Genomic DNA, 140,914 nt, shown 5'->3' on the forward strand with positions numbered 1-140,914 from the left:
GAGAGGGCCAATGCGGTAGTGGAACACCACATCCAGTGTTTTGGTCAGACTTGCTGAAGTGGCGTACAACAATGCGGTTCACAGAAGCACTGGATTTACTTCTTTCCAGATTACCAGTGGCATGGAATTTGTCCCCATGCCTGAGCTGCCTAGAGAATCTCCCTCCTCCATGTCTTTGAATGAATGGATGGACATGCTAAAGAAAGGTTGGGAGAATACGAAGAAGGCTCTAGCAGATGCAGCAGAAGCCTACCAGAAGCAAGCTGATAACCACTGCTCGCTCCAGACCCCTTCCTTGTGGGGGACAAAGTTTTTGTGTCTACCAAATACTTAATATTAGGAATGCCTAGCAAGAAATTTGGTCCAAAATGTCTAGGTCCATTCCCTATAGTGAAGATAGTTAACCCATTTACAGTTCAGCTCAGTCTACCCAGAAGTCTAGGGAAATTTGGCCCGGAATTTCATTGTAGCTAACCAGATAGAAGGGGAACCACAATCTGAGGTGGAAAAGATTGTAGACTCTAGGTTGAATAGGGGTCGCTTGCAGTATTTAGTGCAATGGAAGGGTTACCCTTTGTCTGAAGCCACTTGGGTGAAAAGTTGGAATTTAAAAGTGGAAACGTTAGTAGAACAATTCCACGAGAAGTTTCCCGATAAGTCAAAGGGTCCCCTAGGGGTGGAAGTAGGTGGTTAATTTTTTTGATGTTAACTTTTATGTTATTCTCTTTTCAGGAAAAGTTTTTCTTCTGAGGAGAGGCCACCTGAGGAGAGGCCTGCATTTATATTCCTTTTAGAATTTTGGCGTGCCACACTTTCTCTTACTTCATTATGCTGTTTCAATAGTATAGTTGATGGGAGGGGGGAATAGAAAGAGTAGGATTGTGGAATGTATTGTTTTTCATTCTTTACTAGAAGCCAAAGTCATCCTTTGTCTCCGCACTTTCACACCTGACCGGAAGCAGCTGGGTGGAGATGCCAGCGTGGAAGAAGATTGGACCATGTGATGGACTGTGGGTGTGGGGACAAGATCATGAACTTTTAACTGGGTGGGATTCTGATGTAACTTCCAGAGTTGGAATCCCATAGCACGATGCCAACATGCCTGCCTTATTAAATTGGAACTTTAAGCATAGTTTTGCCTTCGACTCTGATTTAATTCTGCATGGTATTTGGAATGCTGACACTGTTAATGCAACTCAGGATTGCATTGGCTTTTTTGGCTGCTGCTGCACACGGCTGGCTAATATTTAACTGGTTTTCCACTAAGACTCCAAGATCCCTCTGACAGGCCAGGGCCCCCGGTCTTCACCTCTCCAAGCAAGAAAGGGTACTGCTCTCTTTTGCCTAGTTTGGAGGCAATTTCTCTGCCAGTACTGCATTCTGCTGCAGAATCAGAAGGACTCTCTCTACCTGCGCATGTTCCTTGGTGGAGAACCCCCAGAGGCATGGCTGCTGGAGAACAAGGACTGGCTGATTGGGGAGCGCAGTTCCCACCTCTAGCCATCTTTGGCCAGCACGTTGCATTTCTATCCAGCCCTTCCCCGAGCAGGTGTCTCCACCCACCATTTTTTGTGGTTACAACAACACTGTGATGTGAAGGACAGTGGTTCCCCCAGGAGCCAGGCAGGGCACCAACTAGGATGGGGTGGGGAAACCTTAGTCCATCTCCAGTACTCCGACTACTGCACCACATCACCACATTATTGAAGAGATACTTTTCAGAGGAAGGATGCAATGAAACAATGATAGGAAAAGAAAAAAGCAACCTTGTGTGCTGGGCTCCAACAGTCTGAAGGAGAAATCGGCCAGAGGAAAGGCAGCTGAAACTGTCCCCAGACATCCTCCAGCCAATCAAACAAAATTTGCAAGATGGAAAAGCCTCCTGAGCTCTCAGTAATTCAACCTCGTTTGTTTCTGCTGCAAGGAAAGCTTTCCATGGGAAAGGAAGGAAGAGAGGCTGCAGCCTGGATGGCATGGAGCCTCCATGGAGAGAAGGAACCAGGAACAGAATGAAAACGGCCTCTCAGCTTCACCCGTTCTCTTGGGCTTCTCTTGAGTGAAAGAAATCTGGTCCCTGGCCTCAGGGAATGCATTGGATGCTGGGCAGACACCAGAGATGGCTGGGGAAACGGCTGCCACGGATGGAGCCCAGAAGGGGAGCTGGGGATTTGTGCTTCTGTTTAACCTCCTTCCTCCCTGTCAGATGAGCCATCATCATCATCATCATTTCACATAGATTGCAGTGGGGTTTCTCCCTCCACCCAAAGCCGGAAGGGGGGTTAAAAGACAGCTTTAATTTAAATCTGACCACCATGAGTCATTCTGTTCACATTTCTGTGGTTGATCAGTGGCTAGAGAAGACAAAGAAATTCATTATCTTTGCGTTTCCACTCCTTAAAGCTAAGATAAAAGGACTTGCCTTTTGTAATATTCACACCTCCCAGCGTTTTGCATGCTTTTAAAAGAAAATCACTGCATGTGGAGGAAAGTAAATAAGGGGGCATTTCAAACTTTGGCCTGGCTGACTGACTGAAAAAACTCAAATGGATGCAGAAATGAGGTGGGAGACAAACTTCAGGTCAGATCAGGGGTATCAAACTCGATTTCATTGAGGGCTGCATCAGGATTGTGTTTGACTTTGGGGGTCAGGGTGGGCATGCCTAGGGTGGGCGTGGCCAGCTCAATGTCACTCATGTCAGGGGTTGCTTGAAGCCCAAGTCCTCTGCCAATGAAAATGGGCTCCTGAGCTCCGTTTTCAGCTGTGATGGCCTCCTGCAACCCTCTGCCAGTGAAAACAGAGCTCAGGAGGTTCCATTTTTGGTGGCAGAGGCATTGCAGACTGGTCCTTTGCTGTTTCCAGGTTGGGCCCATGGAACAGATTCGGCCCCCGGGCCTTGAGATCGACACCCCTGGGTTAGATAAATGAAAAACGAATCAAATCCAACCTGACCAATTGTAACTGAACAAAAGTCTTGCAGTTGGTTTGGATTGAATGACTTCAAATATCCACTGATGGAGCCTGAGCTGGGTTGATGGACCAGAGATATTTGAGGTGCCTTTGCAAATTCTGAGGCAACATCTCTCCCAGAGGTCATGGAATGAAAACATTGAATTATCAGCATCTCATATGAAAATATGCCTCCCGCAATGAAGCTATTCAGATTTCATTTCTTTGGTGCAAAAAAAAAAAAAAAAAAGAATATAGAAATGATGGAAGTTAGAGAAAAAGGCCGGGCAGATGGAGAGAGGGAGAGTCAAGATGGCCATTGGAATCAGCACCCTAAGGTGGACTGAAGGCCACTCAGTTCAAAGAATTGAAGATTCATGGAAGACTTTCCACTCTTCAATTGGTGACTCCATTTCCCCAGAAATGATGGCTGCTCTGTGTGTGTATGTGTGTGTTGGGAACTAAGCAGTTGTGTCCCTGAGAAGACAGATGTCAGCTTCTGCTTTGCTGTTGCTTCAGCTGCCATGAAACGGGGGGGAGGGCCTGGTAATTGGGAGGGGTTACTCATTGTGCTGGAGGAAAGTTCTGGAGTTCACCGACTGAGCGGACTGCGCAGGCGTGCGTATTTCCCACCTGGACTAACGGCACCGACATTCCATCTTCGTGATGCCTTTTGAAGTTATCTCACACCTGACACTTGGAAGACTTATGATTGGGCTGGGACTGTGATGCCAAGGGGTGGGGAATGGGCTATTCTATATATCAACTGCTTTCGCGCCTAATTAATCAGACTTCACTATGCATAGCCTTTTAGCCATTTTTAATTAGTAAAAGTACATTTGATTTCTACGCATGGAGTCTCATGGTCTTTCTTTCCTAATTAATAAATGGAGAGGAGCTGACAATTAGCGAAGTCTCAACAACACCTTTCCAGGAGACTACAACCTACCATGGAAGGTGCCACAATTACAAGGAGACAGGACAGAGAGAAAAAAATATGTCTACGCTGGCAAGCGAAGATGAAAAGGACAAAGAACCCGCTGATATCTTGTTTCCTGAAGAATTGGCTCAACTGGAAATATCGTGTCCTGCTAGTCCCCCCCCCCCCCCGTTGGTCTTTGTCGGTGGGACAAAGAGAGGAGGGAACGAACTGGGATGCGGCCGTTACCAGAAGGAAACACCAGGAAAGGCCGTTTGAGGCGGGAGCCGAACGACGACCCCAGGAGAGAGAGCAACCTGATTACTTGGAACAGAGGTACTCTGGACTAAGATTTGGGGAGGGTGAAGAGGCCGAGAGGGGATGGGAGCAAGAAAACCCACGAGCAACTTCACCCCCCCCCCTGCCAGGGGTGCTGCTAGACCAGGGGCCCCACTCCCCAGAAGACGCAGAATGGCTAAAGTCCCCCCATTGCCTGTAAAATTTGATGGCAGCCCTAAGAAGCTGGGGTCTTTCATCATGCAAGTCTATAATTATATGGAAATCTATGGGCCTGATTTTGAATCAGATACCTTGAGAATAAGAATGGTTTTACTTGCATTAGACGGAGAGGCCTCTGACTGGGGAACAGGATTACATCAATCAAATTCCCCCCTCCTGAGGAATTTCAATGCGTTTATGGGGGCTTTCAAGAGGCGGTTTGATGACCCCCTGACTGAGAAACGGGGCAAACTGAAATTTATGACCCTCGCGCAGGAGGACAGGCCAGTGTCCCAATACATTCAGGAGTTTCAACACCTTTGTAATTACATGAGGGGGTGGGGTGAAGAAGCCCTTTTGGACAAATTTGCTTTGGGCTTGGATGAAGATATTTATCAACAATGTGTTAATCGCCACCTTCCCAAACGCTTAACTGTTTGGTTTGAAAACGCGGCAGACATTGAACTGGATTTAATAAAGCTCAAATGTGCTAAGGAGGAGAGGCAGAAGAAAAAGGAGAAAGCTGCGAAATCTCTCCCCCCCCCCCGAGCCGCAAAACCCCTTTCGGAGGCAGAGGCGAAGGGAGGGGAGGCCCCTCTGGAAAATCCAGACTGTTTACTTGCTTTCGTTGTGGAAAACTCGGCCATCGTGCTCCTGAATGCCGCGCCCAGCTGCCCACTGCCCTGACCCCTTCCAAATGAGAGGGGAAATCTACCAAGCCCTCAGATAAGAAGAAAGAAGCTGCGTTTGCCGTTGATTCCACACCCCCCCCCCACTTCAGCCAGGCTTTGGAGGGAGAAGCGGATGTCTCCACCAGCTCCTCTGATGACTCCGATGACGACGCCTCGCCTCGCTGGGTGAGTTCAAACAAAGGCCCTATGCTAATCCCCGTAGAATTGAGAGTTCTGCCCGATGGGGGGTCTGAATGCCTTTCCGCCCTCCTTGACTCAGGCTGTTCCCGCTCAATGATCAATCCCGCTATGGTGGAAAAACTGGGCCTCAAGTTGAAAACTTTAAAAACCCCTATTGTCTTTTGCCAGATAGATGGGTCCATCGCAGGGGGGGGGCGCCCATTTCTTTACTGAGCCCTTAAGAGATGAAAATGGGATCCCACACGGAACTAATCTCTTTTATTGTGGCTCCTGGGATGGAAAGACCGCTCATTTTGGGCCTGCCTTGGCTTCGCAAATGGAACCCTCGCATAAATTGGAGGGAAGGCTGGCTACGGATTCGCATGGCCACACCTCCGGAAGGGGAGGAAGCTTCTTCGCACCCTGTTGACTGCAGTTCTGATTTGGCCACTAGAGGGCAGGAGCGGATTGAAGGAGAGGAAAAAATTCCAAAAGTATATTGGGACTTGAGGGGAGTTTTTAGTGAGGAATCTTCCGACAAACTTCCGCCCCACAGGCCTACTGATTGTTCAATCGACATTTTACCCGGGGTTAAGCTGCCAAAACCCCAAATATATTCCATGTCACCTAGGGAAATGGAAGAAATGAGAGAGTTCATCGATAAAAATTTGGAACGGGGATTCATAGAGCCGGCCCACCCTAAAGTCGCTGCTCCAGTGCTGTTCTGTGAAAAGAAAGATGGCTGTCAGCTTCTGCCTTGCTGTTGCTTCAGCTGTCATGAAACAGGGAGGGAGGGCTGGTATTTGGGAGGGGTTATTCGATGTGCTGGAGGAATGTTCTAGGATGTACCAGATGGTTGGATTGCGCATGTGTGAGTGCTTCCCGCCTGGACCAACGGCCTCGACATTCCATCTTCGTGATGTCTTTTTGAAGTTATCTCACACCTGACATTTGAAGGACTTATAATTGGCCTGAGGCTATGATCCCAAGGGGTGGGGAATGGACTATTCTATATATCAATCGCTTTCGCGCCTAATTAAACAGACTTCGCTTCGCAACTGCTTGCTTACCATTTGTAATTAGTAAAAGTACTTTTGATTTCCAACACATGGAATCTCTTAGTCTTTCTTTCCTAATTATTTAATGGAGTGATGCTGACAAGAAGCAAAGTCTGCTTAAAACCCTTTCCAGGAGATTTACGTCTACCGTGAAGGGAGGAATGTCTTCACCGATCAGAGAAGAGGAGGGGGCCGCTTGCGATGTGGATACCAGCGAAGCCGGGCCTCCCAAACTTTCGCTTCACGAGCCCGGGCCTCCCGACCTCTCACTTCATGAAGATTTGTTTCAACTACAAATATCCAGCCAGCCTGACCCTCCCCCCCCCACGATGGTCCACTTCGGTAGGACAAAGAAAGGAAGAGACAAGCTGGAATGCAGGGATCACCCAAAGGCAACCCCGACAACGAACGCTGGAGACGGGAGCCGTGAGAAAACCCCAGAGGAGTGAATTACCTGATTATTGGGGTCAAAGGTATTTTGGGGAAAGGAGTGGGGAAGATGAAAAAGACTGGAGGGCCTGGGAGCGACAATACCCACGCGCGCCTTCACCCGCCCCCCCCTCAACCTACTTCACCCCCTGTGGCTAGAGGTTTTGCTGCACCGGGGGCCCCACCTCCCCGAAGGCACCGGATGGCAAAAATCCCTCCCCTGCCTGTACGATACAATGGTGATTCTGCTAGCCTGGCCTCTTTTATTATGCAAGTTTTTAATTACATGGAAATTTATGGCCGTGATTTTGAGACAGATGGCATGAGAGTCAGAATGGTTCTCCTATCTCTTGACGGAGAGGCAGCTACCTGGTCCACGGCTTTACATATGTCTGCCTCCCCCCTCTTGGGGGATTTCAATCGATTTATGGAGGGTTTCCGACAACGCTTTGATGACCCTTTGACTGAAAAGTGGAGCAAATTGAAATTTATAACCCTCGAGCAGGACGATAGACCTGTCGCCCAATACATCCAGGAATTTCAGTGTCTGTCACAATACATGAGAGGATGGGGGGAGGATGCCCTTTTGGACAAATTTGCTTCGGGCTTAGATGAAGATATTTATCAGCAATGTGTCAACCGCAACCTGCCCAGACATTTGACCACTTGGTTTGAACACGCAGCTGATGCTGAACTCGACTTAACCAGGCTCCGGTATGCTAAAGAGGAAAGGAAGAAGAGGAAGGAGAAAGCTTCTAAGAGCACCCCCCCCTCCAAGCGGCAAATCGCAATTCAAATGACGAGGAGAGGGGAGGGGAGCTCCTTCAGGGCCCTCCAGACTCATAACTTGCTTCCGTTGCGGGAAGTTGGGGCACACCGCCCCCAACTGTCGGGCTAAATTACCCATCTCCGCCCAACCCCCACCCAAACGTGAGGAGAAGTCTGGCAGGGTCTCCGACAAGAAGAAGAAGGAAGCTGCCTTCGCTGTGGACTCCAGGCCCCTCCGTTTCGCCCAGGCGTTGGAGGGAGACGCGAATGCCAACTCTTCTTCTTCTGAGGATTCCGATGACGACACATCGCCTCACTGGGTGAGTTCAAACAAAGGGCCCCTGCTAATCCCCATAGAGTTAAAAGTTCCCCCTGAGGGGCAACCAGCAACTTTTCACGCCTTGCTCGATTCGGGCTGTTCCCGCTCCATGATCAATCCAGCCATGGTGGAAAAATTGGGCCTCAAATTGCGCACTTTGAAAACCCCGATTGTGTTTTGCCAAATAGATGGATCCATTGCAGGGGGGGGGGGACCCGCCCATTTCTTTACGGAGCCCTTGGAGATGAAGATGGGTTCCCATACTGAACTAATTTCTTTTGTGGTTGCACCTGGCATGGACAGGCCTCTAATTTTAGGCCTGCCATGGCTCCGGAAGTGGAACCCTCACATAAATTGGCGAACGGGTCGCTTGCGCATTCGCACAAAGGAGCCTCCAGAGGGGGAGGGCACTCCAGGGCAACCTATGACTGACACTCCTGAAGTGGCCGCTAGAGGGCAGGAGAGGATTGAAGGAGAGGAGAAAATTCCTAAAGAATATTGTGACCTTAAGGAGGTTTTCAGCGAAAAATCTTCCGACAAACTGCCTCCCCACAGGCCTACTGACTGCTCCATAGACATCTTACCCGGGGTTAAACTACCAAAACCCCAAATTTACTCCATGTCACCCAGGGAGATGGAGGAAATGCGGACTTTCATTGATAAAAATTTGAAACGTGGATTCATTGAACCGGCTCGCCCCAAAGTGGCTGCCCCTGTACTTTTTCGTGAAAAGAAAGATGGCTCTCTTTGCTTATGTTGTAATTTTAAAAACCTGAACGCTATATCAACTCAGAATCTCTACCCACTCCCGTTGATGAAGGACATGTTGGCCCAGCTAGGGAAGGGCCGCATTTTTACTAAATTGGACCTCAGGGAAGCTTACTATAGGGTCCGCATAAAGGAGGGAGACGAATGGAAGACTGCTTTCAACTGCCCTCTTGGTTGCTTCCAATTCCGGGTCATGCCTTTTGGCCTACAGGGGGCTCCTGCAGTCTTCATGCAGTTAATCAATGAGATCTTGCACGACCACCTCTACAAAGGAGTTATTGTATATTTAGACGATATCCTTATCTATACTCGCACTTATGACCAACACGTCGCTCTAGTGCGCACTGTTTTGAAAAAACTCCGAGCCGCTGATCTGTATGCCAAATTGTCTAAGTGTGAGTTTCACCAAACAAAAATTGACTACCTTGGATATCGCATCTCACCAGACGGCATTGAAATGGACCCTGAGAAAGTGAGGGCGGTCACTGAATGGGACGCACCAAAAACTCGTAAACAGTTACAAAAATTTTGGGGTTTTGCTAATTTCTACCATCAGTTCATTCCTTCTTTTGCTAAAATTGCTCTTCTTATAACTAATTTGCTCAAGTCAAAGGGGGACCCGAAACCTAAACCTAATAAACCTCTGGACTGGAACATGGAATGCCAGGCGGCGTTTGAAAAACTGAAACGTCTATTTGCCGCTGAGCCAGTGCTAAAGCATCCTGACCTTGACAAGCCTTTCGTCGTCCAGGCTGACGCCAGCGACGTCACCGTGGGGGCCATTTTGCTGCAAGCCAACGACCAAGGTAACCTACAACCTTGCGCGTACACCTCCCAAAAGCTCACTGACACGGAGAGACGTTGGGCGGTTTGGGAAAAAGAGGCTTTCACGGTCCGTTGGGCCCTAGCCACGTGGCGCCATTTCCTAGAGGGCGCTAAACACCCGTTTGAGGTGTGGACTGACCACAAGAATTTGGAAGCTTTGAGAACGCCACGACGTCTCTCCCCCAAACAAATGCGATGGGCCCAATATTTCAACCGTTTCAACTTCACACTTAAGTATATCCCGGGGGGAAAAAATTTCATGGCAGATGCCTTGTCCAGACTGCCTCAATATAATTGCTCTAAACTGAGTATCATCCAACCGCTCCAGTCGTCACGCGCCAGCAGACCCGCACAACAAAGGATGTGCCTCAAGATCTTCTTTCTGACCTCAAACAAGCACTTCCTCACGACGACTGGTTCCTGAACCATCGGGACGAGTGCACTATGAGGGATGATCTGCTGTGGATCGGCGCCAAATTGTACATCCCCGCATCCCTACAGCTCGTGGTCCTTCGTCGCGCACATGATTCCAGATTGGCGGGTCATTTTGGATTCGTCAAAACTTTGCATCTAGTGAAGAGGCAATTCTGGTGGCCCTCTTTAAAAAAGGACATTGAACTTTATGTGGCCAGTTGCCCAGTTTGTGCAACCGCCAAAAGACCGCCGGGGAAACCACAAGGGCTGCTCCAGTCTGTCGCTCGCCCGGTGGCCCCTTGGAAGGAGATTTCTATGGACTTTATTGTTGAGCTTCCCGAAAGCCAGGGGCATACGGTCATTTGGGTGGTCACTGACTTGTTTTCCAAGCAAGTTCATTTCGTGCCTTGCCACAAAATTCCTTCCGCTAAGGCATTGGCTAAACTTTTCATTTCCCACATTTACCGTTTGCATGGAGTGCCCGATCGCATTATCTCCGATCGTGGTGTCCAATTCACATCTAATTTCTGGAAGGAATTTCTCAAACGCATTGGCTCCGCCCAGGGCCTTAGCTCCGCCTACCATCCTCAGACTAATGGCGGCTGTGAACGTACTAATTCCGTTCTTGAGCAATATTTACGTTGTTTCATCAATTATCAACAAGATGATTGGGTGGATTTGTTACCACACGCTGAGGTAGCCTACAACAATTCTGTTCATTCCAGCATGGGGTTCACCCCTTTCCGGGTCGTTTACGGTCAGGATTTTGTTCCTATTCCTGAATTGCCTCGAGACCAGCCGCAGGTTCCCTCCATTGCGGACTGGAGTGAGCGTCTCAGTCGTGTTTGGCCGTTGACCCTCTCCACTTTGGACGCTGCCCATAGGGCCCATAAGAAACAAGCGGATAAGAAACGCTCTCAGCCCTATGAATACCGGACTGGTGATTTGGTGTATTTGTCAACAAAGTTCCTACACACTACGCAGAAATCAAAGAAATTGGGGCCTAAATATGTGGGCCCGTTCCCCATTGTGAAGGTCATCAATCCTGTCTCTGTTCGTTTACAATTGCCCAAACACCTCAACCGGATCCACCCGGTGTTCCACATTAACCTCATTAAGCCTGTTCGGGTTTCCCACTTGCGTCCCCCTGATGATCCTCCGCCTGCTCCGTTACTAGTCGATGGGGAACGTCATTTTGAAGTTCGTGAAATTCTTGATTCCCGCAAGCACCGTAATCGCATTCAATACCTGGTGGCTTGGAAGCATTTTCCTCCCTCCCACACAGAATGGGTTGATAAATCCCATGTTCGTGCTCCCCGCCTGCTTCAGAAGTTTTATGCTGCATACCCTGACAAGCCTTAACTTTCTCTTCCCCCCTACTTCTTTTTATGTTTTGTTGTTTGTCTGTTCGTTTGTTTTTTTCCCCAGGCCTAACAGCCTTTTTCCGGGGGACAGCCGGATGTCAGCTTCTGCCTTGCTGTTGCTTCAGCTGTCATGAAACAGGGAGGGAGGGCTGGTATTTGGGAGGGGTCATTCGATGTGCTGGAGGAATGTTCTAGGATGTACCAGATGGTTGGATTGCGCATGTGTGAGTGCTTCCCGCCTGGACCAACGGCCTCGACATTCCATCTTCGTGATGTCTTTTTGAAGTTATCTCACACCTGACATTTGAAGGACTTATAATTGGCCTGAGGCTATGATCCCAAGGGGTGGGGAATGGACTATTCTATATATCAATCGCTTTCGCGCCTAATTAAGTAGACTTTGCTTCGCAACTGCTTGCTTACCATTTGTAATTAGTAAAAGTACTTTTGATTTCCAACACATGGAATCTCTTAGTCTTTCTTTCCTAATTATTTAATGGAGTGATGCTGACAATGGCTCTCTGAGATTATGTGTTAATTTTAAAAACCTTAACGCCATATCGGCCCAAAATTTGTACCCGCTGCCTTTGATGAAGGACATGTTGGCCCACTTGGGAAAGGGCCGTATTTTCACTAAGCTGGACCTCAGGGAAGCGTACTATAGGGTCCGTATAAAGGAAGGAGATGAATGGAAAACTGCTTTCAACTGTCCTCTTGGTTGCTTCCAGTTCCGGGTCATGCCTTTTGGCCTGCAGGGGGCGCCTGCAGTCTTCATGCAATTAATTAATGAGGTCTTGCATGACCACCTTTACAAAGGCGTTATCGTATATTTGGACGATATCCTTATCTATTCTCACACTTATGACCAACACGTCGCTCTGGTGCGCACTGTTTTAAAAAAACTCAAGGCTGCTGAACTTTATGCCAAGTTGTCAAAGTGTGAGTTCCACCAGGCTAAAATTGACCACCTCGGTTATCGCATCTCTCCCGCCGGCATTGAGATGGACCCTGAGAAGGTTAAGGCGGTCACTGAGTGGGAGGCGCCCCGAACGCGCAGACAATTGCAAAAATTTTTGGGTTTTGCTAACTTCTATTGTCAATTCATCCCTTCTTTTGCTAAAATTGCACTTCCTATCACTAACTTGCTGAAGTCCAAGGGTGGGCCTAAACCTAAGCCTAGCAAACCTTTGGATTGGACCATGGAATGTCAAGCTGCTTTCGAGAAACTTAAACGCCTTTTTGCTGCGGAACCGGTCCTGAAGCATCCCGACATAGAAAAGCCTTTCGTCGTCCAAGCTGATGCCAGTGATGTCGCCGTTGGTGCGGTCTTGCTACAAGCCAACGACCAAGGTAACTTGTAACCATGCGCTTACACCTCACGCAAACTCACGGACACTGAGAGGCATTGGGCCGTTTGGGAGAAGGAGGCGTTTGCGGTGCGATGGGCTTTGACCACATGGCACCATTTTCTGGAAGGCGCCAAGCACCCTTTTGAAGTGTGGACTGATCACAAGAATTTGGAGGCGTTGAGAACCCCGCGCCATCTGTCCCCTAAACAAATGCGATGGGCCCAACATTTCAACCGTTTCAATTTCACACTCAAATACATCCCTGGGGGGGGGAAATTTCATGGCGGATGCTTTGTCCAGACTCCCTCAATACAACTGCTCCAAACTGAGCATTGTTCAACCAGTTGTTCCCACTTCCAGCCTGGCGGCCCCGGTGGTCACTCACCAGCAAACACGTTCAAAGATGGACATGCCTCAAGATTTTCTCACTGACCTCAAATGCGCCCTTCCCCAGGACGATTGGTTCCAGGGGCATCAGGATGAGTGTACCATGAGGGATGATCTACCATGGATCGGGGCCAAGCTTTATGTCCCCGCCTCTCTTTGTCTCGTCGTCCTCCAACGCGCTCACGATTCCAAGTTGGCGGGTCACTTTGGTTTCGTAAAAACTTTGCATCTCGTGAAGAGACAATTCTGGTGGCCCTCCTTGAAAAAGGACATTGAACAGTATGTTGCTAGTTGCCCGGTTTGTGCGGCCGCCAAACGGCCACCTGGGAAACCGCAAGGGCTGCTCCAATCTGTGGCACGGCCTGTTGCCCCGTGGAAAGAAATTTCGATGGACTTCATTGTCGAGCTTCCTGAGAGCCAGGGGCACACCGTCATTTGCGTCGTTACGGACTTGTTTTCTAAACAGGTTCATTTTATCCCTTGCCACAAGATTCCTTCCGCTAAGGCTCTCGCTAAGCTTTTCATTTCCCACGTTTACCGGTTGCATGGAGTGCCTGATCGTATCATTTCTGATAGAGGTGTCCAATTCACCTCGACCTTCTGGAAGGAATTTCTTAAACGCATTGGCTCCGCCCAGGGGCTTAGCTCCACCCACCATCCTCAGACTAACGGGGCCTGTGAGAGGACTAATTCTGTTCTAGAACAGTATTTACGTTGTTTCATTAATTATCAGCAAGATGATTGGGTAGACTTGTTGCCGCATGCTGAAGTCACCTACAACAACTCTGTTCATTCCAGCACTGGGTTTACCCCTTTCCGAGTTGTTTTTGGTCAGGACTTTGTTCCTATTCCAGAGGTACCTCGTGACCAACCGCAAGTTTCTTCCGTCGCTGACTGGAGTGAACGTCTCAGCCGTCTTTGGCCTTTGACTCTTGCTACGTTGGATGCCGCTCATCGCGCTCATAAAAAGCAAGCTGATAAGAAGCGTACGCAACCTTATCAGTACAAGGAGGGCGACTTAGTCTACTTGTCCACAAAGTTCCTTCAGACCACCCAGAAGTCCAAGAAGCTGGGACCTAAGTATGTCGGGCCTTTTCCCATCCTCAAAATCATCAATCCTGTTTCCGTTCGTTTGCAACTGCCTAAGCATCTTGACCGTGTTCATCCCGTGTTCCACGTTAACCTCATTAAGCCTGTTCGTGTTTCCACTTTACGTCCGCCGGCAACTCCTCCACCTGCTCCTTTGTTGATTGAGGGCGAACAACACTTTGAAGTCTGTGAGATTCTGGACTCCCGCAAGTGGCGTAACCGCATCCAGTACTTAGTGGCTTGGAAACATTTTCCCCCCCTCCCATACGGAATGGGTTGACAAGTCCCATGTTCGTGCTCCACGGCTGCTTCAGAAGTTTTATGCTGCTTATCCTGACAAGCCTTAATTTTCTTTTCCCTCTCTCCCCTTTTTCTTTTCTGTTTTTTGTTGTTCGTCTGTTTGTTTGTGGTTTTTTTTCTGTTTTACAGGCCTGATCGCCTTTTTCCGGGGGGGGGGGGGATGGCCGGATGTCAGCTTCTGCTTTGCTGTCGCTTCAGCTGCCATGAAACGGGGGGGAGGGCCTGGTAATTGGGAGGGGTTACTCATTGTGCTGGAGGAAAGTTCTGGAGTTCACCGACTGAGCGGACTGCGCAGGCGTGGGTATTTCCCGCCTGGACTAACGGCACCGACATTCCATCTTCGTGATGCCTTTTGAAGTTATCTCACACCTGACACTTGGAAGACTTATGATTGGGCTGGGACTGTGATGCCAAGGGGTGGGGAATGGGCTATTCTATATATCAACTGCTTTCGCGCCTAATTAATCAGACTTCGCTATGCATAGCCTTTTAGCCATTTTTAATTAGTAAAAGTACATTTGATTTCTACTCATGGAGTCTCATGGTCTTTCTTTCCTAATTAATAAATGGAGAGGAGCTGACAACAGAAGATAAAGTGAGAAAATGGCTGCTCCTCACGAGACCTTCTGCCTTGTGAAAGCATGGATAAAGGAAGACTTAGCAGCCACCATTTCCAAGGCGAAGGGCCCTGGGGAGCCTCCTCTGGCGTTGACATCACACCACCAGCCTCTTCTTTCCCCATCCCTGATCCAAAGAGTTGAAGCTGAAAAGACTCTTTTAGAAATGTCAACTTTCTCCTACCCGGTTTTGTGTGTGAAGGAGCCAGGGATTCCTTCAAAGGACCTGCCTGGTTTTTGGAGAAGGGGAAGATGGAGGACTAGAAAAGCAGCAGCCTACAGATGCACTGCTAAGATGCTCCATTCAGTCAGCAGCGGCTTTCCTAGGTTTGTCAGCACAGAAAGATATTTATGTTCATACATGCTGCGTTTCGCCTATATATAATGCTTCAGCCACAGGTCCTGGGAGGATTTCTGGGAGGATTTAAGGTTGGTGCTGTGGTCCTCTGGGTCGGTCACACCAGCCATTTCTGGTCCTTGCTTTTCCTTCTCCATATTAATTAAGGATTTGTTCCTGCGCCAACCAGTGAGGGATTTACAGCCATTGCCAGGAAAAAATGACCCCAGCCGAGAAAGCAGCCTTCCTATCCAATTCCCACGGAGCCAGAAGCTGTGGCTGCCTTGAGAAGGTCTTGGCCCTTCTGAGTGGGAAGGCCACTTTCATTTCTCCCGCAGAAGTCCTCCTTCCCAAGTGAAATCCTCATTTAGTTTTCTGGGAGGGGGGGGTCTCCAATTCTGGCAACTTTAAGACTTGTGGACTTAGATTCCTTTGAGTTCTGGGAGTTGAAGTCCACAGGTCTTAAAGTGGCCAAGATTGGAGACCCTGCTCTGGGACATAATCAGACCATGTCACTGTGAATGCAATAGCTTTCTCTCACCACAATTTTCAGACAGATGTTGAACAGGAGGAGATAATACAGTTTTTACATTAACTAATTTTCAAAGGGCATTTGTTAGATAGCATAGTAAGATTAAGCAGCTGTTAATTTTATTCATTCTTTATATATCCCATTTACCTTGTGAGCATTACTGACCTTCAATTTCTTCTAACTCTGAATTTTACAAGTACTATGGTGCCAGCATGAATTATGAACTGAAAGGACAACACAACTAGGTCTTTAGAAATCCATATGAAATCTAAATCAGTTAATGATCAGTTTTTAAAATTGCACATCAACAAAAGATTTTTTTGCAGATGAGACTATTGTGTCTATCATAAACCCAACAGATTACTGACTTCTCTATATTCAGTGTAAACCTTTGTCATCTGTTCCTATTATTCTATGTTCTAATCTCCAATTTGTTCAGGGGGATTCTGGAGAAGACATTGAAGTGTGAATCTCCGCGTAGTTTTCAGGACCACCAGCCATGATGTCCTGGGTCTTCAAGGTCCCAGTCTTACAAAGGCTGGGGGTGCCCCTTGATGAGGGCTCTGCTTTTTCTTGGGCGAGTGGGCAATTTCAGGGCTCAGCAGTGGGGTCCCTTGTTGCTCTAATATGGGGTAGCTGAGGACTCCCCTGTGTTCTTTAACATCTATACCAATTGCTCCAAGAGGCTCATCTGCTGAGTTGGAGTGAGGTTTCATCACTGTCCTAATCATACCCTTTCTGTGTTGGGCTGGCAATGGCCCTTCCCAGATCAGGCTATCTGGTGACAGTCATACAAGGCCCAATTGTCCCATGCTTAGACCATTGCACCAGCCTCTAGATGGGGTGGCCCCTGAGGCATCCCAGAAGCTTGTCATCCTTTGGTGCTGAGGCTGTGGCTTTTGGGTCCAGTCCAAAGTGATCTTGGCTGTCTCTTAGGTACAAAGGCCTGGATGGTCGAATGGGAAAGCGGTCGCCCCCCACTTTGACCAGGCTGTCCCCACTTGACAGGAGGGCGGACCTCATGGCCATCGCGATGGGGGATCCCGAAGTTTCTCGCAGATGGTTGTATAAACGGGTCTCCTTCTTCCCCCGACTCCGTCTGCTCACACGAAGCGCTTGCTTGGCCGGCGGCCCCTTGGAGCAGTCCCGTTCCCGGCTTGCCAGCTCCATCGTCCCGCGTCTCCGTGGGCTTCTCCCGCCGAGCGAGGGTAGCGCCGCCGTCGAGGCCGCGCGCGTCCCCTCCACGAACCCAAAACGGGGGCCGCGCGCGCTGCTGGGCCCGCCCCCTCGCTGCTATTGGAGGGCCGTAGGAGAGGCGCCCCCCCCCGGCTCGGAGTAAGCGGGAGGAGGGAATAATGCTACGGCCTTCGGTCCATTCTGCCGGCAGCCAATGGTCGGCCGGGTCGGGCGCCCCTCCGGCTCAGCCTCTGTGTGGTTGAGCGCTCCCGTCCGGCCGCCCCTGCCCTGTTTGCGGAGGCGACACCAAGGCCAGCCTAGCTCGGATGCCTTCCCGGCACGGGGCTGCGAGCGGTCCGTGGGTTTTGCGCCGGGCGGCTGCCGACAATCTCAGCCCGGCTTCGCTTTACAGGCCAAAGCCGACCGAGAGCCGCCGCCAGACCGGGTCTCGGGCCGTTGGCCGGAGCAGTGCGGAGAGGGGGGAAGCGGTCGCCCCCCGGTGTCCCAGCACCCGCAGGGCTCCGGCAAGTCGGCTTCCTTCCGTGGAGGACCCGCCGCCCCCGCCCCTCGCCCATGGCGGGCAGGAAGGGTCCGGGACCCCCGCGGCTTCCACGCCGCTTCCCTCCCCCACCAAGCCTCCGTTCTCCGACTGGCACCCGAGGCCGATGCCCACCAGCCCACCCCGGAGACGTCCCAGCCGGTGTGGGAAAGCCAGTCCTCTGGACGCGCGGGGAGGACCGCCGAGAAACCCCGCCCGGGAACAACCCAGCGCCCCGCCCCGCCCCGTCGCCGTGGCCGGTCGGCCGTCGGACTCCCCCTTCGCCGGGCCCCTTTGCTCTGCGGCTCCTGGAGAGAGAGAGAGAGCGAACGAGCGGAGAGGGGCGGGCGCGCGCGCGCACTGGCTGGCTCCTCGCTCGCTCCCGGCCCGCCAGCGGGCGCGCGCGTAGGCACCGACACAAGTCCTGTACTTTAGTTACATTGTTGGGCGAGTTTTACCAACTCCATCCGCCGCGGCGTTGCGCACACCCCGCGGGACTGGCTCGGCTCGGCTCTGCCTCCGGTGGCGTTTCGAAAGGCGCAGCTGCCTGCGAGGAGGAGGCGAGGCCGGGAGCGAGGCTCCGGAGCCGCCGCGGCAGGAGGGGGGAGGAGAGTCCCGGCCCCCCATCCGCCAGCGCGACGCGGAGAGACGCGGAAGGGCCCTTCCAGCCGGCCGCCCCGGGATCCGCCTCCCTGCGCCTCTGGCTCGGCGGGCTCCGCAGCGGGGCCCTCCCGCCGCCGATCGCCACGCCGAGCCGCTGGGCATGAGTTAAACCACGGACATGGACACCAAACATTTCCTCCCGCTGGGTGAGTTGCTGCTTTTCCCTCCGGGCCGAGGAGGGCGGAATGGGAGCCCGCGCGCTGGGGGCGGCCACCCGGGCAGCGGCTGCCTCTGTTGCCTCTGGCTCGGGCCGGGGGGCGGCGACGGCGGCCAGTTGCACGGCCCCGAGCGTTTCTCTGCGCGGCTGGAAGCTTCGGCCGGGCGCCAGGCCTCCTCGCCGCGGTGCGGACTCAGTCCGAGTTGCCGGGAGCGGCGACAAGTCACGGGGGTCTGCAACTCCCGCCGGTGGCCGGCAAGGCGAGCCCGCGGGCGGGAGGCCGAAGTGACCCGAAGAGCCGGAGCTTCCTGGTCGCCCCTCTCGGTCTCCCGTTCTCGGCTGTAGCGGGCGACCTTTCAGTCCGGCCCGGCCGAGGGTCCTCCCGGGCGGTTCGAGAGGCTCCGCTTGGACTTTTGGGAGAGCCTCCCGGTCGCCCCTCGGCTCCCGGCCGCCGCCCTCCCCGCTCTGTTCCCGGGGCCTCGTGGAACTTCGCTGATCGCCTTTTCCCGAAGCCGGCCGGGAGTCCCGAGGCCCCGCGGGCTTCGGCGCCGCCTCCAAGCGCGCTCCTCGGGGGATGAGTGGGTCTTCCTCCGCGGGGCAGCGTGCCGGCCTCTCGGTGGGGGTCGGCGTTGAGAGGGGCGCTGGGGGAAAAGAGCGTTCCAGGCACACCCGCCGGGAAGGGGCCGCCGAGGCCAAAGCGCTTTCCGCTCGTCCGCGAACTCTGCCCCCAAAACCCGGGGCAGGAAGGCCGGAGCCTGGCCAGGCCCGGAGGCGGCTGGAGGTGTTGTTGACAATTGCGAGCATCAGCGGGCGTGTTGTTCCTGTGGTGGGTGTGAGGCAGAGGCTCTCCGGAGTTGGGGGGGGCGGCGGTTGGGGCTCAGCAGGCATGTAAACAACTCATTAGGTCGAAATCCCGTCCGCCGCTCCGGCTTTGTTGACTCTTCTCCGCCTTGAAAGCAAGAAGTGATTCCCGCGCAGAGCGAAAGGCGGTTTTATTGTGGAAATCCGCGATTCTGTCGCTGAAGCTCCACATAGAACGGTTGTGTTTGTTGTCCTAGTTTGTCAAGAGCTGATCGGCTAATCACAAACTCTGCGATTATAGGAGGATTCAGGCTGACATCCAAGCTGGAGAATTGGTTGAGTGAGAAAACCAATGGAGTCTGGAAAGCATATCGGGCAGAGGTGCCCCATGCCTGGGCTGACAGGTGCCACCCGAGAGGTGCCATTTGGGGCACTCTTTGACAGCCATGGAGGCGCCTTGTTGCATTGGCGCCTCTGATTCACAATCTCTGGGAGGCTGATGAGTCTCCTCCAGCCACTCAGGGTCCCCAGCCCACAACTGGCATCTGAGGGACCAGAGACCATCACAGAGGTGTGCATTTCTGATCCAGATGAGGCAAAAAGGAATTTGCCTGCTCGGTTGTGGAATTTCTCCTATGCAGATGTCCGAGGCCAGGGTCCGAGGCTGCAGAATTGTCCCTGGATGATGTTTTGTTGGGCAGAACATGGTAATTATATTTAGCTTTCATTAACGTAATTCTAATTAAGTGAGTTTGACTTTTCCCCCACTGGGCTGCCCTGCCACAGCTTGAGTGAGATTGGCCTCCCTGCTGTAAGGCCCTGACTATTGACTGATGGGCTGTGGTGTCCTGGAAGGATCAGGTACCTTGCAGCCATTGTTGTTGCCATTGTGTGAAGCTCCTCACTGGCTGCCCCAAAGGATGCTGGGTAGGGAGCATCTGCCTAGCTGGCTCTACTGCTCACATTAACCTGTGGGCGGTGGGGGGGGCGTTTTGCACCCTTTGCAAGCAGGACTGAGATTCTCCTTACTGAGGTCTGGGATTGTGCTGGAGGCAATTGGACTGGGCTGAAAGGTCCGGAGCAGGGAATGATCTGCCTCCATTCCTCCCTGCTGGACAGTTGGGCATCCAGATTCAGTGCTCTGCTTACGCAATGAATTACTGAAATGTTGATTCATCTGTCGATTTTTCTTTTTCAAACAGAAATTGATGCCGGTTAAACTTTTGTGGGTCTGTTTGTCTTGAACTCCAGCCAGCTGTGCTCCTTTCCCAAGGAGAGTCCAGCCTCCCAGCCAAGTTGGCTTCTTTGCACACAGTGCCAGGGCTCTTCTGCTCCCCCTCCCTCCCTCCCTCCCTTTTGTGCCAGGGCAGAATTGACCTGTTGGGAGAACTTGGGGCAGGGGTGACCCGTGTCATCATCCCATTGAGACCTCTGGTCAAGTCAATTGGCAGTGGTGAGGAAGGCTATTCAGCTTATTACCAGGGACCAGGCCTTCGGCTGAGTCCCATGGCAGAGTAGAGGGGGGGGGGGTTGTCCATGATGCTCCTGTAGGAAAAGCACTGGCGGCTGGACTTCATTCAGATGTTTGAGTTCCAGCCGCAGGGAAGGGAGAAAAATCATCTCCTGTGACTCGGGTTGGAGTGGATTCTGCCCAGGCCTGGCTTCACACAACCAGTGCGCCATGCCTGGCTGGGCTCCCCTCCAAGACCCGGCGGGCCTGTGTGGCTGGCAGTGATTGTGGCCGCTTCCAAGCTCCTCTAGGGGAGCCAGAAACTTGAGCAGGACAAATGGGGGGGGGGCGCACTGGAGTGAACTATCGGCCATTGGGGAGGGGGAGCGGGGAGGGGCCATCCTCCATTGCGGGGGGGAGGGGGAGTCCAGCGACGGACCCGCGCAGTTCTCTCCGGCTCCGTTGCGCCGCGCCGGTCACGGCTTCCCCAGAAGGCCAGGAAGGGGGCGGGGAAGGGAAGCGGAGGATCCGCGGCGACTTCGGGGACTGACGTGGCCTCAGCAGCCCGCCCGGCGGCTACTCGGCTCTGAAAGCGCCTTGTCTGCGGCGCCCTCGGGCAGCTCCCGGTCCGGCCGGAGGGCGCGGTAAAGACAAGGCTGGGGAGCCTCCCAAGAGCCGGAGCGGGTGGCGAGGGGTGGTGGCTACTTGTGGCGGCTGGCGACCGGAGGAGAAACTTGGCCCCTTTCAACGGGGGTGATTATTTTGGACGGCTCGGCTTCTTGCGCAGATCCGGCCTGCTTGGGTTCAGGATACGCGGGTGTGAACGCAGCCGCAGGCAGAGCTCTTGGGGTCAGCCAGGCGCAGGATCTGGCGGCTTCTGTACTGAAGGCATGCAGGAAGCCAGCCAAGATGGGAGCTCAGGAAGTTTCGTGTGTTGGGAAAATGCTGGCTCCTTGCAGTGTGTGAATGCAGCCGGGAGCCCTCTGGAGGCAGAGTGTGGGTGGGTGGGGGCCTCCCTCCCGCCCTTCACTTTTGGGGAGGGAGCACCAGAGGATGAGGAAGGAGCAGCAGCTGCAAGGATCTGGAGGAGGGGAGGGGTCTCTTTCCATCTTGTCCTTTCCCTTTCTCACTTAGCAGCTTCAGAGTTGGGCCTCCTGTGACCCAGAATGAAAGGGCTGCCAGGTCTCTTCTCCTGAGGAGAAACCTGTGACTTCTCCCCATTCTTCCTGGTACCTTTCAGACCATTTTATAGACTTTGAGTGTAAAGGCCAATTAAGGCCAAGCAGGCTTCAAAGGTCCAGGACCAGCCTGGATTTGACTCTGGCCTTCCATCTGTTCTCCATAGGACCTCCTAGCCTGGACAACTCAGAGACTCTCGCCAAAAGGAGCTAGCTAACTAACTAACTATGATGTGATGTGACATGATACAATATAATGTGATTTGTGTGCTGCTCATCTTGGTTAGAGGAGGCACTTTATACTTCTCATTTTAGGAACAGCTCATCTCCAAAGTGGTCTGGGGGTTTTCCTCACGGTCAGAAGTGCAACTCTCCTTTCAGCTCTCCTCCCATACTGCTAAGCCTAGGTGAGGTGAACTTTGTCTTTTAAAATGACAGGCAATTGGCTTTCCTTACGATGCTGTGTGGAATTACTCAGAATTCTTATTTGTGCATTTGCTGACATTTTCTATGGTGTATTATTCTACTCCTACAGGGGACATGAAGGAGCTACAATAAAACCTGCCCTTGGCTTCTTTCTCCTTTGTTAGGCTTGTCATTCTGTTCTTGCTTCCAGACCTCACTTTTTGTGTTGACTTGTCCAATTTCCACCCATTGTAATCAAAAGACTTAGTGGGCTGCAGTCACCTCAAACTACAACACGAAGAGTGCACTTCATAGCAAATCTGCCACCTTCAACGGAGGAGACGAAGGAGGTGGCTCTGTGGCCAAGTGTGGAGCTGAACACTCTCTTCATGGTGAAAGGGAGAACAGTCGGAGCCCTGGATTTCACATCAGATCTGTAGGCTGTGAGATGTACTAGCACTTGGTGTGACCTTCATTTCACCCCTCTGTTAATTGGCTTTTTTGGCAGTTGCTGGCTCAGAGTTAAGTGATTGTCCACTAAGACTCCCAGATCCCTCACAATCTCAACCGTTGAGCCAGGTAATACCTACTTTGTACCCGTGTATTTGGTTTTTTTGCCTAAGTGACCTTACTTTTCTCATCATTGAATTTCATTTTGTTAGCTATAGCCAGAGGTGGTACTCAGGTTCTGACCACTTCGGATAACCGGCAGTGGAAATTTTGAGTAATTCGGAGAACTGGCAAATGCCACCTCTGACTGGCCCCGCCCCCATCTATTCTCTGCCTCTTGAGTCCCAGCTGATTGGGAGGAAATGGAGATTTTGCAGTATCCTTCCCCAGCCACGCCCACCACGCCACACCCACAGAATCGGTAGTAAAAAAAAATGAAGCCCACCACAGGGCATATCCCAGTGTTGAAGTCTGTTAAGATCTTTCTATATCTTGAGTCTATCTTCAAAAGTGTTTGGCTATTCCTCCAGCTTAGTGTCATCTGCAAATTTGATCAGTTTCCCTTCTGTCCCCTCATCGAAATCATGTATGAAGATATTGAAGAACATTGGGCCTAAGATAGAACTCTGAGGTTCTGCTTGCTTCCATCCATGTAAATGTAGTTCCATTGAGGACTATACATTGAGGGCGGTTGTCAGCCAGTTGCAAATCCATCTGGTGGTGATGTTGTCTCTTCTATTTTTTTCTAGTTTACGAAGAAGTAGATTGTGGTTTACTTTGTCAAATGGCTTACTGAAGTCCAAGTACACTATGTTCACAGCATTTCGCTGGTCTATTAATTTAATCACTTTGTCAAAGAATGAAATAAGATTGGTCTGGCATGATCTGTCATTGACAAACCCATGTTGGTTTCTAGTAATAGCTTTGCTTGTTTCTAGGTGCGCACAGATCCCTTGCTTGATTATCTTTTCCAGGATTTTCTCAGGAATTGATGTCAGGCTGATTGATCTGTAGTTTCCTTGGTCCATTTTTTTCTTCCTTCTTTGAGGATTGGAACAGTCAGCTGTTTTCCACTCCTCTGGTAGTTCCCTGGTGCTCCAGGATATTTGAAAGATACAGTTCAGCAGTTCCGAGATCACATCTGTCAACTCCTTCAGTACCCTGGGATATAATTCATCTGGTTCTGGTGATTGCTTAGAACGGGCAGGTGTTGACTTACCACTTTCTTGTCTATTTTGATTTATATTCCTAATCTGCCTTTTACGGTACTGATTTTGTTAGGTTTCCCTTTTGTGTAAAGGCAGATGTAAAAAATAAATTAAGCAGTTCCACTTTCTGCCTGCTGCCCATCAGCTCCTTGCTATCTTCTCCCATTAGTAGATGGATTGTTTCCTTGACTTTTTTCTTGGTTTTTACATATTGAAAGAAACTTTCATTATTGTTATTATTGTTGAAATTTGTTGCAAGTCTTAATTCATTCTTTTTTTAAAAGTCATTCTGAGCCTTAGATTTCCTGACTTCATCTTTGTAGATTTGGGCTATTTATTGGTATTCTGCCTGCCTTATGTATCCCTCTTTCAAATTTTAATACTTTATAAAGTACCACTTTATAAAACCCTAATAAGACCATGCCTAGAATACTGCAACCAATTTTGGTCTCCATACTACAAAAAAGATGTTGAAACCTTGGAAAAAGTTCAGAGAAGAGCAACTAAGATGATCAAAGGCCTGGAGGCTAAAACATATGAAGAACGGCTTGGTCTGGCTAGTTTAAAAAAAAGAAGAATTAGGGGTAACATGATAGCAGTATTCCAGTATTTGAGGGGCTTCCACAAAGAAGGGGGATGTCAAATTATTCTCCAAAGCACCTGAGGGCAGGACAAGAAACAATGGATGGAAACTAATCAAAGAGAGAAGCAATATGGAAGTAAGGAGAAACTTCCTAACAGTGAGGACAATTAACCAGTTTGCCACCAGATATCATGGGAGCTCCATCACTGGAGGTTTTTAAGAAGAGACTGGACAGTCACTTATCTGAAATAGTGCTTGAGCAGGAGGCTAGACTAAAAGACCTCCAAGGTCCCTTCCAGCTCTCTTATCTTCACTTCTTCTGTTTCTTTTGAACAATTTAAATCCCTCGAGCTGTAGAATGATCGGCAGGGTCCTTCCTGCCCTTCTATCCTCTGGTTAGGTAGGAAGTCCTTTGCTTCTAGCCGTGTCCCACTCATTTCTTTCTCCGCTGTTTCTGTTCACCTTGTTCTTGCCCACTGTGTCCTTGATGTTTAAATGGAGAACTTTTGAAAGACTCCTCAGCTTTGCCCAGAGACGGAGGGCTCTCTTGGGAGACTGAAGCCATGGAGGCTGGCCTGGTACTCTGGATAGGGGCTCCGGCCTCTCTGATGCCATCTGACCCTGGGAGCTTGTGGGAGCATTGCAGAAACGATGGGCTTGGTTTGAGAGGAAGCACACATGGCCACTGTCTCCCTCCTCTGTGCTCCAGGAAAAAAAAGGGGGGGCCCTGCGAGAATTTTCTCCCTCTCCTCCCTGCAATCCTGCATAAAAATGGAACTGCTGTTAGTCAGTGTGGCATGGGGAAGGAGAGGGAGGATCCAAGGACTTTCCTGTCTCCTTGCCGGCTCTGATTTTGCTCCAGCTGCTTGAAGGCTGTTTGATGCTGCAGGAGACACAGTCATCCTTTGCCAGTCCCCCACCCCCCCGCTTAGCATTGTGGTGCCAGGCACATCTGGCAGAAGTAGCAGCTGCGGTGGTTGTCTGTGGTTGCTGAGATGCCCCTAGACTTTCCTCCCCTGTGCTCCATGTACAGAGATGATGCCTGCTTCTTCCTTGGGGTGTGAGCCTGATGTGCGAGAGATGGGCACTTGGACAGGTTGTTGGCAGGGGTACCTTGTTTTAAAACGACCAGATATTAATATATCATGCTACCTGGTGTGCTGCGTGTGCGGGGGTGGGGGTCAATGCTGGTTTCCTCCTTTCCACCTTTCATGCGGGTTGTGCTCTGCCAACTGGTGCCACCCTGGTTGGTTTTTTTTTCTTTTTCCTTTTTAATGGATCCCGCTTGTCTCCCACCCAGTAACTCCATCTTTGGTCGAGGAAGTTGCAGCTCAGAATCTGGTGGTGAAATTTGATGGGTGCCGTGGGGCCGAGGACGATGGTCATGTTTACAGACCTCTCTCTTTGTTCACAGACTTTTCTGGGTGGCCACCAGGACTAGTCTCAGCGGTTCCACCACAAAACCGCGGTAGACTAAAGCGCGCTCGACAAAAGCGCGTAACTGACGTCATCACAGCGCGACGAAAACATCACGCTGTGAGCGGTAAACTTAAAATTAAAGCGAAAACCTTACCCTAACCCCCCCAAACCTAACCCTAAACCTAACCCTTAACCTAACCCTAAACCTAACCCTAAACCTAACCCTTAACCTAACGCTAAACCTAACCCTAACTCTTAACGTAACCCTAACCCTAACCCTTAACCTAACCCTAACCCTAACCCTTACCTTTACGTGAATCGGCTTGCTTTAAAATCGCTTTTTAAAATCTCTGCGGTCGTATTTGTTGCGCTGCTGATGACGTCAGGTATGCGCTTTAATCGGGCGCGCTTTAGTGGACCGCGGTTTTGTCGTGCCACGGTCTCAGCAGAGGTACAACCAGGGGGCTGAGCTTGTGAGGCTCCATGGGGCCCTTGTTGCCCCCTCTTTCCCTAGAATAATTAGAACCTTTTCAACTTTCAGGGGTTGAAGCTTGAGGTGGCTTGGTGGGCAGAAGCAGTGAAGTCCTCGGGATGAGGGAGGCGGGGAGGTTATTCCCTTGAAGAGGCTTGGAGTGGAGCTCTTTCCTTCCCTCCACCTGGGCCAGGAGGACCCACCAGCTGTTACTTTTCCTAGCCCCTTCTTCCCAGCTTGAAGAAGACTTATTGGGGTCTCAAGGGTGTGTGTGTGTGTGTGTGTGTGTCTTTCCCTGCCTTTGTGAGGGAGGAGGGAGGTTGTGGCCTTTCATCCACTGGGCTGAAACCCCCTTGTGCCTCACACTCCTTGGAAAGCTGGGCAGGTGGTCTCAGAACTCCAATGCCCCCCACTCTGCTCCTGTTTTTCTCCACTGGGTGAAATGGAGGATTTGGAGAGTCAAAAGGTTATGGAGATGAGCCAACCTGAAGGGATCTCCAGCAGAAAGCCCCCCCCCCCAAGGCCCACCACGACAGGAGCACCTAACCCAAAGTGAGCTTGCAGAGAGAAGGCCCTGCTGAGGATGGAGAGCAAGGGTCTCTGGGTCCAGCGGCTTCAGCTTCTGTGTCCCCAGGAGCTGCCTCTTAAGGGTTCCACCACAAAACCGCGATGTCCTTATCCGCGCCGACATAAGTGCGGAGGCAAATCCGCGGCGTCCGAAGCGCTAAGAAAAAAACGACCCTACCGCCGCGACAACAGCGCGGTGACAGAAGGGCGTTCTACATGCTTCGTTCTTTGCCTCCAAAGGTAGCCCTCCTCCTCCAGCTGACAGCGGGCACGGGGCAAAGCGGGCTGCCCAGCAGCAGCAGCCCGCGGGAAGGGTCCAGCTCAGCCGCGGGGGGCAGCAGGAAGCGGAGGAGGACGAGGCAGCGGCGGCGGCTGAGGCTCTCCCGAGCCGGCGAAGCGGGCTTGCCCGGCGGAGGCAGGCTGCCCTCTTCTTCCTCAACAACATCTCCTTGGACGGGCGGCCTCCGCCGCCGGCGCCTCCCCCGGAGGAAGAGGCAGGGCGGGCGGCGGCGGTGGCTGAGGCTCTCCTGGGGCCGGCGAAGCAGGTTGCCTGGTGGCGGCGGCCGCCCATCTAAGGAGATGTTGTTGAGGAAGAAGAGGGCGGCCTGCCTCTGCCAGGCAAGCCCGCTTTGCCGGCCCCGGGAGAGCCTCAGCCGCCACCGCTGCTGCGTCCTCCTCCGCCGCCAGCCTCGGCGGCCCTGCTCGGGCCCCCCGCGGGCTTCCTGCTGCCCCCCGTGGCTGTGCTGGACCCTTCCCGTGGGCTGCTGCTGCTGGGCAGCCCGCTTTGCCCCGTGCCCGCTGCCGCTGTCAGCTGGAGGAGGAGGGCTACCTTTGGAGGCAAAGAACGAAGTATGTAGAACGCCCTTCTGTCGCCGCGCTGTTGTCCCCGCGGTGATGACGCGCGATGATGACGTCGCGACTTTAGTGACGCGATTTAATCTCCGCTATTTTGCGTAGCGCGGTTTTGTCGTGCCACGCCTCTTAAGGTCATAAGCACTGGGTTCTATTGGCGGGTACTGTCAAGCTTGCTCATGAGGGCCAGAAGCATGCCTTCTCTTTTAAACAACAATGACAGCATGAAGTTCTCCGAAGCTGAATTTCCTGCTCTGCAGCTTTTTCAGTCCTCTGGATGACCTCCTTGGCCAAACCTCCTGGGAAGAGACATCACTTGCCTAAAATGACAGGGTTGCTGGCCAATGAAGCCAGGCAGGAGCCTGATGTGGCCAGGAAGAGGAGGAGAGGCTTTCCTTGGGCTAAAGGAAAGAGCCGAGGTGGCGCAGTGGTTAGGGTGCAGTACTGCAAGCCACTTCAGCTGACTGTTATCTGCAGTTCAGCGGTTCTAATCTCACCGGCTCAAGGTTGACTCAGCCTTCCATCCTTCCGAGGTGGGTGAAATGAGGACCCAGACTGTGGGGGCGATATGCTGACTCTGTAAACCGCTTAGAGAGAGCTGAAAGCCCTATGAAGCGGTATATAAGTCTAACTGCTAAACTTGCTCGCTTGGAACCCGGAAATGCCTCTTTCTGCCTGGGACAGCTGTGAGCCATGTGGAGCCTAGAGGGAATCCCTTCCATTGCAGCTGGGTTTTCCCTGCTTTGAACCCTTCTTCAGGCCATCTGCAGCTGGACAGCTCTGCTCAGGAGCCCTTATCGCCCCCCTCCCTCATTGGGGATGGGGAAAGGGAGGGTTTGGAGGGGAGGGAGAATGAAGGCATCCTCAGGAAGCTGCCCTCTCCCTTCCTTTGCTTCAAGAGGAGACCCTTCCCCCCCTTGTCCAAGGAAAGCCCCTGAGGTAGGAACAGGATGGGTTGGTGCTTCCCAACAGGCAAAGCACATGGATCATTGGCCTCAATGAGGAAAATGGCCGGGCCCTTGGCTGGCGTGGGCAGTGCAGGCATCCTGGATCAGTTCAAAGACCTCAAGCCTTCCCTCAGCCCAGAAGACCCTGCCTTGACCCGGGGAGGAATGTCTGCTGCTGGGTTGGGGTCTCTGGGATTCTTCAGCCGTGGGGACCTGGACCAGTCTTAGCAGGGGTGAACAAACCCCAACTCACGAGTCGTTTGTTCAGGCACAGTTTACTCTATGTCGGCTTCAGTTATGGCAATCAACCCTTCATAGTTCCACTCCCCCTGCCTCCTTGTCCTTCGTCTTCCTCATTGGAGACCCGTAGCTTCTCGGGAGCCTTTTGCCCCTGGCTGTCCTGAGGCAGGGTGTGCCGGAGAGGCTAGGAGATCTAAGTGGCATATCCCCTGTGGCACTGCTCCCTTCCAATTCTGGAAGGCAACAAGGGCAAAGCTGTCCTAGAAAGGGAGGGGGATATACCCTCCAATGCATTTGCAGCAGCTGCAGGATATTTTCCTGAGCGGGATTGAAACTTGATGGAAGGATTCGTCTCTGGATCCCATCAAACACCCGTAGTCTCTTTTTCCATAGGTGGCACCCAGGATGGTCCCTTGTGGGGAATCCTTTGATGGGCTATGAATTCAAAGCATAAGCAGATCATTTGCTCTTCCCTTGGGAAAGACGGAGTGGGGCATTGACTGACCCATATCTGTATGTGGATCAGTTAAGACTTCAGAGTGGGGTGTGAATCTGTGTGTTTGTGTGGAGGGCCTGGTTAGCTCTGGCTTTCCTATTCACAGGGGGCGTTAGACACAGGGGCCTCCAAGCTGGCTCCAGGCTAGAAACTCCCTATCCACCTCCTGGGTTACCCAGGCCTGGTGGGCAGCTCCATGTCCTGAACAGCTTTGTCTAGTGTGAAGGCAATGCCGCAGCGGGGGGAGCATCAATGCCAGGTGTGCAGGCCTTTCAGAGGGTTGTTTGGGGTTCTCCTAGGGTGGGGTGGGGAGGGTGGGATACTTCCTTTCTGCAAAGAGAAGGGAGGCCCTACTAGTTGGAGAGTCACTCATTTAGTTGGCTTGGAGGCCAAAGCAGGGCTAGAACTCAGAGCTCAATTGCTACACCTGACTGACTCCTTTAAACATTTCTTGATGTCCAACTATAATCTCAACCACCATCTCCATCCCTGTAATGAAAACCCATCCATTCTTGTCCTATCTTTGGAAGAACTATGAATAATTTGGCTCCATTTCCCCATAAGCCTGGAGGACTTCAACTCCCAGAATTCCCCAGTCAGCTTTGCTTGAAGTTGAGGTGCTCCAGGCTCAAAGTTGCCAAGGTTGGAAGCCTTGCTCCAGAGGAGAGATGTGGGAGCTATGGAAAGGAGCCTTTGAGGGCAGGGCCCTCTGCTGTGACCGTGGGCTGTAGAAGAGGCCGGGGCTCCCCTTATGGACAGTGCTGCTGTCCGGGGCCAGAAAATAGCAAGATAAACCAACCCTCTTTGCAATGTAGAGCCTCTCCATTCAGGAGCAGCATATAAACAGGGGACACATATCACATGTTTGGCTAGTCTGAACCGTTGCAAAAGGCAGCAGTGTTACATGTGTGGTCTTTTATTTAAATATCTAATGCTCTTTATTTGACTGGCTGGGGAATTTGGGGAGTTGAAGTCCCCCAGGCTTAAAGTTGCCAAGGTTGGAGACCCCTGCCCTAAAGGACAGCTGTTCATCAATTCCTTCTGCAGACTAAACACATCCAGCTGTTCTTTAAAAGTTCTTGATCATTTTTCTCCTAAAATCGGGTGCCCAGAACTGGATGCAACTTTCTAGCCGTGAGCTGACCAGGGCAGAGTAGAGAGAAACAAGAATGTTCCTCAGAATAGTAATTCGGTTGGTGTATCCTAGAAAATTGCATCTGCACTGCCTCCCGTCCAACCAAACGCCCAGCCAGATGGGTGGGATTCTTCTCAAGGTACCAAATCCAGTAGGATTTTCCCCCTTTTACACCTATGCCTTTGTTTTCTCTCACACTGAGGTGGGACCCTTGAATAGGCCCCCACTAAAGTTCCTTTTCCTGGTTTGTGCTCCATCTTGTCAAGACACCGAATCGTAAGATGCTGGGATTTGTGACACAGGGGACGTTCAAGGGACTCTTTGACTTTCCAGTCTCCTGGCCTTGAGGACAAGTTTGAGGTGATGCAAGGAGTAGCTTTGCAATGCTGATAAGAACATCAGCTGTGGGTTCGGTTGCATAGGAAGAGCCAGATGCAGAGAAAGCAAGTCAGGCAGCCTGGAGGAGGCTTTCTGGCTCTCCAAGCGTTGCCCAGGAACTGAATGGAGAGCTTGGAAGAGGATCAGCTCGGCTGGGTAGCAAGAGCCCAGCGTGGCTTCTGGAGATGGGGTCTGGGGTAGGCAAAGCTAGCAGTCAGTGGGCCTCAGGCTGAAGCCCCTTCCCACCCTCTTAAGTGCAGCTTTGCCGCTGCTTATCCAGCACCTCTCACCGGCCTTCCCAGGCCCAGTTGCCCTCCAGTGGCTTCTCCTCCAGACTCAGCTAAATTGGGGGGAGGCTTTATAGCCCTTTGTGCAGGTGGCTCTTTTTCCACCTGTGAGATTTTTACTGGATGAAAGTGACAAACTCTGATGACGTCACCTGCGAATATCTGATGCAAGTACACGATTTCGGCATCGCAGGATGATTGATGGATATGGGTATGGTCATCATTTTGGCATCGTCGTGGCTTGCCCTGGAGGGAAGCGGTTCCTTCAGTGGCCTTGCCCATGGGGGGGCCATCAAGCCCACATTTTGAGGGTGGATTCCAGGTTTGGTTTTGAAAGGCAGGTTTGCCCGATGTTGCCCCGACTGCAGCAGGAAAGGGCTCCATAGGTTAATCCAGGCTGGGTTGCTGGAAGTGCTCTGGTGCCCTTTGGACGGCCCGTTTCCCTCCCCCCCTCCATGTTTGTTCCCATGTCCCTCGCCTGGGCTGCTGTGTTCTTGTCTCAGCTGCTGACGGCTGATCTTGGTGTGCCAGAAGTTGCCTTGTCGCTGTGCCCCACCCAGGAGATTCCCAGCTGCCTTGCAGAGATGTCCGGGGACCTGTTTTAAGCACCAGATCAGATGCTTGTCTGCAAAAGGACACTGCAGCATTCCAAGACACTGATGCGTGTCGGACTCCCAGGCTGGGTGCAAACAGGCCCATCTCTCTCAGCAGTTGATGTGTTGCTCTGCGTGCAGCAAGGAAGGTGGTGGTGGTGGGCAGGGCAGAGCCGAGCGGGAGTGCTCGCCCGAGAAGGCTGCGGAAGAGGAAAGAGGATGGGCATCTCCAGGATAATCCCCAGTGTTTTGAGAAGCCTTATTTAGACTTTGCGTGACAAGTACTCGGCCTGCTTTCAGGAGAGGCATGGATTAAGGCTTGCCTTCTGACTTCCAGCGGAGAATTCTAAATGTGCTATCCTAGTTTTATTGCGGCTGGTGCAGCCTCAAAGGGGATACAGAGCCAATGTATGTTTCTGTGCCTCATGAAACCTGGAAAGAGCCATTCATCCAATTCAAATGGAAGCTTTTATTGCAAATGCACTTCAGGGCTTGTATCTCCCTGCCAAAGAGGCCATTTGAACCAGAAACCCCAGTTCTCAGCAACATTTCCAGTTAATTCAAGTGAATCTTGAATAGAATAGACCTAGAAGGGACCTTAGAAGCCGTTCCACTGGTTGATTGTCCTCAGGGTCAGGAAGTTTCTCCTTAATTCCAGAATCTGGGGAGGAGGTGGATGCTCTGCGTGGCAAAAGACTTTCAGAACAGAATAAGAGAGGTGAAAGGGATCTTGGAGGTCTTCTAGTCCAGCCCCCTGTTCAAACAAGAGACCCTTTACCATTCCAGATATGGCTGTCCAGTCTCTTCTTAAAAACCTTCCATGATGGAGGTTTCTTCCTCCAATCCAATGACCCGAGTGGGGATGGCAGAGATTTTGGCCGAGGGAAAACTCCTGGCCTCTTGCTTCTACAAAGCAAGAAGACTTGTGTTTTGCCAACATGTTAAAACAGTTGCTCTTCTGTCCTCATGTTCTGCCAGGAGAACCAGCTGCCTTGCTGGCCTTTTGCTTTTGTCCTCCCCAAGCCGGACTGGGGGTTCTGGCCAGCCCTCCTGGTGGCATCTAACCTAGGTTTCTTGGATGTGGGAATTCCAGGTTGAGTTTCCATTTGTGCAGCATCTCTTTGCCCAACGGGGCCTTTCTGCTTTGGGCTGTAGCACGAGGGCATCTAGAATCAGCAGAGGGCTCTGTAGATATACAAGAAGGTCCATCCAGTCCCCCCTTAGGCACAAAGCCCCCTGGGTGACCTGGGGACAGTCCCCTCTCTTGGCCCTGAGAAGAAGGAACCAGCAACCCCCTCCTGGAAATCCTGGGGGAGAAAACGGCAGGGACCAGTGCAGGCAAGTTGCCAGGAGTCAAAAACTGAACAACTTGGAAGTGTGGGATCCATGGGCTGTTTTCTTCTATTGTGCATCTGGTGCGCTGTGTGTCTTTGCATTGCCTTTTAAGTGTGCAGATGGCACTTTTCCAGCATGAACTTAGGACCTTGGGAGTCTTGCAAAAGGTGTTGCTTTGGATTTTGAGCCCCAGATTTTGACGTCTGACCCAGGGTCCCGAATTAGGTAGGTTCCCGACAGAAGGGCGTTTCACTACAAGGCAGTGGTGGACGGGCTCCTTAAAAGCAAGGAAGGCATTCACTCCCACGCACAGAGTCACGCCAGGGAGATCAGCTTACTTAACTTTTCAGAGGACTAATTAGTTCCTTGGCAAAGTGCTTGGAGAGCAAGCACTAATTAATTGGCATTATTTATGATCGCTCCCTTGGGGCCGTGATCTTCAGGACCTCTGCTTCGGAAAGATATTTGTGCTGCACAAAGCAGCTCCCTCCCTCCCTCCCGGCGGCTTCCTCCAGCCTCCCAGCAACCTTCTGGAGGAGCTGCCTACCTCAAGACCACTGAGAGGCAGCCTGCTTATCCAGGGATTGGAAGGGAATCTCTCTGCATCCTCTCTGTGGCCCATTCACTTGCAACAGTCTGTTGGGAGGGTGGAGGGGGCTCAAGGGAGCAGAGGAGAGATCTTGTGACAGGGCGGTTAACCTTTGGTCCGGGTACTCCAAAAGGGGTGGGAGAGGGGTGTGAGGCATAGGCCGGCAGCCTCCAAGGCCTCTTGGCTCTCCCGCCAGGCCTGCCTCCCTGGCAGGGTCGTCCTGAGTCAACAGCGGTGCAGCCCGGGGAAGCTGCAGGCCTTGTGCCCTGTGCCTCCTGCCACCTGAGGAGCAGTGGGGCGGGAGGGAGAGGAGGGAGAGCCAGGGCCTCCAGAGGAGGAAGAACTTGCAAGATTTTGCTACCTGTTGCTGGGCAGAGGATGCCCTAACACAGGGGGGTCAAACTTGAGGCCGGCCTGGAAAAAGCAAAGGAGTTGGCCATGGGGCCTCTGCTAGCAAAAACGTACCCCGCTCTGGGCCTAGATGACCTCCTGCAGCACCCTTCCAATCAAAAGGGGGCAAGCATTTTGGCAGGCAGGGTGCTGCAGGAAGGCATCTGCTCCGTCTCCTCCTCCCTGCCCCCCCTCCCCCCGGCTGGTCCGCAGAGGACAACTACAATGCTGATCCGGCCTTCCAAGAAGCTCAGTTTGACACCCCTAACAGAAAAGATGCCGTTTCTACAACCAAGAGGAGAATGTAATAGGTCAACTGTGGTGGGCTGTCATTACAACTTGGATTCTTGCACATTTATGTTGGACATCAGTAAGGGCACCATTGTTATCAGTAAAGGGTATCAGTAAGAGTTACTGCAGGGTACCATCCGCCAATTGCTGGAGTGATAAGCAGCACCAACTTCTGGGGCCTGATGTTAGCTCACATCGGTTGCCCCCTTTCCTTGGCAGCCTTGCCCAAGACATCGGTCGTTGCAGGTTGGACTCTAAACCGAGTAGACGCAGTGGAAACAAAGTCCGGCCGTTTGCAGTTTGCTCTGGAAAATGATCCATCAGGTCAAGATTGGAGCTGATGCTCAGAGGGAGGCAGAGGATCGAGTTCCCTGGAGATGCCTGTTGACCCTCCAATGACCTGATAAGGGCGAATGGCCTGGAATCCTGGTCTGTGTGGACCAAGCCCCCCCCAGATAAGCCAGTTTTGATTAAGCCTTAGTCTAATTTGCCAACCTTGAGTTGAGCAAAATTGCAAGATGAGTTTGCAGATACAGATTAACAGAGTTAAAAAGACCTTGTAAGTCATCTACTCCAACCATTTTTGTCAGATGGCAGTCCAGTCTCTTGAAAGCTTCCAGGGATGAAGCTCCCACAACTTCTGAATGCAACTTCTGTTCCTGGGTTGATTGTTTTACTGTCAGAAAATCTCTCCTTATTTCCAGGCTGAATCTCTCCTTGATCAGTTTCAGATGTGGCCTTCCTAAGGCTTTATAGAGTGGTAGTAGAACCTCCCTTGATCTTGATTGTATCGCTCTGTCAGTTCAGTTTAGGATTGCATTGGCTTTTTGGCTGCCGCTGCTCACTGTTTTCAGGTCCTTGCTCAAGAAAACCATTTGAAGAGATTCCAGGAGGCTCTTTTGGGAACTGCTACTAGTCCCTTGGGAAGGTGGGGACTCCCGGAGTGAAGCCTGACTCCTGGGGACTCCTCAATAGGTGTGGGGAGCCATTTAGCCGGCCATTGCCTTTTCTGAGTTTGACTGATCCTCTTCCCCAACAGCCTTTGAGCTTAATTTCCCTAAATTCTACACAGTGAAATTAGGGTGTGTGATGCTTTTCCTTAAGAAATTTGTCTAGTTTTATGCTGTGGTTGGTTGTGATTTGATGGCATGAAACAGTTTAATAAAGAAACAAGTTGCTGAAGTTGAAATGCTGAGATAAATGTGGATGTCTGGAAAGGAAAATGTCTGTTGAAAGATTTCTGCCAACTGTTTCCTGGGAACAGCGCTCTTATTCTCTCTGGTTAAGGCTCTAAGCAACTTATGGGGGAAATCTCTGCTTTTTAGCCTGTTCACATATAGTCGTCACAAACTGGGTCAGGCGGCAATCTCTGGATTGTGCAATTGTAGCCAGTTGGATTTATTTGGATGGATGTGAAGAGCCAGGGACTGTGTGGTTGAATGCTTGCCAGACAATTAAACCCCAAAGGCTGGTCTTGTTGAGGGAAGAATTTCCTTGACCCTTCCATACATTTGGCTCCATCTTTCCCTCTGCCCTCCTCCCTCCTGGGTGGGCCCTCTGCAGCCAGGGAACAAACAGCCCAGGCTCTCTTGAGCCACTGATGGGCTGGGTTGCTCCCTAGGGAAGAGCTGCCCTTCCCAGACCCTCTTCTCATCCCAGCCTCTGAGCTGAGCTGACCACTTGGACCTGGCCAGTTTGGTCATGTTTTTCGGGTGTCTCCCCTTGTTTAGGTTATCCTGTCTACTATCTCTAGGCAGACGGGGGGCTCCCACCGGCAGCTGGAAAGGTGGTCCCGCTCCTGCTCAGGACCCTCCTGGCTCCCTCCTTGCCCCTCTTCCTCCAGAGGTCCTCTGCTGCCCCACCCCAGCAATAAGATCATCTACCGTATTTTTCGGAGTATAAGTCGCACCTTTTTTCCTCAAAAAAAGAGGCTGAAAATCTGGGTGCGTCTTATACATCGAATACAGCATTTTTTGCCTCCCGAAGCCCCGCCCCTTCACCAAAATGGCCGTGCATATCCTTATGGAGACTTTCAGAGAGCCCCTGGGCGCTGGGGAGGGCAGAAATGAGCAAAAAATGGGCCATTTTTGTCCCCCCCCCAGTCCTCAGCAGCATTCTATAAGCCTCCATGCAATTTTTTGACAAAGAATGGGCCCATTTTCACAAAAAATGAGCTGTTTTTTGCTCGTTTTTGCCCCCCACCCCCTCTGCAAGTCCCCCAAAGGCTATTCATGCCTCTTTTTTTGAAAAAAATGGCCCGTTTTCGTGAAAAATGGGCTGTTTTGGGGAGGTTTGCAGAGTGCAAATACTTTTTTCCCCTTTTGGAAAGTTCTTTAACTGATTGATGAGAATTAGATTGATCAAGTGCTGTGCCAGCAGAAACAAAGTCTTAGATGCTGCAGATTGTCAGCGATTTCCTTCTCCAGCACAAGGATAAATACACCTGGAAACAGCTACCTGCCTACCTACTCTCTCTCTCCCTACCTACCTACTGGATTTCTCTCTCTCTCGATTTCTCTCTTGATCCCTATACCTACCAACCTACCTACTCTTTCTCCCTCTCCCTACCTATCTACTGTATTTCTCTTTATCTCTTTCTATTTCTCTCTCTTTATCCCTCTACCTACTTACCTACCTACCTACAAACACTCTCTCCCTCCCTCCCTACCTATTGTATTTCTCTATCTGTCTCTATTTCTCTCTCTCTATCCCTTTATCTACCTAACTACCTAACTACTCACTCTCTCTCCCTACCTACCTACCTACTGTACTTCTCTCTCTTTCTCTCCCTCTATCCCTCTATCTACCTTCCTACTTTTAAAAAAACAAACAAACCTTGGTTCGTCTTATACTCCGGTGCGTCTTATACTCCAGAAAATATGGTATGTGGCACAGTGGTTAGAGTGCAGTACTGCAGACTCCTGCTGCTGCCTGCAGGCTGCCTGCAATTTGGCAGATCAAATCTCCCCAGGCTCAAGGTTGACTTGCCCTTCCTTCCTTCTGAGTGAGGATAAAATGGGGACCCAGATTGTTGGGGGCCAGAGGCTGGCTCTGTAAACTGCTTAAAGAGGACTGTAAAAAGGACTGTGAAGTGGCATATAAGTCTAAGTGTTATTGCTATTGCTAGTAGCATAAATCTGAGGGGCTTCTGGGGGGCAGCAAAGAGACCCAGAGGCACCTCACTTTTTGCTGCCACCTAATGGACATCTGGACTGTTGCAGCCCAGATCTGGTACCCCAGAAGAAAAGGAAGGTAGAAGACAGAAAAGGAAGCTCTTCCCTGGCCCTGCTTGCCTTGGTGACCGACCCTGACACACAACATTACTAGTTTTTTTTGCTAAATCGGTTCAGTCATTGTGAATCTGCAGGACGTCTGTGGGCTTGTAAGTCCCCCACATTCCTGTTTTTTCCACAGAGTTGCAAACTGCATTGGCCCCCAGTTCAATTTTGAGGATCCTGGTAGGGCTGAGCTTGTTTGCAGAGACGCTGGGGTAGCAGAAATGCCTCTGGAAGAAGAGGGGCCAGGGGGGAGCCAGGAGTGGGATCCCCTTGCCTGCTGCTGTGTGTATGCGGGGGAGCCCCCTATCTGTCAGTGCTGCTTAATTAGTCAGCTCCAACTCCCTCTGCCGAGGGGGATGACAAGCTCCAGGATGGGAGGCCAAGATAACCTGTGTTGGAGCAGCCAGGAATTCACCCTTCTTATCAGGGCAGGCTGACCATTTTCAGTCAAAACAGACCCTTGATAAGAGGGGCCCTTTCAGTAACAGAGCAGGAGGGAGATGTTGCTTGCAGGGCAGCGGTGGCGCCTGGTGAAAATGGGGGCGAGTGTAAGGGTGTAGGACAGAGTTGGCGTTCAAGCATGGAGCTTCACACTTTCCAAGCAAAGTTTGCAAACCATCATTTGTACATTCGTAATTTGCTACACTCAAACAAACCATAATCTATTTTAAGATGATGGCCTGGGTCACATAGCCAAGCTCTCAGAACACACGCAACTATGAAACGTCCAGTTCTGTCTTGCTCCAATTGGCGGCGTGATAACAAGCATGATTGTCAGTTGTGTGAATGGTCACGATTGATAGGTTGCTTTCTAAAAACCCTGGGACCCTGTTAGAAAGACAGGATCAGGATATGCAGTCCACCCCTTTTCTAAGTAGCCCCTGACCTGGGCATGTCAGACCCGTCCTGTGGATTCCCTGTTTTCTGGCAGGGGGTTGCCACCCACCTTCTCCCCTCTCCAACTGTCTGACACATTGATTCTGATCTTGGGGCTCCTGCTCTCTGTTTGTAGATGTGGTTGTCTGAGCTAAGGGAATAAGAAGGTCAGTCTAGAGCAGGGCTCTCCAACCTTGGCAAGTTTAAGCCTGGAGGACTTCAATTCCCAGAATTCCCCAGCCAGGCTCAAAGTTGCCAAGGTTGGAGAGCCCTGCTCCAGAGGAGAGACGTGGGAGCTTTTGATAGGAGCCTTTGGAGGGGCCTTTGAGGGCAGGGACCCTCCAGCTGGGCCCTCCGCTGTGATCGTGGGCTGCTCATAAGACGAGTAGGCTGGGGCTCCCCTTATGGACGGTCCTGCTGCCTTGTGCCAGAAAATGGCAAGATAAATCAACCCTCTTAGCAACGTAGAGCCTCTCCATTCAGGAGCAGCGCATAAACAGGGGACACATATCTCACGTTTGGCTAGTCTGAACTGTTGCAAAAGGCAGCAGTGTTACATGTGTGGTCTTTTATTTAAATATCTAATGTTCTTTATATGACTAAATTCCCATTCCTAGCATCAGGCTAACAGCAAATTAGTACCATTGCATCACATGGGATTACAGTTTACATCCCCAAATCTTAACTCTCTTCTGCTTTCTCTCCATACCACCATTCGCAGAGTTGTCCTGCCAGGTGAATCCACTCACATCATCCCCGGCTAGAGGAAGAGCCAGCTTGGTTGGGGATGCTGTTCTCTGGATTCAATTCAGCCAGTACGAACCTCCGGGTGCAAAGCAGGCTTGGGCAGGCCATCCAGGCCAAGGCTGCTCCTGGCTTCTCTTGCCACAGGGGCAGTTTTTTTACTACCGGTTCTGTGGGCGTGGCTTGGTAGGCAGGGGAAGGAAACTGTAAAATCCCCATTCCCTCCTGATCAGCTGGGACTTGGGAGGCAGAGAATAGATGGGGGCAGGGCCAGCCAGAGGTTCTCCTAACTACTCAAAATTTCCGCTAACGGTTCTCCAGAACCTGTCACAACCTGCTGAAATTCACCCTTGCACAGTGGCTGCAAGTTATGTCTGCGTGTCAGTGTTTGAACTGTGGGCAGGATCAGGCACCTGCCTCCTCATGTCCCCGGAGGGACCCCCTTAGCCCAGGAACATCTGCACCCTGGTTCCTTCTTGGACCCCAAGAAGGCTGCCTTTGCGGTGTCCCCCGGAACCATATCTTCCCCATAAGCAACGGGCCCTGACTTGGCTCCCCTGAAGAAAGACGTCAGCTGCCCCCACTTGAGTGAATGGCCCCCTTGGCTTCTCTTGTGATGCTCAGTTTCCATTTTTTAGATTTAGAATATACTTTTTAGATTATACTATACATACATACATACATACATACATACACACACACACACACACACACACACACACAAACACATATATACACACACATATATACACACACATACATACATACATATACATACACCTCATGTGGTGGAGTTTGGGGGGGCATAATGTGCTTTTTGTTGTATGCCACCCAGAGGGACCTGATTCGAGTTGGGAAACCTTCTAAACTTTAATAAATAAATCTTTGCCAAGTTGTGCGGCATAATCTTTCCAATGTGGGCGATGCACCCTGGTGTTTTCCGGCCAAATTTAGGAGGAAAAGAAGAAGAGGAAACTCCATCTTACGACAACCCAGCCAGTGTTTCCTCCTTCCCCCGCAGAGACTGTTTTCTAGAGGGGGGGGTCGGCCTGGTCCTGCCCCATCTCCAGTCTGCAGCGGGGGGGGGGAGGGGAACATGGGAAGGGTGACTCTGCCTGGTCTCATGAGGATGACGAGGACGACATGTGGCTCAGCTGTGGAGAAAGAAAATGGGGAGAGGGCAGCAGCAGCAGCGGGGGGGGGGGGGGGGAGGAACCAGGATGGGAAAATGCTGAGGCCACAGAGTAAGAGGAAGTGGGCAAGAGCCAGCGACATCCACTGTATTCTGCTCTCTCTTCCTGGAAGGGAAGCTGAGGAGTGAGCTCCTGGGGCCAGTGGTGACTGAGAACAAGGAGGAGCAGCAGAGGCCTTTGCCTGCAGCACATCAAGCGGAGGAGAGAATACAGAAGAACCGAGTTGGAAGGGACCTGGGAGATTGTCTAATCCAACCTACCCCAGACCATTCTGGACAAATGGCTGTCCAACCTCTTCTTCAAAGCCTCCAGTTTTTAAGCACCATAATTTCTGAAGGGAAGCTGTTCCACTGACTAATTAAGTCAGGAAAGCCCTCCTTAGTTCTTGCTTCTCTTCTGGATTGGTTTCCATCCACTGCTTCTTGTCCTGCCTTCAGGTGCTTTGGAGAATAGGTTGACCTCTTCAAATACTGGAAGACTGTCACTCTCCTGTCACTCCTAGTCAGTGGTGAATTTCACATTTGTTTTACTACGGGTTCTGTGGGCGTGGCTTGGTGGGCGTGGCAGGGGAAGGATACTGCAAAATCACCATTCCCTCCCCACTGGGGTGGTGGGGTGGGCAGCCAAAGATGACATTTGCCGGTTCCCTGAACTACTCAAAATTTCCACTACTGGTTCTCCAGAACCTGTCAGAATCTGCTGGATTTCACCCTTGCCCCTAGCCCTTCTCTTCACTAGAGTAGCCATACCCAGTTCCTGCAACCAGTTTCCATATGTTTTAGCCTCCAGTCCCCTAATCCTCTTGGTTGTTCTTCTCTGCACTCTTTCTAGAGCCTCATCCTCTTTTTTTATATCGTGGTAACAAAAGCTGGGTGCACTATTGCAGTTGTGGACACATGGCCTAATGTGTCTGAATTTCTCTGTCATCACTCTCTCTTAGTAAAAGCTCCTTTTGAAGTGTAAATTCTTTCGAGGGTTTTACTTTCTTGGGAAGGCAGTTGAGGCAGCTCCTTATATTTGGTCTCTCAGCTGCCAAAAAGAAGAAACCCTTCGTCCAGGGAGCAACACCCCCCACCATGGCCCTGCTGGGACTCCCTCCCGACCGTGGTGGGGAAGCTCTTCTTGGGAGCATCCTCTGCCCTTTTGAGGGAGGACTGAAGGGCAGGGCCTGGAGAGAGTTTCTGAGCAGGCTCCTCACATAGAAAATGCCCCAAGGGGGGTCTGAGACCAGCGGCCCAGGCAATGCCAGCAGCCAATTAGCGTCAGTGAATCTGGTTTGACAGCCCTGGTTGAGGTGCTCCCCTAATCCCTTGCAAAGGCAGTGCAGCTGGTACTCTGCCCCTCTCAGGATTTGGCCTGAGGCCACAGCCTGGTTAGGAAGAGGGCCAGAAGAAGCCTGTGGTCTCTGACATGCTTCCTGTTGCCGCCTGTCTGAAGTGTGCAACCAAGCCACACGGCCAATCACAGAAATTGTGGTGGCTCCGAATCTGACAGATGCCAAGACAGCTTCAGCCCTCTCACTTTTGGGGGCTGCACAGGAAGCCCTGGAGTTATGGCCAATTCTTCTGTGACCGTCTGAAGTTACAGCAGGGCATGGATGGTGCCCACGCCTGATCCCTGAAGTTGCATGGCCAAAATCCAGGCGCTTGGTAGACTCTCCACATTTAGGACGACCGGGATGCCTCAGCTCCCCCACCGCCTCTACCCTTCTGGCCACCTTGCAAAGGTCCCTCCTGGGGGGGGGGAGTGGACTGGAGCTGGACTAGAGGTCTGGGGTCTTCAGCATCTGCGGCGGTACTACCACCTCAAGTCTCCCACCTGAGCCCAGTGCCACTCCCCAAAGCCCAGCCTCCCTGCCATGCTAGGCTGACCTTTGCCCCCCTGGCCTCTCCCCCCATGAGGCAGCGCTTGCTTCTGAGGCTGCTTGCACCCTTCCCCAAGTGGCACGTTTGGGAGGAAGAAGGCCTGGCATGGGGAGAGGAGGGAAGCCTTGGGGGCGAGGGGGCCAAAGGGCCGGGGGTGGGGAGCTGAAGGGGAGGCTGAGGCAGGGAGGAGCTGCCGGGAGGGCTGTGTGTGATCAGGGTGGCTCCTCGTGATAATTGGTGGCGTTTGGTTAACGAGGGCAGCCAGGAAGGCCTCCTGTTGCCCTGGCAGCCCTTCCTGGGCCGCCCTCCTCAGGCCTGGCAAGTGAGCAGGCAGAAGCCTCGGTGGTCAGGGCTGCAGGGTCTCAAAGAACAGGACAACGACACCCATGCGCAGACCCCGGTCTCCTTCCTCCAGCCGAAGCCCAGGCCACCCGATTCCCCGACAGAAGAGCCCCTCGGTCACTGGCTCGGATGAGGGCCGGTTCCCAAAATACCCCAAAGAAAACCAGCCCATCAAAGCACCCCCGGCTGGCTTCTCTCCCTCCCTTTGACCCCGAGAGTGGGTGTGATTTGCCCACCAGGGTCATTGCTAGGTGCCTTTAAGAAGGGAAAATTCCTCTCTGGCTCATTAGTCATTTAACACAGGAGTGGAAGGGCAGGTGGCACATGGCAAGTGTGGAAGCCCAGTTTGAGCAACACTTGGCACCCAGGTGAGAAAAGGACTCCAGAGGAGGGGTGAATCTCTGGAGGGCTGGGAGAGGAACTTTATGCTGTTCACAGGAAGACGTTGAATCCCATCTCTTTGCCTTCCTCACCGCCCCTCCCCCTCCCCCCATCTTCCTTGCATCCCACTCAGGAGCAGAGGGGCTGAGCGGGTTTGTTTTAAGAACACAATTGCAGTCTTGTCTTAGGTTTTAAGGGAAAATAGGAGTTGCTGTATCCACACATCTGTGCAAAAGTGCACAATCCTGTTTGCTGGGACTTTTTCCTTGCTGGCAGCTAAAGGAGGCAGAACAGTGATGGGTTGATGTGATTTATTAGACGCAAATTGATGGGGGTGGGTGGGATGGGGGATAAATTCTATTTGAGCCTGAGCCTCTCCCAATTCCTGGAAGGCTCCCAAAGTTGCCTTTCCCATCCAGGTGATGGATGTGTCTGTTTTGAGCTCCGCGCACGCACGCAGGCAGGCAGGTTCTCCCCTACAAGCCTCAACCTCTCCACGTTCCCTGGAGGCCCGGGCAGAAAACAGCTTTTTGGAAACAAGTAACAACTGGTAGGACCAGCAGGGCACTCCTTAGGCAGAGCTCAGGTTACCCGCCTCTCTGCATTTTGCACCTTCCTCTCCGCCTCTTCCTCCAAGGGAGGCCTGGGGAGTAGGGTTGTAGGAAAACTGCCCCCACCTCTCAAAGATGCCTCTTCCCTTCCTCCCCGGAGGAAATGGAGGGGGAGGGGGAGAAGGGGGATGGCAGTTGCCACAAGACAAGCAGATTGGTGACCTAAGCATCCCCCCACCCCCACGAGGCTCCACCATGTCGGGGTCTGGAAGCTTGAGAAAAGAGTGAGGGATTCCTTCAAGGAAGGAGGGGGAGGGGGAATTCCAGATAACCCCCCCCCCCCCAGCAACTCCAGGATGGGGGTGGGGCTGGACGGTTCCATGAAGCAGCAAGGAAACCCAGGAATAGGGTGAAAAATGGAAGGAGAGGTGTCGTTAGAAAACAGGTGAAGAAAAATGAAGTGCATTGCTAATGAGGCCATGCTAACAAAATTGCAAATTGGATAATAAAATTGTGTGAGCTTATTATTTTTATGAAATATTAGGACCTTGAAGGAACTCGTGGGAACTCGTGGGTGTCTATTAGAGTGATGGGATCTGTCGGTCAGTGGGGGATTTCCAGAGTCCCTGCGTGCAGGGGGCGAATGCGTTGGTAAAAAGAAGAAGAATTTCGTTGCTTACACCAGGCTCACCAGTCTCATAGCTTTATTTTTAAAGCTATAAAGTTGAAAGTTCAACATCAGTAACTTCTGTGGAATGTTTTCCAACACAGAGATCTGCACATAAGCTTTCCAAACAGCATCGGAATTATTCATACCAAATAGATGAATCATGGCGTAAATTGCCAACTGAATGTGGCAGGAAAAGCTTTTCCAGGTGGGGACCAAGGGCAGGGAGGGGCACCCCTGTAGAGCCCCCTGGTTTCCCTCCCTCTGGGATGAGCCAGGGAGGTCCCTGTCCTGAAGCTGGACACTCTGCACATCTGCCTATTAATCCATAACGGACTGAGGTGTGATGGCAACTTCTCTTGGACTCCTTCATTGCAATTGGAGTGAGTAGGAAATGCAGCAGCCTCTCTTCTGAGTCCGTACAGACTGTAAGCAGCAGCCGCAGCAGAACAAGGAGAACTGAAAAGGGGTTTGTTTGGGGGGGGGGGAACTAAATGCCAGGTGCAGGGTGGCCCTGGTCCAGGGCAGCCATGCTGGGTAGTTGCTGCAGCTGGTAAGGGTGCCAGGGAGGGAGGGGCTGGAGGACCAGGGGAATTTCCTGGTTGGGAGGAGGGGCTTGAGTTGCTTCTCTTCCGCCAGGAAAACCACCTAAGCCCCCCCAATCCCCATCTGGCCCCTTTCCCAGCTCCCTGCAAAAGGATCGCAGACATGCATGGCCCTTGCAAAGGGGGCACCCCCCACCCCAGTCTTTCAGTCAGCTCTCTTCTCAGAAATTAATTCTAGGTATGAAGAAGGCAGGTATTTGGAGAGCCCCTTTGGCCTAGTGGTTATGGTCCCAGGCCAGAGATCAGGGAGCCCGGAGTTCTAGTCCTTCCCTTGCACAAAGCCAGCTGGGGACCCTCTCAGCCCGTGAAGATGCTGGCAAGGGCAACCCATCGAAGCCAAGAAAACGGCAGGAAGTCCAGGAAGGCCCCAAAATAAATAACTCAACATGAAAGTCTTGGATGCAGCTGGTGCAAAGGTTTGGCTGTGGCACTCTAGGTTCCCCCGCCCCACCAGATGGAGCCCCTGCCCCTCTGGGGCTGCCTTTCTGACATCTCTTTCCTCCAGAGGCATTTCCCTTGCAGACAAACCTCTCTAAGTGCACAGAAACTTCCAAAGGTTTTCCAATGCAAACGAAGGATGGTCCTGCAGTGGGAAACCGAGGCAGAGCTGGAAGGGGAGTCTTGGAATACTTCCCAGTAACAGAACCAACCCCGGTGGCAGCCCTGCACCTGGGCCCCTTGATTTGGGGCCTCCTCGGAGCTTGTTGCTTGCTCCAGCCATGCAACCTTCAGGTCTTTGGTCTCAGCAGAGTGCAGAAGAGAGCCAGAGGGCCTAGTGGTTACAGTGCCAGGCCAGGAGCAGAGACTCCCAGCCCAGTTTTGGTCATGAGTCCAGCTGGGTAGTTTGGGAAGCCTCTTCCTCTCAGCTGTCTGGAGGAGGCCAGGCAGCCCCTTTGGGAAAGCGCAGGGTTGCTTCCAGGGAGTTCCCAGGAGCCTGGTCCCAAGAGATGCCCATGAGGCCCTGGGCAGCTGCCTCTGCTTTCTGGCAGGACAGAAACGCTGGACGTCCACTGCAGAGGCTGGAGCACCCGGCCTGGTCCCATGGGAGGCGGAAGGGAAGTCCTCTGCCTGCAGGGCAAGAACATTTCGGATGCTCTCCCTGGGATCGGCCTGCTGGGCCTTGGGCCTTCGGGAAGCAGCACAAAGGCTGCCCACCTGGCTGCCTCTTGGCTGCCTTCTCCCTCCGAGACGTCCGGGGAGGATCGGCCTACTTGAGAAACATCATCTCTTTTTTCTCCCGGCCGTCAATATTGCATGAGGGTATTAAATATTTAAACTCAAATGAGCCTCGCTGTGGAGGGGAAGGGAGCGGGGGAAACGACTCGGTTTCAAGTTCTGGTTAAATATTTTTTTTCTTTTATCATGCAGCTGTGTTGATTAGAAAAATGACACTGCTATTTAAAATGCTGTTCCGTGTTCCCTCTTTAATTAAGGCAATGGCATAATGCCGATCTGCCCTCGTTAATGAATTTTTAACTATCAAAATGAGAATGTGGAGGCTTGCCGGAGACTGAGGCCGTGGGCTGCATTGGCATGCCGGGATCCTGGCGTGAAGTTCTAGCGAGGATCGGATGAAGGCCACGGCTCCTCTGCATTTTAAAGAAATGACCCTGTCTGGAGAAAGCCCCCCCCCCCCGCCGTAGGGGCTGGAGCTGCCCCTGCGGCAACTACAAGGAGGAGAGCCTTTTCAGTTGTAGCTCCGACCCTTTGGAACGATCTCCCCGTGGAGATTCGTACTCTCACCACCGTCCAGGCCTTCCGCATAGCCCTTAAGACCTGGCTAGCCCGTCAGGCCTGGGGACAAAGATAATTGCCCCTCCCGAATGATGAATGAATGTTGCTCATTATTTTACTTTATGTTTGTCTACGTTATTGTTTGTATTTCTCCCCCCCCCCCCCTGATTTTATGTAAGCCGCCCTGAGTCCCCTCAGGGAAAAGGGCGGCCTATAAATGTTAATAAACTAAAACTAAACTAAACTAAACTAAACCCCTTGGTTGATGCCAGTCAGTCTTCCTGGCCTGCAGGAGGCCTGGGGTGGCCATCGGCATGTGGGGCATGTTGTGTAAGGGGCTCCTCTCTGTCCCCCCTTCTTATTTTAGAATCAGGCCTTATAAAAATGGTGTGAATGGCAGAAACCCGTGGGGTGTTATTTTCGTCAGCCTCTTTGGAAGATCTTTTGCTGCTGCCTGTCCTGCCCCTCCCCCTAGGAAGCAGCCCACCTGCTCTGGGCCTCGGAAGGCGAGGTGGGCCGAGGTGGGGGCTCAGCTAGGGCTTCTCAAGTGGCTGCTTGGAACAGGGAGGGGGGCATCCCCAGGGACCCTGGGGTTCCCGGCTCCATCATCTGGATGATGGAGTCTATCAGGAGGAGTGGGGCCTCGGGCCCACGCTGCCTGCCCATTTGTCTCAAGGAGCGTCTCACGGGCAGCCTTCAGGGCCACAGAGACCGTCCGGCAACGGAATTCTCCTTGAGGCAGGTGGGACAGGCAGTGTTTTCCCCAGGACCCCCCTCCTCCTGATGGGCAACGTGGGGGCCCTCCAGGGTCCTGCGGCTAGCCTCTTTGGGCCTGTGGTGTGTGTGTGTGTGTGTTTGTGTGTGTGTGTTTTACCTGCTTAGGAAAAGGAGGCTCCCTTCCTGACCTTTGGCCCACCCAGACAGACTACCCCCAAACTTGTCAATGGGGGCTCAGAAGGAGAGCAGGGATCCTAGCCATCTAGGCAGAAGGCAGTGGCCTGGTGGGCAGGACTCTCTCTGCTCCCCCAAGGGAGTTGGGGGCCTGGCTTATACCTGTAGTGAGAGCTGTGCTCACCCTTGGTGTCTGGTGGAACACACACACACACACAGCATGCAGCAGAGGAAGGAAGGTGGCAAAGGAACGGAAGAGGCTTGGAAGAGCCCACCCCCATTTCTCTGGCTCCCTTCCATTGTGGGGAAGGACTTTGGGTTTTCTTCCTTTAGCCCAGCCCCAGTCAGGGCTCCTGGGGGGGGGGGGCAGGACCACTCTGGCCTATGGGGCTCCCCATAAACCGCTCAGGGGTACGGGTGTCAGCCTTCCTGCTGGTGTGCATGGCCTTTTCCACAGATTGGGCTCGGGTGGGGGAGCCGGGAGTGGGGCCTGAGGCTTCCTTTGCAGAGCGTTTGGGAAGAGCAACTCCTGGGAGCCCACAAGAATTGCCATCTGGGCAAGCGGGGGCCCACATTGGGTCATCAGCAGCTGAATTCATCAATGCCAGCAATAGCAGAATCAATAGACTGGCCAGAGCTTCTCCGGCCAACGTAGCTGGGCTAGAAAACCCAGAGCAGCAGCCAGCGTGAAGTTCAGACTCTGAATGGGCAGCGTCCTACCTGACCATTTTGCACTGTTTGTGGCCTTGGCTCCTTTGGGTGCTGACAATTAGCAGATTTCACAGATTAACAGAGTTGGAAGGGTCCTTGTAGGTCATCTAGTCCAACCCCCTCTGCCCAAGCACCATTTCGGACAAGGCAGCCCAGTCTCTTCTTGAAAGCTTCCAGTAATGAAGCTCCCACAATTTCCGAAGGCAACTTCTGTCCCATGGGTTGATTGCTCTATATTATGCCTATTTTATTGACAATAAAAGCTGGGGTGCTCCCAAACCCTTCTCCTTTGGGCCATGCAGGTGGCAGCAAAGGAGCCAGGAGGATCTGGGCAAAGTGACTCTGGACACGTGCCAGGATCCTCCTGGCATTGAGGCTTGGCTATCCCTACCCATCCCTCTCTGCCTCTGCCAGCATTTTCCTTCTGCTGCATCTTCGCCTGCCTCACTTATCATCTCTTTGGGTATCTGGACTCTCCCACCATCACCCTTTCTCCCTTGGCTCCTCTCAGGTTGCCCACTGGCCTCTTGACTGGCATCCACTCCTTTGGGCAGGGAGCCTGTCCGCCTTGGCCTCGCCTTTCTCCCTCCCAGTGGGATGCCAGGCTGCCCACTGATGCCCATCCACTGCCTCTGCCAGCTTTGGGGCATCTCTGGACAGGCCGATTCTCCCAAAGTGAGCAGCATCCAGAGGCCTCTTGGCTTCTGCTTTGAAATCATCACCTGCTTCCCCTCCAGCATTTGGTATTTCTTGGTTTTCCATAATCATCACTCCTTGCTGGAGTCTATAATTGAAGCCTTGGTGCACTACGTTTATTTTCTCAGTCAATGTTATTTATAAAAAATAAATCCAGGATAAATAAATAAAAATAAAATAAAACATGACATCATTTGCACATTAAAGTGCACATCCTTTCATGTTACCACAAGGCTTCCTTCTGATTTATCAATTAGTACATTAAAAGAAACAGGCGAGGTACCAAACCTTCTTTTATTCTCTGCTCATAATTCACTTTATCAAATGCTTTCTTTAATGTGCAGAAACGTTAGGTGTTCTCACATTCATCCCTGCCTGACCTAAAGCCGCACTGTTCTTCCCCAATTTTGCCTCTTGCGGCTTCTTGGATCCTCCATCAGAATCCTGCGCAGTCCTTCCTTTCCCAGGGACATTCAGTGATGCTTCGTTCCCTTTGCGGAGAAGAGCAATGGTGACTAGTCCAGCATGGATGCAGCCTCCCTGCAAAGAGCAAATAAACACCTCACATCCACAGTTTTCGCATTTTATCACCTGCAATTTTGAGCTTTTTTCAACTCTCTTGCAGAGTTCATGACTTGCCGTTTAAATAGCATTAGCACTTAAACTTTACAGCCCTCTCTGAGCGGTTTGCAGAGTCAGCTTATTGCCCCCAACAATCTGGGTTCTTGGGAGGATGGAAGGCTGAGTCAACCTACAGCCTGTCAGGATCGAACTCTTGGCTGTGGGCAGAGTCAGCCTTCAGTGCTCCACTATAACCACTGCTCCACATCAGGGCTCCGTTCATCCAGCACTTTTGGGCCATTATAACATTTGTAGCCCTCATTTAGCCTCCACTCTCTGACACATCACAGTTCCTAAAAAAACCTCCTCCTTCCGACCTTCGCTCCTTTTGCCCCCCCCCCAGGTTTTCTTCACTTTCACTTTAATTTTGTTCATCTGCTGGCCTCCATCCACTTCCTTAACAATTTAACATTTCCATCAGAATTTCTCTGTGTTTTTCTTCGTCTGCATTCTGAGCAGTGTCTCTGTCTGCCTTCCTGCCAGGCCTTTCCCTGAATATTTTCAGCCAAAGTCAAAATCTCTTGTGGGAAGTTTTCTCCAATCTGCAGCTCCCACTTCAGTGTCTCAAGAAGCCCCTTTTCCATTCTTCCTGTTAGCAGAGCCTCTCCAGCGTCTCTGATAAACCCCTTCCCTTCAGATTCTTCCTTCCTTCTTTCCTGCTTCCACTGCTTTTTCTGTAATGCTTTCCGCCCTCTGTTCATCTGCTTTCCTTTGCATATCACCCTCTCTTTCCTGGCTGCTGTCAGCCTTCAGTTCCCTGCTTACAGCCTCCCACATTTTCCCACCTCCCTTTTACTCCCAAGATCCACGCTTGAGGATTTCCCTAGGAAAAAAAGGTCAGAATTGCACCATGTGGCAAGGCCTGAAGTTGGAGCAAAGGTGCAGCTGGGCTACATTGGCACTTTATTTCTGGCGTGGAGACCAAGAGAGACAGGCCTTTCGCCCTCTTTGGAGAAACTCTCCAATACAAGGAGTCCTCGACTTACAGCAGTTTGTTTAGTCAAAGTTATAAGGGCACTGGAAAAAGTGACATGACCACTTTCCACAGTTACCACCTTTGCGGCATCCCCATGGTCACGTGATCAAAACTCAGATGCTTGGCAACTGACTCACATTTATGACAGTTGCTGGGTCCCGGGGTGTGTGTTTGTGTGTGTGTGACGCGATCCCCTTTCGCGACCTTCTGACAGGCAGAGTCCATGGGGAAGCCTGAACTTATCAACTGCACCGATTCACTTAACAACTGAAGCCAAATGGGCCAAAATGCACAACAAATGTTTCACTTAACAACACCAATTTTGGGCTCTATTGTGATCATGAGGACTACCTGTATTTAAAAATGAGACTCTTCGATCCTTCTTGCTACTCATTTGTTTCTTTGGTGAAGTGAATCAGGGAAGGGATATTCTTATACTTGCTTCAGTTGCTGAGTTCACACATTTCACAAGGCCAGTGTGGACTTTAGTTAATGTTAACCTGGGTTATTTTTTTTATGGCTAAGCATGTTGTATTAACATTGCTGAGTTGCCCAGTTTCTGGATTGTTTTATTATATGAGCCACGGTGGTGCAGTGGTTAGAGTGCAATGCTGCAGGCTATTTCTGCTGACTGACAACTGCCTGCAGTTTGGCAGTTCAAATTTCACCAGGCTCAAGGTGGGTAAAATGAGGACCCAGATTGTTGGGGGCCAGAGGCTGTCTCTGTAAACTGCTTAGAGAGGGCTGGGAAGCACTGTGAAGCGGTATAGAAGTCTAAGAGCCCTCCCTCCCTCCCTCCCTTCCCAATGATTAGAATATAGGATTGGAAGCGAATTCATTGCTCACTGCCAGGGATTCAATCCTGACCAGCTCAAAGGTTGACTCAACCTTCTGTCCTTCTGAGGTGGGTAAAATGAGGACCCAGATTGTTGGGGGCCAGAGGCTGACTCTGTAAACTGCTTAGAGAGGGCTGGGAAGCACTATGAAGCGGTGTACAAGTCTAACGGCTATTGCTGTTGCTATATGAACCAAGAACCAAGAAAGTGATAATCTGACACACCAGGTCAAAAGTGGGATGTGAACCCTGGCAATGCTGAATCTGTGTCTCTGAGTATGTGTTTGATTCAAAGAAGCAACTTCCCAGCTCTTGTTTCCCCTGGGCCAGGCATGCTGAAATTGCCCTGGCCCCACTCCCACTCGGTGCCAAGGAATCAGGCCGGCTGATGGGAGACCAGTTTCGCTCCTCCATCAGGCCCAGTCTTCTCCCGTGCCCTGCCTCCTCTCATGCCAGGAGCCACTTCCGATGCTGAGCGAAAGGGAAGTTTGCCAGTGACGGTGGCCTTTATAGTAGTGCAAATGGCAAACATCACAGAAATATGCAGAAAATCTCCCCCAGCTTGCTTGCACCCCCGCCCCTTACATCCACCACCCCCCATCCAAGAGAAGCATCTACTGGGAAGGCACATCCAGCCTTTGTGCAATTTCCTGATCCGGCTACGAGAAGCCGCAGAAACTGAGGGCTGCCTCCTTGGTGCTCTTTCCTTCAGAGATGGCACCGTTTCTCTGCCAGCTCCAAGCCTCTCTTTGCTCTCCCTGCTTTGTCCGAGGGCACTGTGCCTACGTCGTCCTTGCGATTAGACATCATCCAGGGGTGCCAGTCTGTCCTCTGGAATTTCCTCTGGGGAGGAACGAGCCCCCCTTCCTTCCTTCCTTCCTTCCTTCCTTCCTTCCTTCCTTCCTTCCTTCCTTCCTTCTTTCCTTTCTTCCTTCTTTCCTTCCAGTGGGTCACTGCCAGCCTCACTCTCAGCGGGAGGAAAGCAGCTCAGGGCTGCCCCAGAGCCTGGACTGCTGCTCTCTTGGCCACATTTCCTGGGCAGCTAATCCTTTCTCAGGGCTTGTAGAAAGATCCAGATGTATTTATAAGCCTCTTTTCGGAAATAGCAACAGGTACAGTCAGTCAGTCATTATGTCGGGGATTCCTTCCTGCCTGGTGAGCTCTTGGCAGCCTCCCAGGAGCATCTTGCCCCCCCCCCCCGTGGCCTTTTTAAGGAGGGTCAGTGGGGAGCCAGAAAGACCAAGGGTGTGTGTGTGAGCTGAGCGGCTGTGTCCAGCTATGCTTTCGCTGCTTTTCCCCATTCCTACCTGCTGGCGGGGGCAACCTGGTCATGCTGCGATCGGCAGCAGTTCTGCCAATCTGGGCAACATGCAGGATTGTAGCAGGGCAAGGATGCCTGGTGCACCATTGGGTGCTGCTTGGCTGTTACCCTGTGGCTTGTATAGAATGGAAGGGATGTGGGTTTGTGTTTTATTTTTAGAGTTATAAATTATGTATACTGAAGATGGCATTTAATTTCTTTGTACGAGGTGCCATGACAAGAAACGAAACGAAACAAAACAAAACAGGGTGTGACGTCCACCGGGGGGTCTCGGAGGCCCAGGCTGCAAGGGGCCTCTGCTCTTCTCCTTGCGTCCCTGCAGGTGGAAGCAGTTCCTCCTGCTTGGGTCTCTCCCGCCGGCCACTGTTTTGCCTGGAAATATTAATGCCACAAATCCCGGCCTCAGAGGGAGATGGGACCCTTCTTGTTTTCCGGCCTTTCCTGGGTCAGCCGCCACTTTCTGGCTTTTTCTGTCCTTTCATTTGGGGCTGCTTTGATCTGTCTCTTCGCTCTGGACGTGGGTTGCGAAGGCTCCAGAGCACCTTTGTGTTATGCAGGAGGGTGTCATAGTCACAGTCCGCAAAAGGACCTGGCAAAGATCTTGCTTGACTGCTGCAGCACCCATTGCCCACAAATAAGGGGAGGAGGAGGAAAAGTTCTTCTTGCAATCTCAGTGTTGACAATCAGGGAGGAGAGAGAGAGAGAGAGAGAACAAGCGAGAGGGTTTTCCCAGCTCTTCCGGGTGCTTCTGGCACGAATGGAGACGCAGCCCTGAGCTGACCCCAGTGGCTCCCCGAAGCTAAGCAGGGCCAGCCCTGGCTGGATGTGAGAAGGGCACCTCAGGATGCAGGAAACCTCAAAGAAGGCAGGATTTCTATGGTAATTAAACTGTTTGTTTGTTTAATTCCAAACTCACCCCATGGGGGACTCTGGATGCCCTATGAAAATTAAAACAACCCACCTTGTAATAAAAGCCCCTCCCCTCCCCCGAGATGGGGTTGCCTGCAAAGCTACACCTTTTTGGGGCCCGTTAGAACCTCTTGTGGCTCAATAGAACCTCTCGGCTGCCGAGTCTGGGTGGGCAGCAGACAAACTGAAAGTGGGATCAGTGGAAGGAAGGAAGGAAAGAAGGAAGGAAGGAAGGAAGGAAGGAAGGATCAGCTTCTCTAGCCTGGAGCTTTGGGGTTTATGGGCAGTTTTTATGTAGCATGAAGGGCCAAACTCCTGCCTGGGCTTCCAGGAAATTCTGCCAATTGCAGGATATCCACAGCCCCCCCCCTTCCGGGACTCAGGTGCCCAGCAGAGGCCGAGGGTCACTTGTCAGAGATCCACTCTGGACCAGACCCTCATCAGGGGATGGGTCAGGGGACCACTAAGGCATCCCTTCCGGCCTTCAGGAGGGGCTGCAGGGAGGCTGTTTCGCTCGTGTCTCCTTGCTGGGTCTGCAGAGGCTTCCTTGTGCAGGAGGCTGCCAGAGGAGCTGGGAATGATGGACTTGAGGTGCCTCTGGATTGGCTGGTTGGGAAAAGGCTCTTCTCTGCTTGTGTTGCCTCTCCCCCCGTGGGACTGATGTGGTTGAAATAGAAGAGCATCTCAGAGTGGAACTGAGGGGGCTCCTGCCTCCTCTCTGAGCTTGGCTGTAGCTTGCTTGTAGCCGTTTTGTTCACTCACCAGGCAACGTCATCAGTGCTGGTGAGTGTGGGGATTGCTCCCTGTTCCTACACAGTCACTTGCCCTGCTGGTGCTGGGGAAGGGGGGTGTTGTGTGTGTGGTTGTCTCCTTGGTGATTGGGGCATCATTTGGTGGACTGGGCTAGAAAAGGGTAGGCAAGGAATTCTAGGAGGTTTGCATGGTTTCCTGCCCCCCCCCCCATGTCCCTTCCCCCCACCTGATGACTTAGCAGAAGGGGGAGGATTTCCTGTGCAGTCCTGGAGAGTTGGGTGCCCAGGAAGGGCTTGCACGGCAGAAACTGAGCTTGGCTCTGGCTGATGCTTCCCTGCCAGGAGACCTTGTTTCTGGGCAAGGATGAAGAAGGCCCCTTTGGAGAGATGCAGAAGAGGGGAGGGGTCCCAGGGACGGCTTGCCCTGATGGCCCTGGGGAGGGGGATGTAAGCTGCCTCATCCAGATGTGCCCTGCGAACACCTCCATTCCTTCCCCTTGGCTGCTGGGAGGGATTTCCCAGAGCAATGCAGGGAAGGACAGTCTATGGAGGGTGTGCTTATTGGCAAGGACACACACTTGGGGTCGTGGGCAGCCATTCCATGGCTGACTCCGGGCAGGGTAGCTCTCCTAATGGCCTGGTAATAGCCACAGGGCAAAGGGACTCCTTCCAGTCACATCTGTATCCCAACCACTCCCCCCTTAACCTTAAGAAGGCTTCCTTGGAGAACCCCCATGCTGTGGGCAGGGGTGCCTTTCCTGCAGGGGCTGGCTTGCCCTAACCGAGAGCTGCCCCCCCTTCAGGAATGCCTCTTCCCTCTTGAGAACCATTTCCGGCCCGGCTCCTGCCCTGCATCTGGAAATGGTTACTGCTGGGGGCTGGGCTTGGCGCCCCTTGGTTCTGCAGGCAGAGGGGTGGGGGCTCTTCTGTAAGCCCTGCCCCTGTAGTGTGTGTGTGTGTGTGTGTGTGTGTGCTGCTGAGGATAGTGCATGGGCTGCTCCTGGGCATCCACCCCCCCCCCCCCACTGTGGCTGTCTGAATGTTGCCTGGAGTTCCACAGGAGCTGGATGGAGGCAGCGTGTCTCCGGCCCTTCTGGCAGGCTAAAGGATGTGGTCCCGCCTTCCTTTGGTCGTGGTGGGTGGGGGGCTCTGTGCACAAGAGGCAGAGGCCATCTTGAAAGCGTGGCATTCCTGGCTGGTCTGTTGCTGCAGCTGCTCCTGGCCCAACATTGCGAAGGCCGTGAAGGAGGCTGCAGGTTGGCAGGGAGACCCCAACCACCTGGGCCCATTTCCAGTACATGGTCTGGTGTGGGGCTGAGCAAAGGGACCGGATTGTATTGGCCAAGAGGCGATTGTATTCCCCAGCGCTTTCGCGGCTGCTGAGTAAGACCTAGGGGCGGAGGGGCCAATCGGCGCTGGTGGGCTGCAAGTGAGTTGAGGCTGGCAGTGAAGCCCCTTCCCGCTCTCCCTGCTTTTGTGCCAGGAAAGGTTTGTCAGATCTGAGGGTTCCTTTTCATGCCCAAGGAGAAGAAGCTGTTAGCCGGTTGTGCAGATGGGCCGCCCTGGGCGCTCTCTGCCTCTCAGCCTTACTTTTTCACCTGGGACTTGGCCCCAGAGGATTCAGGCTCCCACCCTGGAAGAAGAAGCCCCCAGAAGTGAAGGGATGGATGTGGTGGCTGTTCTCTGCCCCCTCAAATGCCCTCGTGGGTGAGATAGGGGCAGAAGCCCTGATTCAGCCCCGCTGGGCTGAATTTCCTCGTGTCATGGATACTTGGATACTACATGGATACTACATGGGTACAACTTCCTCGTGTCATGGATAGCTTGGCTCTCCCAGTCTCTGGAGTTTTGCCTTTGGGGAAGAACATCTAGCCTGAGCTGCAGCCTGAGAAGGGATTGTGCAATTGTGCAGTTGGGCTGGGCAGCCTTTGCCTCCCACTCTGCTCTTGGGGCAAGGCGGGCAGGTGTGATGAAACGGCTGCCTTCTCATGGATGTGAGGGGTTGGGCTAGCAGGCTCTTTGCCATATGAGCCCCCCTCCCACTCCCCCCCCCCATGACCAGCTGCAGAGTGGATTTGATTTAAGTCAAGTCAATTTAAAATCATGCTTTAAATCGCTAGTAAAAAGGCTTGGTTTAAATCAACTCCATTTAAATCATAATTTTTAAAGAGCAACTGTCATCTCTGTCCCACAATGGCTCCTCCTCTCACCCCCCGTTGACTCACCAACCGTCCCATTTGCTTTAACGGGATGGCTGGTGATGCGCCAGGGACACAACAAGGTGAGGGCCATAGCAGGCAGCAGGTGAGTGGATGCCCATTAACAGGCACTGCCATGGTGGATCTGAAATGACAGGTGCTCTTTAGTATTATATTTTAAACTGCTTAGAAGGTTTCACTTTCATTTTTGCTGCTTGTCCACAGAGCCTGGTGGTACAGATGCATTTCTCTTCAAACAATCGTATAGATTGTAATGTCCATAGATTTGCAAAACAAAGGGATAAAGAAACATTCCTGAACTTGGTTTCATGATTTATCTCATGGTTATTGTGAAATTGTGTGAATGCATCAATGTAGTGCATGTCATCTCAGCTTGCACAGCTTGGATTCATAGATTGAGTTTACCAAAAATGTAAATATTCCAGAATAGACAGCCTCATGCTACATCACTAAGCTCCATTTCATGCTGAATAAGCTAAATTATTAATGTATCTTAAATAGAAAACTATCTTTAGATAGATTTTTACTCCAAAAGCATTTTATTTAAAATAAATGTAATAAAAATAAGAAAATACAATTTTTGAAATTACTTTTAAATCATGTATTTTTATCCATACTGACTAGCTGGCTTTTTCAGCAGCCCCCTTCTCCCTGCTGGTAACAACTTGGACCATTAGCCATCTCTGCCATGTGCCCCCCACTCCAGATGCCTTTTTTAATGCCACCGGGCAAAGACAGGAAGGCCCCCTCCCAGACCAAGCGGGAATTTAAGGGTCCACGCAGTGCCCAGACTCCCCAAGGAGTTGCACAGCTTTGAAACTTGTGCCACGAGGGAAATGTTTTGTAACCGCCTCACTCAAGGCTGCCCTGTGTGGGGGTATCCAGAGCAAGGGGGCCTGGATCTTCAGGGATGGCCATGAACTGGGTTGGTCTTCCGTGAGATCGATGCCTGTGCCCATTCCTGCACCTGGTCATCTGAGAGAGGAGCCAGCTTGTCCTGCCCAGCGGAGTAGTATCCGGCCCTTCTTCCCAGCCAGATGAAGTACACGACTCTTCTTACAAGGCTGCAATCCCCACACCTGGATTGGGGGGGGGCAGGGCTGCTCCTCTTGGGGGCCCCATGGGGATGCCCCTTTATCCACCTGACCCCCTGCGTTTCTCCCAAGGGCTTGGTTCTCAGTTCAGAAAGGATGAAAATAGCTTTCTTCCTCTTTCTCTGGGCTCTGCCAGCATCTCCAGGAATTGGACAGGCGAGTGGCTGGCATGGCCGTTGAGAGAGAAACAGAGCAATAGAGCTGCCCTCAGGGTCTGCAGCCAACCCCCTGCCTAATACTCTCCTGGGCTGTTTGGGTTGCACCCAGGGTGAGTTGGGGAAGGGAATACTAGCATGACAGGCTCTGTTTAGTGGCTGTACCGATCCTGTCTTTGAATGAACTTGGCAAGTCCCGCTCCTCAAAGCATCCCAAGAGGCCCGCAAAGCAGGCTGCTCGGCCTTGCATGCATCTGTGTGCCTTGATACTTAAGAGTGGAAGACTTTAAATGCAGTGAAGTTGCAGAAAGGGTTGGCTCTCCTGGCTTCCTTGACCCAGAATTTGTCAGACAGACAGCACAACAATGTTTCCCTTTCCCTTTTTGTATTTATTATTTTAATGCTGACCTATGTAAAGGTGAGGTATTCATGTACAATATAAAATCAGGGCTACTTGTCCAACTTTCACATTGTGCGGTTATTCCTCAGCTAGCATGCTGGCTGCGAAATTCTGGGAGTCGAAGTCTACATATCTTAAAAGTCCACAGTTGAGAATCACTGTAGTAGAGGCTAAACTAGTGGACATCCAGCATCTTTAATAGATTAACTAAATTGAAAGGGACCTTGTAGGTCATCTAGTCCACCCTCCCCAAGCAGGAGGCCCTGCACCATTTCTGACAGATGGCAGTTCAGTCTCTTCTCTAAAGCCTCCAAGTGATGAAGCTCCCACAACTTCCGAAGGCAACTTCTGTTCCATGGGTTGATTGTTCTCACTGTCAGGAAATTCCTCCTTATTTCAGGTTGAATCTCTCCTTGATCAGTTTCCATCCATTCTTCCTTCTCTGGCCTTTGGGTGCTTTCGAGAACAGCTTGACCCTCTACCCTCTGTAGCAGCCCCTCCTTGTCCACCCCCTCCCCCTTTGGGGTGGGATGAATCTGGGTGAGGCCCCCTCCCTCCCTTGAAGTGCACGGACTCCCCCAGCCCCTTGGGATCCCAACGGAAAGCCCAGCAATCGACATTTATGAGCTCTGGAGGCTGACCAGATGTTTGCAGCTGGCTCTGGAGCGTTGCCTGCCAGGCCTGCCCAGGATGGTGGAGTCCAGGCGGCACAATTAATCCGAGGAGTGACTTCATTGAGGAGCATAGAAAGGCTGATTTGGGGGGAATCCAAATAGGGCGCCCCACAGATGCAGCCCCCAGCCCCAGAAGTCGGGCACCCTGAATTCAGCTTTTCCTGAGGAGCCTCGCAGAGCTGGACAGTCCTGGTCAGCTGGCAGACCCTCTGCTTCCTTGAAATGGTTGAGGATTCCTCCTGTCAGATGGTGAGCATTAGAAGGACAAACAAAGAGGCTGCGTTTGACCGGGGCATCCTTCGGCAAAGTCAACAAGTGTGGCGCCAGAGGCAGGGCCAAACTGGGAGCATGAGGGGAAAAGAGGGATGCAGCAGACCTTTCCTGAAATGGGGGGTGGGCCACCCACCGGAACTTGGGTCTGGGGTCTGTTTTGGCTAGAGGTGGTCCTGAGCACCTCTTACCTCTCCCTTCCTCCTTCAGGGCAGGGAGAAGGAGGGGCCACATTCTCGAAAATGGGGCTGCCCCCCTCCCCCCTGGGCGCTTGGGGCCGGCAACTTCATTTCCTTGGACTTTTGGAATTTCTGGTTGGTTTCCTAGTGATGTTTTTCATGAATTTGGCAGCGAAGGTTTTGCTTTCTGAGAAAATCGGAAAAGATCAGAGAATCGTGAAAAATGTCTAGTAACATTAAGTATTTATGGGAGTTTGCATATCCTGTGGTGCTCGTTCAGAAATCGCTTGTGGCAGTTCATGAAATAGATTTTAAAACAAAAACAACACACACACTTGCATGAAACATGCAGCAAAAACAACACAAAATGAAGTCTGCGGATTGAACAGCAGGGGGAAAATGGCCACAGCCAGGGCACAAGCTCCCCTTGGTTCAAAGACACCCCCCCCCCCCAGGCCAGGAGAGCCAGAGCTAGCCTAAAAGGAAGAAAGCAAGATTTTCCGAGTATTTTCCGGTGCTAAGGAATCCAGATTGTCTGCCAAGAAACGAGTGTGTGGTAGTTGTGTTCTTTTTCCCTCTTGTGCTTGAATCTGGTTCTGCCCTTCGAGGAGAGGTGGGGAGGGAAAGGCCCCTCCTTGGCTTTGGGGGTTTCGGGAACAATTTCCCACATGTTCCCAAGCCTCCTTTCGTAATACAAAAACTGAAATTTATTCTTTGTTTTTAGGAAGATGCCATCGTGGGCGGTTCTTCTATGTATTTCTTATAAACTCTCCCCCCACCCCCCAAGTCAGGAATTGGCAATCCAGGGGTTTATTTTCTTGAGGCTGGAAACGGTTCAGAGTTGCTGGGTGGGATCAGGGGGCTGAGGTTCCGAAAGCCCCTTTCCTCCCTCCCCCCAATTTTATGCCCCTCCCTCAATGAATCTTTGCTGCAGGGGAAGGCTTCTTCCCCACCCTCCTATCCCAGCCACTGTCTGTCTCTCAAAGTCCCTTGAGGGTGGCCTGGCCTGCTTGCAGGGATAACTGGAGTCTTGGGTTCAAGTGGTGAGTTCTGATGCAGCAGGGATGGCTTGGCCTGGCCTCCTTCTCAGAGGTTCCCAGAACAGCGGCTGGGCTTTCACTGCCTGTCACCAGTCAGTTGGGGCAACTTCCACTTCCTGGTTTGGCTCTGTGTGCTTCCTCCCCCAGGGGAGGGGCTGTGGGCAGTGGCAGTTGTCTGCCCAGAGAAGTACCCAAGGAGGAGACCATGGCAGGGCCCTTCCTTGAAGGACGAGAGGGAATGCCAGCTGATGCTGAATGCCTGGGGATGGGGGCAAAGGTTAGAGAGCCCCCCCCTTTGGCATTTCTGGGACTGTGAGGATAACCCCTCTTCAGCCGAGATTGGCCAAAGCAGTTTGTGGTTTTGACTTCTGGAGCTGCCTTTTTGGCCATCGGTCTGATGTGCAGCCCCCAATTCCCAGACAGTCCAGGCCCAGGCAAGAGCTGCCCTGCTTGGGTTCCAAGCCCGGCTGAGACCCCGGGGACCTGGAAGACCTCAAGAACTGTGGTCAGGACATGGGAGGCTGCTCTTCCCTGCTTTCCATCCTGCCTGGAGCCCGCTTTGCCCCTGTGATGCTGGGTTCATAGCAGGGGATGCCCACACTCGGGGCATTGATCCTTAGGAGGCGCTTGGCTTGAGACCCACCTTCTCTACCCAGCCTTTTTTTTCTGGAGAAGCCGCCCCACTCTTGGCATGAAAGTGGCCTTGACATGTCCTCTCCCCCCCCGCCCCCTGCCCTCCATTGGGATGTCCAGACACATTCACTTTCACTCTATAAACAGCTTGTCGTACAAACATGTTCAGAATATTTGGTTTTCTGCCCAGTTGCCCTTGGGACAGTCTCATCTGCCCATCTTCCTCTGAAATGCCAGGCCTGATGGGGGGCAGTTGCTGGCTGGAGCTCATTCCTCCTCCCCCCAGCGCTTCTGCTGCTGGGAATAAATTCCTTATGGAAGGGGCTTTTCCCGCCAGCCTTTACAAGCATCGATGGCATTGGGCATTTCAGTGACAAGCAACAGTTGCCTACCATCCGTGTGTGTGTGTGTGTGTGTGTGTGTGTGTGTTTGTGCATCCGTCTAATGTTTTTTAAGCATTTCTCAAAGACATTTTGGAAACCTGTAAAAGGTTTCATTTTAGAGGCAGGAGATTTGGACTTTGAAGAGTGTTTGGAGGCACCGTCACCACGACAGGTAGGTGGGAAAGGTGTGGCTAGTCAAAGGTTACCCATTCCCAAGATCAGGTGGTTCCTGCCACTCCTGGCACATTATGCAGTGTTGCACAAGACTTAACCACGTGAAATGCCAAAATGCGTCTCTTGGGACAAGCTCTGCTCTCTTGCTCCCAGTTGGAGATTCTTCCCTCTGGAGCCTTGCTTGTCTGTCCCTTGCCTGTCCCTTGATCGTGGCAGGATGCCCAGCCTCCCCCCCTTTCCTTCCTCCTGCGGAGAGCATTTGTGCTACTCTTTCTGAGATTCTGGGAGATTTATGCCAGTGAGTTACTCCGGTCAGAAGGGCTGCACCCCATCCCTTGGGATAAAAGGGGGCAACCAGAAATGCCTCTGGGACAGTTGCGGGTGGTGGTTTGGGAGGAAGCGTGTTTAGACGGCGGCAGGTGAGGGCAATGGCAGGAGAAATGGGTTGGTGCATGTTGTGTTTCAGGCATTCTCTGAATGTCGTTTTTTGGGAATGGAACGTGCAAAAGGGAGGGGCAGGCGCTTCTGATGCTCGCAGGCAGGAATATTTATGGGCTCCCTCTTGAGAGAACACTTCGAGTGGTTTAACTTTCAAGTTGCTCTGGTCCACGCTTGTAAGCAGCTCAACCACAGCAAGCTACCTGGTAGATGGATCAGCTACTGAGCGCAAGACGCACTGGCTCCCTCTGGCTCTGCTAACTTCCAGATGGGAAACCGTGCCCTGTCCTGACTGGCACAATAGGCTTCAGTCTGACCCAGGGCAGAATGGGCCATTTGGTTGCAAGTGCCTGATATACTTGACTAGCCCACTGGCCCTTTTCTATTCCAAATTCAGTTCTATTATGGTTTCTCTCGGTTGCTGGTCTCGAATATAGGAATCAGCCTGGACAACAGGAGGCTTCAAAGGCATTCCACGTTGATCCCAGCAGAGATCCTTCCTTCCTTCTCTTTCCTGCCCCATGTTACTTGAGGCTGCACTTCTCTTCATCGGAGGGGCTAGAAGGAGGCAGGTATGGAGGGCACACTTTTTCTGCATCTTGCACAATGCTGCTTACAGTAGAAACATTGTGGTGGCCGTGTTTGTTGGCAAATTAGAGAAATGGGCTGGAAGGAACAGAATCATACTGTAAGAAAATAGCTGGTGATGTAGCTGGGTTGTCAGTGGTACTTGGAGCAAGATTAGAGCAGAGAGGTCAATCGATGGTGGCTTCTTCTGAATGAGCGAGGAGGGCAAAGCAGTCTTAAGGCTTTGTTTCCAGACCAGGGCAAAGCAGCTCCACTCTTACTTAGAGCCATGCCAGAGAAGGGCAGTTAGGCAGGCTATCCTGCCAGTCAGGGGTCAGTTGCGATGGCCAGCCCTGCCTGTCCCTCCTTGCACATCCTGATTCTTTTGCCACAGATTGGTTGGGGATGGCATGCAAGCTAGAAAATGCCTCCTTTGCTCCCAAGATGGCAGCCCCTCCCTGGACAAATTCGCCATAAGGGGTTGCCCCAAAAGTGCTCTCTTTTTCAGGAGGCAACTGGACTTTCTTGTTTTTTCTTTTGAAGATGTTTCGCTTCTCATCCAAGAAGCTTCTTCAGCTCTGACAGACTTTTAGCTAAACAGTTTGGGATGAGCATCCTTGGAATGGTGTGGGAGCAGGTATGGATTTCCAGAGGAAAAATTGCAGACTACAGGAACCATTTGCACCAGTCAAGTGACCCGGAAGACACAGATAAGCCTCCAGGTGGCCTCAACGACCCTCTAAAAGGATGCCAAGGACCAGCTGTCTGCAAGGAGTCTAAATCCTTCCATTCCCCACCATCCAGTCAGAGCTGAAGAAGCTTCTTGGATGAGAAGCGAAACCTCTTCAAACAAAAAACAGAACGCCCAGCTGCCTCTTGAAAAACCACCTTTGGGACAACCATGATCTGGATGAGAGAGAATCTCAACAGACATAGAATGTTTCCTTCCTTTCCTGCCTTCACAAGGCCTCCATGCCTGGTAGCCCAGGGGATGTGTGGGTCCAAATCCTCCAGACCGCCTCCCCCTTCCAGGAGCCCCCATCTTGTGGGGGTCGGAGGACAACTGCCTCATGGATTGGTATCTGCACCTTCCCAAGGCCTTTTTTGTTCCTTAAGCAAGATGCCAGATTTGCGAGTTCAAATCTTCAATATCTTTATTTCTAAGGAACCTGAAAGGTTCCTTAGAAATAAAGGGGAGCACGAAGGCTCAGCATCCTAGGCCTGCCTCCCAAATGCTCCTAAGGGAGGGAACAAAGGCCACAGTTAGGAAGAGCTGACCCAGACGACCAGGGCCCCCTTTGGCCGCTCTTGGGGCTGGCTGGGTACAGTGCCTGCCTGTCATCTCGGTTAGAACCAGCCTTACTCCCCCCTCTGCCCTGCCAGGAAGGGAATGGTTTTTCTGGATCCCCCCCCTCACCACTAGTGGCCTCTCTCCCACCCGGAGGCTGTTCCTGCTGTGCCTGTGGGACGTGGGGTGGCAGCCACTTGCGCAATTCAGCGGGAGGCATCCTGTCAAAGCTTGCAATGATCTTTGGGGAAGGAAGGAAGGAGGGAAGGGAAAAAAAATCTCAGAACAGGTCTGGCCACCGACTCATTCGTAGTGCTGCAGTGATGTGTGTGTGTGTGTGTGTGTGTGTGTGTGTGTGTGTGTGTGTGTGTGTAAATTGGGGGGGAGAGCCCTTTGAAGAAAGGGAGGGATTTTCCGGAAAGGTGAATCTTCAGTGGCAAAAGCAGGCCTCCCGTTCTCATCTCTGCCTGAAGCTCTTATTCCAAGCACCCAAGGAAGGATCTCTAAGCAGACACTGATGTGTGTGGGTGTAAATGTGATTTTACAGATTCCCCACCTCCCAAGAGAGAAGAGGCATTTTGGTGCAGAGGAATTTCTAAGAGATTGTTGGAGAATGGCCTGATATTCTCCCTGCCCTTGGAGGAGAGGGGGGGGGGGCATGTGCAGGGGGGGGGGACAAGTGAAGGGCGAGAGAGAGAGAGAGAGAGAGAGAGAGAGAAAGAGAGAGAGAGAGAGAGAGTGCATGCATTCTCTCTCTCTCTCCCCCCCGTGTAATTTTGATTGAAGATTTTTACAAGAATAAAAGCAAATATGGAAACATACATAAAGAAAAATGAAGAAAGAAGAATTGTTTTAAAAAGTTGAGTAGAAAAGAAAGATGGAAGGACCATAGAGATAAGAAAGGATGATTAAAGTAGTGACTTCCGTCCTTCATTACAGCAAACACAGGAGTTCGTGCTGACATTTTAAAATTTATAAATCTAAAAGTCACCAACTTATTTCCCCTCACCCCGATTTCAGCAAAACGTGCAATGAGGAGCCTCCAACTGTTTTATAAAAAAATACTTAGTTTTAAGTATGAAAAATGATCAAATAGATCAATTACAAATTCAGAGGCCTCTTTGGGCCACGGATTCCCAGAAAGGGCTCAGCAGTTTCCCCCCCCCGCAAAGATCCCCCACTTTCCTGCCACTAAAGATCCACTAAAATCCTGCTGAGGATGACTAAAGCCTTTGAGTCTGAAGGAGCCCTTGACAGCAAACCTTCTTAAGTAGGAATCCAGATGGGAACCACCCCTCCCCCCCTTCACCTGTCCAGCGGCTTTTCTGGCTTCCAGGGGGAAACTGATTTCTTCCTCTAGGATACAGGTAGTCCTCAACTTACAACAGTTCATTTAGTGATGGTTCAAAGTTACAAAAAATGACTTATGACCGTTTTTCACACTTATTACCCTTTCAGCTTCCTCATGGCCACATGATCAAAATTCAGACATCTGACAAGTGACCCATATTTATGACAATGGTAGTATCCTGGGGTCACATGATCACCTTTTGTAACGTCCTGACAAGCAGTGGAAGCCGGATTCACTTAACAACTAGGTCACTAACTTAACAGTTGCAGTAATTCGCTTAACAACGGTGGCAAGGAAAGTCATAAAATAGGGCAAAGCTCACTTAAATGTCTCACCTAGCAACATAAATTTTGGACTCTGTTATGGTCATTAGTCAAACTGTCTTTGTTAGTGAGCAAGGATAGTGTGGGTTGTGTGTGTGCATGTGTGCGTATGTGCACCTTACAGCTGCATGGAAGCTTCCAGCATCAGGTGGGCATGATTTATCCCAAGCCCCAACCCTGCATGCTTGGCTCTCTCCAGCGGAGGGCATAACCTGAGTGAGATGGATGGAGGATTCCCGGAAGGTGGCACATCGACCCAGTGCTGGCTCAAACCTCAGCAATGCGCCTGCCCAAAGACACAGCCACATATTTCATTCAGATGCAAATGAACCCTCACACACAGAACCCCCCCCCAATCCAAGTGTGCACCTAAGGGACCATGTGGAGGGGAGGGGCAGCCTTTGCCACCCAGCCAGTCAGGTTTGAGGTTTGAGTCAGCACTGGGTAGATGTGTGCCCCCTCCCGGGAATTCCTCACATCTCTGGCCCAGGGATGCAGCCTAGATGGTCACAAAAGGCTTGCAATGCAAAACTGGCCACCCAGCCCACCAGGGGTTTCCCAGCATGCTTCCACCTCTGTTGCCTTCAGAGGCCCTGCACCCTCCCACAAAGTAAGCGTTTCTCCCCACACATTCATAGGGGGGCAGAAGCCTTGGAGGGAATGGCAGAAGGTGGGTGGGTTTCAGGTGCCCTTGGGAAGATGATTGGATTTGCGCCTGGCGTTCTCCATGTCCACTTGCTCTTCTGGGTGGCCTTCCCAGGTTGGGGGTGCAGCAAGGGAGTCCCCTACGACGTCATGGCCTTGGCAACTTTAAGCCTGGTGGACTTCAGCTCCCAGAGTGGGGAATTGTAGGAGTTGATGTTCGCCAGGCTTAAAGTTGCCAAAGTTGGAGACTCCTGGTCTAGGACCACTCACTGTGGGACAAGAGTTACCCGAGGAAAGGGTGGAATAGAAGCGTTAAAGAAAGGATGCCGCAGAAGGGGCAAGGTGAAATATGAGTGATACAAATTAGAATTTTTAAAATTATTTTAAATAATTACATTGAATTGTTGAATTGTCCCACAGCAAGTTGACCGTGGAATGCTGTCCCTTTCGGTCATGGAAGATGGGGGGCAGTGCCGAAGAGAGGAGTCTGGGCAGTCTGCAAAGGCGGAGGGCAGCGAAGCTCCAGGGGAGCTGCACAACCCCTTCCTGCTGGCTTAGTGCCCCCTCCCCAAAGCAGGACGGCCCAGGAGCTCGATGGCAGCTGGAAGCCCCCTTGGATCACAGCCAGTGGTTTCCAAGCATGAGCTGAAGCCTGAGCGACCCCCCCCCTCCATGTGGGGCTCAACAGGCTGCTCCTCAGCTGTCCTGCTGTGTTTGAGAGCAAAGCCTCCTGCTGCATCCTTAACCTTCTCTGGATTCCATGCTGTCCATCTGAGCTCTTGCATTCCTGGTCCTGGGATGAAGAGCGATTCCCTGTGGCCCCCGTGGCTCCCCCAGCCCTGGTCTTTTCCCAGATCGAAAGCCTCCTGGCTGGGAAAGGCTGCCGGGCTCTGGAGCAAAGGCAAAGCGTGTGACTTAAGTGTGGCAAGAATTTCGGCAGCTGGCAGAGAGCGGACGCTGGGCTGCTGGTTCCCACGGGAGGAAAATCCAGGTCAGGGAATCTGCTCCGTTTCTGCTCGCTGCCTGGTCATTGCCCGAGACCACCAACCTCGCCGTCCTGATTAGAGGACTTGCCCCTTCCTAATTAGGTCGGGAGCCAAGAGGGGAAGCGTGGGGGGGTGGGGGTGGAACGAAACATCCGATGAGATCAGCAGTGACGGTCCAGCCCGTTCCCAGCTGGCTTCCATGCAAAAAATGGAAGGGGAGGGAAATGTCCAAACAGCTGGAAAGAAAAGAAGGCATCTTTTTTCTCACATGGTGCAGATGGGGGAGAGTCAGAGCAGAAATGAATTATTTGTGTGATTGGATCAGTCCCCACCTGGGCTATAGTTCCAGTGGAAACTCTCCGGTAGCCAAGAAGCTGCCGGGTTTCTCAGTGGTGAGGATGAAGCTGTTTCGGTCACCTTCACGTAGAATAGATCATGGGTGCAAGAAAGGAATGGGCCAAAAATTTCAGGTGTAATTTGCATCCATCAAGAACAGGACTGAATAGTTTAAGCTTTTCAGGAACTTCAGACACACAGTCAGCTCTGGAAAGGCCCGTTCCACGTCTGGCTTCTGATCCAGGCCTCTTTGGGCAGCTGCCCACTACTGGCCAATTGGAAGCATAAGCAACTGTCCTGGGTCGGCTGCCAGTTTCTGCCTGCCAAGTAGCTTGTGTGTGCCTCAGGAGTTGGAGATGAGGCTGTTGGCTCTGTTAGATACAGATTACAGATTAACAGAGTTGGAAGGGACCGTGTAGGTCATCTAGTCCAACCTCCCACCCAAGCAGGAGATACTACATCATTTCTGACAGATGGCAGCCCAGTCTCTTCTTCAAAGCTCCCAGTGATGAAGCTCCCACAACTTCTGTTCCATGGGTTGATTGTTCTCCCTGTCAAAAAATTTCTCCTTATTTCTAGATTGAATCTCTCCTTGTTCAGTTTCCATCCATTCTTCCTTGACTGGCCTTCAGGTGCCTTGGAGAATAGCTTGACCCCCGTCTTCTCTATGGCAGCCCCTCAAATATTGGAAGACTTCTGTCCTGTCTCCCCTGGTCCTTCTCTTCCCTAGACCAGCCATGCCCAGTTCCTGCAACCGTTCTTCATATGTTTGAGCTCCAGTCCCCTAATCATCCTGGTTGCTCTTCTCTGCACTCTTTCCAGAGTCTCAACCTTTTTTTTTATAGTGTGGGGACCAAAACTGGATGAAGGATTTTATGTGTGGCCTTTCTAAGGCTTTATAGAGCGGTATGAGTACCTCCCTTGCTCTTGATTGTATTTTGTATCCCTCCGTTTTCAAGGCCAGGGAGGGCAGCCGTTACCACTTGTCCCATTCCTGTTCTTTTAAACCTCAGCTTCTCATCCATTGTTCTTCCTTCTCTGCCTGGCTGAAGCACCTGCCCTGTGCAAGATGTCTGTGCCGCCCTCAAGCCCCCCAAATGCCTTTATGCACTCCCTCTGAGATCTCAAGAGGGGATCCAGGATCTGCTTGGTAATTGAGGTGGTTTCTTTGGTGGTTCTGCCGATACCCTAAAGGGGGAGCCCAGATCAAGCAGCTTTTTGGGATCCCTGAAAGGAATCCATGGCGAAATGGAACTTCTTGATTTGCGGCTTTTGATTGCAGACGTTGAGCAGTTTGTGTGGGTGGATAAAAGGGGTGAGTTACCCTTTACTTTAGTCCCCCCCCCCCCCCAGCTGTCCTTGCAAAGAATTTCGGGAAATACAAGATTTTCCTCCCATGCTTCAGTTAGCATTTTTTCTGGAGTTTTTTTGGGACGGGTGGAGTTTTGCAGGAAGGGGGATTGCGGCTGCAAGAGGGGCAGTTGGAGGCTAAGCTCAGTCTGGGTGCTGGCAATACCGGCGTTTGGTCTCTGCTGCCCCTGCCTGCACCCCTTCCCCCAAAAGAGGAGGCTGCTGCTTCCCTCAAAGCTTAGCTTAAAAAGAGGTAAGGGGGGGGAAGGGGAAGAAGCTGAGGCTGTGAAGAGGGAGGGACCCAGCTGGGGGAGGGGCAGGAGAGCATCCCTCCCACCTGCCAGAGGGGTGAGTCCCAGTGAAGGGATTCAAATGGATGGGAGTGGGAAGAGCAGTTGGGAGGGGGGTCTCTGGGCTAGGTGGGTGATGCTGGGGCTGGGCAGCCTCCTGGCTTCAGTCCAGATCCTTGGGTGGAGGTGGGGGTGTCTGTGCCTGAGTGGCCCTTCCAGCCTTGAACCTTTCAGCTCTGCAGGGAGGGAAGGCGATGGGAGCCCTGACTTCCACATTCTCAGGTGCTTCCCTTTTCGGTGTTTCTTGTCCCTGAAGCCAAGCACCGTTATTTGGTGGAAAAACGTTGAGGAAGCCCTGCGGGGGAAAGTTCAATGTTTAGGAAAAAACACCAAAAAAATTTGTTGGTTGCTGATTTGAGACTTTGGGGGCCCAGGGGACCATTTGCAGTGTGAGCCCCTCAGAACCAAAGATGGAATACATGAGAAGGAAAGGCTGCCTAGGGAGACCCTCCTGGGACGCTGGAAAAGGGCCCTTAAAGTCAGTTCAGTTTTTTTTGGGGGGGGGGGCTGGGTAGGGATGCTGCTTGAGCAGCACCCAAAGCCTCAAGAGGCCCCCAGCCCTACTGAGGAAGAGAGCCGGGTGCTGGAGCCGCAGGTGGGAAGCTGCCCCCAGAAGCTGGATATTGGCCCCAGGCCAAAGGCTGGAGGATCAGAGAGCGGATCTGTTGCTGCTGGACGGGCAGGCTTGCCCTGGGTGTCTGTCCGGGCTCTCTGCGGGGGATGAGGGGCCAGGGAGAGGCTGGAAGTGCTGGGAGACCCAACCCCCGGCAGGTGTGCTGGTGCTGCTCCTGACCTTCCTTTTTTGTAAGTTGTGTTGCTGGCGTTTGGTTTTGGCCTTGGGCCCCTTGCTATGTTGGGCAGCCTGGTATCTGAGGGGAATGAGGGGAGACTTTGGGTGGGGGAGTCTGTGCTTGAGAAGACCATGGTGATGGATATAAAAATAACATATTGAAAATATTGAATAGCTTAATAATAAAGGATTATAAATTGAAGAAGCAAATAATGGAAGATTTCAATTTAGCATAAATGTTTGTGCTATTATTAGAACGATATAAGCTTGTTAAGAGTCATAGATATGATTAATCATATTCTATTTGTATGAAAAGATATGGCACTTAGAATCGGGTGATGGCATAGAAATGACACACAGAAATATTGAATGACTAAATAATGAAAGATTACAATTTCATGAAAAATGTGTGTATTATTACAATGATTATATAAACTTGTTAAATGAAACAAATATGATTGATGCTATTTTATTTGTATTACAATGTATGACGCTCAAGTGCAACACTCTTCACACATTGATATGTTTGTAAAAAATTAAAAACTTTTAAAAATATGAAAAAAGAAGTGCCCAGCTGAGCTGGCCTCTTTCTTAAGGGATCCCCTTAATCCGAGGTGGGGGTTTCCTATCTCCCCAAAGGCAGCTTCTTCTCACAGCTCCATCTTGCTGGGCTGCTCCAACTATCCGGGGCCGCCTGGAGACTGGCATCCCTCCAGCACCATCCTGCCCCTCCCACCAACTTCTCAAAGCCTCCCCAGTAGGGCTGGCTCTCCTGCCCCTCCCCAGCCTCAGCAAACAGACCCTGAACTTTATTCCCAGCCCGCCCAGCCTTCCCGCTTTCCCTTGGGTCGAAGTTCGGTGCCTCCCGACCCGAGGGGCCCTTGGGCCAATTCCATTCAGGTGCCATTGCTGCAATTTGGAGTCTGCAACCTGCCTCCCAGCTGGGCCTCCCCTCCTAGAGGGGTTGGTTCAGAGCAAGCCTGGCCTTCCTGAGGGGAAGGAGGGGTCTCAGGCCATTTCCAGGGTGTCCTGCACTGTGGTGGCCACACCGTCACCCTGTGAGCAGCGTTCGGATGTGAGGTTCAGCGTTTCTCCTTATTGGTTGCCGTTACTTTTTCTGCAAAGTTGACTTGAGGAAGAGCCACAAAGAATCACAGCTGAATTTCTTGGTGTGTCTTAATTTTATCTTCCTTTATTTCATCGTTAGCACTCACCCCCCATTTACAGGGGAGGGAACCATGTCCACTTGGGGCTCAGCCTATTCGGGTGCCTCAGGTGAGACAGGAAGCCCAAATTGTGATGCCTTCCAGCTGGTTGCTCTCCAGAGCTCCTTCTCCTCACAGGGGCGTCCTGCTTATTTCTAAGGACCCCCAGCAGACTTCCAGAGCTGAGTTGGCTGAGCCTGGAGTCTCCTTCCACGCCAGCAAAGATGGGGCTTCAGAGGGAGAGAAGCTGCCCTGGATGAGCCTCCCAACAAAGCGGATCTGAAAGGGAGTGGCTGCCGAGGGGCCCAAGCAGCTCCTGGGGAGCCTCAGAGTCCATGCTGAAGGGGGGGTTGAGCAGGGCCATCCAGGGGGTCCAGGGCCCTTGAGGAGGTTAAAGGAACCGGATAGACCAGTGATGGCTAAACTTGGCCTGTTGGACATGTTTTTCGTCCTCCCCATCCTCCAGAGGCTTTCCTGAAGCCTAAAAAGGGGCGCCTGGGCAGAGTGGGCAGCACCTAGAAAACAGGCAGTTGGCATGTTTTCCCATTTGGTCTTCTCTTCCTCATTAGCCACTCCAATTCTTGGCCCTGATCAACATGTCTGTCCGGTGTTTACGTGGGATCTGCTGAACACGTGTGCGTCAGGGAGCTCTTCTTGGCAACGGAACGGCATGTGCATGTTTAAGTGGACGGCTGAGTTTTGCTTGCGGATGTTGATGAGTCTTTGACTACTTGGTTTAGGATCGAATTGGAAGCTGCTTTTCCATTGCAAAGCACGGTGGCTCTTCAGTGAGTCACGCCCAATTTTGTGACTTTTTGTCACAGTTGTCATCTTCAATTGTAAAGTGAATCATGCAGTTTGTTCACTGCTTGTCAGAAGCTGGCTGGGAAGTCACAAACGGCAATCAAGGGTGCCTGGAACACGGCAACTGTCAACAATTCACCCTGGTTGCCAAAGGTCCACATTTTGATCCTGACTGTGGGGATTCTGTGGTGGTTCCATGATGACCGGTTGTAAATGCTGTTGCAACTTTGAATAGCCACTAAAGGAAGGGTTGCAAGTCTGAGACATTGTATTGAGGGCAGCTGGCACAAGGCCGAGAAATGCCCCCTTCAAAACTCACCCATCTCTTTCAGCGCAAGGCTGATTCCCACCCTGGAGGGAGGAATATTCCCTGCAGTGTAGCAGTCCTTCCACTGCATTGAGTCGTAGCCTTGCTCTACTTGTTTATTTTTGTGGCTTAATGTGCAAAGTGGGGATCGTCCTCACTCCTTAAGGCCCTTCAGCATCCCAGGGAAACTCAACCGTGGGGGTATTCACACATCGGCTGTGCATAAAATAAATCGCCCACATGGTGAGGAAAGCTGAGGACTCTTGGCTTCAGGCCGTCTGCAGAAGGGCTGCATGCTTGCCAGCTGCCTTGGGCAACCAGGGTTGGGGCCTGAGACCTGGGGAATGGGACACAGCCTGACTTGGGGACAGCAGACCAGCTATTTCTGGGGAGGCCGAGGGCCCAGGCGCAACCCTAGGATGCTCACAAAAGGGGTCCCTTGTAACCCAGGTGCACGTTGCATTCCAGGGCTGAAGGGTTGCACCCTCCCCATATTTGCCCTGATGTTGAACCCCCAGGAAGCCCCCCCCTCGCCTTGAGCCTGGAAGGAAGCAGGTGGGTGAATGTAAGCTTTGCTTGGCTGATGGGTGAACACACCTGGGTGTGCAGTCAAAACCTGCTGAGACGGGACTGGCTGGCTTCTGCGGCAGATGTTATTCTCCATAGTGAGGGGAGGAGTATCCAGGATGGGTTGACCTTATCCTCTCATTGATTGGACTGAGTCAGATAAGCTCTTGGTATACGCCCCTCGTCCACCAGGCTCTGCCCAGTTATCGACTGGACGGATTGCCATCCTGGATCTCCAATAATTTGGAAATAATTTTAAAGAAAGAAATAGGATTAATTCATCTCCCTATGGCAGCAGCCGCAAGCGAGCTGGACAGCTCCATGAGCTGCAAGAAAGCCTGGCAAAAGCCCACTTGGGGGGAAGCACGCTGCCCAGGCATTTGAGTGAGACAAGTATCACTCAGAAAAATAAATGTGCTGGGCAAGCAGGAGACAAAGGGCACAAGCCTTCCAAGGCAAGCCCTGCCACGGAGGCTACAGCAGCGCCAGGGTCAAGCGGTGAGCCGTGGCTTCCTCAAGCGCCGTGGGGCGCGAATTGGGCCACCGGCAACTGAGGGGGCACTGGACCCCTGCCCAGAAGGTGAGCCTCGCCGCAGAAACTCTGCCGGGCACCGGAGCGCTCCGCTGCTCCCCACTGGGTTGAGCAGCCTACTGCGGCTTCCCAAATGCCGCGGAGCGCCCGCGCCATTATCCACGTGGCCCACCTCGCTGGAGGGGGTCCACGGGCAGAGCAAAGCCTCCGTCGGCACCAGAAGGAGGCAGAAGAAGCAAAAAAACGGCGGCAGAAGCGCAGCTCCTCAAAGCACAAGCCACCAGAACAGGAAATTTAAAAGAGCCGCCCTTTATCTCCTGGCACAGGGGCCATCTTGAAGCCGGGAGGAGCCACGTGTTCCAAGATGGTGGCACCCAGCGGCAACGAGGAGACCGGCAGGACTCAAGTACCTGCAGCGACAGCCAGCAGCCCCACCAGAGGGGCAGAGGATCAACCAAGGTTAGTGACCACCCCAGAGGCTGCCCAGAAGGGAGGGGGAGCAAAGGCTAGAGATAAGAAGAAGCACCTTTCCCCCAGGGCGGAGCTGGAGACAGAGGGTGGTCACAAGCCTTCCACGCCATCTAAGTATGAAAGGTGAAGGCACAAGAAGCTGGAGCAGTTCTACAAAAAGGCAAGTGGCCTTAAGTCCATCCCAGGCCTGGGACAGAAGGGGAAGGCCTCGGGAGTCCCTGCAACAGGGGAGGCACCCACATGGCAAGCAAAGATCCTTACCACATACGGCTTTCCTGGGATCAGCCCTGCCCACGGGGCTGCCACCTCTGGTTTTCCCATACACACAGGTGGGCATGGGTTCCAGCCAGCAACCTCCCACAGAGGTCCCCAATTTTCAAGACCTAATGATGCAGGCCTTCCAGCAATGCATGACAGCGGCATTTCAGCAGCCACAAATGCAGCCTCAGGTGGCATCCTCTCCTGGGATACCAGAGGGGCTGGAAACCCAGGGGGAAGACAGCTCTAGTTCCTCAGCCTCATCACAAGAGGTCAGCGACCTGGATTGCGAGGAGGGGGAAGTTAGGGAGGATAAACTATCTGAAGACGAAGGCATGCCCCCTCCTAAGCCGGCCTTCACTGGGTTGTTCCAGCCATCATTGTATAAGTCACTCCTGTTCAAGGCAAAGGCAGCCACCAAGCTCGGAAACAGAGCAGCAGAAACACCACCTCAGCACCAAGTGTTTTCTCCAGAAACCATCTTTGATGAGCAGGCCATTGAGACCGACACAGTGCCAACTCCCAAGGCCTTTCTTGAGTTGGTCAAGCGCCAATGGGCTGCCCCCACAGCGGGGCCCACATCCACAGACAAGACCTTCTTCAATGTGGACCAGGACATGGCCAGGGTGCTATCTCAACCCTCCATTGATGCACCAGTATTGGCACTACATACCCCCCCTACTCTGCCAGGGGAACCAGAGGAAGCTCTGAAGTTGGACGACAGGAAGGTGGACCTCACCCTCCAAAGGGCGCATCAAGCAACAGCCTGGGTGGTGAAGGCAGCCACCACCGCCTCCTTCTTCAACAGGTCTTCCCTACTCTGGCTGCAAGAACTGCAGCAACATATCCCCATTACCGAGGTCAGAGCGCACCAAGACATCAATAAACTGGTGGTGGCCATCCAATTTTTGGCGGATGCCACCTTGTCCACAGCCAGGTTTGCCTCCAGGGCAATTGCTTCAACCATTGCATCTCATAGGTAGCTGGGGCTGAGACAGTGGCAGGGGGATGTTCGCCACAAGTGGCACCTGGCATCTGCTTCTTTCACAGGAGATGCCCTTTTGGGGCCAGCTCTGAACCCCTACCTGGTTGAGAATAAGGACAAGAGGAAGGTGCTTTCCACAGCCTCAAAGAATGGACAATTTAGGACAGGCCTTACCCCAGATGGTCCTATTCCCGGGGACAAGACTTTGGGGCCTCCTTCCAGGGTCAGGATCCCTTCAGGGGCTCAGATGCGGTGTACTCAGGTGCCAGGCAGTACCAGGGCAGTTCTTCTGCCAGGCCGAGATACCCAGATAAATAGTAGTGAGAGCCACCGTTCCCTTAGTGCTGGAATTTCTCTAGGCAGGCCTGGACAGGGAGTTAGCTCCCAACACGATTAGGAGACAAGTCCCGGCTATCTCATCCATGCTTCTGTGTGGTAGAGCCCAGACGCTCATTCACCAACTCTTGGTCAGGCAGTTCCTGAAGGGGGCGTCTAACCTCAAACCACCCACGGTACACAGGTACCCTTCCTGGGACTTGCACAAGGTGTTGGATGCTCTGACAGGGGCCCCGTTTGAGCCTTTGCGAACAGTGTCACTAAAGTTTTTAACCCTTAAGGTGGTGTTTCTAGTGGCCATCACATCCGCCAGACGGATATCAGAACTGCAGGCCCTGTCCGCTAAGGAGGACTTCTGCCTATTTCACCAGGACAGAGTGGTGTTGCGGTTGGACCCCTCCTTCATACCTAAGGTGTGCTCATGCTTCCACAGGTCACAAGAGCTGATTTTGCCCATATTTTGTCCAGACCCTTCTCGCCTGCTAGAGAGGAAGTGGCACACTCTAGACATAAGGAGGGCTCTGAGGATTTACCTCAGAAGAACCTGGCTGAATAGAAAGTCCGAGGCCCTGTTTGTCTCATTCCAACCCGGGTTTCTGGGCAAGAAGGTGACCTCCACCACCATAGGCAGGTGGTTGAGGACCTGCATTGCTACGGCCTACCAGTCACAGGGCATACAGTCACCGAGCCCCATCACAGCACACGCCACATGAAGTGCGGCCACCACTGCGGCCTGGGCAACTCAGGCCTCATTGACAGAGATATGTAGGGCAGCCTCTTCCCCGTCACCCTTCGTGAGGAACTACAAGTTGGATACCTTTGCCTCTGTGGAGGCTTCATTTGGTCGCAGGGTATTACAGGCGGTTCATAGGGTGGGGGACACACCCAACCAGGCGTAGTTTGGCCATGGGCCCTCAGTATGTTACCCTTCCTAGGGATGTGTTAGCTTTGATACGTCCCATCCTGGATACTCCTCCCCTTACTATGGAGAAAGGGCGTTGGTACTTACCTGATACACCTCTTCTCATAGTGGGGGAGGAGTATCCAGACCCTCCCTATCATGGTAATGTAACATGTATTATGATGGATATTGCACTAATATGTTCAAGTAATAATTCAATAAAAGTTTGAAACCTTAACAAAGGACTGGAGTGGATGGCACAACGAGTCAGATAGAGTTCTTCGCCGATAACTGGGCAGAGCCTGGTGGACCAGGGGTGTATCCCAAGAGCTTATCTGACTCAGTCCAATCAACGAGAGGATAGGGTCAACCCATCCTCCCCCACTACGAGGAGAGGCGTATCGTCCTTTCTCCAGGAAGGCTCCTGAGAATAAGCCCAACCTCTTACGGAGATTGCTGTGTTCTGACAAGGCCCAATTTCCCTTCTTTGCTTTGCCTGGACACCCCGGCCCTTTTCTCCCCAGGTGGAAATGGAGTGCCAGAAAATTGCCTGAGCCTTTGGGCCTCTGTCTGGCCAGAGAGGATTCAGATTAACAGAGTTGGAAGGGGCCTTGTAGGTCATCTAGTCTAACCCCCACCCCAACAAGCAAGAGACCCGACACCATTTTTGTCAGAAGGCAGTCCAGTCTCTTCTTGAAAGCCTCCAGGGATGAAGCTCCCACAACCTCTGAAGGCAACTTCTGTTCCATGGGTTGATTGTTCTCACTGTCAGAAAAGTCCTCCTTATTTCCAGGTTGAATCTCTCCTTGGTCAGTTTCCATCCATTGTTCCTTGTCTAGCCTTCAGGTGCTTTGGAGAATAGCTTGAGTCCCTCCTCTCTGTGGCAGCCCTTCAAATATTGGAAGATGCTCTCCTGTCTCCCCTGGTCCTCCTCTTCCCTAGACCAGCCATGCCCAGTTCCTGCAACTGTTCTTCATATGTTTGAGCCTCCAGTCCCCTCATCATCCTCGTTGCTCTCCTCTGCACTCTTTCTAGAGTCTCAACCTCTTTTTTATAGTGTGGTGACTTCGCTTGAGCAGGAGGCTCGGCCTCACCAACTTTCCACAGTTTCAGGCAGATGCAACAGCTGGCAGTTCAGCCGAGGTCCCCCCCCCCCAGTTGGCTTGGGAAAAAGATTAGAGTGCTGAATGGTAATGGGGCTTTTCCCATTGCCCAGCCTTCCTCCTGGAAGTCTCCCAATGCCACTTGCTTAGAATAGAAACTGCTATTTTTAGAGCAATTCTCTGGGTAGCACACAGAAAAAGAAACTGTAAACTTTAAAAATGCAAAAAAACAACAACGTTAAAATGAGAACGTAGAACACTAACACAATAATTAACAAGGGCAGAACACGGGAGATGCTAATTGCTTCTCATTTCAGCAAAACACCTGGAGTTGACCTGCTCACACCAATTAGCATGTTCCTAGGCTTTTCAAAAACTTTTGCTAAACTTTCCTTTACTAAAATTAGAGAAGCCCTTTCATTACACAACTGAAATAAAAAAAGTTTACTTTTCAAAAAGAGGAGAGATGCTCTCAAAGAAGAGTTCCCACAGGAGATCCTGAACTTGGAAATAGGCCGGTGCAGAAACTCCTGCAGAGATGCAACAAACCCTCTGAGCATGAGGAATGCCTGGCCTTCCAAGGGGGATTTAACCACTGCAAGAGGGGGGAGACCTTCCAGGAATGGGGCAGGCACAGCCGTGCACAGCCCTCTGGCTTGCTGAATAGATGGCATGTCAGGGCCGGTGGCCTGGAGCAGGGGTGTCCAAACTTATAGCCTGGTGGACTTCAACTCCCAGAATTCCTCAGCAGCGAAGCTGGAATTCTGGGAATTGAGGTCTGCCAGGCTTAAAGTTGCCAATGTTGGAGACCCCTGATCTGGAGGGTGGCAACAGCTGGGGGCTGTGACAAGGGAGCCAAAATGGGGGCCAGCTGCAAGCAGCAGCAGCAGCAGTAGATTGGGGGTTCAGAGTTAACCCTGCTTAACCCAGGCAGCTTCTGCTCTTAATGCTGAATCAGGCAGGCCCCTGGCACACTACTGTGTTGCCCTTGCTTGGGGGAGGATGGCAGGGCTCCCTTGATCAGCACCCCTTCCCAGTGGCCAGGCAGGCAGCAGGGCTGTGGGGTGGACAGGCAGCCAGTCCGACGAGAAGCTTCGAGTGCCAAGTCTGGCAGGGGGGTTGGCATTCTCAGCTGCTTTGCAACTTGACCTTGTTTTCTGAAGACTGACTGGGCAATGCGTGGTGATACCCCCCCTCCCCCTCCCCCCATCAATGGGTTTGTCGTCCTCATTAAATGTGCCTGGTGGGCAAGAGGGGTAGGCAGGCTGTTCAGTCAGCAGGGCATTGGCAGGGGTGGTGCGTTTCACAACACACCGTGCTTTCCCCCTCCCCCTGATGAAGTAAGTGGTGTGTGTGACCCGTCAAAACCGCGGTAGAATAAAGCGCGCCTGACGAAAGCGCATACGTGACGTCATCAGCAGCGTGACAAATAAAATTAAAAATAAATTAAATTAAAATTAAAATAAAATTAAAGCAAGCCGATTCACATAAAGGTAAGGGTTAGGGTTAGGGTTAGGTTAAGGATTAGGGTTAGGTTTAGGGTTACGTTAAGCGTTAGGGTTAGGTTTAGGGTTAGGTTAAGGGTTAGCGTTAGGTTAAAGGTTAGGTTTAGGGTTAGGTTTAGGGTTAGGTTAAGGGTTAGGCTTAGGGTTAGGTTTGGGGGGGTTAGGTTTAGATTTACGCATTAATTTTAAGTTTACCGCTCACAGCGTGCTGTTTTCATCGCGCTGTGATGACGTCACGTACGCGCTTTCGTCGAGCGCGCTTTATTCTACCGCGGTTTTGTGGTGGAACCAGTGGTGTGATCCAGGCCTGTGCTGTGGTGGGAGGAGAGTCCAGCACTGACCGTCCCATTTGTGGACCTGCAGCTGATGTGACAAGGAGCTTCAATGGGAGTGCCAGAGCGACCTCTGCCACCCAGGCTCTTGTGCCCTGGTTCTGGTGGCCACTCAGCCTCCCAGGGAGCAGCCTTCCTCTCTGTGCAGTGGAAGGGAGGGGGTGTGTGCAGAACATGTGGGGCCCTGGTTTGGACTGTCCTCTCCCCAAGGGTTTTTAGGCAAATGTTTGCAGGTGGGGGGGGGGTTTTGATGTGACCTTTGTTTTGCAAGGTACTTTACGTTTTTGGAAAGGCAGCCTGACAATGTTCCCCTTGGCCATGTCACACACTGCGCAGCACAAAGTTGGCTGCGGAAAGGAGACATTTCCCGCACAAGAGCTGATTTGCTTGGTTGCTGCATCCGTGCTTTTAAAATACTGAATTTTTGATGTGCCTTCGGGTCTGCGTTAAAGTGACTTTCCCCCTGCTTTAAAATAGGTCATTCAGTCTCTTGCTCTGCAGCTGCAGAGGGAGATTCTGATAGCAGGTCAGAGATGACCCAGTGGATCATGGCCACACTGTCCCGTCCCCCCGTCCCCCCATGCCAGAAGGGGAACTGCTCTTCCAATGCTCCCTATTTTACCCATTCCCCCACATCCTCTCTCACGGAGAGGACTGACATGTGGACGTCTCTGGGGGGAGTGTCACTGCTCTGGGCTGATGTGGGTCTCAGTCAAGAGGGCTGGCTTACCCTTTGGTCACCAGTCTCTCTCTCTCTCTCTCTCTCTCTCACACACACACACACACACACACACACACACACCCCTCACCGATGCCTTCAGGACTGGAGGCCCATCAGCACAAAACAAACTTCAGCAGGCAAAATGTCAGAGCCCAGCGCAGTGTGTCTGTGTGAGTGCATTGACAGGCTCATCTTGGGGTAGGTGGGTGTTCTCTATGCCCGTGAAGGCCACCCCCACCCCTGCCCACATGGTCCTTCAGCTGAGCCTGGACCGTTGACCCAAAACAGCTCCCTGGGACCTCTCCCTCCAACCCCAGATGCCCGGTCTTCTGTCCTTCTCCCTGGGTGTTTGTTGGGTGATGGGGTGTTATACTGAGGCTGGATGTCTTGAACCCCTGAAAGGCTGCAGAAGCTTTCAGTTGGGTGGGGATGGCCTTGGGAATCAGCCTCCACCCATCCAGATGCACCTCTCCCTAATCAGCCTGAGTTGCCTGAATCCGAGGGAGGGACTCCCTGGGTGGGAGTCTGGATGGAGGCGGCTCCAGGGAGGCATTTTGGGGCTTCCCAGGTGGGCCGAGGGACAGGAAACACTGGTGGGACTTCATGGCTGGTTCCTGCACAGCCCACAGCCAAGAAGACTTCTCCAAAGGAAATTGGGGAGGGGGCTCCCGGGGAGAGAGAAAGTCCTAAACAAGCTGGCATTTAGAGCCATTCTGGTCAAAGGTTGAAACTTATATTTCCCAATTGTCTCAGTGTGGAAATTCCCAGAGAAAATGTGCACTCCAGCCACACAACCGACGCAAAACTCTAGAGAGATTCTCTGCCTTGTAGTGGAAGAGCTTTTTGTGACCTTGATTGATTAGGAAGCCTGCTGTGGCCTCCGATGCTTCTGTGCCCTGGCCTGAGCATCTCCCCCACTTTCATTCTAAAAACATGCCTCTCTAACATGTCACAGACTCTCCTTCCCTTCTGTTGTGTGAGGAGAATGTTTGGGGTCGGAAGGGGGCAGCCTCGGAAATGCCCCCATCTCAACTCGTTTCCTTTCTTTCCTCCACAGATTTTTCCGCCCAAGTGAATTCGACCTCCTTAAGTTCTCCGACCGGCCGGGGGAGCCACATGGGCACACCTGCCCTCCACCCCTCCATGGGGCCCAGCCTTGGGGGCTCCTTGGGGTCGCCCAGCCAGCTCCACTCGCCCATCAATGGCATGGGGCCGCCCTTCTCCGTCATCAGCTCCCCGATGGGGCCTCACGCCATGTCTGGACCGTCCACGCCCGGCCTCGGATATGGAGCTGGCAGCCCACAGGTGAGTGACCGGCTGGCTGGCTGAGTTGGGGGGGGGGCGAGGGGGGATTTAGAGGGTCTGTTCTGAAGGCTCTGGGGGAGGAGGGGGAGTTGCTTATCCCTCCCACCCTACTTTTGCTCCAGGCTGCATCTGCCTCCTCAGTTGGGAGGGGCCCACTTTCTGTCTTTTTGGGGTAGATTTTCTGAGGCATTTATTAAACATGAAGAACTGCTGGGCACTGAGAGGCTCTTAGAAAAACACGCAGGGCTGGATGTGCCTTTCATTGGATGAGGATAAAGAGGCACTGTTGCTGCCCACCGGACCACATGCTGTGGGTCCTTCCTAGGGCTTTTCCCCATAAGTGCCACATTGAGCATCATGTGGGTGGTGGGCTTATAGCCTGGCCCATCTGGCACCATCTCTCCCTCCCTCCCTCCTTGTCTGGGGGCCTTTGCTGCAGGTGCTGCCTCAACGTTGTGTGTGTGTGTGTGTCCCTCTGCAGTGCTTCTTCAGAGAAAATGTGCTCTTGCTGAAGATGATGAATGATGCTGTGCAAATGGAGGCCCCCTGCCGAACCCCAGCCTGCAGCCCCTTGGCCTCCCCCTCCCCACTTTGAAGCAACTGGTCCAGGATAAGGCCCCTCATCCTCTCCCCAAGCAAGGGAGGGGCCCAAGAGGCGTGGGCTATACCCGGGAACGCTGTATGTGTGCGCGCGTGTACATGTGTGTGTGTGTATGTGTGAGATGGAGCAGGCCCTGCTGTCTACGCAGACCTGGGGCTGAGGTTTCTGGGGCAGAAGCCCTGCCCTGCAGAAACTGGATAAAAGAAGTCGGGTGCCACCTGTTACTGGCACTGTAGCTGGGAAGGAGGGGAGAGGTGACCCAGCGGGGCAGGTCAGGAGGACACGGTTCCCCCCCCAACGTTGCCACAGCTGCCTTGATGGCTTCCAGATGTTACCAAGGGTATGGGCACCTGCCAGGCGTGGCCTGACCAGCTTGAGTCACAGAGTGGTGGCCTGGGGGCCCTGGGCTGAAGCAAGGGGGCACAAGGGAGTGGCTTCCTGCAGGCTGAGTGCCCACTTCCCTTCACGTGGGGTCTCCACTTGCTGCAAAGAGGCTGGAGAGCCACGGGGTGGGGTGGAGGAATGGGTTGCCTGGTTGTGATCTACATTGCCCCTCTTTTTTCTGTGCCCTTCTGGAGGGAGATCCCCTACAGGCTCTGAAGGAGAACCCTCCCCAGGCTCTCACTGCCTGAATTACCCTTTTGGGGAACTGGGGCTAGAAGGAGCTCTGGGGGGGGGGGAGAGATTCTCCTGTTACCTGTACATACATGAACCCCCCTGCCCCCCCCCAGCTTCTGCATCACAAAGAGAACGCCAGGAGTTTGGTTTGGTGGAGGTGCAGCGCAGAGCCTCATAAATAGGTACCACTTTGGTGGGAAAGTAACAGCGCTCTGTGATGTCAGACTGGCCACATGACCCCAGTAATGTTTTTGGACAGCGCTGAAATGGAGGTGAGCACCAGAATTCTGGGAGTTGAAGTCCGTCAGGCTTAAAGTTGCCAAGGTTGGAGACTCTGGTCTATAAAGTGCACATCTCTGTCCGTTATCTTTTTCCTTTGCAACCGGTATTGTCTTGCAGAAGAATGTTCCAATTTTGCTAACTGAGGAGCCTCTTCTCTTCTGCGCTGTTGTCATCAGAGGCTTCCTTCCAGCTCCTTTCCCAGCCTCCCTCTCCAACCAGCGTCCATTGCTCAGACTTGCCAAATATCCGCTTTAAATACCTGGGGCCTGAGAGGCGGATGTGGCGGTCAGGGCCGTCTCTCTTACAGTTTAGGTGGGAGGTCTGAGGACTGAATTGTTTATTTGTCTAAAAAAAAAGACTCATCCAATCTTTGGCTGCAAAACTGGGGAATTTGAGCTGATGGACAAGCCAGCACCCCGCCCCCTTCCTTTGCCCACTCACTCCACTGCTCCCCTCTTGCCCTGTTTGGATGAGGAGCTCAAGCTTGGAGCAAGTGGGTTGGACCAACCCTGGTGGCTCCCTCGTTGATCGGGGTGGCCTGCCCTCTTGCTCCCATACCCCGCCCCCCATTACTGACCAGATAGAAGCTTCCTCTCCTTTCTAAAAAAAAATTGCACTACTTGCTAATTGTCTACTGAAGTTGGGCAGCCGATAGGTTGAAACAAATAAATAAATAAAGTAATGGCTCTACAAGCAAATTCCAGATAATTTCCTTCTACAAGAGCCAGGAGCGGGCAAGGCTCAGGGACACCAGATAGGGCCCAGAGGATGCAGATACCAGCAATGCACAGCCAGACGGACTGGCACTGGCCTTGGAGAGACCAGTCTGGGGGGCGCAGCGTCCTGTTCGTGGCTTTTACTGCCCAAATAAATCCACAATCGTCCTGCACATTAGAGATGCATCTAAATATTGGGCCTCCAGCCTTGGTTCCCTTTGAGCCAGTCATGCATCTGTGGGCCTGGGGGAGTGGAGGAAGGGGGCCACCTTTCCCTGTGCGGCTTCTTTGCTTCCTCCCTTCTGGCTGGAGATCCTGGTTTGGGCAACGGCCTCTCCTCGGGCCCTGCTGCTCACAGGGAGCGGCTTCTTTCTGGGCCATCTCCTCAGGAGGGCCAGATGGAGGCCTCCAGTTCACACCAGACACAGGAAGAAGAACAAGGAAACGGAGCTGTCTCAGGACTCCCTGAGGGGAATCTTCCAATGCTGCTGGCAGAGCGGGCAGCCCTTGGCACCTGAAGGACCAAACCAGAAACCCCAAAATGTCTGTCTAGGGAGGATCTTCTCAGCCAGCTCTGGGATTTCTGCTTCCAGCCCCCTCCCCACTTTCCCCAGCAGCTGGGCTGCCTGACCCCACACCTCACATCAGTCCCTGAAAGCCTCACCCTGAGGGGGAAATGCCTGTTGGAGATATGGACTCCCTCAGCTCCCCTTCCGCTTCATCAGGGTGCTGGAGAAGGTCTTTCTTGCAAATGGGTGGGGGTCTCTGCAGTGGAATCTCCTAGGGCTTTCCCTGGCAGATGGGGCAGCCTAGCTGCTCTGGGGGCCCTTCTGTTTCCCTTGAGGAAAGATGGGTCCAATCCCCCCATCCCCACAAGAGCCAGGACCCCCGAGTGAAAGAGCCCCACGGCCTAGGGAGGGCCTTCCCATCTTTGCTTGGGTGGTAGAAAGATTCTGCTGCTGGAAGAGCAGAGGGGCGCAGGGGGGAGGTTACCCCTTCCTTACCAAGGGGGATTTTAGGCTCCCTCAGAGGTTTCTTGAGGGCCAAGAGTAGCTGGCAGTGGAAGCTCACCCAGAGCCTGGCTTTGGTCTCTGGGCCTGAGTGTGTGAGCGCTCAAGTCGAGTCTGGACACCCAACCTCTGGGTGTTTGGAGCTGTGTGGTGAGCTGCAGTGGAATGGAGGGCCACCGGGCCCAGTTCCTTGGTGTGAGCCATGCTGGTGGGATGGATGGGTACTAGCCTCCCCCCTCACTGGGTCCTCTCCCTGGGCACCCTGGCGCTGCACCAGTGGGAGAGGAAGGCTGCTGGCGCCTGGAGGGGAGGAAGGAAGCAAAGTGGCGCCAGGCTGGGCCAAAAGGAGAACCCCTCGCGGTTGTGGGGGCGTCCCCTCCAGAGACTCTGAGTCAGCAGCTGTTCCAGGAAGCATCAGGGCAGAAATGCAGCCCCCCCCCATTGTCCTTCTCTCTGTCTCCTTCAGTGGAGCATCTCCCCTAAGCCCCTTCCCCAGAAATACCTTCCTTGGAACTTTGGTGGGGTGATAGGGAGGGGTCTTCTTGGCCCAGAGTCCCCCCAGGCTAGAAGCTCTTTTGTTCTCTTCACCTACAGGCTCCCTGGGACTGGCATGCAGAGGATGGGGGACCACCCTGGTTTTAGTGGGGGGGGGGGGTTCTGTGTGCAGGCGTAACAAATGCATGGTGGAGTTTTGAAGGTTGATGAGACAATCGCTTTGGGCTTTAATGATTACCCAGCGACTTTGAATGCTGTGTTGTTTCTAAAATGTCTTGAACTCTATTGGTTCCTTCATGAGACTTCACAGGCTGGTCCTCAGCCCCCACCCCCACCCCAGTCATGTCAAGAGCCACACTTGGATTCCCCTCGCTTGACTAATCTTCCTTGGATGCCCAAAGAGCTGCGGCTGCTGGGGCCCCTCCCTGCCAGCCTCCTGATCTCCAGGTAGTGGGGGAAGGGAGCTGGACTTCGCCCCTGGCACAGACACCCCCCCCCCCGCCCCATCTCTCTCTGGCAGCTGAGCTGAATGAGTGGGGGTTTTTGCAGGAGGAAGCAGCCGTAGGAAGAGCAGCCATGTCTTCACTGGGGGTTCTTGGCTCTGCCCGCCTCAGTGCCACCCCGCAGCCAGGGAGGCATGTTGCCCACTCCCCGGGGTGTAAGCAGCACCCCAGATCTCCCCCTTCGGAGCTTCTGTCTGGATTCCCCTGGGGGTCCAAGGTTTCCGCTTGGTGCCTGCAGTGGAAGCACCCCAGAAGAGCAGGAAGAGCAGCACTTCCATGGGGCACCACTTTCCTTTCTGCATTTGCTCACCTGGTGACGTGAGCCGGGCATGAGGGGCATTTGGGAGCTCCCAGTGGATCCGGGCCATGGGGACTCCTTCCTGGTGCTCTTCACCCCTCGGGAGAGCCAGTGTTTCCCACAGGTAGGTGGAGCAGGAGGGGCCAGCAGCTTACTGGCTGCAGATTGACTTTATGCCGGAGGTAGTGCTGTGCACTCCCCTGACAGGCTGGATTGGGGCCATACACTGCAGCTAGAAGCAGTTTCCACCCAATTCAGCTTCTCCGCCGTAGGATGGGAGGGAGCTCATTTCTTGCTTAGTTTTCCTGGTTTCTGAGCTTTTGGGGCAGGTCTCTCCATCTCTCACCCAATTTGGCCATTTGGGCTTTGTTGACTCAGAGGGTTGGCAGAAGATGAGCTGCCTGCCGTCATTGCATCCACCGTCTCTTCCCCAGAGTGCAAAGTCACCACAGCTGACCAAGCCTGGCTGCTACACAATCACAGCCACTGGCTCTGTCGACTTTGGAAAATAGCTTGAGCCCCGTCCTCTCTGTGGCAGCCCCTGAGATATTGGAAGATGCTCTCCTGTCTCCCCTGGTCCTTCTCTTCCCTAGACCAGCCATGCCCAGTTCCTGCAACCGTTCATCGCCTGTTTCAGCCTCCAGTCCCCTCATCATCCTGGTTGCTCTTCTCTGTACTTTTTCTAGAGTCCAAACCTCTTTTTTATAGTCTGGTGACCAAAACTGGATGCAGGACTCTAGGTGGGGTCTTACCAAGGCTTTATAGCACCTCATTTGATCTTGATTGTATCCCTCTGTTAATGCAGCTTAGAATTGGATTGGCTTTTTTGGCTGCTGCTGCACACAGCTGGTTTCCATTTAGCTGGTTGCCCACCAAGATCCTTCTACTAGTTCCTGCTATGCCTCCCCCTGCCCACCCCAGCCTTTCTGTCCCATGCAGCTGCCCCTGGACCCAGCCCAGAACCCCCAGCCGGAGCTTCCTACTGTCAGCCGGAGGAGAGGTGTGGATTTGTGTGTGTAGCCTGGGTTTGGAACCTGAGAAGGTCCTGGGATTTAATGGTGGAGCCCTTCAGGCTGTTGCCCGAGGTGGGCACAAATGGCACAAGAGGCCTGTGGAGGAAGGATCAGGTCACATGCCCTGGAAAGTTTGACTGAGGGCAGGAGTGGATAGAGAATTGGAACAAACTTAATAAACATCTAGAAATGTGTTTTAATAGAAATGCGATCCATTTTGCTGAAATAAATAAAGAATATTTCATATAAATCTACCCAAAGGAGGGAAATCTACTAGCTCTTTTAGCTGAATTTGTCTGCAGTGTTGGTTTCATGTGATGGAGGGAAAGGCGGCCGGGGTGGGGGGGAGAGGATCCTGGCCAGCCCAGTCAGGAGGGCTTCCTTCAGCCTGGGCAGAGCGGGGCTGGCATGTAATCTGGCAGACCGAGACATCCCCTTCCTCCTTTGTGGTGGGAAGGAGCCAAGTCTCACTTCCCAAACAGGCCTTGGGAGCCAGGAGATCGGATTCTGCTGAGGGCAGCATTTTCTGAGAGAGAAGCAGGCAGTGAAAAAAGCCCCATAAGATCTGGGAAAATTCCTTGGGAAAAAGTGAAAGTGGAGATGCAAAGAGGCCTTAGAAGAAAATGCTTGACAGTGTTCCCTCTAAGCTGCGCGGGTGCGTGGCCGTGCACGTGTCAACAAAACACCACGCAGCAGTTTGTGAGACGCCTTCCACGATAATAGGAGAGGAGAGCCAGCCTGGAGACAGCAATCAGTTCTAGGTCCACAAAGAAAGTAGCTGAGAGAAGGGGTGTGGGGGTTGGGAGAAGGCATGGGACGGGCTCTTAGCAGGCTCTTAGCAGCGGCTGCTCGGATTTGCCATTTGAGAGAGACAGAGAGAGAGAGAGAGAGAGGGAAGGAGGGAGGGAGGGAGAGGGAGAGCGCGAGCATGTGTATCCCTCCTTCCTTCAGCCCAACACTCTCGCTGGCATCCTGACCAGACGAGAGGGACTGCAGAGGGTCTCCTCGAGTCTAGGGCAGCGAGTCATTTGATGGGAAACTTGCCTCTTGGAAGGAATGACCCAGCTTGGCTCCCACTTCATCTCTCCTGCTTCGTCTTTCCTGCCTCTTCGCTTCTCCATTCGGTCGTTGGGCGGCAGATTGAAAGCGGGAGCCAAGCCGGGTCATTCCTTCCAAGAGGCAAGTTTCCCATCGAATGACTCGCTGTCCTAGACTCGGGGAGACCCTCTGCAGTCCCTCTCGTCTGGCTGGGATGCCAGTGAGAGTGTTGGGCTGAAGAAAGGAGGGATTCTCTCTCTCTCTCTCTCCCTCTCCCTCTCTCTCTCTGTCTCTGTCTCTCTCTCTCTCTCTCTCTCTCCCTCCCTCCCTCCCTCTCTCTCTCTCATTAAAAGAGAAAGAGAGTTAGTTAGTTAGTTAGTTAGTTAGTTAGTTGGCAGACTTAGTCGTTAAGTTTGTTTCTTTGTGTGTTGTGTATATATACATGTCTCCATGGATGCAATTGTGCAAGCATTCTTTCCTCTTTAAAAGAATTTCTGGATTTCTCCTCACCAAACCTTTAAGACTGAAAGAGTTAGAGTTGAAATATATAGAGATTGTCAATCGCCATACTGTTAGGTTGATAGGCAATTATGGACTATCTTGATTATATCCTCCTTAGAAAGAATATGCTACTGTATGGTTGAGAAAAAGATCAAACTTCATTCCATGGAAACCCAACAAAGTTCATAGGGAAGGTTTCTTTCTATGATGGGCTTCTTGGGCCAACAGTGAATATCAGTTATCAAAAATGTAGGTAGAAAATTAAGCAGACAGTAGGCAATTACAAAAAGGGAAGCCAACTTTCTGAATTCTGTTTCTTTGCACTTAGTGACTTATAAATAGACTAATGTTCTGAAAACCTGACCTAAATTACTATATATTTTAAATATCTGTAAAGCTATTCTGAAAAAGTTGTTCTCAAGGTATGTGATAAATTCAATAAAAAGAAGGGAATTCTTGATTAATTTAAAGAGAAATGAGAATATTGGATAGTAAATGGACAAATACAATTACCAATCAAAGAGAATATTTTCACCTCAGGGTTGAAATGAGATATTCTCTCTTACTCTTTCCTCTTCCTCTCTTTTCTCTCTGTCTCTCTCATCCTCTTTCTCTTTGTCTCTCTTCTCTTTCTCCTTCTTTTCCATTCTTCCTTCACTTATTCTTTCTTTCTCCCTTCTCTCTCCTCTTTGTCTCTTTCTGTCTCTCATCCTCTTTCTCTTTGTCTCTCTTTCTCTCTCTTTTCCCACTCTTCTGTCACTTTCTCTCTCCTTCTCTGTCCCTTTCTATCTCTCTTCCCTCTTTTTTCTTCCTCTCTTCCTCTCTCCCACTCTTTTATCACTTTCTCTCTACCGCCCAACCTGTCCTCATACTTATCTTCGACTGATCATGTTTGCAATAATTTACCTTTTCTAAATAGCACAGTTCTCTTACCGGATCCCTCTCTCACTTAAACATACACACAGACTCACTCACACTCATGCACAAAACCATTTTTCTCCATTCCAATTCAGATCCTATAAATCAATTGCTCTGTGAAACATCTGTGAAAAAAATTCAGGTGCTCAGGCATGAAAATGTGTCGCTCAAACACTATACTTTTCTACACACACTGAAAAAAAATTAAAGGGAACATTGAAAAGGTGCAGGTTGCCAGCTGGGATAGGCATCAGGAAAATGAAGAACGGGGTTACTACAAAATTGGCAGGAAGTGTCCCTCCTCCCCAATTTGCATGAGCAAAGCTATTCACAATGAAATGGGTGCCCCTCCCCAGCCTTGGCCCCATTCAGAAGCCACTCCTCCAGGGACTCTGTGTGTGTGTGTGTGTGTTTTGGGTGCCTGAAGCTTTTGCAACAGACCTCCCTCCTTAGGTGGGCTTTCCACTCTGAGGCTGCCTTTCAGGCTGGCCCACCACCTCTGAAATGGGGAGGGGGGTCAACCCTGCCCAGCCCTGGGACAGGAGGCCTGAGGAGATTTGGGGTTTCAGGGTTTCTAACCACAGCCTCCCTTTCTTGCCCCCTCTTTCCTCCCAGCTCAACTCCCCTCTGAACCCCGTGAGCAGCACAGAAGACATCAAGCCCCCCCTGGGAATCAATGGGGTACTCAAAGTGCCAATGCACCCTTCCTCCGCCATGCCCGCCTTCACCAAGCACATCTGCGCCATCTGCGGAGACCGCTCCTCAGGTAATGCCCTCCTTGCACTGTTTCTAGCTGGCATCTAACTGCTCTGCCCAGGCCTCTGCTCCCAGTTAGTCTTCAGGGAAGGCATTTCCCACAAGTGGGTGTGACTAACAGGGCTCCCCTCCCTCTGTCAAAAAAGTCCCCAAGCACCCAGGAGGTGGGCTCTCCCTGCCTGGTGGGACTCAGCGGGATGCCAAGCTGGGCAGCTAAATCTCTCCCTTTCCCACCCACTGCTTCAGATTCTGGGGCAGAGAGGCTGGTACTGCCACTCTTTGTGGACATCACTCCTGTCCCCTTAACCTTTGACCGAGTGCCTCCCTGGGTGGCGTGAAGACTCCTCTAACAAAGGAACAGGCTGGCACTTGCCCTCCCTGCACCAGAGGGCCAGGCAGAGGCCGAAGGGAAACATTTCTTGGAGGCCACCCTCCCATTTGCCCTGCCCCGTCTGTCTTCTCCCCCCCCTCCAGGCAAGCATTACGGGGTGTACAGCTGTGAGGGCTGCAAGGGCTTCTTCAAACGGACAGTGCGCAAAGACCTGAGCTACACTTGCCGGGACAACAAGGACTGCCTGATTGACAAGCGCCAGCGGAACCGGTGCCAGTACTGCCGCTACCAGAAGTGCCTGGCAATGGGCATGAAGAGGGAAGGTGAGGCCAGGAGAACTCAGACAGTGGAGGGGCGGTCATAGTTGTGAGGCCTCTGGTGGTCAAGGAAGCATTGAATGGAAGGGCTAAAAGGGAATTTGGAGGTCATCTAGACCAACCTCCCCGCAACGGGACAATTATATTGTTTTCACATTTATCCCCTGACAGTGCAGAATCAGTCCCCTCCCCCACCCCTTTGTAAGGCATTGTCTTGTTCCTTGTTTGTGTGCTGTTTGATATAACTGTCAGGCCTGCTCCACTCAGATCCCTAGGCAAGAGAGACCCTTGACTCCATTTGGTTGAAATGATAGGTTCTTTTATTAAGGATTAGTGGTTGCAGTGAAAGCAAGGCTAGGTTGGAATATTACCACAGAAAGGTTATACTTTCCCCCTTTCCACGGCCCTTCCGCCTTTGTCCCTTTTATCGGTGACCAGGTGTCCAGTTGCAAACAGCTCCAATGTTTTGGGAACCACTTAGATATTTGGCCCGTCTTGGTGCAATTTCTCACTCTGCTCCCAGGTTTGGTGTCCTTGGCGGCTGGTTAATCCCAGTGTGGTTTGATGGAGGGGAGTCAAGGCCGGGTACTTGGTTCTTAGTAACGTGGTGGTCAAGCTGAGAATGGCAATGCTTGACCCAGGACAGTGAGGGAGCCCTGCACTCTTGGGTGGTGGTGGAGAAGTCAGGAATAAGCAGAGTTTTTGTTAATCAGGAGCATTGACAGCTTAACGCCAGTCAATTCGTGTCCCTTGTTTTATTCCTCACAACTCTACATTTCTCCATGATTTCATTTTGCATCAGCATCCATCCCATGAGCACAGGACATTGTATTTTGGTGTCCCCCCATTCGCTTTGAAATACTCAGATGTGATCATAAGGACTAGACACTTAGGGTTTTGTTTTTAGTATAGTCTGCCTGTGATGAAGTAGATTTCATAGCTGTGGATTTCCCAAGAGGCAACCTTGGCACCGTCCTTTCTCCTCTTCACGAAAGCCGCCCAGGAAGCAGGTCCCTTATCTGGGTTGGGTTGAGAAGAAGGCTGGGCCTGGTTGCACCATCAAGTCAGCGGGCACATCCTTAGCCCAGCCATGCCTGTCCCCTGGGCTTGGGGTGGTCCGGTTTCCTGCAGCCATTGCCTGCTTCCCCCTCCCTATGGAACATCTCTCCTCTCTCTGTGGCCTCTTCCAGAATTTCTGACTGGGTTGCAAGGGAGGGAAATCCCATGGAGAGCATTGAGATGGGGGTGGGGTGGGAGTAAGTTAGCGCCTGCCAGGTGTAGACACATCAGCCCTTCAAAGTAGACAAGATCAGGGAACCGAAGTCATGCATGCTAATACTACTTTTATTATAAGCTTATGATAGCAGAATCTGAATGCGCCTCCCCCTCCCCCCCCCTGCTCCCTTTATCCTCCCGAGAACCAGGGAGGGTCTTGCTGGAGAAGCTTCCTCAGATTACATTTCTCTACAGGTCTCAGATTTCTCTTATCTGATCATTCTCTTATTGTCTGGGTAGTGTCTCCTCTTTCTTCTGTTCCTCAAGGCCGTTCCTGCTGGCCATTGCAAGACAAAGCAAAGCATGTCTTCAGGTTCTACAGGGCTTTTTGCCAATTGGATGAGTAATGGGGGAGTCCTTGGTGCTCTCAGAGCTTGGTTGCTTTCTTACAGACATTTCACGACCCTACTAGGCAACATCATCAGTGCTAGAACAGAGTGGGGTTTGCTATATACTAGTAGCTTTCCTTTTAGGTGGGACGCAGTGGCTCAGTGGCTAAGACGCTGAGCTTGTCAATCAGAAAGGTCAGCAGTTCGAATCCCTAGCACCACGTAATGGAGTGAGCTCCCGTGACTTGTCCCAGCTTCTGCCAACCTAGCAGTTCGAAAGCACATAGAAAATGCAAGTAGGAAAATAAGGACCACCTTTGGTGGGAATGGAACAGCGTTCCATGTGCCTTTGGCATTGAGTCGTGTGGCCACATGACTACGGAGAAGTCTTGCACTGGCTCTTCGGCTTTGAAACAGAGATGAGCACCGCCCCCTAGAGTCAGGAACAACTAGCACATACGTGCAAGGAGAACCTTTACCTTTCTTTTTTTAGTGAGCTCTGCCCTGTGGCTGGCTCTGTGGAAGGTGCTCAGCACAACAGGACCACAAGATGGGAGTGAACCCCAAGAGAAAAGTGGAATTGGGGCGAGAGGGCTTCTCTGGGACCCTGCCTGCCTGCGGGACAGCTGCTCAGGCTGCTTGTGGGGATGCGAGGGCAGCTTCTGCTGGCAAGCCCTGGCGGTCCCCCCCTTGGAGGTGGGGGCAATCATCTGCAGGTGGACTCCGGGTGCAGGCTGGCTTCACTTCTGGACCAAAGACCCCAGAGGCAAGGGATACCCCAGCAGGCAGGATAGGAAAGAAATACCTCCACTCTTTCCTGGCAACTCCTCTTCAAGATAGTCTACCTCTGCAAGAGGAGGTTCCATCTGGATAGCACCCTTCCGTACCTGCATCAGACTCAGGAAAATAGATCTGTCTGGTAAGGAAGCCATTTTGGAGAGCAATTGTTCATTTCTCCCTTTTCTGGGTTAAGAAGGGAGCCTCACAAGAAATAGAAATAATGGGAAATAAAAAGTCAGCTGGTTGTTCAAAAACAAAACTTGTGTGTGTTTGTGTGTGTGGAGGTGAGTGTGAGATCATAATGACCCTATGAAGAGGTGGGAGGTTAGGAGGGGTGGGGGGGTCTCGCCTCCTCCCCCTTTGTTCGGAAGGAGTCGCAGAGGGATGGTACTGTCCTGTGTTTGGGGCCTGGTGGGGTTCGGTGCAGAGGGCAGGCCAGCACCTCCTGCCTTGGACTCAGCCCTGGGGCCACGCAGTGCCCCACGTCTTCCTGGGCTGGGGAAGGAATGCAACCTCGGGTGCCCTCCCCCATGCACACTGAAGGCTGCCAGCTCCCTCTGAGCCCACCTAAAGCTTTCCTTGGCACTCAGGATGGGGGTGGGGGTGGGGGGAGAGGTCTGGACCTTCCCTTGTTTGATGGACCTTCTGGGCTTTATTTTAATTGATTAAGCCGCCAACTTCATTTCATGGCTCAGGGTGCTGGCAGCTATCTAATTAGAACATCAGAGGTAAAATTACAGCCACGTTTAAAACAATAACGCTCTAGGTTTGCATAGTCAAGGGGCTTGGATAAATGGCTGTGCCCCCAGCATCCTCCCCACGGCTAGCAAAGAGGCAGCTTGTTGCAGGCTGAGGCTGCCCAGGGAGAGCGGAAGTGGCCAGAGAAGGACGGCTGTAGGCACAAGAGGATCCGCAGGCGCCTCAGGCAAATGGGCAGGAGGGCTGAGCTCCCCGCCGTCTTTTGATGGCTGGTGCCCAAGTTGCCAAAACTGGGTCTTTCTCCTCCAGGTGGGAGCTAGGTGTTTTCTCAGCCAATGCTGCTCAAGGCTCTCTTGGCACCAGTCCAGGATCCAGCAGGCCCAGGAGGTGCCACCTGGCATTCTGTGGGGGGTGGGGGTGGGAACTCACCTGAGCCATATTCAGTCCTAGGTTGAAAACGATGCAGAAGACAGGGGAATTTCTGTGCGGTGGCCTTCTCCACCAGTCTGGCTAAGTTGGGAAGTGTGGGGCCTGTTTGAATTGGTGCATTGTTGTCTTTTTTAGGGGGCAGGAAACTCTGACCAGGGCTGCCAAGAGCATTAATGCTCCTCTGGCTGTGGGTAAAGTCTTTAAACGGCCTCAGTAGCCAATCCAGGCAGGGACCCAGCCTACGGGTAGTGGCACACACAGGTGCCAGAAGCCCCTCTATTGTTGGACTGTGTGATGGGCTCCGTAGGAATCGGTCCCAGCCCAAACTGTGTGCTCCGATGCCATCTGGGCATCAGCCAGAATCACAAAATACGTGGTCGCCTCCTCAGAAACTCTCCCTTGGACAGCTCTCCACGGAAGCCGCCTGGCTCCACAGAAGAGGCAGCGATGCCACGATTGTGCCTGCTATGGTCCAAAGTGCCACCTCCCCCTTAAGCCACCAGGTGAGGCCTATTACGCTCCTTTCTCTTCTCACCTCCCGGTTCCCGTCCTCCTCGCCGCTGCTGCTCTCCAAACTCGAGTGCCGAGGCCAGAGCGATGGTTTGCGGTTCTCCAGATTCTGTGGCCGGATGGAGAGTGGGGGGGGGGGAGTCCCTTTTAGGATGCTTCGTGTTCTGTGGGGCTTCCAGAAATTGCATATAAATTTGGCCCAGCTGCTCTGTCCTCGGTCTTCAGCCCTGGAGATCTGAACTCATCTGAGGTCAAGAGACACTCCCTGCTTGGGTCCCTGAGATGCCCCAGCTGGGATCCTCTTCCTTCCACCCGCCCTTCCTAATTTCCCAGGGGACCACTTATTCTCTCCTCAGAGGAGACCGCCCTCTCTCCCTCCCTGCCCGGAGCAGAGAGCTCCTGCTTGTTTTCTGTTGTTCTTTGGCTGCCTTCCCTGAGTATCTGACACACCGATTCCTTTCCTTCTTCGCTCAACGCAGCTCAGAAGCTCCTCTTGCCCCCCCTTAGCAGCATCTGAGGACTTTCCTCGCTTCTGGCCACCAGGATTCGAAGCCTCCTTCTGCCCTTCCTTGGCTACTTTTCCTGCTTCTGGTTTCTGCCCCAAGGGATAGAAGGAGCCCAGGACGCAGCATGATCAGCCCTCAGTGGAGAGGCCTGGAGGGGCTCCAGAAGAACGAGACAAATCCCTCGGCAAGCTGCAGGAACGGACCTCAAATCTGGCACAAATGCTAGCGAATGCCGTTGTTCCGGAAGGCTCAGAATGGTGGCATTGGCTGGCATTGTCCCCTCCGATGAGAAAAGCGCTAATGAACGCCAACAGTCTTTGAGAAGGCTGCCGTTTTCCACATTTTTCCATCCCAAAGGGGAAAAGGTTAGCAAGTGCCAGCATTTCTGCCCCTCCAGTGGAAAAAACATACCAAATGCCAACAGTCTGAGGATGGCATTCACCTGATTCGAGGCCTGTTCTCTCAGCGCATGGGAGGATTTTCTTTGCCTGCCTGGAGCCGAGGGAAAATCTTTCCTTGCGCGCCAGAACAGACCTCAAATCCAAACTTCTCCTCTGCTGGCAACCTTTCCTGCTGGTTTCTTCATTGACTTTCTCGGGAAGCCAGCAGAGAAAACTGGGAATGGCCATCACAAGAGGGATGGCAGGTTGTAAATCAGAATAGTTTGCCAAGCACTTGAAATGCATTCATGTGACGGGATGGCGCTGCGAAGTTTTACAATGGCCGGAAGTGCTTTAGGGGCCATAAACCACCAGTTCTTGAGGCTCCTGTAGCTGTGGACAGGGAGTAAAGGAGCAGCGGTGAGTTAAGGACTATCTGTGTTGGGTCCAGCAAAGGCCGAACAACCCTGAGAAAATAGCAGAAAAAAGATTTGAGGATAGATTTTTAGCCAGGCAAAAAAGTTCTTCATTTCCTTAGTATACAATTTCCGACCTTGATAAACTTATCAGAGCCTTTCTCAGAAGAAACAACCCCCAACATTAAATATTTTGATCAGTGGAGGAAGCGAATCGCATGAGGCCTTGCAGGAAGATCTGGAGCTGAGCTGAGAAGGCCTGAGGAGGATTCATCTCCTCCGGGCTGTGTGTGTGAAGGGCAGCCGTAGATTTTGCTCTGCAGATGGGAGTCTTGCGTGTTCCCAGGCCAGGAAATGGTTGTGGCTTCCATGTGGTGGATGTTTGTGAAACAGAGAATCCGCAGAGAGGCTGTTACTCAATCTGAGAACTCGGAAAGAACGAGAAACGGCCTGATTTTAAAAGCAGGCAGGCAGGCGGCCAAGATACACCCACCCGGTGTACAGAAATAAGAAAGCGTTCATGTTCTAAGAATGAGCTTGGCGTGATCTGTGGCATGCTTTGCCCCATGAGAAGAAATTATGGGATGGGATGTGGGGCGGGGTGCTCTTTGTGCCATAAGCCGCACTCTTGGGGTGGGGTCAGAGGTCTCCTGCCAGATGTGAAGGCTGGCAGATGCCACCTCAAAGCTGCTATGCTCCGGGTGGCTCTTTCTGTGCCAATCCGCCATAAACCCGAGGAACCTGATGGGAGGGGGGACACTTTGGAGTCCAAGCTGAGGCAGGGCTGACAAAGGGCACCCATCTGCCCTGTTCCTTCCTTTGGCTGGGCCGAAACTGGCCCCTCTCCTCTCCTGGAGAAAAGAGTTTTATTCGATCTCAAACTAGGACAGAGTGCCCAGATGCCCACCTCATTTTCCCTGGGAGGTCTCCTTTTAGCTTGGGAAGGATAGGGGGCCATGGCCAGAGACCCTTAGCCCCTTCCCTGGCCCCATCCTAAGAGAGCCCAGAAACCACCAGCATTCCTTGAATGTGTTTGCAACCTCTCTTCAGCCCAGCAGGCTCCCAGAAAGATTCACCAGGGAACAAAATAGCCATAGTCGTTAGGCTTATATACCACTTCATAGTGCTTTTACAGCCCTCTCTAAGCAGTTTACAGGGTCAGCCTCTTGTCCCCAACAATCTGGGTCCTCATTTTACCCACCTAGGAAAGTTGGAAGGCTGAGTCAACCTTGAGCCAGTTGGTCAGGATCGAACTACTGGCAGTGGGCAGAGTCAGCTTGCAATACTACCTTCTAACCACTGGGAGGAAGGAAGGTAGCAATGACAGTAGCACTTACATACCACTCCACAGTGCTTCACAGCCCTCTCTAAGAGGTTTACAAAGTCAACATCTTGGCCCCAACAATCTGGGTCCTCATTTTGCCAACCTCAGAAAGACGGAAGGCTGTCAGACCCCCAGAACACCAGCCGGTCAGAATCGAACTCCTGGCAGTGGGCAGAGTCAGACTGTAATGCTTCACTTTAGCCCCTGCCCCACCAGGGCTGAAGATCAGCGTGTAGAGGAAGGCAGAGAAACCGGGAGGGACGTGGCTGTTGCTGCTCCTGCTCTGATGGGAAGACATGACCCATGGTGGCTTCTCTGCATTTCCCTCCCTGAGTTTTCTAGCAGCTTAGGAGAGGGGTGCCTAAAGATGGAGCTCTCGCCTCCCAATCAGGAGGCTGTGAGTTCGATCCTAGGTAGAGGCAGCTATTTTTCTTTCTGGGCACGATGAGAATATATCTGCTGAATATAACTCCGCATTGGCAACAGGAAGGGCATCCGGCCAGTAAACACTCTGCTCCATTCAGTTGCCCAGCCTCCAACCCATTGCAAGGGATTACAGGATCATTAATGTTCTAGCAGCTTAGGAAACAAGGAGCCCCCTCCCACTTCCCCCCCTCCCCCAGCTAAGTCCTGCCTGTAGATGGGACAGAGAGACAGAAAGGGGGCTTGTGCAGACTGCTTGCCCTTTGGCCCCAAAGATTTCATCTGAGAGGGGAAAGGAAGAAGGAGACCTTAAAACTTTGGGCCAGAAACATCCCCCCCCCAGCCCCCTCCCCTTCAGTCTGGGAAAAGGGAGGTCTTTGGGTGCTGCTGCTGCTGCTGCCACAGTCAAGAGCAGCTGCAATTGAATGACTGAAACATGCACCGCGGTGGCGGCTGCCTCTCTTCTAATGATCTTTCATTTCCCAATCTCTACTCTATTGCAGGGATGGAGCACCATCCATCCCGACCCACAAGACTCCCTGGAAGGCAGGAGCAACCAGGTACTCCCATTTCAATCTTACTAGACCAGCTGTTAAGCAGCAAACATCTCTTGGGGCCCCCAGAGGGTTACCTGGAGAGGCTGAGTCCTCCCAGAACCGGCCGGGTCCTCCTCCCTCTGCAGGGGCAGCTTCTCTGGCCAGGAAAGGAAAGGAACAGAAAGAGGTTCAGGCCAGAGAGACTCCCTGCACGGAGGCCAAATCCCAGAGGGGCTGCAGGGCGAAAGAAGAGGCAGGCCCTCGGGGCAGACTGCTCTGCCCGGGGAAGGGATGCGGCAGGTTCTGTGGCTCGTGGTGGGCTGGAGTGTGGCTCTCTTGCAGGGCCAGTTCCACAGCGCACCAGGCAAGCTTTTAAGGCCCTCAAGATGGTCGAAGGGGCTCAAGGCAGCAGGCTGAGGAAGGTGGGCATCTGTGGCTCAGGATCTGCGTTTCTGAACCGTTTCTTCCCTTGGAAGGCAGCGCTTGCCTTGCTTATGCAACAGGCGTCTGGAGTGGGAGGATTCTCGGCCAAAGGGGCCCTTGGCACTTTCCAAACTCTGCCTTGCGATGCCTGAGGGGCCGCAACAGTCAGTCCTTCGCAGGTCCTTTTATGTGACCCGTTCTGGGGCAGCCCCGAGGATTTGGGAAGTGGCGCATTAGCCAGGGTCGCATTCGCACCGTTAATCGGACAGGTGTGGGCCTGCAGTTCTTGAGAATAAACAGGCAAGCGGGTGTTCTGTGGGCCTGGCCTTAACCAAAGCCTCCACCAGCAAAGGCAGGGAAGCTCAGCGTTTCAGCGGTGGTGAGGAGAGGTGGTGGGCGCCTCCCCTCCTCTCCATTTCTGCTGAAGCTTTCTGACTTGGCGTCCGGGTGGGGCTGCGTGTGGCAAGGGTGGTTGTGATGGGCAGGCTGGCCACCGGGTGACCCATTGGCAGCAGCCTCCCTGGCAGCATTTCCTCAAAGACGAGGGCAGGTGTGATGTTCTGGGCTGGGCTTTGTGTCTTCTTTGTGTCTCAGCAGTGAGTGTCATGCACGGAGGTCCCACAAAGGAAACAGTGGGCCACTTAGGGGGGGGGCAGAAGGGCCACCAAGGAATGGGGGGTACCAAAAACCCCCACTGGCTGCAATGCAAGAGGGGGCAGCAAACTTCGGTTGCTGCAAAGCTTGGCCAATTCTGTGCCGGGCCCTGCAGCAATCAGAGAGAGCAAGTTGATGTTTTTCTTTGTCGGATGGTGGCTGAAAAGAGAAGGAGGGGAAAGTGCTGCCTTTTCACCCTGAAAGTGGCCGTTGGGACTTTGCAGTTGGCTTTAGGGAGATGGAGACTTTCATACAAGCCCAGCAAAGCCAAAGAAGAGATTTTACAGTCTTGCTCTGGGCTTCCCTGCAGCAGAATAAATTTCTGGGCATCCTTCAGGTTGGGACCTCTTACCTCCCCACCCCCACAACCTCTCAAGCGCTGGCCTCTGAGGGCTGGGGATGCCCTCCCCATGGGTGGGCACGGAGGGCTCTGGTCCTCTGTCCCAGAGGGGCGTTTGGCCTCCTTTTGCCTATGTGGACTGCAGGGCTGGCTAAGTGCAGCAGAGCAGCCCCATGGCACATTGGCCCTGCCTGAGCCAAGGGCCGAAGCCGGGTCAACCCCCGCCAAGCCCTTCCCTGCTGACCCTTGAAAGAAACGGAGCAATTCCGGGAAGGGAAAATTCTATCCCATTTCTCACCAGAAGGTCAGTCTGCCATCCAGTGCCAGGTTCTGGCTATGCCGGCAAATGCCAGGAGAGGAATGCCCAAAGAGCCTTCAGTAAGTGTCTTGGCACAAAGGAACCAAGTTTAGTCAAGTCCACCCTAAATCAACTGCAGTTTGGGGAGGGGGCAGAGTCAGGGTGGCAGAGGGTGAAGCCACGAACGGTGCTTTGCTTTAGGTTTCCTGGGAAGCCAGTTGCCTTTCTGCCGCATCTGTGTGTGTCTAGCTGGAAGTAGCTCTCCTGTGATCTCGTGGGGAGCCATTGGCCAAGCCTGGAAGGGACCGGGTCTCCTTGGAAGGAAGGCGCCTGGTGGGTTAGTTAATCGCCCCTCTAAGGAGAGCCGCTCAGACTCAGCTAGCAACTAAACCACCAAGTTCAGCAAGTCTTTAGAGTTGCACAGTGGGCAAAATTTGCATCATGGCCGTGGCAATTAGAAACCCCTGGAGCGAAGGGCTTCCCCGCTTGTGTCCAGTCGAGCGTATGGCTGAAGAGGTTTTATTGGCTGCTGTGTAATGCATTGTGGAGCTTCAGTGTGTTTGGCCTGTGACTGTATATCTTAATGAGCTAAAGTGACAGCCCAAAAGCAGGGGCTCAGCCAGGGCAGCCCTCCTACCCGGTGCTTCCGCCTTCCCTGTGTCCAGATGGTTGGTGAGCATCCCCTCCACCATCAGGAGAAAACCCACCCATTCCGAACGGAAAGACACCACAGCTTCATGATGCTCTGAATCGCTCTCAGGGGGGGGGGGTTGTCCTGGGGCTGAGTCCCTGCAGGGTCAAAGCAGTCCAGGCCTGCTGGGCTGTCCAACACGCTGGACAGCATCAGGGCTCCCCGAAGCCCAGAACCCCTGCAGGCCAACGGGGCCTTCACTCAGTGGAGGCAGGTCCTGCCCCTGGGTGACTCCATGCCATTCTGCAAAATGGGAGGGCGGTTCTCGGGTTTGGGGGGGGTCCCCTTTTGTCTTTATGTCCTGCCTGAGGGCCACAAGGGGTTTCCAGCCCAGCTGAGGGAGCTTCTGGGTGAAATGGGCAATTCAAGCCTTGGGGTGGGTCAAGGCCCCACTTGAAACCAACTCAGGGGAAATTAGCTCAGTTTGGGCTGGAAAAAGGTTTTTAAGGCTGCGATTTCCCTGAAACCCTAAAGCACCAAATAATCGTTTTTATCCCTTTCCATCCCTTCTCCCCCAAACAAAAAGAAGAGACCAGGTAGTCCTTGTTTAGTGACTGCTTCATTCAGCAACCACTTGTGGTTACCATACGGATTAAAAAAATAACTTTTGTGGCTTCCAGAACTGATCCAGTCCTCCCATTTACGACCTTTGCAAGTCTATAAAGCTGAATGAAGGAAAGGAAGATCATGATCACAGCAGCTGTGTTTTTACTTGCCAGCTGCTGATCGGCTGAGTTGCCGATCCCAGTGGTGTCACTAAATGAGGACTACCAGTACCGTGCGTTGCTTTCCACACCCATAGACCCTGAGTGGCCCGTCTCATTTCCAGGCTCCCTGCTGTGAAAGCTTTCGGCACCCAAAGCTGTCAGACTGACCCCTCCCCCCTTTCCTGACCCTTCCAGCTGTCCAGGAGGAGCGGCAGAGAGGCAAGGACCGCAACGAAAACGAGGTGGAATCCACCAGCAACGCGAATGAGGACATGCCGGTGGAGAAGATCCTAGAAGCTGAACTGGCGGTGGAGCCCAAGACGGAGACCTACATCGAAGCCAACATGGGCCTGGCTCCTAATTCGGTAAGTGAGTGGCCTGTGGCCTCCGTCAAGGCCCACCGGCAGGAGCTCTTGGCTCTTGCTGGAAAAGATGTCATCCCACAAGGCCTTGGGTAGCCGTAGCTCTCCTCTTCCTTGCCTTTTTGGGTGGGATGGAGGGATCCCGGATGGTTCAGCCATTTTTCTTCCAGCCCCATCGGAGAAGAGGAACGTTTGAGAGTGAGGCAACTTTCTTGTTTTTTCTTTTGAAGACTTTTTGCTTCTCATCCAAGAAGCTTCTTCAGCTCTGACGGGATGGTGGAGAATGGAAGGATTTATATTCCTTGCAGACAGCTGGTCCTTAGCATCCTTTTAGAGGGTCGTTAGAATTAAACTACTTTATAGTTTGAGAATGAGCTTCCAGGGTCTCCAGGAAACACAAACAGACTTCCCACAACCCACTCAAAGTCATGGGCAGCAAACCCGGAGGTGCCTAGTCCAGCTTTCTCCAGGGCCTGAGTGACCCTGCAGAGTCTCTGGGGCAGGAGCCCCACCATCCCAGGAGCATCAGTAGCACTGCAGGTGGGGCAGTTTGCCCTGTCTGGAGGGCAGGAAGCCAGGAAGCGAGAGAGTGGACAGAGGGAGGCTGGGACCACCCAAGACATGCTAGAAGGGCTGTTCACCCAGCAGCCTTGCCTGCCCCCCCCCCCAGCAACCCCATCCCTGAGAATTCAGCAGAATCTCCCCAATTTCTCCTCCTGATTGTTTCTCTGGGGTGAGAATTGTAGGGTAGGAAGTGCTTTCTGCCATCGACAGGTTCTCTGCCAATGCTGCCAAAGGGAGCCTGGCCCATTGCCAGCCTGCCTCTGCCTTTGCTGGGCCAGCCAGGACTCTTGGCAAGGCACAGAAAGCGGCTGCTTCCCCCTGGTTGCCTGAGGAGATGGGCAAGGCCAGCGGGGCAGAGGAAGCAGCACCAAATGAAGGCCGGCTTCTCCTTGGAGGCGGCCCCTCGCCAGATTCAGGCATCTGCCTGGCTGGGAGGAAAGCCCCTGGGGTGGCACCCACAACCTGTGGGCAGCTGGGCATGGTGCTCAGCCTGGGATGCTCTCCGGTCAAGCCGTGCCTGAGGAAGAGGCGTGAGCTGAGAAGGGAATCTGGGACGGTCCTTTGCACGCAGGGAGGTTGCTACCCCGGGGCTGTCCTGGATTTTGTAGTCCCAGGAGAAAGGCTCGCTTCCCCTGAGCAGCCGCCTTGTGATGAGGCTTCCTGGGCTCGAGGCTTGCTGGGGGCATCGGGGGGGTCTTCCCAAATGACTCCAGAGCTGTGGGTCTCTGGCCTGGTAGAGTTGGCTGGAGCCAAGGGCAAGGGGCACTGGGCTCAGAGCTGGCTAGAGAATTCTGGGAGTTGAACTCCACAAGTCTTAAAATTGCCAAGATTGGGGACCCCTGCTCTAGGGTCTCTGAGCCCACGCCTCTTCCTCAGGCACGGCTTGATCGAGGAGCATCCCAGGCTGAGCACTATGCCCAGCTGCCCACAGGTTGTGGGTGTCACCCCTAGGGCTGGCTGGAGAATTCTGGGAGTTGAAGTCCACTAGTCTTAAAGTTGCTAAGTTTGAAGACCTCTGCCCTAGAGGACAAGGCGCAAGAAGGATGCAGCTGGAGACCCCCAGGTTGGGTAGAGGCCTATTGGCAGGTTGGGAGTTCTCTTGGCTCCCCCCCCCCCTCTGACAGCATTGCCTCTTTGTCTGGGCCTGGTCTGGGCTCCCTGGCTGAAGAGCCTGGCCTTGGGCGTCTTGGCTTTCCTGGTTAGCTAAGGTGGGGGGGGGGGCTTTCTTGCAGGGGGCTTTGGGAGACTCTCCGGCTGAGGAATGGGCAGAGGAAGGGCAGAGAAGTGGGATTTACTGCTCCCTACGTGGCCCTCTTTGCTCAGGGGCCACTGATAGGAAGAGGAGGAACTGAGGGGGTCTGGAGCCATGGGCCTTGTGAATTTGCCCACTGAAGATCTCCTGTTGGCCTTCAATCCACCAAAGGGGTGTTTGTGAGGTAGAGACATTCTTCTGTCAGAGCTGCACATCCTTCTCACACACACTCCACTTCCCTTCTTGCTTTGCTGCCTCCTCCCTGTCCCCCAGCCCCTCAGACGCAGACTTGCCCCCCAGCAGCCCCCAAGCCTCTTGGCACATGGGAATGGCACTGAGGGAGGCGGCTGCGTCAGCTCTGGACTCCTGCCTCCCCTCCTCCAGAGCCTCCATTGCTCCCGCCCGTGTGAGGCCAGGCTGGATGTGGGATGACTTTCCTTAATGCCCTTGCCAGAGCTGAAAGGATCAGGGTGTGAGAAAGGGCAGAGAAAGGGCTGGCAGGAACTGTCTCGTGGACATCTCACCCCTCCCAGGGCCCTTGCGGGGGGGGGGGGGGGGATAGATGCCCCCATAGCCCAAAAGCAGCAGCAGCAGCCAAGGATTAGGAGAAGGCCAGCCCCTTCGCAGAATCCAGGTGTTGAAACCTCCCCCTTCTACTTCAGGGGCAAAAGAGATTGCAGGAGAGGGTGGAGGGCTCCTGCGGGGTGGTGGTGAGAGTGGCAGGGCCTTGGCCCTCTGACGCCCATTGCGGGGTCTCTTCTCTCGGCAGCCCAATGACCCGGTCACCAACATCTGCCAAGCAGCAGACAAGCAGCTCTTCACCCTGGTGGAGTGGGCCAAGCGGATTCCCCATTTCTCGGAGCTCCCACTGGACGACCAGGTGATCCTGCTCCGAGCTGGTGAGTAGCCAGTCAGCCTGGAGCTCCAGCAAAGCTGAGAACGCGGAGCCAAGCAGCCCAACATGGGGGACGGTGCTCAATGGTCAGGGCAGCTGAGGAAGCATTCAGGCTCTGCATTAGTACAGATTCTACAGAGTAACAGAATTGGAAGGGACTTGTAGGTCATCTATTCCAACCTCCCGCCCAAGCAGGAGACCCTACACCATCTCTGTATGCTGCCTGACTTTTCAATGACTTTTGACTCTGAGGTCACACTTGCAGTAAACATATATATGGCCTTTCCTTCCTTCCAGAGTGGGACCTTGAAGTCCTAGTGGACGATCACTTAAACATGAGCCAGCCGTCCGAGGCAGCAGCCAAAAAAGCTAATATGGTCCTTGGTTGGCATAGAAACAGAGGCAGAGGATCAAAATCATGTGAAGTGTTAGTACCGCTTTATAAATCCTTAGTAAGGCCACACCTGCAACAATCCATCCAGTTTTGGTCACCACGTTGCAAAAACAATGTTGAGACTTTGGGAAAAGTGCAAAGAAGAGCAACTAAGATGATCAAAGGCCTGGAGACTAAAACGTAGGAAGAACGGCTGCAGGTTTTGGGTTTGGCCAGCCTAGAGAAAAGAAGGATTAAGGGTGAGATGATAGCAATCTTCCAGTATTGGAGGGGCTGCCAAAAAGAAGAGGGAGGGGTCAACCTACTCTCCAAAGCACCAGAGGCACCAGAGGACAAGAAGCAATGGATGGAAAGTAATCAAAGAGAGAAGCAAACTGGGATGAAGGAGAAACTTCCTGATAGTGAGGACAATTAACCAGGGGAACGGATTGCCACCGGAAGTTGTGGGTGTTCCATCACTGGAGGTTTTTAAGAAGAGACTGGAGCGTCACTTGTCTGAAATGGTACAGGGAGTTAGACTAGAAGACCTCCAGGGTCCCTTCCGGGTCTATTCTGATTGATGGCTTGATTGTAGTTAATACTAGCAAGGAAGACAGGGAGGAGGACGAGAGGACTATTCAGCTCTTACCTGCAGAGCTTCACCTTAGGCAGAGTCCCTTCCATCTGGGAATGTGGGAAGCCTGAGCAGCCTTCCAAGGCGCCTTATGGCCGAGGACCCTCAAGCGGCTCGGAGGAGTTGCTGGCCGAACTTCCCAACCGCTTCCTCTTGGCAGGCAGGTCCCACTTTACACCTCTGGAATAATTTGGAGCGTTCCAATACTTGCAGGCTGCAACCACACCAGCTTGTCCGAAAGTTGTTTATTGCTCTCAAAGGGCTGTTTATTTCCTCTGCACACATATCTGGGGCGGAGAGTGAAGGACCCACATCCAGCGACTTCCTTTAGACTCCAAATGTAAGGAAAAAACCGCTGTGGCAAGTTTAAAAGAGCTGGAAGAGGGGCCGGCAGGAAGGTAGGACAGCCGAGTGGGGAAGCTGCAGGTCAGAGTTGGGGTGACCTGGAAAGCAGGCCTGAGCCCCCTCAGCTTGGCTTCTGCCTGCCTGATGTTTCTCACAGTTGTGACTGCTGTCTGGGCTGGGAATTACAGCATCCACACAGCCAGAATTGCTGTTTGCATAACTCTATCTAACAAAATGAAATTCAATGTACAGACAAGTAAAGTCCTACACTTAGGTAAGAAAAACCAAAAGGATACATATAGAGACTGGGTGAAACCAGGCTTAATAGCAGTGACTGTGAGAGGGATCCTGGAGTCTTAGTGGACAACCAGCTAAATAGGAGCCAGCGGTGGCCTAAAAAGCCAATGCAATTCTAAATTGCATTAACAGGGATACAATCAAGATTAAGGGAGGTACTAACTCCGCTCTATAACGCCTTAGTAAGACCAGGCCTAGAATACTCCATCCAGTTTTGCTCACACTATAAAAAAGAGGTTGGGACTCTGGAAAGAGTGCAGAGAAGAGCAACCAGGATGATGAGGGGACTGGAGGCTCAAACATTTGATCAACGGTTGCAGGAACTGGGCATGGCTAGTCTAGCGAAGAGAAGGACCAGGGAAGACATGAGAGCATTTTCCAATATTTGAGGGACTGCCACAGAGAGGAAGGAGGGGGTGGTGGTGTCAAGCTATTCTCCAAAGCACCTGAAGGCCAGATAAGGAATAATGAAACTGAATAAGGAGAGATTCAACCTGGAAATAAGGAGACATTTTTGACAGTGAGAGCAATCCACCCATGGAACAGAAGTTGCCTTCAGAAGTTGTGAAAGCTTCATCTCTGGAGGCTTTTGAGAAGAGACTGAGCTGCCATATGACAGATCTGGTGTAGGGTTGCCTACTTGGGGGGAAGGGTTTGGACTAATCTACAAGGTCCCTTCCAACTCTCGGAATCTGTTAATCTGTTAAACTAGGCAAGCTGAGGCTCCTCAGGTATGCAGATCCACAGCCTTCTGTAGACTTTCCCTCCCTTGGCTGCTGCTTCCAAAGCTCCTGTTGCCCAAAAGCCCCCTTAGTGAGGATGGACCCACCCTGAAATGCCTTGGGAAAGAACTCTGCTTGGATGCAGGGTGGCTGGGTGGGAATAAACTCAGGTTTGCTGGGGCCCTTTCAGATGAGAGCCTGTTTCCACTGTGGGAAAGGCTGGGGTCTCCCAAACCTTCCAATATTTTAACTATTTAAGCATTTGCTTTTAATTCTTTATCCCACTATTGGATCTCATGGAGAGACTGGCTTGTTATTCGATTTTATTCTGCCCAGATATATTGATTTCCTCCTGAAAAGAAGCTCTGGGGTGTAATGACCACCCCCTCTGCCCTGCAGGGCTCTGGCTGACTTCTCCCCCCTTTGCTTCCCCCCAGGTTGGAACGAGTTGCTGATCGCCTCCTTCTCCCACCGATCCATCGCGGTCAAAGATGGGATCCTCCTGGCCACAGGTCTCCACGTCCACAGGAACAGTGCCCACAGCGCAGGAGTCGGTGCCATCTTTGACAGGTGAGGGGCAGCAGCTGGTGGAGGGGGCACGCACGGCCTTGCCTGCTCCCCTCTTGTGCCCGGGATGCAGCCGTGGCCTTTGCGGTGAGGAAGGGGACCACGAACAGCCCTCGGGGGTCCCAGAGATTGTGCAAAAGGGGCAGGGAAATGCCATTGGGGTCAAGACAAGGCCAACGTAATGCCAGCTCCTCTCTTCTCGTGGCTGGGGCCCTGCAGGGTACTGACTGAACTCGTCTCGAAGATGAGAGACATGCAGATGGACAAGACAGAGCTGGGCTGCCTGCGAGCGATCGTCCTCTTCAACCCAGGTACCTCTCTCCTGCACCAGGAAGGAAAGGGGGGGAGGGGGAGGAAAACACCCCCACGCCCCCTTTGGCAATCGGCCCTTCACCCAATGCGAAGCTCGTCCTTGGAGAGCTTTGCAGGCCTGTGGAGTCTGACGGCAGCATCCGGCTTTCCTTGTCCCAACTCTTTGGCTGGGGGGAAAACGAGCATCAGTGAATAAGGAGATCGAAGCAGTTATTTCCAAAGGCAGGTGGTTTTCAAGGTGCACAGTTGGGGTGGCATTCATCATCTTTTAACAACCCCATAATCCCTTGCGGAGTGGAGCCTGGGCAACTGAATGGAGCTGAGTGTTTACTGGCCGGATTCCCTTCCTGTCACCAATGTGGAGTTATATTCAGCAGATATATTCTCATTGTGCCCAGAGAGAGAAATATCTGCCTCTACCTAGGATTGAACTCACAGCCTCCCGATTGTGAGGGAAGAGCTCCACCTCTAGGCCACTGGACCACTCACAGTTGGAACTGGCATTGCCATGAAAAATTGGTGTCGTTAAACGGGACATCCTCTGATGTCTAATGACACCTAGGTGCTCCCATGTTACACCCCTTTTAGGCGGTCTGCACTGGTTGCCAGTTGTCTTCCGGGTGCGATTCAAGGTACTAATTTAAAGGTACCTTTAAAGCACTCCATGGCTTAGGCCCAGGATACCTGCGAGACCACCTACTGCCACCGGTAGCCTCTCACCAGTGGTGGGTTTCAAAAATTGTTCAAACCTACTCTGTGGGTGTGGCCTCCTTTGTGGGAGTGGCTTGCTGCCCATGTGACCGGATGGGAGTGGCTTGCCCCCCATGTGACCGGATATGAAGATGCCGACGACACTTGTCAGAACCACCTTAAATTACCACACACACAGCACTGGCCTGCATAAGAATATGATGTAAACTTGTTTTTTAAAAGGCATCTTTGGTTTGCGTTAAAACAACTTCAACACACGCAATGTTCTGATTGCACCACAAACGCAGTAGTCATCCTTACCTTTCACAGAGGCACTGAGTTTTATAAATATGAGCATGATAGTGCAGAATAATCATATCCAAGGACCAGTGGTGGGTTTCAAAAGATGTTGGAACCTCTTCTGTAGGTGTGGCCTGCTTTCCGGGTCCACTGGTGGAACCGCTTCTAACCGGTTCGGTAGATTTGACGAACCGGTTCTACCGAATAGGTGCGAACTGGTAGGAACCCACCTCTGCCTCCCACTGTCCAGTGCGATCCCACAGAGTTGGCTTCCTCAGGGTGCCGTCGGCCAGACAGTGTCGGCTAGTGACTCCCAGGGGGAGAGCCTTCTCTGTGGGAGCGCCTTCCCTCTGGAATGAGCTGCCCCCGGAGCTTCATATAATCCCCAACCTCCGGTCCTTCCGACGCGCCCTAAAAAGTTGGCTTTTCCAGCAAGCCAGCCTGGCCTGAACAAAAGAAAATAAATTATTGATTACTGTTAATATAAATCCAATAAACCAAACCAAACCAAATCCCGTCACTCCCCATTGTGGTGGTTAAGTGAGAATCGCCGGTCATTCAAGACCCACCCAATCCAAGCCATTCCAGGCTCTGATCCCTCCTGGCCCCCCAGCCTCTGCGAGGTAAGGAAGTGCCTTCTTCCCCCACCAGCTCTGCCTTGTAGGGCAGCCTGACTCTGGGGCTGCTTGCCACGTCCAGCCTCTTCCTGAAAGGGATGAAGCTCCCAAGCACTTCTGAAGGCCGCTTCTGTTCAGGGGCTCAGGGAAGACGTTGCTGAGGGCCGAGGGGTGGGGCTCTCCTCGGCAGCCTCTCCTGGCTCCAGAGCCCCAGGGAGCCCCAGGGAGAGGAAGCCTCCGGGCACTTCGAGGAAGAGGGGCTGTTGCAGCACATTAAGGCCAGGGGGGACTTTCCAAAAACAGGTCATGGAGGCAGGAGAGCTGGGGAAGGCCCAGGTGGGCAGGCAGCTCCTTGGGCCCCCTGAAGCTTTCGGGGAAAGTCCTCCTGGGGGGCCTTTGGGAAGAAGCTCTTTGCAGGAGATCAAATAAAGCCTCTGAGAGAGGAACCAGATTTCTCAGGTTATGAGGGAAGGGAACCAGGCTCCACCGAGGTCCTCTGCATCTTCTCTCAGGCCATCCCAGCTGGGCTTCCAGGTCAGGTTCCAACTCACAAAACCCTCATGGGCAGCATCCAGTTGGTCCTGGGCGCCCGCCGGGGCTGCTGTGATCTCAAGAGGCAGAGTCGGTCCTTGCAACTGCAGTGCCCACCGCTAGACATCCGGGGCTCCCCTGGGAGAGGCCTTGGACGGCCTTTGAGCCTTTCCTTCCCTCCTCCTCTTGCAGACTCAAAGGGCCTCTCCAACCCCGCTGAGGTCGAGGCGCTGCGGGAAAAGGTCTACGCCTCACTGGAGGCCTACTGCAAACAGAAGTACCCTGAGCAGCCAGGCAGGTGAGTGAGCCTCTTGCCACTGGCGGCGCCCTTTGAACGCCCTTCTCAAAAGCGAGAGAGCCGGGTGCTAAATAAGCAGAACAGCCACCACTTGCTTCCCCAATTCCTCCGGGGTCTCCTTCTGGCCCACCTCCAGGATCAACCCAGGATGCCCGGGGGAATTTCCTGAATCTTGCAAGGCCTTCATCTTTCATCTGGGTGGTCTCTTTTTTTAACCAGAATTCATCCCCTCCCATTTCCTCTGCCTGATGGAATCCGATTAACCTCATGGTAATTAGCAAACAAGGCTGGACCGGGGCCAGGATCCCATCACTGTTCTCCAGGCTGGCGGCTTCCCAAGGGGGAGGCTGTTGCTGCTGAGCGTTAGGTTGACTCCGCTGGCCGAGAGGTCAGCATTTGGAGCCCCCTGGTGAGCAGGAGCCTGACTGGGGGCCTCAGCTTCTCTACGGATCTCGTGGCTGGGGAGGGAAGAGCCCTGGGCACAGCCAGAGAAGGGAAAATCCCCCCCCCCCAGCAGAGGGTCAGTCTCCTCCCTGGAGAACCTCTGGGCCTTCTGTGCCACAAAGAGGACAGTTTCCCCTTAACTAAAACAGAGGGGAGGCGTTTGCTGTAGGGGACGGGACGGGTGTGTGTGTGACTGCGGATGGCTGCTCCTCTTTCCTTGCTAGATGCCCCCCATGCCAGTGATGGGGGCCAAAGGAAGGCAGCCAAGCTAACCCAGGCCTCTCCGCCCTGCTCTTCCCTGGCAACCCTGTGGGGACGTGAACATTGGCGCAGCTACCGCTCCTGGCCCACTCCTGAAACATCCTTCCCTCCCCCCTCTTCCTCTTATCCTTCAGCCAAATGATTCTTAAAATCATCTGGTTATTTCATAGTTAAAACCTTTCTGCACATCGGCCATCTGTTTTAGTTTAACTGTGAAGCGTTTGGGCTAGAAGCGGGGAGGGAAGAGACTGGCAGGGTTTGATCTGGATTTTCCTGGCCGGGCTCCCAGCCACCCGCCGTACTTGCCAGCTCAGCCTCTGAAGGCAATGCCAGTTCAGGAAGCAGCCCTCTCCAGCCAAGAGTCCAACAGCCCTCAGTCCTTTGAGGCACTCTGGGGAGGCCCCCAGACCCTTCATGCAAGGCCTGAAGGGAAGAGCAATGGGGCAGGAGGGACGGAGAACATCAGAGGGCTGCTTGAATGCGGATGCAGCCGGTTGGAGCCTAGATTCTGTGTGTGTGTGTGTGTGTGTGTGTGTGTGTGCGCGCGCGCTTGTGTGTCTGTTGTGGCATTTCCTGAATCAAAGGAAGCAGCACTGAGATCTGGAAACTGGAGGCCAAACGTTTGGCCAGGGTTTTCGGGGAAGAGCACATCTTGTGCGCCCTGCAGACGGTCTTTTGCACATGCATGGTCATTCAAGGGCCGCCTGCTAACACTGAATTCAGCCGATAGACATGAAGCCAAGCACGTCTTCTGGACTTGGGCCACGTGCTAAGCCAGGCACCAGGTTCACAAACAGAAGGTCTGTGGACACACAGAAGCCCAAGCCAACCAACCAACCAACCTGTTCTGACCGAGGCTTCAAAAAATCACAATGCGGGCTCCTTGTCCCGGACAAAACCCCTTTTTATTCAGCTAATGTGAATTCTTCACATTCACATCCAGCAAAGTCCCAGCAAACAGTCTTTCAAGGGTGAATTTACAACCACAGACCTTATCAGGCTTGGAGAGCTGCCAGGCCGATATCTTCCAAACTCCATGCTATAGCAGTAATTACTTTGCAAGAAGTCAGGAACAGATCTTCACCCGAATGAATTGAACTAATTGTCTCCTGCAAACTCCCCTCCCCTTTCGCTCCTCTTTATTTCCTCTGGGAGGGGCCATTAACCGTCCACCTGTGGCTTTGGTCCTGAGTCGGCCCTTGTTCCTTAGCTGTTCCCTTCTCCTGGCAGCTCTGCACATGCGCATACTGGGAACAGGCTCCAGCTGTTCTTCTGCCCCACTGATCTCCGACCGAAGCTGATAACTGTCAGACAGCCCTGGCCTCATCTCTTCCTCCAACACAGAGCCCTCATCAGAACCTTCCCCAGACTCCAGGACCGGCCCATGTTCCTCCCCAACTTCCTCACTGGTAAAGTCTGCCAGCAGCTTCGCTGGTGGGCCACAACACAACCAACCACATTGTGGCTTACTGGGCATTCTGGATCATTCCACAGGCTAAAACCAGGACTGGGGCTCAACCAGATCTTCCCTTTCAGCCCACTCTGGCCAGATGGGCAACTCAATTGAAAAACGGTAGCCGAGGGGCCAAGTGCTGCTGATTTTAATGTTTAAAAGCCAGCAATAAAATGAAGCAAAGGAACATTAACCCCCAGAGGAGAAGGGGGCCACCTGGCCTTCTTCCAGGATCCGTGTGTGAAGGGAGGCTGACTTTGTGGGAGGCAGTTGAAAAGTCGCTTTTTGAACTCATGGATGGACAGAGTCTGTTTTATTCTAGGTTCGCCAAGCTGCTGCTTCGCCTCCCCGCCCTCCGGTCGATCGGCCTGAAGTGTTTGGAGCACCTCTTCTTCTTCAAACTCATAGGGGACACGCCCATCGACACCTTCCTGATGGAGATGCTGGAAGCTCCCCACCAGATGACTTAAAAGGACGCTGGGCCAGGCCAGCTGCTTTCCTCAGCCCAGGGGGCTGCGGCCACCCACCGGGACCTCCGATCTGAGACCCGTCCTGCTGCCACCTCCCCCCCCCCTCACCATGCAAGGGATGCTGCCTGCTCTATCCATCCCTCACGCCCCACACCTGGGAACGTTGGTGTGGCTGGCTTGGCCCTTTTGCTGCTTCCGCAAACCACTTGCGTCTGAGGACAAATGGCTTTTGCAGATGGGAGAATGGCTCGGATAGCAACCACGGCCTGCTTGCACTTGGGGCCCTCCCCCACCTTGGCTTTAGTGCCCCCCCTCCCCAGGTGCAAGATGGTGAATTTACTCCAACTCCTCCGGAAGGATTTCAGGACTCTGTAAAGCCCCCTTTACTTAAGAAGAAGGGATTGCGCTGGTGGGCACAGGAGAGGCTAGGAGGGTGGCCAGCTGCACCTGTAGACCTCCAGAGGTGGCACTTCCTGGGCATGAGATTGAGCAAGGCTGTCTCCTCAAGCCAGAGGTGGGCAGGGCTGCCAGGTGGGTTTCGCTGCCCTTCAGCTGCCCCTGCTGGCTTATGCGGGCAAGCAAGTTGGGCAGAGTGTCTTTGCTGGCAGACGGCAGGCTGAGCCACCTGGCAGGGTCTGGGCCAAGAGACCTTGCCTTTTTGTTGGGAGGAAGAGGGATTGGGGGCTCACAGAAGCTCTGCAATTTGGATGGCGCTGGGTATTGGTGGCATCGGGCTTTCCTGGCCCGTTGCTTCATGAGCACCAGCGCCAGGGGGCAGAGAGTGCCCTGGTTGACTTCCAGTGTCAGAGACGTGGGGCAAAAGGGTGGTGGCGGCTCAGATTTGGTGCCAAGGCAGAGTCTGCCCTGGCTGAAGCCCCACATCTTATGCCCAAGCAGAACTGGCTGCCACTGACAAGAGGCCGGAATTGACAAGGAGGAGGCCTGTGGCCTCTGCAGGAGTCCCTGCTCTGCTTAGAAGAGGGACCTGTGTAGTGAGGCACATTCCCCAGTGGGGGGAAATTAAAGTTTGTCTCTCCTTTCAGTTCACCCCAAAAAAACTAAAGCTGCTTCATCCGGGCAGGTTCAGGCACTTTCCCCCCTTCAGTGCCTCGGGGGCTGCCATTCCTTCGCCCTGCGCCTCCCATCTCCCAACACCCAAACCTGACAGCAGTCCAAATGCGACTGAGGGCCCTTGGAGTTTGGGGTGGGGGGGCGTTGGATTCAGCCCAGAAGTCCTCTTCAGGCTAGGGCTGCTGATATAAAGGCTGCTTGGGTGGAGCTTCCTTGTGCAGGAGCAGTCTAGCCCTGGTGCTCCTTTCCAAAATACAGCACAGGAGTCCTAGTTCAGCCTGGCCCTTGGGAGTGGGTGGGTGTCAGCCTGGACCCATGGGGCCTGGGGGGGGGATTGCCCTAAGGGCCAATCAGGGGAGGGCCCCTGGGGGTTTCTTGCAGAATTCAGAAACAAAAGTCTTTGGGTGGGCTGAAGGGCCCCCAAGGCTGGGCTGGGTGCAGGCGGGGAAGAAGGGGCAGCCCTGTGGAAGGCTCCCCTGCCAGTCGCCCTCTTGCAGGAGGCGCCACGTGGGAGCGGCTGCCTGGGCAGGGAAAGGGGCTCCGGGCCCCTCCCTCCCTCTTGGGGCTCCCCTGCCCCTTCCCAAGCGCTGCTGCTTCTCGGGGCTCTTTGCTGGGTGGAGAAGCCTGGGCTTCTCCGCCCTGCCAGGGCAGCCCGGGGGGGGGGGCAGCTAAAGACTGAGCCCCTCCCACCCTGAGCCAGGCCGATGCGTGTACCAAAAGCGCCGCGGGGTGCGTGGAGCTTGGCGAGCTGGCGGAGGGAGGGGCCGGCAGGGACGCCCGTTTCCCGACCGAGTTCAGGTCAACGACGGGCGCGGAGAAAAGGGATTTGGCTCGCTTGGACGGAACGGAGTCCCTATTTCTTCGCACGCCGCCGGCTGAGCCCGGCTCTGCGCTTTGGCTGCTGGCGGGGAAGCGGCGGATTTTGCTCCGACCGGGCTCTGCTCGCCTTCCGGCCTTATCCGTCGAGGGCTCCGTTTCCAATTTCGGGGGGAGGAAACACAGCTCCCAGCCCCCTCCACCCGGGAGAGCCCAGTCAGCTTGCAGCGAGTGGCTCAGGCGCCCCCTCGGCGCTTCCCCCGCCCCCCGTTTGTTACCTGCCCATTGGGGGAGGGCGTGGGGCTCGCCCAGACTCGGGAGGCCCCTTTGCTTGGAGAGGGAAAGGGAGAGTAAACTTCGGGAGGCAGCCTGCAAAGGAGCCACTCGTACAGCTTGTGGCAGATATGTGTGCCCCCCCCCCCGGAAGCAGAAGGGCAATGCAGGCAAACAGCGGAGTCAGAGGGGGTGGGGCGTCCCTGGGGGACTGCAGTCTTTCCCTCCGGGATTTTCCGGGAGGGGGAGTTGGAGGGGGCTCCTACAACTTGAGGTGGCGCGATGCGTGTGTGTATACATGTATGTAGTGTAGATATATACACTGTATAAATATCCCCCTTCACATATGCATACTCTTACCCCCGCCTTTGGGGTGAACTTTCTGCTCTTCTTTTTCCCAATCTCGTCTTCTTTTTCCCTTCCTGTTTTACTTGCTTTGTGAAAGCGAGGCCTCTGCCTCCCCTCCACCCTCCAACTGTTGTAACCCGAGCAGAGGGAAGGAAACGCATCTATTTTCAGATGCCGGAGTGGGGAGAAGTGGGTGGGCGAGCTGGGGGCTTCAGCGATTCCCGACGGAAATGTTTAGGGAAAGCGAGGCCGCCTTCGCTATCCGGAGCTCGTAGCTGAAGGAGGTGATAAAAAGAAAAATTTAAATGAGAAGGTGAGCAAAAGATCTAATTGTCAATAAAGTTAAATATCTATTTTTGTACAAATGTAATTTTATCCCTTACGTATGTTTAGATAATTTGGGGAGGGGGGCTGCTTTTATAGGATTTGTCCTACATCTCTCACTCTGCTCAGCCTTAAGACGCCTCTCTGAAGCGAAGGACAAGCTTTATTGGGTGTTCAAATGTCTTTAGTATCCAAAATCACTTCCCAAGGAATGGATTTCGGTCCCCTCCCCACCCGGAGACACGCGGCACACAGCCGACTCTCCGGTGGCGCCTCCGAGATTCTCTTGCAGCATTAACTCTACTGTGAAATCACGACCCTATATTATTGCTCACTAAAAAAATTAAAGCTGATAAATAAATAAATCCGCTGGAAATGCCAGTATTTTGACGAAATGTATTAGGGTTGTTTTTTTTTTTTAAAAAAGTAAAAGAAAATATATGAGCGTTTTAAAATGCAACGGCGTTCTAAGTTCAGCCATTCTTGATTTGGGGCTTGCCTTGATGAATGTGTACTGGTTTAAAGACTGGACAGTCACCTGACTGAAATAGTATAGGCTAGGGTCTCCTCCTTGAGCAGGGGGTTGGACTAGAAGACCTCCGTTTTGTTTTGTTTCGTTTATTGGTTTTGTATGCCGCCCACTCCCGAAGGACTCCGGGCGGCTCACAATGAAACGGGGGAGGGGATAAATAAGACAATACAAACAATATTAAAATACACAACAGTCACAAATGAAGCGGGGCTGGATACTTCAACAGCCCCCAGCCTGCCGGAACAGCCAGGACTTGGTAGCTTTATGGTAAGGTGGGCTAAAAGGAAGGCCAGGAGGGTAGTAAGGGTCCGGATCTCCATGGGGAGCTCGTTCCAGAGGGCCGGAGCAGCAACAGAGAAGGCTCTCCCCCGGGGGGTTGCCAGCCGACATTGGCTGACAGATGGAACCCGGAGAAGGCCGAGCCTGTGTGATCGAATCGGTCTTTGGGAGGTGACTGGCAGGAGGCGGTCTCTCAGGTACCCAGGTCCGATGCCATACAGGGCTTTATAAGTAATAACTAGCACCTTGAAGCGAGTCCGGAGACTAATGGGCAGCCAGTGCAGCTCGCGGAGGATAGGTATAACGTGGGTGTACCTAGGTGCACCCAAAATCGCTCGCGCGGCTGCATTCTGGACTAGCTGAAGTCTTCGAACTCTTTTCAAGGGCAACCCCATGTAGAGCGCATTACAGTAATCCAGTCTTGAGGTAACGAGGACGTGAGTGACTATCTGAAGTGCCTCCCGATCCAGGTAGGGTCGCAATTGGTGCACCAGGCGAACCTGGGCAAAGACCCCCCTGGTCACAGCCAACAAATGGTGATCTAAAGTCAGCTATGGGTCCAGGAGGACTCCTAAATTGCGAACCCTCTCTGAGGGGCATATAATTTCACCCCCCAGACTGAGAGATGGAGTAATTAACCAATCTTTGGGAGGAAACATCAATAGCCATTCAGTCTTGTCGGGATTGAGTGCAAGCTTGTTCGTTCCCATCCAGACCCTAACAGCCTCCAGGCACTGGCACATCACTTCTACCGCTTCACTGAGTTGGCACGGGGCGGACAGATACAATTGTGTATCGTCCACGTATTAGTGGTATTTAATCCTGTGCCGCCGTATGATCTCACCCAGCAGCTTCCTGTAGATGTTAAATAGGAGGGGGGACAGGACCGAACCCTGCGGCACCCCATAATTGAGGGGCCTAGGGGTCGACCTCTGCCCTCCGACCAACACCGACTGCGACCTGTCTGAGAGGTAGGAGAACCACCGAAGAACGGTGCCTCCCACTCCCACCTCTCGCAACCGTCGCAGAAGGATACCTTGGTCGATGGTATCAAAGGCCGCTGAGAGGTCAAGGAGCACTAGGATAGAGGACTGACCCCTATCCCTGGCTCGCCAGAGATCATCGATCAGCGCGACCAAAGCAGTTTCCATGCTGTAGCCAGGCCTGAAACCAGACTGAAAGGAATCCAGATAATTGGTTTCATCCAAGGACTGTCGGAGTTGAGAGGCCACCACTTTCTCGACAACCTTCCCTACAAAGGGGAGGTTGGAGACCGGACGATAGTTACTCAAGATGGCTGGGTCCAGAGACGGTTTCTTCAGGAGGGGTCTCACCACCGCATCCTTTAGGAGGAGCAGGAAGGATCCCACCCGGAGAGAGGTGTTAATTATCATCTGGATCCAGCCACGTGTCACCTCCCTGCTGGTCGAAAGGGCACGGGTCCAATATACAAGTGGAGGCGCTCACTGCTCCCATGGCCTTGTCCACTTCCTCAGGCACGACAAGTTGAAACTCATTCCGTAAACTTCGCTCAAGACCTTCCCCCGGTACCTCGGCTGGTACCGTGCAATTGGAGTCCAGGTCTGTCCGAATCCAAGCGACTTTATCCGTTAAATACTGGACAAATTCCTCAGCTCTACCTTGCAAAGGTTCATCCGCGTCCCTCCCTTTCAGGAGGGAGCGGGTTATCCTAAACAAGGCGGCTGGGCGCAATTCAGTGAATGCAATAAGAGCGGCAAAATGCGAAAATTATACGCCCCTCAGGGAGGGCCCGCAATTTGGGAGTCCTCCTGGATCCGCAGCTGACTTTAGAACATCATTTGTCGGCTGTGACCAGGGGGACTTTTGCCCAGATTCGCCTGGTGCACCAATTGCGGCCCTACCTGGACCGGGAGGCCCTTCGAATAGTCACTCATGCCCTCATCACCTCAAGACTGGACTACTGTAATGCGCTCTACATGGGGCTGCCCTTGAACAGTGTTCGAAGACTTCAGCTTGTCCAGAACGCAGCCGCGCGAGCGATTGTGGATGCACCTCAGTACACCCATGTTACACCTATCCTCCGCGAGCTGCACTGGCTGCCCATTGGTCTCCAGACACGCTTCAAGGTGCTAGTCGTTACTTTTAAAGCCCTACATGGTATCGGACCTGGGTACTTGAGAGACCGCCTCCTGCCAGTCACCTCCCAAAGACCTATCAAATCCCACAGATTAGGCCTCCTCCAAATTCCATCTGCCGGCCAATGTTGGCTGGCAACTCCTCGGGGGAGGGCCTTCTCTGTGGCTGCTCTGGCCCTCTGGAACGATCTCCCCCGTGGAGATCCGGACCCTCACTACCCTCCCGGCCTTCCGCAAAGCAGTTAAGACCTGGCTGTTCCAGCAGGCCTGGGGCTGTTGAACTATCCAGCCCCACTCGAGGTTATGGCTGTTGTAGTATTTTAAACTGTTGTTTTTTATTTTATTTTTTGTATCCCCTCCCTTTTTATTGTTAGCCGCCCTGAGTCCCTCGGGAATAGGGCGGCATACAAACTCAATAAATTGAATTGAATTGAATTGAACATTTCGCTGCCCGTATTGCCAGAAGATAGGCTCTGATATAGGCTCTCATCAGTGCTCGGTCTGACTCGGATTTACTGGCCCTCCAGCGGCGCTCTAGGCGTCTCTTTTGGCGCTTCATCTCCCGGAGTTCCTCGGTGAACCAAGGGGCTCTCCTGGATCCGCTACCTTGGAGAGGCCGCAAAGGCGCTATCTGGTTTAGAGCCCCCGTCGCCGCTGTATTCCAAGCAGCAACTAAGGACTCGACCGGACTGGCCGAGAGTGTCAGGTATCACTCCAAGCGCCGTCTGAAATCCCATAGGGTCCATCAGGCGTCTGGGGCGGAACCACCTAATCGGTTCCTCTTCCCTATAGTGGGGGATTGGTTTCCGAAAGTCAAGCCTCAGTAGGAAATGATCAGACCATGACAAGGACAAGATTGGAAGGTCCCTTCCAATTTTATTCTGAGTAGAATTGTCTTCAGAGAAAGGGTCAGCCCAGAGGGTGTTGGCTGTGGGGCTTGCCTGAATCTAGAAGTTGCAGGAGGCCCCTGGAAGGCCAAGAACAACACAACTCCTTGTGGACGCACTTAGCATGGAATAGACTGAAGGGGCAGGTGGGGGTCAGTTTATGGCCCAGACCCCCACCAAGGAGGGGGGATCTGGGAAAGCAGAAAATTGGGTGCTGCACTATTTCTCCTCACCAACCCTTGACCAATGAATTGTGTACCCAGAACATGGAATCCTAGGGCTGGAAGGAACCTTTGGAGGTCTTTAATCCAAGCAACTCAAAGCCAGGAGCTTTATACAAATGGTTGTCCAGGGTATTTTTAAACACCTCCAGTGACGGAGCAGCTACAACTTCTGTAGGCGAGACATTCCACTGATTATTCGGGTCAGGAAATTTCTCCTTAGTTCCAGATGGGATCTCTCTTTGTTAAGCTTCCATCTGTTGCTTCTTCTGCTGCCTTCAGGTGCTTTGGAGAATAAGTTGACCCCCCTCTTCTTTGTGGCAGACCCTCTAGTACTGGAAGGCATCCATCTTGTCTCCCCTCCCCCATCCTTCTCTTCATTAGGCTAGACATACCCCATTCCCTCAACCATTCATCATTCTTCCATGCTTCTTGATGGCATTTAGATTGAGAGAGCAGAGACCAGAGTTTCTCCTCTGAACGTCTCCACTCGGGGCTCCTCCTGCCCAGTGAATGGCTAAGGACCCGGCATCTTGCAGCAGGAGAGGAAGCTTTCCAGGCCCACTACTGGATGTGAGCCCTTCGGTTGGCAGCCAGCAGGTCTCAGGCATTTCTGTCCGGAAGGAGAATCAGCCGGGCATCACTGCAGGAGTGTCATTTTGCTGCTGCTGGACCTCAAGGTTGCTACTCCTCACACAAGAATAGGGTGTTTCAAAGCAGGGTGTTGCCTTCAGGCAGAGAGACTGGCTGTGTCCTTGGACGGACCTTGGAGATGGCCAACAGGTCCTTCTAAAGACAGGGTTTCTCCCTTCAAGTCCCAGAATCCCCCTAGCCAGCCACGAGCTGCCACATCCATGCATCTGACAAAATTTAGACACTCATATGTTCCCATCAATGCAATTCAGAATTCAATCGCCCAGCCAAATCCTGGAAATGCACTGTAAGTAGCAATAACGTCCATTTATATTTTCCTCAGCCTCCCACCCTCTTCCTTTAGGGACCCGCAGGAGGGCGGCCGCGGAGGGGGGCGCCCCAAGCGTGCAGCGGGAGCCCCTCCCTCCCACCCCTCGTGGTGGCACCCACCAAGAGCCCCACAACCGCGGCTGCCCCTTGGCGGGAAAGGGCCCAAGGAGCGAGGAAGGGGCTGCCAGTGGCTGCAGCAGATGGACCGTCGAGGTGTCCGTGCGTGTTCCAGCCCCGCAGGCCGGGGCTCCGAAAGGTCGCCGTCCCCACAAGCGAATGAGAGTCCTTCGGGAGGGGGGGGACGAGGGAAGACGTCCGGTGGAAGCCTCAGCAGCCCAACAGCTGATCTTCAGAGGTTGAGGGAGCTTCATCCCTGGAAGCTTCCAAGAAGTCACTGGACCGTCATCGGTCAGAAATGGCGTAGGGTCTCCTGCTTGGGGGGGTGTTGGACTAGATGACCTCCAAGGTCTCTTCCAACTTTGTTAACCTATGAACTCCCATGGAAACCCGACCAGCAGCCCAAGAGAAGCGGGCAGGTCGAACGAAGGACCGCGTCGCAAGCGCGGAGCCATCCGTGGCGGAGATGGGGACGCTGGCCTGGGGGGGTGGGGTTGCGAGAATAAAAGACAACCCCTCCCCCAGGGATCCTACGAGGACAGCACTTCGGTCCGAGCGAGGGAGCAGTAGTGCCAGGACGGAGAGCCTTCCAGAGCGGCCCTCTGCTGCCGCCCGGTGGCCCACTGGCGCTTCTGCGCCGCACCCAGACCCGGGAGGGGAGAGGCGGGGCCAAAGATGCCGCCCCCGGAGCTGGAAAGGCGGGATCACCGCACGCGGCCAATCGCGGCCCGATGGCGTCATTGTGGGCGAGGCAGCCGCGGGAGAGGCCCCGCCTGGGGAGGAGGGGGCGGAGCCGCACCTGGTCACCTGCGCTTCTCACCCTCTTCGCCCCCCTCTCTTCCCCCGATGCCGGGCGAGTCACGTGCATCCCCCCCCCCGCCGAAGCTCCAACCGCTCAGGCGCCCACTCCCTCCGCCCCCCCCAACATTTCCCCCACGCGGGGACCCTTCGGTGAAAGCCGCGTCCCTAAAAGTTAGAATAGAGCGAAGTGGCTGGAAGGAAGCTTAGTAGTCTTCTAGTCCAGCTCCTGCTCATGCAGGAGAACCCAGATACCATTTCAGATAGGGGGCTGTCCAGTCTCTTCTTAAAAACCTCCAGTGATGATGGATGGCCCAAAGGTGCTGCCTGCTGGAAAAAACCCCTTGGGACAACCATGACCTGGATGACTGAGAAGGAAGTTTTTCTTAATTCCAGGTTGCTTCTGTCCTTGATTAGTTTCCATCCATTGTTTCTTGTCTTGCCTTCCTGCCTGCATGTGTGGGGGCTCCTTCACTTGGAAGCCGTTTGCTCAAAGGCATCTGCCTGAGCAAGGAGGAGACCTCTAGGATCCCTTCCAGCCCTTGGAGTCTATGAAGGCACCAGGTGGGTGGCTGGAAAGGAACCAAGGCCACTACCTCTGGCAAACCCCTGTTGTGTGTCCGCCTCTCTCAGGATCTCCATGGTCAGCCTGGCACCTTGCTGGCATCCTGCCATCAAAGGGGGAGGGATGGGGGAGGAATTTGGGGCAATTCACACCTGTTATCTCCAAGTTAAAATCCACCCTTCTCTTAGGAAAATGAAATATCCTGGGAAATATTGAAAAGACAGAATATTCTATTTCCCAGGATCAGAAATGGAGAAACATGTTTTTAGGTGGGAAACGGACTCACTCTTTTTTTAAAAAAGTTTTTTGATTGTTTTAATTAAACAAAAACACAAAAAAGAATCATCCTTCATTACATCTTGTAGAAAGCGTGTCGATTGGTTACAAATACATTTTGTGCGTTTCTTCCACAATCATTACTTATAGTTCATTCATATTGAATTGTACATTTTAAATCAAGACTCACTCATAATAGCCCCCACTGTTGTCAATGGGCCATTTAAAAAGCCTGAGCAGTCTGTACATAACCAAGATCTCCCCCCTTCATAAGACATGATAGTATTAGCCCATCTCACCACAGGGCACCTGGGAAGAAGCAAGGCTCAACTAAACCTGGATTCAAAACTCAGCCTAGGGAGTTGCTCCTGCATGGGCTCATGGGAGTCTGACAACCAATCAGAATACAAGCTCAAGATCAAAGGCCAGAGAGGGCATAAAACCAGGGACTTTCAGCATCTCTGCCTCCTTTTCTTCTTCACCCAACATCTGGAAGCATGGGATTCCCCCCACTTTTCTGTTCAGGAGCTCAAGCCAGGTGATCCTGCCTCCCATTAAACCATCTTTCCAAGCAGCCTCCACGTCTCCAGTGTCTTTTTCCCCACTTGGAACTGAACCTTCCAACAACTGCTTGCCCTGGGTGTGGAATTCCAGCAGCCTAAATAACCCAATGTTTCTTCGCACAACATCACAGGGATCCCGGATTGGGTGGCAATGGACAGGACAGTGGGGGGAGGGATGGGGAACAATGGTTTGGCTCTTTGTATTGCTGAATGGGAACTTGGGATTCCGCCTCACCTTCCTGCAATCTCTCGTAAAAGTTCTTTTCCCTTCAGTCCTTTGGCATTGAGAGTTTGTCCTACAAGTTTGTTTTGGGGCTGGTCTGACAGCTGCTTTGTTTGCAAGCTAAACTCTGGCAAGGATGCAAGCGTTGCAGTCCTGGAAGGGCAGCAGAGGGAGCCCTTCCTCCACGTGTGAATGAGGACTCTGTGCTCCCCGGCCCAGCCCTGGCTGCTGTTCCCAAGCCTGCTTGTGTCTGTGCTCGGGAGAGGCTGCCCTCCCTGCCTAAGGAAGCCTGCAACTGAGGAGTCCTCCTCCTCCTTCTCTTTCACCCACACGGGACATCAGCTGAGCTTTGAATGCTGCACAAGAAGGGAGAAACTGGGACTCCCCCATTCAGGGGCCCTTATATTTGAACTACCTCAGATTACAGATTAACAGAGTTGGAAGGGACCTTGGAGGTCATCTAGTCCAACCCCCTGCCCAAGCAGGAGACCTTATGCCATTTCTGACAGATGGCAGCCCAATCTCTTCTTGAAAGCCTCCAGTGATGAAGCTCCCACAACCTCTGAAGGCAACTTCTGTTCCATTGGTTGACTGTTCTCATTGTCAGGAAGTTCCTCCTTATTTCCAGGTTGAATGTCTCCTTGGTCAATTTCCATTCATTCTTCCTTGTTTGGCCTTCCGGTGCTTTGGAAAATAGCTTGAGCCCATCCTTTCTGCGGCTTCAGCTTCCTAGATTCTGAAAAATGATGTCATACTTGGCATACTTGGTAGAGAGGAATCCATCCAGGTGGGAGGTGGGCTAGAGCCCTCTAAAGACATGCTGAGCAGCTTCCCAAAAGAGGAGGGGGATTGTCTTCTGCTGGTCTTTGGGCAGTAGCCAGCCCGACTGCAGGGCGATTCCTTCTGGGGTTGGGTATGCTCAGACTTTGGTGACATGTTAGTTGGTATTCCTCACATGGGTGTCTTCTGAACTGCCTAAAGCAAAGGAGATGCCTTCAAATGTGCAACCATGTAAATCTAGGATGGTGGGAACAGTTCCTGTCCCTCAGCCTGGCCTGGTGGGCCCCACATTGCAACATGGAAGGTGCTTCTGTCTCCACGTTTCTAACGGGGGGGGGGGGAGATTGTCTCTGTGCAGAGCTGGAGCATCCGATGGGACCCCTAAATCTTGCAAGATGTGGGAGTTTCTAGTGCAATTGATCTAGCACAGAGGTGGGTTCCTACCAGTTCGCACCTATTCGGTAGAACCGGTTCGTCAAATCTACCGAACCGGTTAGAAGAGGTTCCACCAGTGGACCCGGAAAGCAGGCCACACCTACAGAAGAGGTTCCAACATCTTTTGAAACCCACCACTGGTCCTTGGATATGATTATTCTACACTATCATGCTCATATTTATAAAACTCAGTGCCCCTGTGAAAGGTAAGGATGACTACTGTGTTTGTGGTGCAATCAGAACATTGCGTGTATTGAAGTTGTTTTAACGCAAACCAAAGATGCCTTTTAAAAAACAAGTTTACATCATATTCTTATGCATGCCAGTGGTGTGTGTGAGGTAATTTTAGGTGGTTCTGACAAGTGTCATCGGCATCTTCATATCCGGTCACATGGGCGGCAAGCCACTCCCATCCAGTCACATGGGCGGCAAGCCACTCCCACAAATGAGGCCACACCCACAGAGTAGGTTCGACCACTGATCTAGCAGGACAGAATTGGAAGGATCTTTTCAAGGGAGAAACAGGCTGCTGCTAACTTGAAGAACATTTAATTCAGTTCAAGCTGCAGGGATTAATTCCTGGTGGAGGGTCATTTGCCCAAGAAAAGGGCCTAATAAAGGCAGCACTTTGCCTGAGTCTGTTTTTGGTTTCTTATTTTAATCTCTGATTTCATTAAATTCTTTTCTGTTCGTGTTTCATATGCAATTTTTTGGGTGAGCTTTCTGGGGCATCTTAATACTGAAAGATGGAACAAAAATGTTTGGTAAATGCTGAAATTCCCCACAAACCACAAAGTGCTTTGCACAGCTTGTGTGAGTGAATACGAAGCAGGGAGGGGACGACCCAGCAAACAAACATCCTATTCCTTTATTCTGTCACGGCTTTAAAGGCAAATGGATAAGTCTATCATCCACTGAGAGAAGAAGCCGAAACATAAGCAAAGAAGAGGTTGCACAAGGTTAAGTTCTCTGCAAATGCAGTTCTTTGGGTTCCTGGGACCAAAGTACCAACAATATTAGTGTAGTTTAGCTGAACACTGGATGACCTTTTCTGCTCTTTGTGTGGAGGTGGAGTGTAATGGGATTATTTATTCAGCCTCTGAAACTCAGCCCTGGGAAGTGGGCAGAAAAATCACAAATCTGCAGACTACAGGAACCATCTGCACCACTCAGGTGACCCCAAGGACACATATAAACCTCCAAGCAGCCTCAATGACCATCTCAAAGGATGCAAATGACCAGCTGTCTGCAAGGAATATAAATCCTTCCATTCTCCACCATCCAGTCAGAGCTGAAGAAGCTTATTGGGTGAGAAGTGAAATGTCTTCAAAAGAAAAAAACAAGAAAGTCCAGTGGCCTCCTGGAAAAAAAGCACCTTTGGGACACCCATCACTGGAGGTTTTTAGCAAGATTGGACAGCCATTGGTTCAGAATTATATAGGGACTCCTGCTTGAGCAGGGGGTTGGACTAGAAGACCTCCAGGGTACCTTCCAACTCTGTGATTCTGTTATTCTCAAAGGGTCTGGTTAGCTGAGAAATTCTCATGTGTTTGAGGCAGATAAGGGAATAAGTTTTCGAACTAAAAAAGGGCATCTGAGTGGGTAGATTTGGAAGCCCTTAAGGAAGAGGCTTTTTCAATTCCTCTCATTTTCTCTGCCCCTCAGACTGATCCATAGACCCATACTTTCATTTCCCCTATTGTAGAAAATCAGTTTCTAATAGATTAAAGGCATCATACATATATTTCAACAATATTTTTATTGCAAATATCCACTGAACTACCAGCTGAAAGCAATTTCTGAATATTATTTACATTCACAGGCATAATATGTTCTTTACATTTATTTTGAGAGAAATTGCATGAGAGAAAACAATTACAATTACAAATTAATGCAGAAATGAAAGAATTAGCAAAACAGGCAAGGAGGATCCAGACCAGGTCATGAGAGCTAATTTTCTGTCAAGGTAGTCTTGTTGGGCTCCCAACATCTTGTGTAGGATCATGTCTGCATGAATGTATCATCTGTTGTATAGAAGATCTGGAAGAAACGATATAATAGTAGTTACAACACGTAACCAAATATGCTTGAAGACTGGTCTCCTTTGAAGGGCTGACACCTTAGGACCTCCTCTTGATTATCCTAACCTGGTGCTTTCATGGATGGCCCGGGAAGGTCCTCTCACTTATTCCCAAATGGTCCAGAGTAAGACAGCCAGACTGGGAGAGGACTGGCTTAGAGCCTCTGAGACTGGCCACCATTATATAGTCAGGCACACAGGTTGCCCCAAGTCTTCTGTTCCTCACAGATGCTGGGAGATTCGGAGAAGTGGGCCTTAATTCCCTTTCCTTCCAGTTCTGTTCTGTTCCATTCCGTTCTGCTTGGTTCAACTCAACTTTACTCTACATTCTACTCTACTCTACACTCTACTCTACATTCTACTCTACTCTACACTCTACTCTACTCTACATTCTATTCTACTCTACACTCTACTCTACTCTATATTCTACTCTACTTTAATCTATATTCTACTCTACACTCTCCTCTCCTCTATATTCTACTCTACTTTATATCCGTGATGGCGAACCTATGGCACACGGAGCCATTTCTGAGGGCACGCAAGGCGTCAGCTGTCAGCTCCAATTTTCGGCTTTGATTTTTGGACGTTTTTCATCCTGTGGAGGGAGAAAAAAACACCCAATGCATAAACCGGAAGTTCAGGAACGAACTTCTGGTTTGCCCATTGGGCTGTTTTTCACCCTCTGGAGGCTTCAGGGAAGCCTCCTGAAGCCTCTGGTGGGAGAAAAACGGCCCAACGGGCAAACCAGAAGTCCATTCCCAAACTTCTGGTTTGTGTGTTGGGCCATTTTTTGCCCTCCCCAGGCTTCTAGGAAGCCTCTGGAGCCTGGGAAAGGCAAAAAAACTAGACTTACCCGGCTCACCGGAAGTTGGAAACAGCCACCGGAGGGCCTCGGGAGGCCGTTTTTGCCCTCCCCAGGCTCCAGAGGCTTTCTAGGAGCACAGGGGGCACAGCATGGTGCAGCATTAAATTCTGGGTGTGGCACATGAGCATGCGTGCTTTTGACACCCAAGGCGAAAAAGATTCCCCAGCAGCACTGCTCTATATTTTACTTTACTCTCTACTCTACTCTACTCTACTCTACTCTACTCTACTCTACTCTACTCTACTCTACTCTACTCTACTCTACTCTACTCTACTCCATCTTGCAGGAACTTCTGTCCTGGTTGAAATGCAAAAGGGTTGCCTTAAACTGAGAGCTGGTTTGGTGTAGTGGTGGAAATGCTGGACAACAAACCAGGAGCTGGTGAGTTCTTGTGCTGCCTTAGCCATGAAAGCCAGCTGGGGAGCTATAGGCCAGTCACTCTCTCTTAGCCCTCCTCTGAAGGGTTGTCATTGTCGGGAAAAGAGGAGGAGGAAGGAGTATTAGGTAGGTTTGCTGAGTTTATATCAAAAAGGCAAGAACGCTACATTGGAATAACAACACCTCAGAAGATCCTTTAGCTGGGGGCACCCACAGAGATCCTGAGGTCACATCCTTGCTCAAAGTGGGGTTCCAAATGGAGGCGTGGCTGGTGACTGTCTCACCGTCCCCAGGCGCCTCTGCACAGTCAGTGGCAGCACAAGGCCAAGGCGGGCACCTGGTATTTTTAATACTTGATATCCTTCTTACTATTTGGGGTTGGGCTGATCTTCTTAGTTTGGTGGGGGCCAAGATGCGCCCTGGGCTGCCTTCTCTTTTCTAGCTGGGCAACATGGAAAAGGCAGCCCTGGGGAGGGGGATACAGCCTCCACCCCAATGAGGTTCTGGGGAGTCTCCCCCACAACGTGTGCAGAGACCAGCCTGCTCTTGTTTGCCCAGTTACTCAGGAGTAGAGGAAAGCCATGCGATGGATCTTCTCCCTGTGCAGGAACCCCTCCCTTCCCGCTTCCCCCCCAGTGATTCAAGGCTGGCTTGGCACTGTCAAAAAACTGAGGGAGAAACTGCACATCTGGATTCCTTTTTCCTCTTGATTCACAGATGCCAGAAACCAACCTTTTAATATCTGCCCTTCCTCCATCAGACAATCTGCTCTTCATAGTTTTCCAGTTGAGTCATCAGCTCGGCTGAAGCTGCCACTGGTTGGGGAGCCTCAGAGCCACAAACACAGTTGCTTCTCTTCAGGAAGGAGACGGCCGGCGTGGCTCCTTCCCACCATCCCGAGAGAGGAAGAGCAACGCGTGGGCAGTGCCCTTGGCTTTTGCATCTTCCCTGCCCAGGCCAGCAAAGGCAGCACCCAGTGTCCACCTTGAAAGCAGAGCCCTTAAGAGAGCTCTGTCCAGGGGTGGTGGTGATGGAGGCTTGGATGGGATCTGGGTGATTCGGCTGAGCACTGGATCCCTTCTGCCCGAAGAGCGTTGCCCAACCTCCGGGGGTGATAGGCTCTGGAACTGCACTCACGGTGCCAAGGAACAACCCACTAAGCCAAGAAGCCTGATTAAATCTGCAGCCCCTTAATCCCAGCTGCGACGAGCTTTTTATCCACATTTTAGGTTTGCATAAACGGGAAACAAAGGCTTATTGTAGGGTCCTGTTCCAGGTTGCAAAAATCCAAGATGGAAGTTGAGCTGAGCTCACTGGCCAGCTATGAAGGGAACGAGACCGACTGACCGACAATTGCAGGTTGCCTTTGTCCCAGAAGACGTGAAAAATTTGGGCTCACCTCTTACTAATTCCCAGGTGGATGAGCAGCACCTCAGCGGTCTTGCTGGTCCTCTGCAGGGGGCTAGACTAGAAGACCTCCGAGGTCCCTTCTCTTCTCTTCCCCTTCCCCTTCCCTCGCCTCTCTTCTTCTCAACTGCTCTTAATAAAGGAAGAGAGCAGAAGGATGCCCAACCAAGGCTCTGAGTGGGCCAGGGGGGGGCTGTGGATCAGAGTCTGGACAGACAAAAAGCCTCTGTGCCCTCTGACTGCTGCCAGGTAGGCTGTTGCCCCAGAGATCCAGAGGCCCCATGGAGACTTTTCCTGAGCTCCATTTTTTGCAGCTGATGGAATGGGGGGACACTTTTGGCTCCTTCTTTCAGAGCAGAGCTGGATCTAATTGTGTCCCAGATCCCCAATGCCATTGGGTGCCCAAGCCCTGTGCGCCAGAGAAGGAGCCTGGAAGGAGAAGGGCCCTGGGCCCCTGCCACCAGCAAGCCACCTTCTTCTGGGCACTTTAAGTTTCCTCAAAGAGCTTAAGGCATCGCGGGGGAGAGTTGGGTGGGAACATTTCCCTGAATGATCTCAGGAAAGGAAGTCGGGGTTGAGCTGCATTCCTTGCTTTGCTCAGAGATTTCCAACACCCCCCCCCTTTAAAAGAAAAGAAAAGAAAGCATGGCGAATTTCAAGGAACCCGGAGAGCGGTGCCATTTGGCAGAGAGGGTCCTCTCTGTGCGGCTGCTTGGCTCGCATGCTCGGCCTCTAACATGGATGCTTGACAACCACACGATCTTGGTTCAACGGCACTGCGAAACCAAGCTGGCAGCTCTGCAGACAACCTTTGCAAGCTGCCAAATGTTCAGAAAGGCTGTGAAACAACAACCAGAACTTGTGAGAAAGGGAAGGGAGCAGGAAGCTGTTTGGGAAACTTTGCAACCAGACCAGCTGTCCCGCTCATTTGCCCCAGGGAGGCAGCTGCTGCAGGGCTGGTTTCTTTTATACCTTTCGGGTTGCACACAACCATCTTTCCAGGGAGTTTAGACTAGTCCAGTGAAGAGAGCAAAAGGCAACTGTCGCTTCTCAGCAGCATGTCCTGTTTTCTTAAAAACCGAACAGCACAAATAAGAAACTGATTGCTGAAGAACTGGGGCAAATAAAGGCTTTTCTGCACAGATGAGGAGAACCCCCCTTGGGGGAGCATTTCAGGCATGGCTGCTGCAGGGGAGAAAGCCTCGGATTTGCCAAGGAGGACTCTGAGGAGAATTTGCATTCTGCAACTGAAGTGTTCTGACCCAGCTCCCAAACACGACAAACCCGCTGTAGTTAAACAAATGTTCCGTTTATTAGGAGCGCCAGCAGCCCCGGCAAAAAGTCTCCCTCCCTCAGCAGACTAACAAGTCCGTCTGGCAGGGAGATGAATAGTTGTCTGCCACACCTATTCATCTCCGCCCCCTGCCTTTTATCCCCAGAGTTAGGGTGGGGCTTTGCTAGCAGCAGCGGATCTTCCGTCCCAAGGACTGGCCCATAGATTTCCACTGCTCTCCTCTCCTCTGGCTTCTGAGCATTCGTGTGTCAGGCACTGGACCCAGCAGTTCCTCCTCTTCCTCATCAGCCACCTCCAGACCTGGGGGCTGTTGACTCTCCGTCTGAGGGCTGATGAACAGCCCAGGATCCCCTCTGTCTCTATCTCTGACAACCCCATTCCCTCTCCCCCCTCGGAGCTCTCAGGTTGCCTTGATGCTGGTCCTGACTCCCACACCTCCTCCTCACCTGAGGTGGTTGCTGGAGGGGCCAGCGGCTGACAGGCCTCGACATGTTGGAAAGACTCACATGACCAGCGAACTAGTCACAGACTATTCAGGAGCAAACCTGCTTTGGCCCCTGGGAGGGAAGGGGTGCCAGCAGCCATCCTGGACCAAAGCATCTTCAAGGAAAGCCTCCCACCCTGAGCTCAGTATAGATGAAGAGGAAACCCGTTGGCTCCAGAGGGGAAACCCACCAAAGATCAGAAAAAGAGTCTCCTGATAGGAACTCACAGAAGTTGTGGCTGAAATTCCTCTTCATCCCTCACTACCACAATTGACTGGCCTTCTTCTCCAACTCCTTAGAAGAGGTTACAACTGTAACACTCCTGGCTCAAGCAGACACACACACCCCTTAGCCTTCGGAAGGAGCAGAAGAGGGAGAGGACCAGAGGTGAGTTTCACATAATTTTACCACTGGTTCTCTGCACACTGAAACTGAGCACTCGTGTACACACACTCGCTTTGCTCTTCGCTTTGCATCCACCCTTCAACCACACTTAGCTCAGACAACCTACAGAGCCAGCTATGCTCCCTACAACAGCCAATAGAAGACATGCTCTTGCACAGGAAGAGGAAGCTCAAGTGCAAAGCCCAAGAAAAGGTATCACCCCCACTCTCAACTCCATGTGGTCAGCTGCACCAGAAGCCCTGTGGTTCTGTTTCATAATTAAACCATCTTTCCAAACCTTCCAGCCTCCATTTTGTCTCCAGTCTCCTTTTCCCAGCATGGAACTGAACCAGATGCATATTTCTTCAAACAGGTCCTGAGGACGTTGTAAGGTCTCTGAATGGCTTCAGGTGTTTCCAAAGGTCACCTGGGCAGCTTCCTCCTTGACTTCCATGCAGGCTCTCAGTCCAGCTCTCAGGAGCTGGAAGTGCAATCTGGTCAGTCAATAACGAACTCCTTGAATGATTCGGATGGGGAAAAACAACCCTCCCCAAAGCGCCAGAGGGCTGAAAATGCATTTTGAGTCAAGCTTTCCAACTCCCAGGCTTCCAGCAGGCCTTAAGGTTTCAGGGGTCCCAAAGTCCAGGGGAGCCTACCTGGAAGTTCCAGTGGAAACCGAGCCCCACAAGAGCTCAGCCATTCACCGAACGTTAGGCAAAAACGGGACTCCGAAAGAGCAGCTGGTGAAGCTGTTTGCATCAACATTGCTTGCAAAGGAGGCTCGATGGGGGGGGGGGAGAGAAGCCCCCCTCCCTGCTGGCAATCTAGAGGCAGTTTGCCTCTTGCTCCAGAATTCCTGACTTCCACCGAATGTCCCACAGCTGCAAGTAACGTTTCTTGGAGCATCTCATGTGGCGAGCAGCCACCTGGCAGGCCCAGAGTGCGTCTATCCGCCTGATTCGGTCAGCCTGCAACTTTCCCTTGGATGCAAAGCTTCTCATCCCAGAGGCTCCTTGGCCGAAAGGTCCCCGAGACGGTCTCCAGGGTTTTCCATAGCAACTAATTTTGGTCACTGCCTCGGCAATGGGAGCTTTGCCTCCTGCAACACTCAGAGGTCCTAGACTGCTGGTTCTCAGCCGGTGTCTCAGGGCATGGAGGGCACCACAAAAGGTACACAAAAAGCACACCTGAGAGTTAAGCAACTCTGTGCAATATTCAGCGACCCCAGGAAATTGCAGGAGCAGTGAAGGGAAGTCAATTGATGTATGCTTGCCAACAAAATGATCTACAGCATTTTGCACCTTCTAAGTTTAATATGTGAATTGGAATTTAATTGGCCCTGTTTTCTAATGGTCGCCAAGTCTTGTGAAGCTGTTATCTGATTAAAAAATCCGGCCGGGAGACTTGCTTGCAAAAGCCGGCAGGCATGAGGGGAAAAATAGGGCAGGCAAATTTCAAATATGCATTGGTCTTCATGTGCTATTCTTTTTAAAAATGTAAATGGGATAGAAACAGGGCCAAATGTTTGCAATTTTAACAAACAGCTGTTATAGACCAGAAACAGAGGCCTGGATCTGTAGCCGAAAGCTGCTAAGCAGCCCAGATGCTGCTGGCTGTATCAATGTGGCTTCCAGTCAAGTAAACGGTGCAGCTGGATTCCTAGACTTTGCACAGAAATGGCTGATGTCCTCTTTTTCTTTTCTCAACCCTTATCCAGAAGTTTGGAGACACCCAAAATCCTTTCAGGTGAGGGTGACCATCTGTTAGTTTAGTTTATTGTCATGGCACCTCGTAGAAGGAAATTAAATGCCATCTTCAAGTACATTATAACTGTAAAAATAAAACACAAACACACATCCTTCACAGTCTATGCAACTGAATTGAAAACCCCTGATATTGCATTAATATTGCACTATGCAGTAGAATTCAATATAGTTACTGCTCTGGGATAGAAGCTGCTTTCCAGCCTATTTATCCTTGTTTTTATTATCCTGTACCATTTTTATTTATTTATTTCATCATTCATGAATTAGATAACAGATGTAAGTATAAACATCATTATGTATACATGAAATGGATATGAATAAATGGGAATAGTAGGGACCGAATGGATGCTGGTGCGCTTATGCACGCCCCTTAAAGACCTCTTAGGAATGGGGTGAGGTCAACAGTAGACAGTCTAAGGTTAACGTTTTGGGGGATTGGGGAAGAAGCCACAGAGTCAGGTAAAGATTCCAGGCGTTGTCCACTGTTACTAAAGTCGTATTTTCTGCAATTGAGTTTGGAGTTTGTATGTGTTGTTGTGATTGAAGCTGAAGTCGTCATTGACAGGCAGGATTACCAGATGGTAATAGTTTAAAAAAAAAGGGTGTCCAGGATGAGATGGATCTGATGTCCTCCATCCAGCTCTGTGCACTTTCAGCTGATGAAGACCATTGATGAGCTCTATGTCACATTCTGACCCTTCACCAGGTGAAAGCACTTCTGGACGGCCATTGGGGCCCAAAGCCCAGGGGGGCAGCCCAGAGCAGTTCAGCTGCCGATTGCTGCTCCTGGAGGAAATAAGCTTCATCCACCTCCACACCTGATGGACGCTTTCTCAGAGCTGGAAATGGAGGTGCTGCGGTGGGCGCCCAACACCCTCCTTTGTGAAGGGGGAGAAGTGCTGTGCAGAGTGGCAGTTGTGCCTGTGAAGGCCAGTCTTTATACGTGACACATGTGAAAAAGAGGCAGGGCTTCCGTTCCACAAACATGGGCATCATCAATGTGCAAAGCCTTGGGAGGGGGGAGAGGGAAGATGCTTGAGTTCTCCATGTTGTGCTGAAGGCTTTCAGCGAAAGACAAAATAATCTGTCCAAATTTTCCCTTTTCTGACCATGTGACAAGCGATGACCAATCTTGCAGCCAATCTCACATTTCGGAGTCTCAAGGTTTCCCAAGAACCCCCCCCTTCCCTCCTTGCTTTTGGGGGGATTCTTGATGCCAACCTGGAAACACAACACATGCTTTGTTGTGGTGTCACCAATCGGAGCTTTCGTGGCCCAAACCTTAATTGGGCCACGATGCTGGGTTCCGCTTCTTTCAGGGCTGTTGGGCCCAGTATAATATTTTGTCAGTAAACCCACGCTCAGTGGCAGAATCAGGCGGGGGCCCTTGGAGGCAGATTCACAATCCCATCTGCCTTTCCATGCAGTGCCTTTGTCTGCAGAGACAAACCAGAGCCTTCTAGCCCTTGGGATTTGCTAACTCTGAGGGGAAGACATGAGGACGGGCAACACCAGAGGGCCAGTGCACTTCCCAGATTCTGTGCACTTCCCCCATGCCTGGCACCTGGTTAGCACCTGGTTAGGTTGAGGAACTGTGGAGATTGTTTTTCCTTTCCATAAGTTACTTTGCATGAAAGCAGGTCTAAAAAATGCTGCAGTCAGGATCACTTGCTAAGTTTGCTAAGTTTTGCTTCCAAGGCTCATCCATGTCTCTGGCTGCCCCAGGCTGGCCGGCTGGCACAACCTCAGCTGGGCTTCTCTGTCTCGGGGACAGCCTGCTGCTGAGACCAGCTAAAGCCGCCATTTCTTGTGGAATGCCAAGCCCAGCCTCTGATACAAAGGAGATGCAGGGAGGCTGGTCACCTGGGGACCTCACCTGGGGACTGAAGCTGCTGCTCTTGTTCTCCCCTTTGAGAGCTGGGGGGGGCCATTTCTCATCAGGGTGTGGCTCTCCCAGCATCCTTGCTTTCCCCTTCAGCAGCAGAGAGGCCACCCCCCCTTGCTCAGGGGACCAACATCTGGGGCTCCAGGGACCCTTCAAAACCCCCTTCTTCTCCTGGCATGTAAGAGGTGCAGCTGAAATCCCAGGAGGAGGAGAAGGGCTTCCTTGGTTGCTGCTGGGGGGAGGAGAGGGCTTTCTGCCCCTCCCCTCAAATAGCAAAGCACTGGTGTGCCCCAGTGCTGAGTTCTCCCTTTGATTGGTCCCAAGGCCAAATGCAGGAAGGTGATCCTGATGAGGGAGATGGGAAGGTCGAGGGCATTTCCATCCTGTGGTTCTCCAGAGGCACCCAAAAGGAGCAGGAGGCCCTTTTGCAAAAGAGGAAATGAGATTTGCCCTTTAAGGTGTCTCTTTACCAGCCGCGGTTGGCATCTTGCTGCATATTTGGGTACTGTGGTCTTCTTGAAAGAGAATCCATCCAGTTCAGTTCCAAGCTGGGAGAAAGAGACAGGAGACCCAATGGAGGCTGATGGGAAAGGTGGCCCGTGGGGGGTTGGGGAAGCAGAACCATCAAGCACAGGATACCGGGGCAGCTGACCTGGTTTTGTTTTACACGGCCTTTTAATACAGTTTTCACAGCATTTTGTAGTCTGGAGGCTTCCTTTGTTTTTGTTATCTGTTTGGTTTTACGTGTTTCGCAAAAGCTCATGATGGGTCTCAATGATCATCACTTCCTTAGTCCTCATCCTGCCAGGTGTGTGTAATTGATTTTATCCTGTGATCTGTTGCCTCTTGTCTGCCTTTCTCCATGGACTGTTATTGTTTCCACCTTTCCCAATGTCACCCTGGAGCTGGAGGCCTCTTGTCCTGGGAAAAGGACGTTGAGGACCATCTCTCTTCTGGGCACCAAATATCTGCTGCTGCTGCTGCTGGGGGGGCGGGGGGGCTATTAAGAAAGGCTGAGTCCGCTTTCTGTCTCTAAAAGCCTCTTTGTCCACTTCTCCCTTGGGGGAAATATAACTTTTTAATATTTCCCAAAATATTTAATCTTTCTAGGAGGGGGGCGTGGGGGGAGGGGGGCTTCCCGCAGAGAGAGAAAGAGAGGAAAGAAGGCGGCTGGTTGAGTGGGTTTCTCCAAGGGAAGACAGCATAGCGGTTCTTGCAGCCTGCTTACTTGATCAACCCCTATCCTGGGCTCGATCCCCACAACCAGAGCCGAAAGCGCCGCTGCTGACGCGGGAAGCCAAATTTCTCCGCCCCCCCCCCCCCCCCCCGCTTTCCAGCTCAGCCCGGAGAAGCAGCGCCGCCGGGGGGATGCAGGGCGCCCTGCCGCCGCCAGGGGGCGGGGCAGACTTCGGTTGGCTGGCTGCGGACTGCAGGGTCGGAGAAGGGCGCCCGCGGGCACCGGGCAGCCCCAGCAAGGGAGGGGCGCCGCAGAGGCAGGGCAGCCACCCCCGCCTCCAGCCTTTCCCGCCCTGCTCGCGAGCATCTCCCGGCTCGCCTCCCGAGGGCCCGTTTGCAGGCGGAGGCTCTGGGTAGCCGGGAGCGTCCGCCCGAGGGAAGGGAGGCATCGCGGGGCGACCGCTTCCCCCCCCCCCACCGGAGAAGGCGCGGCTTGGCGGGCGCGGGCCGGTCCTGCGGCCGCGGGGCTGCTGAAGGCGCCCGTGCAAGCGGTCCGGCTGAAGACTTCCAGATGTGCTGCGATGAGGTCATCCGGGGACTCGGCGCTCCCTCCCCCCCTTTCCTAGCTGGGCTGAAGCGAGGCTGCCGGGGGGGGCGGGGAAGGCGGGCTCTGCAGCGCAGAGATGGGCGAGGTGTGGCGGGCGGGGAAGGAGGGAGGGGAAAGAAGGCGGGGCTTCGGGCCAGGTGAGACAGGGCAGAGTGGGGCAGCGAGAGAGCGGCCTCCTGCCGTGATCCCCAGCAGATCCTTCTAGCCGCCTAAGGCAGCCCTGCAGATCCACCGGGGCTTCCACGGCTGGAGGGGACAACCACTACGCCCCCCTCCCAGTGGACAAATGCTGCAGAAGACTTTAAATAAAACCACAGAAAAGAAGCCTCCCTTTGGGGAGAACCAGAAATTCAGTCTCTCCTTTAAATTCACTGGCAACTTTATTTAGAAAAAAACCCGTTTCCCTGGTCTTTCAAAAGGCCGCTGGACACACCTTGAAGGGCAGGAGTTCCACTGCTCTCCCAACCTATACAGGGCTTGAATGGGGCTCTGCCAAGGGTGGGGGCAGGTGAGCAGAGGTGGGAGGGGTGTCTGCAGGAGCCTGAGCCACCCAACAATCTTGCTGGATGCCAGTTGTCAACTGGTGCTTTCAACCGGCTTGTGAACTAGGCCTTGTAGGTTATTCTCATTTGGAAGGAGATGGAATAGGCCACTGTGGAAACAGCAACTAAGGGATGAATGTCAGCCTTGCTCTTTGATAAGGCTGGGTCATCAGGGTAAATCCTCTAAAGCCACTGAGTAAGGTTTATGGATTATGTGGAAGACCACATAAAAGATATTCTGAATGGCCAACGCTCACGTTTTCAAGCCCATCAGATGGAACACACTCTGTATGTTGCAGAATTAATACAGAATAGCAGAGCTGGAAGGGATCTTGGAGGTCTTCTAGTCCAACCCCCTGCCTAGATAGGAAACCCTACACCACTTCAGACAAATGGTTGTCCAACATCTTCTTTAAAACTTCCAGTGTTGGGGCATTCACAACCTCTGGAGACAAGTTGTTCCACTGATTAATTGTTCTATGTCAGGAAGTTTCTCCTCAGTTCTAAGTTGTTTCTCTCCTTGATTAGTTTCCACCCATTGCATGTTGTCCTGCCATCAGGTGCTTTGGAGAATAGCTAGCCTCCCTCTTCTTTGGGGCAGCCCCTGAGATGTTGGAAAACCGCTATCATGTTCTTGGAGAGAAAAAGGGACTGTGGAACAAAAGGGCAGGGAGATTGCAACCTGTCCTCTAAGAAGACCAGAATTCTTCTGGGAAGTCCAGAAGAATTCAAGCCCACCTATCCAGCTAAGCCCTTTGGGGTGTGAAGTGTGGCATTTGTCAGGGATGCAACAGACTCTTTGCCACACAAAACGTGAGGGACCTACCCAAAGGGCAGCCTCAGCCATCTCAGCCCAGACTTTAAAGACGAATGCAAGGCCTCCGGATGGGCTTCTCATTCGTCTGTCTCCCCAGGAGAAGGAGGGATTCTGCTCATGGCTGACTGGTTCTGCCAGGGACCCTGATGGGAGAGATGTGGGTTCTGGAGCCTGAGGAGACTTTGCCAGCAGGAGAAAAATGTCTTGGGGTGGGGGGGACACACACGGGAGGGCTTCCTTAGGAGGGCTTGAAATGACTTCCTGTGGAAAGTGAAAATTGTTCCCCCAAGCAAGGACCCCGGATCAAGGCTGCCATAGGAAGACGCAAGAAGGCTGCTGCTTGGGTCGCTCAGGAAGACGTCAGCAGGAGGAGGATTGGCTCGTAAAGTTCACTGCTTTCATTGCTCATCCGCTGACAAGCCGCATGTCTGGGATAAACAATACGAGCCTGAGCTCTTAGCAGAGAAGGGAAAATATGACTTCATAGGTATAAAAGACATCTTGTGGGATTGTGACTCCCACGGCTGGAGCAGAGCAGCTGAAGGCACAGAAGGCAAGGAAGGGCTGGGAGGAGGGACAGAAATCCAAATGGACGAAGTTGGCAATTCGGTAAAGAATTTCTGGGTTAAAATAAGTGGAAGAAAAAAATGAATCCAACACTGTTAATTAATGTCTATTCCTGTCCACACAGGATGATGCCTTCCCAAGCAAACTGCTGATCTTTCAAAGAGGCCTCTCTGCCTTTCACAATAACAGAGCTGGAAGGGACCTTTGAGGTCTTGTAGTCCAACCCCTGCACCATTTCCATCTTGTATACTTATCCTTTCCCCCCTGTTGGTCTGAGAATTCTTCGTGATTTAGCTCTCTCAGTCAGTTGGGCATCTCGGTCAAGTGGGGCAGGAGAAATGCCTTGGGACTGATGGATCGTGTGCCACCCGCTCAGGGCCCGCTCTTAGCAACCAATCAATGGAGACTTTGCATGGTCCTCTGTCCTTACTTTGGTTCTTTGGGTCTTCCATCAGAGCCCCATCCATCCACCTTGCTGCTCTTCCCCCTTCCTGCTTTCTGAGCATGAGCGGCTCCTTGGCATAGCCTGCCCAACATAGGATGATTCCGGCTGGGTCATTTGCACCCCAAGTGGATTGATTCCTTCATTGCCCCGTGTGTTTGTTTTCTTGGCATTCTCAGCATCTTCTCCAATGCCACATTTCAGAAGCACCAATGCTCCTCAAAGCAGAATGTTTACTGATAGAGCAGAGAGCCTGGCTATGGATGCTACTCTGGGTGTGTTTGTGTGTTCTGGATGGGTGCTGGCCACCTGTGGGTTTCCTGTGTAATGGTATTCATCTCGCGTGTCTCGGAGTTTGTTAGCAATGCACTGAAGTGACTGGGGCCATGCCTTGTAGTCTGTCTTTTATTAGGTCTTCCCCGAGAATCGATCCAGCTGAATTGATCTGGCTGTTGATCTTGCTGGGTAGCTGGTTAATTATTCACCAGCAACAACCCACATTGGACAATAACGCTGCCCTTCCTCTGATCCTCGGTGGCAGGTCGCTGCTTGCATTCAGACAATCACCCAACCAGAAGCAGCTGCTCCCAAGCAAGAAGAAGCAACGAAACAATCCGGGCGTTATGCCTGCACAGCTCCTGGTGCCCACTTGACAGCTCAATACCAAGGCACCCAGCAGACCCTGGGAGGCCCAGGCACCCTTCACCCGCTCTTCCTTCATTGTTTCATCCCTGGAGGCTTCCAAGAAGAGACTGGACTGCCACCTGTCAGAAATGGTGTAGGGTCTCCTGCTTGGGTGGGGAGGTTGGACTAGTTGATCTACAAGGTCCTTCCGACTCTGTTCATCCGTAATCAGTGGGGCTCCCACCCTCTTCTGCCAACAAAGAGCCTACCTCCCTAGGGGAAATGGGCCAAACTTTGCACAAAAATTCCACAGGGGAGCCTAGGATGTTTTGCTGCAGCCCTCAAAGTGACCACTTAGGGTTGTAAGGGACAGTGAGTGAGAGATTGCTGAACCTCAAAAGGTTTCATGCACTCTCAAAAACACACTGGAGTTTTATCACGTGCAACTACTAGTTGTTAAGGTGCTTGCCATCTGTTTTAGTTGTAACCTGCCCCTGCCTAAATACCCATTTCTTTTTTCCTTCACACACACACACACACACACACACACACACAAAACCCAACATTAGCCTAGCCCCTCCGTGAGCGGCAGTGCCAGAGTTCCAGGTAACATACCTGTAGCAAACAAAACAGGCGGACAATTTCCTCAAAGAATAGGTTTATTGGATATATCATATTGGCACAGGCTGGTGAAAACTGACTCTGAATATTCCCGAGGTTGTCCTTGGTTCCCAAGAGAAAGTATTTTGTTTTGACTACAACAAAACAACTATCTCTCTTCCCCTCTCCCTGATCCTCTTCGGCATTGTGTCAGCACTGAAGTCTCAACGTGGCTTCAGCCAGGACAGCTTCAGGGTTAGTAGGCAGCTCATGAAAGTGGAAACCTTTTTCCTAAATCGGGTGAGCCAGTAAAGATGTGGCCAGGCTCCTCCTTGGCTTCCTCCATGTCCCTGAGAGCAGCCGAAGGAGGGGCGGCGGCCCCACCTTTAGCCCTCTGCAGCAGAGGACTTGATGACCTACAAGGTCCCTTCCAAAGGTTTCTGTTACAAAGTGGCCATGTTAAAGATGGTGTTACAGACAACCAAGGGCTAAACTGTCTGGGCACCTTTATAGGTGGCAGAAGATTTCCCTGCCTTCCTCTTTCCTGCCAGTTCACTCGTTCTGGGGCCTGGAGGTAGGAATTTTCTTCTTCTGCGAAGCCTCTTTA

General features: G+C 52.5%; 1 protein-coding gene across 2 annotated transcripts; it reads left to right on the forward strand.

The window, feature by feature from the left end:
* Window positions 1–17,908: 17,908 nt before the first annotated feature.
* On the forward strand, window positions 17,909–116,049 carry RXRA (retinoid X receptor alpha). Of its 2 annotated transcripts, XM_014066701.2 has the most exons (11): window positions 17,909–18,294; window positions 81,049–81,296; window positions 89,905–90,055; window positions 90,520–90,699; window positions 98,268–98,324; window positions 101,609–101,778; window positions 104,361–104,490; window positions 107,295–107,427; window positions 107,644–107,735; window positions 110,067–110,172; window positions 112,653–116,049. In XM_014066701.2, exons 1-11 carry the CDS (start codon window positions 18,267–18,269, stop codon window positions 112,798–112,800), a joined length of 1,443 nt encoding a protein of 480 aa, XP_013922176.1. In that variant the 5' UTR covers window positions 17,909–18,266; the 3' UTR covers window positions 112,801–116,049. The 2 variants fall into 2 exon arrangements, with proteins under 2 accessions (XP_013922176.1, XP_013922177.1); XM_014066702.2 differs by lacking the exon at window positions 98,268–98,324 and having other exon boundaries at window positions 17,910–18,294.
* The last annotated feature ends 24,865 nt before the right edge of the window (window positions 116,050–140,914 follow it).

This window comes from Thamnophis sirtalis, unplaced genomic scaffold, assembly GCF_051295495.1.
Source record: "Thamnophis sirtalis isolate CommonGarterSnake01/CBP01778 unplaced genomic scaffold, rThaSir2_p1.2 scaffold_2, whole genome shotgun sequence".
In the NCBI taxonomy this organism is placed as follows: Eukaryota; Metazoa; Chordata; class Lepidosauria; order Squamata; family Natricidae; genus Thamnophis; species Thamnophis sirtalis.

Bases quoted from the DNA above. Each gene is read 5' to 3' on its own strand.
- RXRA (XM_014066701.2), top strand. From the start codon at position 18,267: ATGGACACCAAACATTTCCTCCCGCTGG. The intron at 90,700-98,267 runs GTGAGGCCAGGA...ACTCTATTGCAG, and splicing joins AATGGGCATGAAGAGGGAAG to GGATGGAGCACCATCCATCC. The intron at 104,491-107,294 runs GTGAGTAGCCAG...GCTTCCCCCCAG, and splicing joins GGTGATCCTGCTCCGAGCTG to GTTGGAACGAGTTGCTGATC.